A 144,179-nucleotide genomic window follows, 5' to 3' on the forward strand; every position below is an offset into this window, starting at 1 on the left:
GCTGCAAGTCGTTTGAGGGTGTTTACAATCCTCCTTGCCAATCTTCTGTTGTATTCCCATATATTTATTAGTTCATAAGCACACTTTAAGTAATATCTAATTACCAGGCTGCATTTGTAATTCCAGTTGAGAAGTCAAATGCAGTATGTAGGCAGGGCATGTGATACTGGTGCTTCTAAACTGCTTATAGCTACAGTGAGTTTCTTAAGAGTCAAATGACATGCTTCTAAACAGGAGATGCTAGTCTCTATTCATAGAGTTCAAAACTAAATAATTCTTGCACAGAGGCGTTTTATGAAAATGCCTTATTTTGAAATCTAACTCTGTCCTCTTAGTGCACAGGGGTCAGTATATCTAAGGAAAGAAGAACATACTTCTCAGTTAAGAGATCTCTACTACCAAAACTTCAAAAATTTCATTTAGAAGGTGGATTGTTATGTACACTACCTTCAGAAAAATGACTACTTGTTTTATATGATTATTTCATGATTACCATTTCCTCCAAGGTCATGGTCTTGGTATGTTTTTATTATAGGGAAAATACTGTCTTCCATGTTTTTCCTCTTAATTATGGGCTTGTATGTCATTTGTAGCCCTTTAGATGAGACCACTTACGAAAAACTGGCTGAAGAAACACTGGACTCTTTAGCAGATTTCTTTGAGGACCTGACAGATAAGCCTTTTACCCCAGAAGATTATGATGTCTCTTTAGGGGTATGTTTTAAATATTCTATTACCTCTGTAGTTATTGTAGAGGTTTTTTTTCTTTGAAGGAGCACTTTAAATTAGTCACCTTAGTGCCCACACCTAAAATACAATGAGTTTTTACAGCTTTATTGTTAAAATATGCCGGTTTATACTGACTGGAGCAACTATTCTGATAAAAAGTAACACATGCTGTTATATGATTTGAGTATTTAAAATGTTTAGTGTATAGACAAAGACATAATATAGAATAATAAGTGAGCACAGGAGGAGACAGAAACTGCTTTCCAATTTCACAGTGGTCTATAAATTTTTCTAAACATGCATAGACCTCTGACATCAGCAGTCACTTCCATCCCGGTGAATACCAACCAGGACAGGCCTATATGGCATAGTACGTGCACATCACATGTGACTGGTAGAGCAGTTTCTTTGATTGCCCTGAATACTGAGATGCCACATTTGTCTTGAGTGGGTAGGGTATGTTTGTCCTGGCTTCACTGATGACAGCCCGTGGTGCAGAGAAGCAAGAAGAGGATGCAATGTTTGGATGCAAAAGGGGGAAGGGGGACCACAGCATACACGGGGAGAAGGCTACTGTCATGGGAGACACTGGGTGGCTGCTAGCCTGATAATTGGAGCCTTTAATAGGTCAGCCACTCAAAGTCTTTTACAGGAGCAACAGACTCAGGTTAAAAATGTCCATTATATTTGTATAGGGAATTTATTAGTTTTATATACAATTTCTGAAGTGGTTTGTATGTTACAGCCCTCTACGTGACTTGGAGGAGAGTGCTGTTTCTCCCTATGCTGCCGTCTGCAACACAGGTCTTTCACTACTGCATTTTTTTGAGGTCACATAACTGCTGCTCTGTCTTCATGTCTTACCACAAGGAGGTTGCTTTCTACTGGCCCTGTCAATTAAGGTTTTATGTTCAGGGATGTTGAAGCAGATGGTTTGCAAAAAAAAAAAAAAACCAAACCCCAAAACCCTGTAGTTTTTGGACTTGCTCCTGTGCAACTTTGTCATCATAATGTTCATTCTCTATTTCTTATAGCTAGGATAGAAAATAATGTCTTATTAGTAGGAGTCTGTTGTTGCCCTTAGCAAATACTATTTGTTACTTTAATTTATGTAGTCAATGTTACAGTTAATTGTTCATCTGGTGAAAAGCAAATAATTGTTTAACCATAATCACTCAGTATGTTTTAGTGTATCAGCACCTATTAGCCTGATTTAAAGAGTTTAGGACAAAAATTAGCAACAAGATTATAATTTACCTCTTTAGTATCCTTAGACACTTCATCTTACGGCAGTTTTATCTCCACCTTCTGTAGAGTGGATTGTGTTTGACATGGACTCCCTGTGAGGCTCAAAAGGAATTATTTTTACATCCATCGTAATTTTTACCAGTACTCCTTTGTTGCATAGACTGTATGATGACATAATAATGTGTTGTCGTTTCTGTTAAGAACGAAAGGTTAAATAGTCCCGTTTGCCAAAGTTAATTCCAAACAAGGCTAGGGCTATAGCAAGCCACAAGGTGGCGAACGTGATAAAGGTCTGTTATGTCTGTGAACTATTACAAACTATTTAGATCTTCTTGTCCAGGGAAAAAAAAAATCTCTTTCAAAGAATATTCTTGTTACCAGGAGCTAACAAACATTCATCCAGTAGTACAAAACACATACAGTAGTATTTCTTAAAATATGGTAAAAATATCTTGCAATTTAAGTTCTTAAAAACTCAAGTTGTATTTTCTAGTATTTCAAAAGTGTTGCAAAATGTATGAGAAAATGTTTAAACACAGCATTAGAAGTTAACCTTTATTTAATTTGTAATGACAGTAACAACACTCTATAACAGCTGACACACAATGTAAGCAATAGTATAGATTTCTATTAACTCTTTGGAAACCTGTCTACTTACAGTTTTTTGTAGTGTACAGCATAACATCATGCTGAATACTTAATATGGCACTAAAGAGTACGTAGAGTAGTGAAACCTTTATATCGCTATTCAGGCCTAATCCCCCAACCTGCTCTTATTCTGCTGTATTTCTACAGTTCTAAGGCCACCGAGATACAGAAAAGTTTGAATTCTGACAACCAGAGAAGTAGCTTGTTCTTGTCCTTCTTTGCACTAAACCAATATCCAATTAATGTAACTGGCAGGACAACCTGATGACAATATTAACCAGGGGAGCCTTTTATTTTTATTTTATTGATCACAGATATAAATCGCTAATCAGGCACAGAAACAGCATGGGAACTAAAGTAAAAAAAATCAGACCTTGAGAGTATTATTTCATGGCTGATGATCCTTGAGATATGTCAGAAACGAGTAACAGAGTTGTTTTGTAGGGGAAGGAAACTCTAAACTGCTGCCTGTGCTACAGAGTAAGTTTGCAAGTAGCAGCTACTCGTAAATGAAAATATTTTTTCCCCACAGCAAGTGTTTATATATAGCAAATAGCCCTAGCAATGATAGTAGCTCTTGTAGTATCTTCTGACTAAAGCATGAAAAGTAGGATTCCCTGAAAGAACTTTATCATGCTACAGGGCATGAAGTACTTGAGAAACTGTAGATTAAATATGACTAACCTATTACCTGAATCATCAAACTGTACTCTGTAGAGATATCCTTTTTCATTAGCATAATTTAGATTGTCTGTAGGTTAACTCTAGTCCAAGTAGTGTTGTTCCTTCAATGTTAGGAGAGAAATATTTTTGTCAGTTATGTATGCTTTTCAAATGCACTTGTGAAAATATCAGAGAAATATGAATCATGTTGTCAGTAATGAAAGTGAGTAAGAAAGAGAAAATAGATGCTTACTAGGATAATGGTCTAAAGCTGGCATAAGTAAAACAAACCAGACCTCATGGAGTTTAAAAGTGGAATATTTTTGAGGTAGGATTCAGGATCTAGGCACTTCATCAGAATTATTGGAGAAAGAAATGCGTTTATTCGCTGGGAAACTGTGACTTAAGAAAAGTTAGGTAAAATTTCATGGCTCAAGAATCTACTGATGACACACAAAGCTTCTTGACTTTGAACCACACCAGTTCTGCCTTGTTGATGAATAGAAAAAGTTGTTACTGGATGATGTTTTAATCATTGCAAAATGAACTAGCAGTTCTTTCAAGATGACAGGTCAAAGCTCAAGAGTATTATTTAAGTAGTGCCATTGTGAATGGTGTAAACACACTAAATCGAACTCTGACCAGAAGGTTTAAAGTCTAGATCAGACTAAAAGATATGCAGGTTGTCCTAGGTATTAAGATAAGTTTTTGATACCTAATGATCACTCTTCAAAGCTATTTTTGTTTGGGAAATAGTTAGGAGTGTGATACAGATATGTAAGTTACTGTTTATCTGCTGCAGATGATGTAATTCTTGTCAAGTAACAGGATACATATTTTTAATTTCTCATTTTATTTGTGTTTTAAGAGTGGAGTTCTAACAGTTAAATTAGGTGGAGACATGGGAACATATGTAATCAATAAGCAAACACCAAACCGGCAGATTTGGCTGTCATCACCCACTAGGTAAGTTCTGTGTAAATTAGTTATGTAATGTCTGCAGACTGGGTGGAAATGTACTTCCCCTTTTTTATAGCACGGCATGGACTGTGCAATATCCTTTTCATAAGTAACCCTTTTACTTAGTGTATTCTCAAAACATGATATAATCTAAATGTTCGATACTTTGTTACAGAGGTTTGAGGCATGGTGCAGTCTACTGACATACCTAAATTAATCCAGGAAATGTGTAATACAGAATTTTCATAACCTGTTCAAGTCCAAACCCATGCCTACAGGAATATAGCCTACTTACAGGAAAAATAAACAGCCATTATTAAAAAAAAACAAAACCAAAGCTTCTGTTGGAAAAAAAGTGATGATGATGTTATGATCCAAACCTCTCTTTGTATTTAAACAGGGTGGCTCCTTCCCCTTTAAGCGTTTGGGATTTCCTGCTTTATATGTTCATGTACTCTCCCACCGGTTGTTTTTGTCAAGCATCTGCACTTCATGGGAGCCTTGGCTAGCTGTTCCCTCTGCCTTCTCTAATGCTGTGTTTTGATCCATTCTAGGTTTTCTCTCTGGTTTCAGCAGGGAGGGCAGCTAGATATGTGGGAAAATGTGGCTGTCTCCCAAGAAAATTTGTATTCTCTGTCACTACCACAGGGAGAAGACGCAGGGAGTTGGTCAGTGTTACTGGTGAAGGAACCAGCTAACTGGAAAGTATGAGCACACCCAGTAACTATGCAGGTGTACCTCTTGAATGTTGTTCAGAAAGAACGTATTGATACAAAACTGGGTTTTGCAGTAGTAGAATTCTGTAGTAGGGGTTCTGTCAGGGAGAAGACAACGCACAATAGAATTTAAGATTTAATTTAAGAGAAACAATTTTAATGGACATAAAATTTACATAAAGAAAATTCTACTTTTGATTTAGTGTACATATGTACTGGCTGGTGCATAGCATACTAGGTTAGTAATTTTCTTCTACAAACTCCTCCTATCCCAGAATCCTTTTATTAATTAAACAATTTTCTTAACAGGTACATCACTTGCTAAGGCACAGACCTAGCAAGCTAACAAACCTTTTTGTTTAGACAGATGCAGGCTGTGTGTCAGAACTTATTCATTCCAGATATATTTTGCAACAAGCATAATTTCTGAACTTTGATTCTGCTTAAAATGACTATAAGATTTTTGTGTCACTAACACAAAGGTTTCATCAGTTTATGAAAACCAAAGTTCAGAGAATTCCTATCTGTTTAAAGCCAACTCTAACTGAACTGAGACATACATGCTCCAGAATGTGGAATTGATGAAAAAATGTTAAACTTTTTTTTTTTTTTTGATTGCTCCAGCAATGAATATAAATACGCAAGGAAAGAGATAAACTTGAAAATTCTTTGATGGTATTTTTCATCATCTGTGATGAAAAATGATTCACCTACAAACATCAAGTTTTGTGCTTCCTTAACTGGTATTATGGTAAACGGGGTATTTCCTGAAATACAATGCTACTTGTTCACTTCCTGACTTTGGAAAAGCAACTCCAGCAAACACTATGTGATCTGAAGTGACATACTTCTTAAGTGCAGTGTTCTAGGAAGTGAAAGAAGCAAGTGTTACTGCCAGTGATCACTTGAATTGGATGTTACATTTTGGAAATTTGTACAGTAAATGTAGAATCTTGAGTCTTTAAGAACATATCCCAAGGAAGACAATCTTAAGATGTGGGAGAGAGACATTTTCTTGAATTTTTTTGACTTCTGTTTGCTATCATGCATCTATACACCAAAGTGAACTTAAGCTTGGGTTTGTAAAGCTTTACTTAGTTGACTGTTAAAAAAAGGGTGTGAGAGGGTGCATGTAACCTGCCAGCAGTTTGATTGCAGTAATTTCATGTAGCTCCTTTGACTGAAAAGACTTTTTTAACCTTACACAGCATCTCTTAATACCTTAATGTGGTATTTTAGTTCTTCTCTCTTACTGTTTAAAAATATATGCCGACTTTCCACGAGAAATATGTTTAGCCTATATTGTAGGCATTTTATAGAATTCACAAGATCCTTGCTTAAATTATTAAATTAAATAACATTTGTACAGTATTTTGGAGATTCAGACAACTGTGGAGGTGTTTCACATGCTAACCATATCACTGATATTTACTATGTAACATTTAAAAACAGTTCAGATAACTTAGGCATTTTTTTCTTTGTCATTGTTGATTAAAGGGCCTGTCTTAGCCTGATTTCATGAATGACTGTCCCATTCTGTCATGGTGCAGGACAGTATAAACATACACCTGCGCTGCAAAGACAAAGAAGTGAGAAATGCGTAGTAAAGTAACTGGAGCACATAATCTCGATTCCAGATAGTTACCATACAGCAACTGAGATTTCAGCGGAAGTGACTGATTTGTGTTTGCATTTGTGACTTCTTGTAGTTTGGTTAGTAGTTGAAAAGTTCTTCATTTGAATATTGCAAGCAGTTCAGGTTATTCAAGGTTCAGATTAGTGTTTATGTTTGTAGAGAACCTGCAAATTGTTCTTGTGTATACATAGGATAGTCTGTTTTCTAGCAGACCTCGTGCATGGATTGTCTTGAGTTCCAAGGCATTTTGTCCTGTGAGTTCAAGAATAAGACTGATGGTTTGTCTGTTTATCCCAGATTACCATTTCATTGCTTTCTCTTTTCTTAGTTTCTCTAGCTGACGTTAATAGTAGTGAGTGCCTTTCATTCTCCTGTTTCAGATGTGAAGAACTGGGTGGATAGAAAGGTCTGGAATGAAACCTGCGTGTTCACGTTTTTCTTGATACTTATGTAGGCCTGAAAAATCAAGCTAACAACTGTATGATAGCACAGAGGAAAACAGCATTTTAAATATAAATCTCCCACATGCCAAGGCATTTGCTTTCAGCTGGGAAATTCTTTTGTTGCATCTGAGAAGAAAGTGATCTGTGTTCTGCCGTGCTAAGAATATTTGCATGTGACTGCTGCAAGAACTAATCAATAGCATTAATTCAGCGTTATACAAATATCCCTTGTAGTATTTGTGTGCAAGAAAATGATATGGGTGAGGGAAGAAGGGAGTAGGGGAAGAAATTGGGGAAGTCGGTGCCAAAAGCAAGAAGGGAAGGAGCTTCTGTCTGTTGGGAGTGACTGATGCATCTGTCTTACCACCTTTCAGATACATCTGTTGGATGGCTCAGCAGTTCCTGGCAGATCTGGCCTCTTCTGCTCCACTTCCCCAGACTACCCCACCAGTCTTTCTCCATGTTATCTGTTCCTTTTCCGGGGCTCTCTGCGGTACATTATAAATACAGGCTTCCAGCAATTTCCCATGAATAATCTGTATTTACACAGTGTGTTTTGTTTTCTAGTGGGCCCAAGCGCTATGACTGGACTGGACGGAATTGGGTGTATTCTCATGACCGAGTATCCCTTCATGAACTGCTATCAAAAGAATTTTCAACAGCATTAAAAACTAAATTGGATTTCTCCTGCTTAATATATTCTGGGAAAGACGACACTTGATAATATTCTACCTCATGGAAGTTTAAAGACTTTAACCACGCCCTTCCTTGGTTTCTGAAGTACCTGAGCTTAATTCTGTTCTTGTTTTTCTTGATATCGCTATGTTGTGCAACAAAAATGAACATATTTTTCTCTAGTGCTCAGTCTTTGGGCTTCTGTGCCACTGCTTGCATCTGTGTCCATGTAGTAAAGGTGGTTGAGGTTGCCCTTCCTGTTACTGCATTCCTTACTTTCTTACTGCAGAAGTAAGTAATGAATTCTTACTGTCTGTTGTCTTGTTTGAATGTAAGGACAGATGCTAAACTCTTTTTGGTGAGACATTCAGCCAAACCAAGAAATGCCTGTGAATCCCATTAACCTAAGTTGTGGTACTGTGAACGCATTGCATTAAAATTTGTGGCTACTGCAGGTGAATAACGCATCACAGACAAATTGAACATCTTCTAAACAAAATTACTGTAGCAGGTAGAAACTTTTCATATTGCGTAATGCATGTAGTAAGAGTTTTTCTCTCAGTATTGCCGAACTTGCTTTTTTTTCCAAATTCTAAATTCTAGTTTCTTACACATTAGGATTTTTTTTGAGCTAAACTTTAAATTACTTAGAGGTCTGTGTGGATGTAAGCATCATAAAAAACTGAAAAGGCTGGTATGTGATGTTTAAGCTGTGCAGCAGCACCTCTGCAAATGCTTCATTCTGTTACTGTGGACTTGTCTTTCTGTTCCCTTTTGTTCTTCAAAGAGTAAAAATATGTAATTTATTGACTTTTTGAGTTGAGCAAAATTAGGATCCTCTCATGGTACCAAAATTTGCACTAATTTTGTTCTGTTGCATTTCTTAAGTAAGAGAACTTAGATTATCTTTTTTCACCATGATAAAAGGTTCCCCTTATTACCGTGCTGATGCAGGAACTTTTGCCTTTTTTGCTTTTTACAACTGAGTATGGTAATTAACGCTGATGAAGCTGTCTCTTTGAGGCTGTTTAAAAAATGAGAATGAAATAAATTATATACTCCGGATCTTAAACCAAAAAACTTTAAAAGAAATCATGAACTGCAAGAGCAAGTCTTCAACACTTGCACTATTGTATTATTACCACTGGCGATTTTTAATTGCCTGTAAAATGGAAGCACAAAGTTGTTGACTGATTCTTGAGCAAACAGTTATACCATACTATTATAAATTGTTTTATCAATGTATGAAAAGATGTTCAGTGCAAACTGGTGGTATTTCCTCTGCTTGTGGTTAGTTTGGCATGCTTCTCTGGATAGCAAGAATTATTACAGATGTGATTAATTTTGTCATTGAAAAATAATAGCTATATAGTACTGTTGCACAGTATTTGCATTTAAAGTATAACAGTAACCTTTCACTGGAAGCAGCTCTTGGTTAATTGTGCACACTGCGTGTTTTTCAACCAAAATAAAAAATATGACATCTGAAATTTCAGCTGTACTGGATGAGGTAAATACAGTGACTCATGAGTACAAGAGTTAACCATGCTTTTTTTTATACAAAGGAAAGCTAATAATAGAATGTCTTTTTACTGTTTTGAATTTAGAATACTGAAAATAATTTACAGCATATGGAAAACAATAGTATTTTATCTCAATCTCCTACTAGTTCAAATAGCTATTTAAACACATTTGTGTAGATGTTAATGACTTGATATTTGAATCAAGGATACTTTTCCTCATTTTTCTTTTGCCTTATCGCATATAGCTTGTGTAATTACTAATCTGATTGACTTTTCAAAAAAAATTTTTCAGTCATTTGCATGCAGCATATTCACTAATATGCATCGGATTCGTATTTGGAGGTTCATTCTCCATTCCCTTATGTCTCATGCAAATATTTATACCAAAATAAAGTTGCATGTAGAATTCTTTCTTCTACCATGTAAAGGTGTGATTTCAGGCTATGTTGATAAAGCTTAAGACCACAGACACGCATATTGTTTTGAATTATTTGTGTTTATAAAACACTTACTGGAAAGATTCTGTTCAAGATTTGGACAGTTGGGCTGGATTTTGTAAGAGTGCTTCAGCTTTTACATTTGACATGCCTTGCCCTTCATCCATAATGCTACTGCTATTTATGCAAACAATTTCCTGGTTTTAGGTATCTGAGTAACAAATGGATTTAATCTAACTGGTGAAGATAAACAGCGTCAGCAAGTTAGAATGAGTTTTATCTCAGTGTATAAAATGAATCATAGGATGTGACTCATTTTTTGCTCTAATACTTGCATGAAAATGTAAATAAGGGCAAGGACTCCATCAGCCATCATGTTCATACAGTGGAGGCCCAGGACAAGCTCTGATCCTCATGTCAGACTTTGCATATTGCCCCAAGACAAATAACACTTCTGTACTATTTTTTACTTCCATAACTTACGTGAATAAGCAGATTGTTCTGTGGTTATGCACCTGACATCACATCAATAGTTCCTTGCTTTACCTCTCCCAAAAGAAATGGCTGAAGGAAAATCCTTTGATACGCACTACGGGCAAGAAGAACCACCGTGTTACTGGCAGCGTTCTCCCCACAAGACAGTTGCTCCAACTTCACTGAAGGAAAATGTACAGAGTACTTTTGAAAGATGAGTATCAGCATTTGTAGTTGCACCAGATGCTCAGGCTCAGCAGAGAAAGTGGGGGGTGTTGGATTTTTTGGGGTATATCAAGAGTTTTCACCAATAGCTAATCACTCTCTGATGATTGTATTTTTCTGCTTCAGGCCTACAGTCTGAAAGTCCTAGTATGTCTAACCTTGCTAAAATTCATTGTTTCCTGTGTGCCAGTGAGTTCTTTGGAAGTTGCGATTGATTCGTGTAGTCAAGTTAAACTTAGAGCAACTTCCCACAGTCTGCATTGGTCACAAAATACTACATCTGTTTGACAGGAGTTACGTGCCTAAATGCTTGTCTGGTGTTTGCTGGTTCATTTTCCTTTCCACTTGTGATAATTCTTAAGAAATGTTACCTTTTCCCTGCAAGACTGTTCCATGTGATAAAATCATCACATCTTGTTTCCTTAAAATTCCCAGTCTTTTAGCAGCTTCAATAAATGGGATAAAGACCTGTCCTGAAGAGGTGGTAGTCAAATAAGAGAAGGCGGATTTGCAGGGAGGTTTGTGTTTGATTACTTTTAGCTTCTGGTTAATGGTTGAACTCTGAGATTGTGTTAACCAGCTCTGGAATGTGTGGGAGTCCTGGGAAGAAGGTGGAGGATTGCCAAAATACGTGGAAGAGTACTCAAAACAGAAAAGGAAGCACAGGAGGGGCAGAGGCAAAGGCTATCAGGAAGAGAATAACTTTGCCCAACGGCTGATGTCGTTGGCAAGGCAAGGAAAGACTAGGGGCAAGCTGCATCATGTTGTGGCACCTTAGGGGATAGTATTTTAAATTTACTGCACACCACTATTTATAATTGTAACCAATCAAACATGTTCCAGTTCATTTTGATACTGAGATTTTTTTTTTTTTTAACTCCTGTTTAAAGATAAGAAAAAGTTGTTTGGAGTTATGTCCCCCTCTGTCTTAAATTGTCTTTTATGTAAATTGTACTGTTGGCAGTCATAGAACAAAGACAAGATTCATGACTTCTACCAAAGGAGCCAGAAGAGGCTGTTTTACTGGGGGTAGAATAAACAGAGCTATGAACAAATAAAGTTTTTTAAACAAATACTAATGACAAACGTACTTTGGAGTTCAGGTTAAAGGAAGACAAGTTCAGATAAGGAAACAATAGATGTTTTAAACAAGCCATATAATGTTGCTGCCCTCTACAATTTGCTGAATTGTTTTAAAAATTGTGTCATGGTAATCATGCTAAGTGATCAGTATTACAGTGAGTAATTTTGTAAGCATTGTCAGTTTCCAGATGTAGGCTCTTCTGCTAGCCATCAATGTTCTCTACTGTTCTACTGAAAAAAATTAGGAATACATTAAATATGTCAGTAGTATTATTCCACAGCATTTTAAAACCATCGACCAAGCACCATAAGGTCACTGTTACAAAAGTAGCTTCAGAAAAAGGAAAACATTTAGAGAACAGATGAAGTTTTTAAACATTAATTAAGGAAATTGACACCCAGCACAGTGTAAACCAAATAATCTGACACATACCTGGAAGTAAAACTAAATTTCCACTCATCGTGCCTTGATTCTGTTTCAATGCAATATTGTATTTCATACTGATTGCTGGGTCTGCCTATGGCTGACAGAAAACGTCAAGTTACTGATTTAGTCCTTTTTATTCCCCCCCCTGGTTTTGCCGTTTGGGACTTTTAGACTGGAGTGGTCACTTGAAGACTACAGTATGCACATGCATGTTAATTATTAACTATCGCTACAAGCAGGCTTTTTCAATACAACGTCTGAATGCAGTTTTGTATTTGCTCTCAATGAAATAGGCTCTTTCAGTGCCTCCTTCCAAAGTCCAGCACCTTCATGAAGAACACTGTTTGCCTTCTTAATCTCTGCATGAGGCATACTGCGCAAACATCAGCTGCACCTAATGAGGAAGAAATCAGTATGAATTAGGAATGCTGTGGAAAGCTAGAATATTTAGCATCTGTTGAAAAATCTTCTGCTGTTTCTCACAGGCAACTCAGAACAAAACAGAAAACTTGCCAGTAGATTTTGTTTCACAGGCCTGGTACCAGGGAAATGTATACTGTTTGATTTTAGAGGGGCTTGCATGGGGTTTAATGTCCAAGAGAGCTGGTAAGGAATTCCTGGTGACATTTAGTGCTCTACAGTGCGGAAGAAATACGACTCCAAAGAATCCTGTCAAGGCTGTTTGGCCTCGCCTTTCTCATTTCGGCTGCAGGACATCACTGATGCCGGAAAGCTGATACCTGTGGAATGCCAGCCTGAAGTGCAGTTCCCTTTTGTCAAGTTAAGGTTTCGGGAACAGCATTGGTGCGACTTGTGGAGTGATGCTGCGTGTTCTGGCCTGGAAATGGAGCTGCTCTGCCCTCTCCTCATCTTGGGTGTTTCAGCTACGCGTGACAGTGTGAACACCCAGCTCCTCAGAGCTGCCGGGTGCCAGAGCACGCCAGTAAAGTGGCGGGAAGTTGGCCGTAGCTCTTCTGTGATAGAAGGCAGGAAAAAAGCAGATTCAGAAGCATACGTGAAGCATTGCACCGTGGTTTTAAAAGCTGTTTTAGAGGTCTTTCAGTTGGAAAAGTTTAGATGGGCAATGATCCCACGTTCGTAACAAAACGTGGACGTAAGCGGAAGAAACACACAAACGCGGTGCTGGGTGACAGCAGCGGCGGCGACCGGACTCCGCCAGCTCCGCCCCGGCCCGCCGGCACCGGCCGCGGGAGCTGCGGCGAACGCCCGCAGGTCGGCTCTCCGCCCCGGTCCCGCCGCGGGGGCTGCGCCTGCGGGGCCGGGGGGCGGTGTCGGGGCCCGTCTCCCGAGCGTCGGGACGGGCTGAGACAAGCCGGGGGGGCGAGGCGGCCGGGCCGGCCCCGCCGCGGTGACTCAGCGGCGCGGAGCACCGGGCTGCGACCGGTATTTCCTGTTCCCCCGCCCGTCACCGCGTGTGCGAGAGCGCGAGCGAGCCTGAGCGCGGGAGGGGGGCAGCGGGGCGAGGTCACCCCTCAGCCGGGGCGGGGGGGTCGGCGGCCGCAGGTGGAGCCGTGCCTGCGGAGGGGACGCGTTGTCCGCCGCCCGCCACCTCCGGCCCGGCCGCCCCTGCCCCCCCCCTCTCCCCACCTCCCCACCTGCGGGCGAGGCCGGCACCTGCGGCGTGAGCCTGCCCGGACCGGCCCCGCCCCCCCCCGTCGCGGCCGCGCCGCCCCCGCCCGCGCCCCGCAGGAAATCACCCGACGCGGCGGGAGCGGCCGCAGCCGACCTGCACCCGGTGCCGCCGTCGCAGCGGGGCGGCGGGGCAGGGCTGAGGGCAGGGCGCGCAGTGCCAGCGCCGCGCCGCCTCCCGGGACATCACCTCCCGCTGCCGGACGCCGCTGCCGCCGCACCGGGGCTACTTCCGCGAGCAGGCGAGTATCCCCGCAGGGAGCGGGCTGGGCTGCCCCCGGCTCCGCGCCTCCTCCCCGCCGCTCCCCGCTCCTGGGGCAGGTGCGGCGCTTCGCCGGCCCCGTCCGGCGCCGCTGCTGCCGCTCGCCGCTCCAGGGGCCGCGCTGCGGGAAGAGCTGCGCGACTTCTCACTTTCCCTCCATTGTGTGCTCTGGATTTTCCTCCCCTCCCCCCTACCCCTTCATTCCTCGGGCGCACTTTGCCGCCTTTGTCCGCGGGACCCGGGGCGGGGGCTGCCCTCCCGCCGCGGGGGACACCCACAATCCCCCCCCCCCGCTCCCTCCGCTGCCGCCGCCGCGCACCTAGGGCGCGGGAGCCGCCGGGCTCGGGTCGGGGATCGGCTTTTCCCTAACGGGATTAAGCGGCTCTCGGTGACTTTTTCCGTGCTAAGTACTTTCCGGGAGAGCTGATACTGCGTGGGAAGTGGGAGAGATGTCACCGATGAATCAGGGTTTTTGTTTAGCCGGGTTTTTTCCCCTCAGGAGGGGCGGGTCCCCCGGCGGGCGCACACCCCAGGCGACGGGGGCTCGAGTTGCCTTTGTTACACGCAGAATTCCTGAAATCTTTATGTTGGCACATCCCGAGTGGATTCCAGCCGTGCCTTGGGCTTTGGCTAAGTGGGTCAGGGGAAGTTTCAAGTTAACAGTGAACTGTAAAACAAAGGAACAGGCAGTTCCAGGAGCCAAACGCCTGATTGCCCTCTTGAAGTGCCTTGGCATCGGCCTTGTTTTCGCTGCTGGAGCCCCAGGTACATTAGATTTGCATCGTGGATGTCAAGGTTGATCTACCAGTGGCATGCACATGCTTTATTAGAAAACTCTGCCCTTACTTTCCCCCTACGTGAAATCTGTTTCCTCTGCGTGTTTTTCCAGGATGAAAAAGTACACGCTGTCTGAACATACTTGTGTAAGAGTTGTATACTCATCTTTCAGATTGGTTTTCTGAAAACTTCCATAACTCCAGTGTTGCTTTCTAATTATGACTCACTTAAAACACGTGAAATCTCTGAATAACCTGCTTCCCTAGCTTCAGTTTATAAACTGGTGTCGAATCCAGCAGTTAGGATGGTATTTGAAAGCTCTCAGCACCACATCTGTGCTTCAGCAGAGGCCACCAAAGGTCTGCTTTGTTTCAACCTTTGGATGTAATGATCAAGGTGGGACGGTTTGAAACTTATTAAAATGATTTACCTTTTCTTTTACTCAGCAAGGTTTTGTTCTAAAGGTTTAGGATTGTGATTCAGCTGTGGTTCAAAGAAAGGAAAAGAAAAACAAACACGTGCTATGACTGATAAAATTGCTTCTTTTGTTTCTAAAGCATTCATAGTCTAAAGATCCATCTATAAACTCTTCCAAGCAGTGACCCTTGTTAGGATCCATGAGGTCTGCATGGCAAGAATAAGGTACTGGAAAGCGTGGGAAGTTTGCTTACATAAATTGGTATTCATTGATAGATCATCAGGCTGTTTGAGGAGACTTGGAAACGCTTTGCATGTAGTAAGCGTGTGTGTGCCATTTTGACATGGTCAGTAAGATTTATAACTAGTATAATAAATTATAAGATTTATAATTAGTATCACCTAGTGCTTGTGAGGACTTTCATCAGGCTTCTGTGGAAGCTTTCTGCATGTATTTGGCTTTTAGGTAAGTGTACTGTTACAATTGCTTCCAGACTGTTACATTCAAACATCATCTTATACCCTAAACATTGCATTCAGGTAATGATAGTGACTCCTCCCCTTTGCAAAAGGAAATCACTCTGGATTAGAGAAACTGCAACTAACTTTAATTACATTCTGCATTGCCCTGTATCACAGTATCAGTAACTGCTACTGTGCTCAGTGCTACTACACTGGGTTTTTGTGACTAAAGATGAGTATTGGGAATTATGCAGTGGGTTTAGGATGATCCCAATACTTTGCATGAACTATAATCTCAATAGAGCTCTTCAGAGTGAGGCATCAAAGTAATTAAGTGTCTGATACTTTCTTGATTGCTTAATCCCCCCTTTTCTGGTTCAGTGTCTTCTAAGGACAACCAGGAAATCTTCCTTAGTGATTGAAAAAATGTTTAGGCACTGACACAGTTCACAAAATGGGACGTTTCGTACTTCTATAAAATCTAGATGCCTAAAAGCATCAGAAAGTTCCTGGATCATGGTAATCCTCAACTGGGGAATGGCCTAATATTCCAGAACTACTTCAAAGCCGCATTTAAGAGCAAATCTAGATGGTGGCATTTGTGTGTGTGTGTTTAAACAGTTACCAACGTTGTCTGTCTCCAGAACTTCCTTGTAGGGTAAAGGAAATCTCTTGTTACAAGACTGTTCTCTTTTAATTGCTGGAATAATAGTATTTACATTCTCAAGACGGTGTAACTTTTGTCATGCCTTAGCTGCATCAGTTTCATCCTATTGTAGTAATCCTGGAACCAGTCATTCTAATAACAGGGGAAAGAAAGCACTGACATGGTGTAACAGCTATGGCTTGTTGAGGTTAGAGACTTCCCTGGCTGGTTGATTTTCAAACGGGTATGAAAATACTCATTGTCGGGAAAAATGAATTTATTAAATCTCAATATCAGCCGCATAAGGCCTGTGAACCTCCATTCCAAATTGCAGCGAATTTCTGTGAACTTTAGAAGACTCCTCAAAAAATAAGGCAATCTATGTGTAAAACAAATGTTTATGGCAATAACGATATAGGGCATAATTTTTAGGCCCGTCTTCTAATATATATGGATCTTGCCATAGTGAATAATGCAAATGGCGCGTTACCTACAAAGGTTGCAGTACCAAAGTGGGTATGACTTTTGGTTTTGCATGACCATGCTGACATGTACACACCAGTGCATGTCAGCTTTCACAGCTAAGGGTTTGGTTTCAGTCCTACAACCAAGTACTCTTAAGTTGTTTGGGAATCCTCATAGAAGTACTCGGGTTTAATTTCTACACAGACTTTTCTCCCAGATGCTTTTGTCAAAATAGAGCTGTTCAACCACCGGGTGCTTTCCTCGATTATCTGAACCTATCCTCTTCCTCAGAGCAGCACTGTGTTAAATCCTTGTGTCTGTTCCCTTGTAAAGTGTGCTTGCTTCGTGTCTTCAGAGTCTTTGGAGCCTTCTGTTGCCCTTTGGTGGTCTTTTACCAGTACCTGAAGATGTAAATTATCATTTAGAACTTGTTGCAAGAATTCATTTATTTTATCAAACAAAACTTGCATTTAACAGTAGAGGTCTGAGGTTGTTTTTAACTTAAATATTGCATAATTAACACGGGTACTGACTGCAGTATGGGAATGAAACAGCTTCATGCAGCAGTAAAGACCACTCCAGGTCATTTCACAGCTTCAGATATTAATGTTTGGGTTGTTTTTTAGTTGCATTGTTACTGTTGCTTTTTGTTTTCTTTTAAATCAGGTGATTGCTTTCTGAAAGTGCACACTGCTGAGGAGTATTGTAGATTTCTGTTTCAAATGAGAATGCAGACTGTGGCAACTCCTTTCTGTCCAGCATTAGATGACCCTTGCAGTTGTGAACATGTTTAGGATGTTTATGATCCAAGCCTAGAAATGACAGAGTGAGCTGTGGGAGCTCTGGGCTGGTATCTTGTACAGCATCTACCCTGGTGTGTATTCATCAGCTGCAGGCTTTGTTTTTAGGAAACATGAGCTACCCAAGTCTTCCTGAATTTAGGTCAGCATTGTCATTGTGTATTTGAGTGTTGGAACCTCAGATAACCATGATTCCTAATCTAGGAAGAAAATGAAACTCATTATGTGCTGTATTTTCACATGTATAAGTGAAAATGACAAACAAAAATACTGTGTGAGGCAATAGTAGGGCCAGTAAGTACTGTGCAAGGAAAAATGCAAATCCCCTTTTGTTATGATTTTTCCCAGTGCCTGCTCCCTTTCCATGCTTTTGTCTTTGCTTCTGTTTTGCACCAGAAATCCAGAACTGCTTTTGAGAAATTTATTCTTATTTCTTAAAGGTATGCAAATTATCTTGGGTGTGGTCTATATACATGTGAAATGCCAGATTTAGGATGTCTAGTTAAGTGTGGGTATGTTTTCATTAAGATAGGCATGAGTTCAGATATTTTGGACCACTTTGGATTTTTACTCAGATTGGCTCAATAATACCTCTCCCAAAAGCTTTCTGTTGTCATTACTCTGGCATATCAAACTAATTCTTTAATGTCAGCCTGCATTGTATTGATAAACTGAGCCTGAACTCAACAATGTTCAGCTTCGTCTAAACCAACATTTCACATATTTGTTCAAGCTATTTATTATTTGCTTTGTTAGCTTGTTTTTCTTTTCTTGTTTTGGGTTTTTTTAAGAGACATTACAGAAAACCCATAAATCTCTCTTGCACATCACTGTTAACAGCAAGGCTGTCTGCAGTCCGGCTTGCTCTCTCTCTATTCTTACATCTGCTTCATCATCTAGTTCTGCTTAATAGCCAGCAGATTTGACTGCTGGTGTCTCTAGCCTCCTTAGCACAACTTTGTAAGCTGATTCGGAGAATCTCCAGGAACATATGGACTGTTCAGGCAAGGGATGATCTCTAAGGAGGGGCCAAAAGCAGCTGCAATCCATGAAGCTGTGTGAAAGTTTCCTGGTCCTCCTCTTTCCATGAAACCATTCCCGTCCCCAGTCTGATCCTTGATGCTCTTTACCTCAAGATTGTTTCAAGAGATCAAGCTTTTACATATAGGTTGATTGTTTTTCAAGCTATTTCTAGCTATATGGCCCAAACAAAACACATGTATATTCTGGAAGTTAACTATTGTCTGTCATAGTTATTCTTGTCACCCGAGAAAAAGCATGTAGGAAAAGACCTTCGTTTCAAAAGGATTTTGTCTCTTTCAAAAGGTGGAAAGTAATTTGTGGCTACGTTGGGCAATGGTTGTCTCCCTTGTAGTTGGGTCTGAAGTGACTGAAGATGTGGTCATGCTTCTGTCATCAGTTTACATGAAGTATGCTCTACATTTAATTAAGGGAGTATGACTGTTTTCATCTGTCAAGGATTAGAGCAAAAGGAAGCTTTCGCTTTGATCTCATAAGTGCTTCTTTAATGCAGAAAACAGCTGCTGTCATTCTTTCCCCATTCCCAGAAATGCCTTATTTTCCAAACCATCCACTGCCATTGAGTGTACAGTTTTTACAGTGTGAATGAAAATAAGCAAACTTCAGAACTGCTTTTGCAAAAGTCATCTGTAGAATTTTAGCTGGATTGAAATCACTGACCCATGACTGAAACATTGGTGGTTTTTTTTTCCTGTTTCAGCTAAGGAAGCACAGAAAAAAAAGAGTAGGGAACTTTGGACAGATGAAGAAAAGCTGACAGTTTTCATTCACATCTTTCCCTATAGCCAGTGTAGCTTGGTAAGGCTATGATAAGTGCTCCAAGCCTTTGGGTATGTTGCCACAATATGCTGTATCAATTTGATAGAAATGCATGTTACTAGATTTCTTCTATTTTGTAAACTGATTAGTAATTAATGTGAGAGATCCATAGGGAGAGGGTTAGCAGAGAATGCAAATACAGTGAATAAACAATTAATCTTTTTAGCTGAACTGTGAGGTGGTTTCTTACTGTTAATCTTTTTGGATTTGGCTGAAGAACATTAGTTCCTGAAGTTGACACAAATATTTTTCTTAACAGATTAATTCTTAGCTTATGTTTGTTCACTTGTGTGTTCCCACTTAGGAAAATTGCAGTGTGTTCTTTCCAATAAAACTTGGTGTTTGTTCTTCCTGAAAAAAAATACAAAGCCAGGAGAAGGGAAGTGGGTGATAACTCCCCGACAGGAAACAATAGATGAAGGTATGTTTTAGACCTTTTGTTTGCTCTGCAAAAGCCATCCTTCACTAACAATGGATGTACTAGCAGCTTGGAATTTCTGTTTTCAAATAAAGTTGATAAAGTGTGAGTCAGTCTTAATCCCTCTGGATACCCGGAGATTTCATGAACCATTTAGCCAAAAGCAGTACTTCGGACTAACTTGTACTTACTGTGTGAGCTTGGCTTCTCTGTGTACAAGGCTATTTGTGGGGCACCTGTTCCAGTCAGAATTAACTGGATTTGCCCAAAGAGACAAGAGATGGACCAGAGCTGCATGAAATGCTTTTTAGACTTTGCATAGGACTCTGGCTTTGAAAAGTACTTTGGGGAAGTTTTTGTAAGAACTATTTCTTAGATCTATAAGGGGAAAATTTAGACTTTAAAAAGTGTTTTGAGGAGGGGGACACACAGAAAAGTACCAAAACTTCATAGAAGAAATTGTAGTGATACTGATGTTGCTAACAAACTTTGACTTTGAGAAAAGACTGGATTTTATCAAAATGTTTCTGCATTTAAATAAAATTGAATATTGTTGTGGACTGCTACAGTCAGAAGGTTCTTAAATACTGAAATACTCAAAAAACTGCCCATTTTTGCCTTGTTTTTTCCTGGTCAGTATAACCTTTGCAATAGAGTTGCCAAAGCTATCAGAAGTTAGGATGCATGTAGGCTTAATGATGTTAGCTGTGCTTGCAGACTTCTAGTAGTATTTTGCTTTCCTAAGATTCTGTTGTGGTCTGAGCTCAGAGGACATCTGAACACCACACAGCCACTCACTTCCCCCTTCCCCCCCCAGCTCTGGGAAGGAAGAAGGCAAAAGGCTTGGGAATCGAGATAAGGACAGGGAGGGATGATCTCATCCATTAAGGCACAGGCAAAAGACAGGCTCGTTAGGGGAAGAAAAAAAGAACATAAATTTAATACAGATAATAACAACAACAACATGTGACAGACAGAGTAGGACCATGAGAAGCATTACCATAATCTTGAAAACACCTTTCCCCATCCCTCCCTTCTTCCCGGGCCCAGCTCTGCTCACAGTTTTTCTACCTCCTCCCTCCCAAGCAGTGCAGGGGGCAGGAAATGGGGCATGCAGTCAGCCCTGCCTCTTTCTTCCACCGCAGGGAGGGGGCTGGAACTTCTGGCATTCCTCCCCTGTTCCAGCGCAGTCCCCCTCTCACAGGAGACAGTCCTCCACAAACCAACTCCAACATGAGTCACTCCCACAGGCGTGTGGGTCACCCCCACGTGTTGCAATCCTCCCAGCACTGAACTACAACACTGGGGGCTTTGTCCTACAGGGTCCCGGCCGCCTTCAGGTGCAGTCACCTGTCCCGGCGTGGGGCCCCTCACAGGCCACAAATCAGCATCTGCTCCACAGCAGACCCCCATGGGTAGCAGGGGAGCGGCCCTGCCATCTCACCACGGGATACAGGGGAGTCTCTGCTCCAGTGCACTCCCCCCTTCCTCCTCCATTTTCCCACTGACTTCCATGTTCGCAGAGGTGTCCTCCTCACAACTTCGACTCCTCCTCCCATGTTCCCCTTCTTATATACGTTATCGCAGAGTCGCAGCCGTCGCTAACTGGCTTGACCTTGGTGCAAAGGCGGGTCTGACTTGGAGCTGGGGGAGCTTTGAGAAGGTTCTCACAGGGGACCACCGCTGTAGCCCCTTCCCCTGCTACCAAAAAACCCTGCCACTCACTCAAACCGAGACAGCTTCTTAATACTCTGTATACAGATGTTTGAAGTTGTAGTTAAGTGCTTTTTTTGCTGGACCTGGAGAAGTAATTATTGGCTTAATTTCATTTCTGTTTTTAATATATTAATTATCTTAATGCATCACAAATTTTCAGACTGCATATTGCTTACATATGAGCATGCAACTAGGTAGGTGAAAACTAAATATTTTCCTCTGACAGATGTTTGTAGTGGTACTACCTGAATCTAAAAGATGCTTGATTTTATTTTGCTCTTCCAAGATGAATTCCATGGATTACTGTTTAGTAATAACTTGAGATAGTTCAGTGTATGCATGTGTTAACATAAACTACAAATGTGAATGAATATTAAACACCAAATAAAGGTAACACAGGATTGTAAGTAATGTAGGACCTGGCAATGGTTATAAAAATCTTGTTGTTAAGAGTGGGATATTTTACAGTATAAGAAATGAAAACTAGCGGTTTTCATCTTAGCATCTAAATAAGTAGCATGCAATAAAAAGTCACCCCAACAGAAATATAGACATGTCTAATAATACTACAGAATAACTAACATGTGCGGTTTACAGAGGGGTTTGTGGCTGAAGTCCAGTCTTCCTATCCCATCTGTTCTTTTTACATTTTTATCTATATTACTGCGTAAGTACATAATACTGATCTATTATATAATTATATATAAAACATTCATATCTTACTTAGTATCTAGGTAGCATTACAACAACATTTCCTTAGTCTTTTTGCAATCAAGTACGTCTTTCTTAATACTGCAATTTGTCAGTACTGCAGCATTTCGAAAATGTCACTGTTGCTTCAACATGTGTATCTGTCTCCACCTTTGTGTTAGTACCTGAGGTGTTTGGCACACATAGCTACTTACCTCATGGCTAGAACAATTTTGACGTGCAAAGTGGCTTATGGCATTGTGTGAGGCACATTTGAATGACTAGTGGATATCATAATGGCAGTCTCTAGCTTTCTTAATTCTGTACAAGCCACGTAAGGAAATATTTCCCCATGCCTCTTCTGAACATATCAGATAAATCCCTTGTAACACTTCCAATGCACAGAGCTTTCTGGGGCTGAGGAGGAAATTTGAAGCAAAAGCTATTTTTGTCAGTCACAGTGTCTAAAACAGTCTCAAGTTTTCTGTGCAGATTTCTCCTATTCCCTGGATGGATTTGACAGAGAAGTTACCTAGTGCTCCATTAGTACTTGAAAGATTATAGACAGCAGAGATTTAGCAAAGGATTAGTCAACTGTAGAGTGTGCATTATCCGTCCAGGCTTAGAACCATGATTGTCTCTTCAATCGTTTTCATTAGTGTCTTATTCAAAGATCGAATTATGTAACAATGACGTTCCTGGGGAATCTGGTAGGAGTTTTGCTTTGTTTTTTCTCTTCTGCTAACTCTCCAAGCCTGGGAGAGGGGGGAAGAAGCATTATTTTTACGCTCCAAACTCACAGCATGTTTTAAAAAACAGCAGTTCAGATAAGTGAAGAGGCATGACTTCAGTTGCAGCATGTGCATTTGAATGATAACTTAGTGTGGTGGAACTCTTGAGAGAGGCAGGATGCGGTACAAGAAATACATAACTATTTTAGAAGCAGCAATAGGTATTACTCCCCTTAACAAGAGGGAGCTGCTTCCTGAGGGTAGACATGCAAATTTGTGGCAACATCCAGGGTAAGTGTTAAAAAACAGTCAGTGAGTAACTATGGGAAAACCTGTGCTTACCTTGTTCATGCCATTTTAAAACTTGTTATCAGAAAAGAGGAGAATCGTTCATAAAACAGGTAACTTTTTTTGTACCTTCTAAATGGTGTGTCTTCTGCAGGTGTGGTTAAACTTTGTGGTTTCATTAGAAATTTCTTTATACTTCTTGTCCTTGGCTAGCAGAATAAGTAGGAGAAGGTATTATTTCTAAATCAGGAGTTTGCTGAAGAACAGAAAGGATAAACAGGTGTATACTCATCAGAATGAAAATTAAATGGTTGTTTTGTGTTTATTGCCTGATGTGTGCATGTGTGCATTCCCCCTCCCTCCCATTTAATAATGTACCTATTTTAATTTTATTCATGAGAGAACTAGCATCTTCCGAAAGTGGAAAAGAAAAATACTTTCCTCGGTGTGTGCAGCTTTCCTTCTCTGCTAGGAAGAGAGAAAATACACTGATGCCAACAGTTTCCAGCCTCTTATTAACACAAGTATTCTTCAATTTGGTCCTAGGTTTCTGATATCGTGTTAATGAGTGCTTGTAGGGCTTTTTGCTAAAAATCTGCCCATTAAAAGGGGTTCTTATCACAATGTATTTGGATACAGGACAGTGGAGAGTCCTAGACTGTGACTTCCTTTGATTGTTTCATCTAAGTTACCTACAGGCCAATCCAGTTTGAATTTTGCAGCCACTCTTTACATGTCGATAAAACGGTATGTGATTGCTCTTGATACTTTGAGGAGCTGCATTGGAAAGTAATGGTACATTCTTGCAGAATTCCTCTTTGTTTTCAAGCAGATTTGTTTGGCCACAGCTTGAAACAAGCCATCTAAAACCGAAACTTGCTAACTAATCCATTATTTTTTGTTTTGTAACTGTGACTGCTTGGCTTTCATCTACTACTGACTGTTAGTATCAAAGTGCAAAAGACACTACCCTGCTAATACTTGTTTTTCTTTCCAGCATTCTTAATAGGGCATCGCCCTCCTTTCAGGGAGAGGTTTAGTTAATACGATTGTTGTACACACTTGGAATTCCAAACTGGTTAAGATGTATTTGGATTATGTTTGGATTGCCATTCCACCAGTTTCACAAAAGCAGAAAAGCTGTTGTCATTGGACTGTAATAGGGATCCCTTTTATGTTTTGATTAAAACTCTCAGGGAACTAAAGGTTGATAACCAACAATTGTGACAAAGTAAACTGAGTTGAAGAAAAGAGCACTGTTCTTTTTGTAGCTGGAGACTGCTTATTCTAGACAATGAAATAAGAAAAATTTAATAACTCACATTGCTAACATCAGCTTATCACTCAGCTTCTAGAGGTACCCTGTCTTATTCATATAAAAATGGTGTTTTAAAAATGTGTGTGTGTGTGTGGGGGGGGAAAACCTACTATGAGACAGTTTCCAAAACCTAATACTGTATGTAGGATATAGAGGTTCTCATCAGTCATCTCCTCACTGCACAAATTCAGGTGCACGCTTAACTCAAATACTTCCTTTATTTCTCTTAATCATCTCCTAAAATAAAAAATAACATTAGAGTGTGATGCCAGCTTCAGTGCCATCAGTTGAAAGTTGTGAAAATCCTGATTAAAAACCCAAACTAAGGCACAAAAGAAAGCAGAAAATGCAAGTACATTATTTTGCTAAGGTATTAATTTACATTTACATATCAAAGGCATTGTAAAGTATGTTCTTCTACCTCCATTTTTGCTTGGAATAGTGATGTGATTTCTGTGACAGATCAATTCTTACAACTTTTGGCATCTTCATGCAGAGGCAAAGTGATGACAGCAGTGGTAGTTTGGGTTTAGCTTGCTTGTGAACTAAGAATAAAAAAACCCACATATACATTGTAGAGGGAAAAAAAAAACCCAAAACAAACCCAAACCTGTTACAGGTATGGGTAAGATACTCTTCTAGGGAAGTCTGGCTATATTCTTCTTTGAAGATGGAGCACTTAGTAATGATGCTCTTTGAGAAGAACTAAGATGATCAAGATGTGTGGTGGTTTTCTTTTAAAAACAAAACAAAACCCACCAACAAACCCTAACCACTGGCTTCTCTTTCTATTTCTGTCAAAAGTTCCTCCTTCATCTTAGCTAAACCGTACATTTTTTGTTTTCCTACACAGGATAATCAAGGGCTAGGATAAGGGGTGGGAGGGAGGAGGAGCCCTCTGACAAAGATGCTGAGTCAAAGCTAACATACAGCTTGTGCAGAAGAGGGCTAGCTGAGGCCTGATGAGCAGAAGGAGTAGAAAATTACATCGGGAATTGTTTCTTTTCTATCATTAGGCAACAGGAGTTGTTAAGGTACCGATATAAATCACTGGAGTGCATGTATCTGATTGTTCTTACTGAGATTATGCTCAAGATGTGATGCTTTTACTATCTTAGTGTTGTACAGTTTGTGCAAACTAAGCTATCAGACTAAGACTAAATTAAAACAAAAAAAACAAATGCCTTGTGGAGAGGACCAGTGCAACGAAGGGGGAATATGAGCATGCTTCCTGTCTATACCCTATTTTGTTTGCAAAAATGCATTGTTGCCTTGTGTGCAGGCTTGCGTGGATGCCTGATGAGGGACAGTACTTGAATTGAAGTTTGCAGTGTTGCTGCAAGTGTAAATATTGCCCAGTATCTCCTTTATTCAAGCACTGTTTCCACTTGATTGCCAGGGAAGCTAAAGCATGCCAACTAACCAAGGAAATAAATTTTACATTCTCTTTAGGACTTCGGTGTCCCAGGCTCCACAGTCACTCTTTTGTGATTACCCATAACTTAAATGAAACTTTGTTTTTCAGGGAGCAAGCTACTGCACTGCCATCTCCTTGTGAGTGGGACTGGGAGCACAGCTGTACATCAAGCCCAAAGCATCTCACAGCAAGCAGACAGAAGCACTCAAAAATCATCATTCCTTACAAGGTACTAGTCAAGTTTGCATTAGTTAGAACTGGCCATTAGTTTAAAACAATGGATTCTTGTCATGGTCATTTTGAACTATGCTTTTAAAAGGTTTTAAGAAACTGTACTTAATGGAATAATAGGTTGAAATTGGAACTAGTTCTTTTGGATTCCTCAAGCAACTTACAATGAGCATTTGCTGAAAGCTTGATGATGTACAACAGGCCTGCAGAAGAGGAAAGACTTCTGCAATGAACTCAGTGTTCTGCTAAAGTTATGCAAATAATAATGCACAAGCCTGTACAAGTTCATCTCTTAGCTAAACACGGGTAAAGAATGGATTTAATCTATGGTGGTGTCTTCAGCAAATATAAATATTTAGCATGAATCTGGGGATAAATAAATTACTTTAAGCATGGAGAGTAATATTAATGGCAATTGCTTAGTGACTCACTAGAGTCCTGGGAAACAGAATAGCCACACGTAGGGAGACTTGTTTTGCTGCATATTTTCTTACAATACATCATAAAGGTAAATATAATCTTTTTGGCATCTTAACCTTGCTTTTGAAACCCTTTCTCAAGTGCTTCCAGAGAGAATATCCTTTTATGTGTTGATCAAACAGGCTTGGCAGGTGACAATTTAGGAGAACAAAAGGTTTTTATGCTGGTGTGTTGCAGAACTTTGACATCTTTCATTCTTGAGAGATTAATAACTATTGCTGCTTTAGTAATTTACTTGCAAATGTGGATATCAGTTGTCCTGTCTTTCTAATTTATTATATACTTAACCAAAGCTACTCATCCATTAGTTTAATGTTCTGGGAGTGAGGGGAGAGGATGCTAGTTAATAAGACTCTAAAGACGTGATAGAAAAGATAAAAAAAAGAAAAAAAGGTGGCATTATATAAAATAACGAGCAAGCCCTGTTCACTTAGGGCACTGTGCAGGGGAAGATGTGATATGAGAAAATCAGTGAAGCATAGCTAGGCAGAAATGTCCCAGCTGAGGTCTCCAGCAGACCCTAGCATTTTCCTCAAAATAAAAAACTTTCAAGGATATGGCATGGTGTGGATACTTGCAAGCCCAACTCTTAGTGAAAGAAACTCCAGAACCATGTATCCACTTGAGAAAGATGCCTCAGAAGCTGTGTCTAGCCACCTTGCCTGTGGGCTCCCAGGAGTTGTGGAACTGGCAAGTAAACGACTGGGGTGGCTGTGTCCATCTGCTTTCTCTCTGATGACTGTTCTCACTATTCTGCCTTGGACTCTCACCAGCTCATTTCAGTTCTTCCTGAAAAACAGCACCCAGAAGTGAGCTTAATACTCTAGCTGAGACCTTGCTGTTAGTGAATAGGGCTGCAGAACTGTTTTGTTTCTTAATGAGCTCGTCAGCAGAAGGTTTGCCAGTATAAATAGGATGGGGAGGGGCAGAGCTTTGAAGCATAGGTTTAGTGCTCTAAAGGACTAACTTGTCTGGAAAACTGCTCTCTGGAGCTTTGTTTTTTAAATTCACCTCTGTATCAGAAAAGAATTAACAAAGTTTTGTGTATGTTACATCTTGTGCATTCTGCATATTCTTTTGCTTGTTCTTGATAAGTATAATGATCTCCATGAGAATGGGATCTTTTTCTTTACCGTGTTGTCTTAATTTATTTGAACCGTAACAGGTGATTACCATGGTAAAGTCTTTGATGTTGTAGGGCTTGACTTCTAGTGAGGGAAAGCAGATAAACTGCTGAAAGCAGAGGATTGTTTCACAGCCTTGCAAGGAGTAATCAAGAAGCATGGAGAAGAGAGGAAGGAAATAAGATGTGAGCAAAATGAATGTTCAAACAGAATGTGCTCAATGTGGTGCCTTCTGTTTAAAATGAACAAGCTGGGGGTGGGGAAGAGATTTCTTTTCAAGTGTGGATACCCACTTCTTTATGGTGTTTGAGGAGAAAAACAGTTCACAGTTGTGTGGTTTTGTCTGTTTAAACTACTTTGTTGTTTCATTCTGTAGAATCAACAGTACTAGCTTTTGTAGCCTCTTAAATTAATAGAGGTCAAACTGCTTATGCCAAGGAAAGTGACTTTAATTTGCCTAGTCTGTAGAGGGGGGTGTGTGGTGTGTGTGTGTGTGTTCAGGTAGAGTCACTGTTAAGTCCCTGTTTCACTCTTTAGCAATAAGTCACACTATTTCGTTTGCTTGCCATAGTACGGTAATTTTCAAGACACTGCAGTGTAGTTTAAAATCTTGCACAGATGAAAATGTGTTTAGAATAAATACTGTTTTTTTCATTCTTCCCACTATCATTTTTTATTGACTATTATCAAACACCTCTGCATATTCTCATGCTGCTTTTCATCTGTGAAATGTGCTATACATCTATATTTTCTAATTTGCATATTCTTTGCAAGGATGTAGCAACAAACAAAACAAGCAGTCTTCTGCTGTTTTTAGCAGAGTAAACCTGTGATGTGAGATCTAGCAGAACTGATGAGTAATATTTCAAACCTGTTGAGAAAAATACACTATATTACTGTATACTGTTAATGTCTAGTGCTGTTCTTAGTTGTTCCACATAAACAGCGTTTGTAACAGTAAATTTTTCTTTTTTTCATTTTTTGGAAACTTGAAATTGAGTTTATAATTGACTTAGAACAGTGCTGCTTCTTGCTTTAAATCAGTATCTACATGTTTTAAATTTTGTTGATTTAAAGTATCTAGGTAAATCTGTATGTCTTAAAATAAAAAATCCTTACCGTGAGAGCATCAAAATAGGTGGCCAGGTGAGCCACAGAGGATTTTGTACTGTTGATTATCCTGGAAGAAGTATGTATGAAGTGTGGGATGCCGTTTATGTTGGGCTCTGTGTTTCTTCCAGGGACATCTGGTGCTTTCTAAAATAACAGCCTTAGAGTTGCTGCTTTGAAAGCTGGAAGGTGTGTATACCTGTGCAACCTTACACTAGACTCGAGGTGGACAATGTACAAGACCCTGCAAGCTGTGTGCCAAAATCTTTATGCTGCATAATCACAAGCTGTACTTTGGAAGTGGAGACAAGGGGCAGGCTAATGAACATGTCATTCTGCTTTAAGCTGACATTTGAGTCATGCTGTAACCCAGGAATGATAGGCTAATTTGGGTGGAAGGGGACCTCAGGAAGTTTCTAACCCAGCCTCTTGCCCAAAACAGGGTCAGCTGTGAGATCAGAACAGGTTGCTTGGAGCTTTACCCAGCTGAGCTTTGAAAACCTCCAAGGACAGAGATGGTACAGCCTCTCTGTGCCCTGGGTCCATGGCTTGGCTGCCCTCATGGGGAAAAATTTTTCTTCTTATATCCATCTGAACCTCTCTTGTTTGAACTTTTGCCCATCGTCTCCTATCCTGTCACAACACACCACATGCTGTTAAGAACTCCTCAGCCTCCTCCCATCAGTACCAATGGGCTGCTGTTAGGTGTCCTGAAGCCATCTTTCCTCCAGGTTGAATAAGCCCAACTGCCATAGCCTCCTCTTCAAGGGCCAGTGCTTCAGCCCCCACCATCTTGGTGGCCCTCCGTTGGATTCACTTCTACATGTGATAACAAATGCCGAGATAGTATTCATGGCTTCTCTTCTCCAGTCCCCCCAAGATAAAGTTTATTGTGCCATACATATGACTTAACCCCAGTCTAGAGCTGCATATTTGAACCATATGTAGCTCCTTAGCAGTTTGAGAGTCAGAGGTCAGCTACCTACACATCCTCTAATCCTGAAGGTTGAATCTGCTGCGGCCCAGCTTACTCTATATAAAGTAGTTGACATAATTGGATTTATGAATCATTTACGTAGGACTGGGCTGACTGATTTGTGTGATTTTGCAGGCTGATGACAAAGAGCAGCCTAAAGAGATTGCCTGGAAGGAAAAGGGGAAAGGCTGTTTGGCAGCATGGTATTTTTAGAAACTTCTACAGTACCTTTCATCACAGGATCATGAACACCTGCTTAAAACCAAAAGCAAAACTGACATCTCTGTTCAGACAGTTCAACAACTGGGCTAGCAGCCTACATTCCCAGTATCTCTTGCTGAAATCAGTTCCCAGTTCTTTTAAGGAGGTTGCCTGTTTGTCATGATGTCTAGCAGCACCACTAAGTGTTGAACATTTGAAAAAAAAAAAGAAGAACTGATTGTCAGAGGGGCCAGTTAAAAGGCTTGATGGTGGTGGGGAGGAGGTGGAGAGAACCTGAATCACACCACGGTAACTGCTCTTGATTGCTGCAGACAAGTTGTTGAATAGCCTTACTTGGTTGGCAGGAGTAACTGTGAGAGGCAGTTGCTTGTTTTAAATTTGCATCCTGTAGTGTAGTGTTAAATGGGTGTTCCCTATGCTGATGCTGGAAGCAGCACAACTCCTTCATTCATAGTGGCATTAGATAATTTATGGAATACAGCCTAGGTTTTGCATGACTCAAGCTATGGCAAGTGATCTCTTTAAATTAGTGCTACACAGACTGTAGATTCAGTATGATTGTAGGCAAAGAATGTGTGCCTTGATTACTTAAACTGAAAATCTCAATGGGAAATGTGGTCACTAGAAGTTATTTGCATGTTTCTCATAGAGTTAATAGACCAATTAATCTTTCCATGGAAGTTAATTTTAAAATCTCTACACACCTACATAAGATTTCATGAAATCCCCTGCACATGATACTGCTTTTTACAGTTATTGCACATGCAGAATAGCTAGTCCTAAGCACTGCAGAGGACAGAGCTGCATGTTTATAGCCCAATTTGTGTAATTTTGACATGGTGTTGGTACCCAGCCTTTACTCTTCATGATGCACTATCCCTTCCAGGACTGACTACAACTGTACCTGCACCTCCTGTTTCAAAGGGAGACAATGAGTGACAGGTGTGTGCAGCCATGCCTCCAAATGCTCTAAAGTGCACAGAGACCTGCATAGACAGAACAGACCATGTTGCTGGGTCTCCTGCCCCTCTTCTGCTTGTGCTGTTGTCCCAGGTCAGTTTTGGCTAGGTTGTAGTATTTTGTATAGTCAGTTGTGATCCACAATGCCTGCATTATCTTGTGACATTTAAGAGAAGCTGAGTCAGGAGGAGAAGTTATATCTAATCATACACTTAAAGATGTGCTTCTTTGAGCTGCAGTTTATGGGCTTGGTTTTGTTTTCCTTTGGCGTACAAGGGAAGAGAATGGGGATGCTGTCCTCCCATGGTTAGGTGAACTGGGTGTTTTGAGTACCTGTTCTCTCTTTTCCTGCCACAGGTAGCAGGAACTTGGGGTGCTGGAGGAGTTCCTGCAGGTCTTGGCACTGGTTACACTGCTGTCTTGTATCCTTCCATTTGTGGTTTAGGTGGCGTCATCCTCCCCTTGAAAGGCCTACCTGTCTATCCACCCTGGTAGGATAGCTCAGTCAAAAGGCAGGAAGGTCTGAAAGTCTGTTCTGTGCAGTCGAATTGCAAGGTAAGTAACTTGTAAATTATTACATTGATAGTTACATCAGTCCATGCAAACAGTATGGGCATCTGGGCACTTGGCCAAGCTGTAGTGTGAGTATGAGCACTAGAGGTCACTTACTAGCCTGCAGATGTGAGCAGTACAGGGTGATTTATCTGCCCATTGTGGCAGAGTAGCTGTTTGGTTTGAGAAAAGAAATAAAGCAGGACAAGATATGTGTCCTCTGTACTCTTACAAGTGAGAAACTTTATGGACAAACGTGGGAAGTGTATTGATAAGCCCAAATGGATTGTTTTCCGTCTGTTCTTGCAGGAAACTGAATGGAGACAAACTGATAGGCCATTCCTAGGTGATGATTTGTGGTAACGGATTGAAAACCAGCCTATTTTGCTTGCATAACTGTGGTCAGTTCCTGCATTTGTGTTGCACTTACCTTGGGTTAGCTAAGTGTGTAAACCTTGGTTGCCCCCCCTACAGCTCAGGGAAGTATAGCCTGATAACCGCCCTATTAGTGGTAACACCTTGTGGCTTTGGTAAAGTCACAAAACATGCCAAAAGGAGTCTTTAGGCCAAGCCCCAGCTTTTGTCTGGAACAAGAAGTAATCCTCCTTGGCCTGGGACAGGATGGGCAGATGCTTACATTGCGCTGACTGGTACTGCTTGCACTCCCCAACAGGCTGTGTTTTAGCTCTGCATCTTCTGCCAGAGTCTGTATGGAGGGAGGCGGCTTTCAGGAGGCTGGTGCTCTGCTTTGTGCTGTCACAAACTTGATATATGTGTTAAGAATCTGCAGTCACGGGAATCTAGTGGCTTGTCCTTTCCCTGTCCCACCTCATGTCTGCCAACTGCTTCCTTTGAAAAGGTATATTGCTATCTGGCTAAAAACAAATATTGACCTTGCATCTAAAACTACATAGTCATCTGCAGCAAAATCTTACCATATCCTATGAAAGTGAAAGCTAGCTCATGTTGTTTTCGTCATGTTTTGACATTTCAAGGAGGTAAGTATTGGACAGTGGCTTTCTTTGCTGATGCCGTGGCATAATGTCCTATGCCGAGGTTGCCAGCCAGTGGTAGCTCTTTGGAAAGTTGCCTCCAGGTTGCAGAGATGTGCAGAAGAGGTCAGTGGTGGGGAGAGTGGCAGCTGTTTTGCCTTGCCCTGCTGCATCTTGTAGAGAAATTCTTGATGCCAGATGATATCAGAGAACCCCATGTGAGGAGCCTGGACCCTTGCCCATTTTTTCAAGTGGTCTTTACTTTGGTTGTATACCAGACTGCTAGTGTTGCAACAAAAGTTGGATGGTATCACTCACTTGTAAAACTGAGAGGAGCAACCAGATGAAAGAAGAGCAAAGTTCACACTTTGGCATTTTTCTGCCTTTTTCTCTGCAAATCTGAGGGTAGGCCATACAAAGTAACATGCTGTTTGCATTCTTTTTTTAAAGTGTTGTCTTAAGAAAGCTATTCCCTTATAGTTTGTCCTCATTCTTAATTTGTTCCTTCAAGAGTTGATTCAAGTATTGACTCATCCACCTGAAATAATATAACTCCAGGAAGACAGTAGCACTGGGAAGGAAATATTTTATTTATAAATGTGTGGTTGAACTTCTGCCCGTCTTCTCCTCCTTAGTGCTCTTAGTGACCAGACATTTCTACAAGCTCCTGAGAACGTTACCTTGAGAACATGCTTTTTTAAAATATATAATTACAGCCTCAGCACCAAGCAATCCAGAATTAGTAGCAGCAGTGTTGACTTTAAGACCAATGTGGAAGGGCTGTTAGGTGGTGGGAAGGAAACCTGGCCGAGGCCACGGACTTGGGGAAACCATCAGGTGTGGGGGGGCTTTCAAATCCGTATCCTCCTAAAACCACACAAACAGAAAAGATAGAAATGACTGGTGCATTTCTGTCTGACAAAACCAGGCTGTGGATGCTGTGCAGAAGCCTCGTGTCAGCAATGCTGCCCGGGCTTGGACCACAGGCCTCGTGTCTCCCATTTACCCTGTGACAGGCGTCAGCTACTGGCCACTGCCAAGGGCAAGAATACAAGAAATATTTTTGTAAATGGAGAATAACAATTCTTTTCTTCCCGGGGAGAATGACAATGTTTCTTCTCCTCCCCGGGGCGTTAGCAGGCGCGATTGGCTGGCGGCGGCGGGCAGCCGGGCCCCGGCAGTTACAAAGTCGCTCTGTGGCGGGCTCCTCAGTGCCGGCTTTGTCCCCGGCGGGCTCCGGCCGCCCGCGCCGCTCCCGCCGGCCAGAGGCCTGACCGGCTTCCTCCGGCCCTTCCCGGGCCGCGGGGTGGAGGCGGGGGCGAAGCATGCCCCAGGCTGGCGGGTTGGACCGCTAGCGCCCGGGGCCACGGGCGGCGGCGGCCGGCGGCGCGGCAGGGCCGGCGATGTTACTATGGGAGCGACGCAGGGCTCCGCCGGGAGCGAACCACGGGAGCCCGCGGGGGGGGCGGAGCAGGTCGGTAGCCTCCCCGTCGCCCACCGTGCTCCTCCTCCTGCCGGGCTCGCCCGCCGGCGCCCCCCGCCCCGGCCGTGGTAGTGTCCCCGCGGGGCGGGGGCTGCGCGGTGGGCGGCGTGCGGAGAGGGCCGGCGAGGGGTGCGGAGGTGGGAGCGTGTGAGGGGCGTGTGCATGTGTGTAACGCTGACTGACAGCTGTTAACGTGCGTTTCAAACCCGCTTATTACGCGGGTACCTGTGGCGGCAGTGCTTCCGAGCCGGGCCCGGACCACCGGCCCTTCAGGAGGGGAAGTCGCTCGTAGGAGGGGGGAGGACCCGGTTAGTGCGGCTTCGGGCTTGCTTCGTTCTTCCCCACCGCCTCGGGCCGGCGGGCTGACACTGCCGGAGCCGAAGGATGGTGGAAATCCCGTGGCTTTTTCACTTAAATCGGAGCGGGGAGCTTCCGAGCGGCGGGCTGGAGCAGAGGGGCGTTCAGCTCTGCGGTGCGTGGACTTCCCTGTCTGTAACGCTGGCCTGTTTCTTACGTATTCAACGCAGGAACACAAAACATAGTTTTAGATTTTAAATACTGGTTGTGCTCAGGATGCAGGTCAGTGTTTTAACAGAAAATACTCCTGTTTCTGTGGAGAAACAAACTCCCAAGTTAAAAAAAAACTCCTTTTCTCCTTCGCCCTCCCCCTTTTTTTTTTTTTTTTTAATTTTAAAGACTGTTGAGTTTTTATGAGAAAACGTGTTTTCCTTCACCTATTGCTGAACTGCAGTAATCAACATAGCTACAAAGCACCCAGCATCTCTGAGGACTGGAGAGGCATGGTGCTCATGCCAGCATGCAGGAAACTGAAATGATCTGTAGTCATCTCCCTTACTCCCACTAAAACGTGGATGGAAGCCATAAACAGAACTTACTTGTGCCTCATACTTTGTGGCTTGTAGAATAAGTAGTACTGTATCCTTTTTGTGTACGGAGTCTGTGTGTGTTAGCCAATTTCCCATATTGCACGTGGTGTGGCTATTTATTAGCCATAGTTACGTGATTATTTTCAGAGCGTGTGTTTTTGGATTGTTTTTTGTTTGGTTGGTTTGGGGTTTTTTGTGGGTTTTTAATCACAGAGGTTGTACAGTTGAGCTGGGTAACCATCCCATTCTTACTCTACCCTTCTGTTAGCTTCATCATCTGCTGTACTTGTCTGTTTCATCTCTTCTGAATCCCTGTTGTAAGTTCTTTGACACAGATCCCATTGTATTTGACACTTCCATGCTGCAGTACATTTAGTAAGTAGGTGTAATAATTTGCTGATAGTTCTGGTGAAAGAAATGTAAATATCCATCACAGTGTGTTGGTGACTTGCCTTGCAGTGTTCTCTTGGGGATGAGGTTTAAATGTGTTGACCTGAGATGGATGGGAAGCCTGACTCTGCACTGAGCTATAACAGTTACAGAGCTTGTATTTAGAGATGCATACTGTACATGGCTATTGCTTAAATACTTCCTTTAAACAAAATCATAGTGGATATGGAATGGTTCCTGAAATAAGAGACCTTGCAGTGTATTTCAACAAGTGGTATACTGGTAGACTGTGCTGTTGGTCTCCTCCCATTTGTCTCAAATAGCACCATTTTTTGGGCCTGCTTTCATCAATACTGGTGAAATCCTTGCCCTTTGGAAGTTAATGACAACACTTATTTTGGCTTGATAGTGTAGGTTGTTAGTTCTGTACTGCAAACTGTTCTAGGATCTGCCTTTCATGTGAAAAAATAGGAATTATACGGTTTGGGTGCAACTTCTTTTTGTTTCACATCTGTGAGTCCATGCAGTATGGAAGTAGTCTGTGCTGGCTGTGAGTTCAGTGGCAGCTTCTCTGTCAGCAAAAAGAAAACTTCGGCTGATCTTTCCTTCTGCCTGTTGTTTGAGACTGTGAAAAAGCTCATGTTTCTTATGTGTACTGAACTTAAGTATGGACAAATTGTCAGTGTGGTTCCTGCAATGCTTATATTCGTTATATTACAGTTGTTAATAAGACCACAATTCTGTTTCTTTTATAAAGACACAGTTTGTTTATTATTTTGTAGAAGATGACAGAAAAATAATATGGAGAGGTACTACAGCTACGATTTCTAGTTTCCTCTTTATTTTTCTTAATGAAACTGTGCAAACAATATAAAATTTATGACTATACTAGGAATTCTGTTTTTCACAGCTTGCAGTTGTTAGAACTATAAGACAAATGAGGATTCAGCTGACATTGGAAAGATTTTTGGAGTCCTTTGTGTAACCAAGAAAGTGGTAAATTGCAGTATTTTCTTAGGAAGGAATCTTTCTTGAATGACCTGAACTGTATATGGTTTATGAGCCAAATAGTATAGTGTAATTCATGACTCTGTTAAAATTGCAAATGAACTTAAAATCACTTTGTATTTTAAAAATGTATCTGGAGTGTATTTCTTACTATCAGAGTCAAACTCTCGCCACGAATTTTGTGATCTGTGCTGGTAAGACAGACATGTACTGGAAATACCAGCCTTAAGGCAAAATTACGTTCCTGAAGGCATCTTAGCTGGAATGTACCATGGAAACTAATATATGCATGCAATTATTCTTGATGCTGTGTAAGAATAAAACATCATCTAACTTACTAAACAGCAGAAGTGCGTTCATGAACCCTTCAGACATCTCTATCCAGTAACTTAAAAATAGAATAAAGATGAAAACTCTCCGTTCAAGGATTATGGTGGTAGCAGTTAACTAAGCAGACAGATGATTGTCAGCAGGTTTCCAGGTGTTTGTTGTGCCCTATTAAATAATCATAGAGCAATATCTTTTTACATATTCTGCTGCTGGAGTCTCTGAATGTGATTAACAGTACTGCAGTAGCATTTCCCAACTGAATTTTGGATAACTGATTCTTGTTAAAAAAACACTATCAAAAAAGAAAAAACACTTGCAAAAAACCCATCTGTGATCTAACGGCTTCGTTATACAAACAGAAGATATGATACACCTATCCATTATTTATTTATTTATTACTTAATAATGTATGTACTCAGCCTGCCATATTTTTCCCTTGCACATGCATCCCTATCCTATGATGTGAAAGCATTTTGGACGCTCACCCCTTGTGATTCTTAGTCAGTATGAGCTTTTCAGAGATAATGCAAGATGTCCAGCTAGACTCTTAATTCCAGGCTCCACAAACAAAGCTGTGAGAGGCAAATTGTTGGCCTTTGACTGAACTGAGCAGCTTGCAGCCAGGGTCAGCGCTTGGCACTGGTTGTTTGTCTTTCTATGTTCCAGCACTGCAAAAATCTGCTGGATGATGTGGGTTTCTTCTATTGGCCAGGGATAAGGATTCTTCTGTCCAGTCAGTGTTTCAGAAGCTTTCTGAAGAGTTGCAGAACAGGATGAAAAACAATTTACATTTTTAAGTACTTTGTTTTCCTAAGTAATTTTTATTCCAGAAATGAAAAGTGGCCAATGGTTATGGTTATTCTGTTCATAGAGTTAAGTCGATACATTTTCAATGCAATTGAAGTGACAGTAACATAGCTGATTGGTAGCATGCCTGTGCATGCTCCTTAGATGATGCTATCAGAACTCCTGTTTCTGTGTAGAATTGTACTTGCATTGTTTTGTCTGTGGACTACGTATTAATTACAGTTTAGCTGTAAATTTTTATTTTCTAGCAGCAAAGTTTCCTGAAAGTCTTGCAGTCTATTGTCAAGGTAGGGATGTTGTTCCTGAACAAGTACTTTGGCAGGAATTGATGATTCTGTGAATTCCCTTTATGTTGCTGACAGTTGACAAATACTTGCATATGCATAGTATGATGTGTTACACTAGGTCAGGTTGCAGAAACTCTGGGGTGAGGCTTTTAAAGGCATAGTGTTAATTGCAGATGGATGCTTGCTGGCATTTCCAGTAGCTGCTATGCATTCAGTTGCCCTTTGGCAATTATGCTTCCCTAGCTGTTTGTGCCCACTGCACCTAAAAGGTTTAAGGATACGTTAAGATGGGGGAAAAAGGTGGGGAGATCTTCAGTCATCTGCCTCAGACACACTCGTCAAGCTATTGGTAAAATGTGAAAAACCCCATACCAGAGTACTGCTGGTACATTAGTCTTTGCTGTCCCTTCAGCGTATGTGAAACATGTATAAACTAGTCTGGCATATGGGGATGCCCTCAGTATGTTTTGTGATTTTTCTCTGTAGCTTTTTGTCTAACAGGTTATTATGATGCCTTCTTAATTTTAACGTTGCTGTGGTGTTAAACTATAGAATTTCATTTGTTAAATTTCATTCATTAACTCTCTGCCTCTTGTAATAATTTGACTTAATCTTTTCCAAGCTTTCTTTTCCTGCTTTACCTTATAGAAGCCAGTAAATATGTTCCTAATGTCTTCTGCAGCAATAAGGATGGACTAAAACTCTTGGATCATGATGTTTTGAAAAGGGATTAAATTTTTCTTACCTTTTTTGTAAAGCTTGTTTGTCTATGGGCAAGTACATAACTTCTTTTTCTTTCAGATGGCTAAAAAGCAGAACACTTGGTCATGCTTTGCTTCTGCTTTGTGTGTCTGAAGGTCCTTGAAGTGTATAATGCCTTTTTATGTGACTCAGACCACAAGAAGAAAACTCTCTGTTCTGAACCTCAGTGGAGAATGAATTTTCAGTTGATACCAAAGTGGGCTTTGCTCTGGGTGGTAACTTAATGGAAGCACTTCTAAACCTTAATGATTGTGAGATGTTTAATTTCCATTTAGCCACATATGCAAAAGGATTCTCTCAGTTTTCTTTCCCAGTTCTTTTCAAAGCCTCATGTGGTTTATGAAAGTGACTAATAGTTGCAAAAGCAGGAATAAAATTTGTTCTGTCGCTCACTGATCTTGTTCTGGTAAGCTTATTCTTTGTGTACTTCAGTTTGCAGTTCAGTCGAAATGGCACTGTTTCATAGGGATGTGTCAGTTTGGTTTCATTTACTGGTTGGAGCAAAGCCTGAAGTTCCTTAAACTGACATTACATACACGTGAAATGCTGATTTGGTAGAAAGATTGCATCAAGGGTTCTAGATTCAAATTGGTCTGCTGGCATCCTTTCAAGTGAAGCAGGAACACCTGTAGATAAACTCAGATTAGTGCTTTGGGAATGAATCAGCCAAGTGGAAGTTACTATCCTGATACTAAAGAAAAGGGCTAGCTGTCTTCACCCGTCCACCTCCTGTGTTGATTTACTGGTTATTGGTTGACTGATGTCATCAGCACTGTTGGCAGGAATAATTTCTACACAAGTTTGGAGTGTTTGAAATGTTCTTTATAACAACATGTTCTGATGTCCAGCTTCACATACAACCTTGCAAACGGATTGAGGAGAAGGAATGAAAAATACTTCAATTTTACCACTCTGATCTGCCCTTCTGTTGTTTTCTTACTTCAAAGTGCTTTATCGGTGTCATCAGATGCATGGTGAATTTCAGTGTAACACAACTTTATATAGGACAATAGGTTGCTGGTGACACTGTCCCAGAAAAATTCAGAGCTGTGGGGAACATTCACACTTACTGTTTGAAAAAGCAATTATAGCCCTTTGGAGGCCCCGAGGAGGAAACTTTGCTGTGAGCAAAGGGATTATGAGTATGTTTTACTGAAGCAGGTGCAGCTGGCTTAATCGACTCTCTTATGGTGATTGAGAGGTTGGCAGGGGCTTAGTGATTTTTTTTGTGAGTGTTTGCTTGCTTGCTTGTTTCCTCTTCCAAATGTACTGGAGGAGTATCGGTATAAGACTTATGGACCTAAATCCTTCAAATGCAATTGCCAGATTTGCATTTACATTCATGCATTGCATTGTATGGATAACAGAAAAATTACTGAACTCCCTTTTGCAACAGATTTTGCTTTCATTTTAGATACGTGCAAGATGCTTTAAAGTTTAGGGATGAACTTCAGCAATGCTTTCTGGCATGACTGTGTAGGCTGTTGAGACATCTTGAGAGGGAGAGGTGAGTTGCGTAAGACTTTGAAGGCAGGAGTATGGTGGTAGAAGGAAAGGAACGTGGAGAGGTATGACCAGTGTGTTTAGAAAACAGCTAAGGGTTGACTAATAGATCAAGCTGTTTGTTGTGGCATATATCTGAATGATGCTGAACATATGACTTCAAGTTCAGAACAACTTAATTTTATAGAGATTTGATATCTTTTGAACTGTCCATTTTTAACTTGCTTTTTAACAGTAAATTGAATTAGGTTCTTAGTGTTATGGACGTTTAAATGCATTTGAAGCTTTTATTTATTTACTTTGTGTATCAGTGACCTTCTGTTTGACGTTCACATTTTGTGAGGTTTGTGATATGGCATTGATAGTTATATGAAATGCATTATATTGTGTGAATTTTATGGGGTTTTAGTCTTAGATGTGGTCAAATGTAGTATTAAAATTTTTGCATTATACAGAATCATATTCAGAATTATTTCCATCAGCCAAGAGAAGAAAGTAAAGTGATGATATGTAATCTTACTGCCACAGGAATGCTGGAACAAAAGTAAAATGCTTCCAGGAATACTGCATATCGTTCTTCTATTAATAGAGTTAGAACAAAGGATACTAGAAACCTTAACAGGGAAAGAAAATCTGGTTTGGTTTGGGACTAAGCTCAGAAACTAACAATTGTACCATTGTTTGAATTGTCTTGCATTATGACTGGATGGTTAAATATAAATGCTGACTTGATTGGATTCTATCCCAGCAATGAATTGGCCTTTAAAAACCGGTTACAGGAAACAGTAGGCAGGTACCCAGCTTGTTTTTCTCTGATTCAGGAGCTGTAGTTGTTGAATAATGAAGTTTATGCAATCAGAGAGTCTGTAAGGACCATGCAATAGCAGAAATGCAGTATCTCACCAGTAGTCGCTTGATGCTAGAGTTGGTTGCTTCTATTGCTTGGTTTGCTGTTTTGAATGTGGGTGCAGGTAGCCGAAGCATTCAAAAACAGTAGCAGTAGAAGGTGTATCCCCAGAGTCGAATAAAATTGTAATTAGTGCTTTGGACCATGCAATGCATATGGTGCTTTGTTTTTTGCTTTCAGTTTTTTATTTTAAGATGTTAAAAAGAGTAAAAGCCATGCTTTGGCTGCAGAGAATAACTGATTTTGAAATGAGACATTTAAGGAGTGGCAGCTGCACTTACATTTTTTCACAGTTAATTTTTTTTTAATTAGTTTATCTAGCATAATGAAATTGATTATGCATACCTAGTGAGTTTAATTTACCTCCCCATCAATTCCTGATACTGCAAGTGCATCAGAACAAACTTTTTTTCATAATGCTAAGAAAAAGGTGGTCCTCTGATTCTCAGACTTCGTTTGCATGGGCATTTTAAGGAGCAGAAGGTGCAGAAACAGTGTGACTGGAAGGAAATGTATGAGGTTTCACAGCTAAAGTGAATGAGGGTGGTTAAGTCAGAGGTAGCATTTAAAGCTGCTGTCAGTTAGGTGAACTGAAAGTTTAGTGTCCCTCCAGTAGGGTTACCTTCTTCTAGTGTGTACAATAAACTTATCGCCACCTTAGTCTGTGTGGCAAGGCAAAAGTCTAGGAAAACCGTTCAGAAAACAAAACAGCAAATAAACTCTCTTCACTTTCCACTGTGTATGTACGTATGCTACATACACAAGTATAATTGCTCTGTCAGTCTTTTACCTAGATTAATTTTGATCTTCAACCGAAGTTGCTTGGCTTCCAGGTTTTATCTCCTGAAGCCTTGCTGTGTTTTTGAAAGAGGGGTGGTGGAGAAATCTATTGCAAGTTTGGGCACATGCCATGCCCAAAGAGGTGAGGTTTGTTCTTTTCTTTAGAACCTCTTCAACACCTTTGGGAGAGTAAATTATCGTTTCCAAGGCTCCTCTGCTGGTCTGGTGCTCCAAACAGCTGGCTTTCCTCTGTGAAGCCACGTGTGAAAAGGAAGAAACCTTTGATGAAAAAAATGTTAGTACCCAGAGTGTTATTTCTCAAGAGGCAGAATTGTTTTCTAAAAAATAAAATAATTTAAAATATTTTGAGGGGACGGGGAAATGGGAACTGTTTTCTTCTCCAAAATGGCAATTTCATATTGAAGCTGTTCCCTCATGAATTTTGAACAATTGGTTGCTTCCTGTTGGGGGAAGCACTGGAACAATTGCAGCATAATTTCACCAGGGTAATGACAGAACTGTTGTTGGGCAAAAGATAGTGAAGGGAACTTGCTCCTCAAATAGATCTAAGCTATATTTTTATGAGTTTTAGGTTTTCAGTAGGTAAGACCTGTGTATCTTGCAGCTGTGTTTTGGGTACAATCAGTTTCTTTTTTTTCCTTCCCATCTTGAATAGGCTTTTGTTCAGTTTGTAATGGGATATTGTACTGGTTTTTGATGATGCATGTCTATGCATCTACGCTCAGTAAAATGCAGCTGTAACAAGTGTAAACTACTTTCTTTGTGTCTTCCACCTCATCCCAGAAAAGTTTAGAAGTTTTGCATCTATATTTTTAGTTTGTGTAACATGTGATGGTTGTAACTTGATACTGAGTTTCATGTTCTGAATTTGTTACACTCTGCTGGGTAAATAGCACTTTTTGCCCTTCTCACCATTCTGCCCTTTCTGCCCCAGATAATGGTCCTGCTCCCAGTAGTTCACAGTTCAAGTGGCTGCTTTTGCATTTATCCCCTTCCAGTAACTGGAGGGGGAACAGGCAGTTGTAAAAAAGATAGTTGTTCAATAAGCATCATAGTTTTAAAAAGGCACCACACAATCCTAAGTAATTTCTGGGTACTGGATTGAAATGATTAACCGTTGCTCTTGCTGACAGAGATCACAGTACTGTGAAATACCAGGGAATGAATTTTAGAAAATTCCAGTGTGTGTGTGTGTGTGTATTGCTTGACTTTTCTGGTGTAATGAGAAATTAGGCCTTTATGTCAGCAAAATCAGGACCTTAAAGGAGTCACTTTTTGAAAGTGTAAACTTCTTATGTTCACCTTAAAAGTAGCCTGGAAGAAGAAGCTTCACTCCAAAAATGTAACTATAATTCTTCTTTTATTGTTAGTGCTAAAATGTAGCATTTCTAACTTTAGGTGCAACTGTCATGTAGTATTGGTTCAAAATCTCATTTAGAATTTTTCAGCTACCCGTTTCCATAGTGTTTTGGTGTGACTGATGAGTAATATCTTTGGAGTACCAGATGTTTCTCTGTTTTTAGAACATAAAACTGCTTGGGGAATATGTTTATTTCCTTTGTATAAACAGTGTAATCTTGAAATAAATGTGGTGGAAAGTCACTTAATAAAGCTGGAATTGAAAAACAAAAGTTTGTCTGATCATAGGATATGTGCTTGAGATTAAAGAAACAAAGCAAAAAACACCTGACACCTTGTTTTAACATCACATTTCCTGTCATTTTTAGTCTGAAACGAAGATTTTGAAATAGGATTTTGGCCTAACAAAATGTTAAGCCTTTCTCAGAATTTTTTAACATAGAAATTATATTTATGAAAATCACTCAAATGCCAACCTGTTTGAGAAATAAATAAATGAAGATACTGCGTAATGTTGAGTCATTCCTCGTCAGAGCGATAATACTATGCTGTGTGCCAAAGCAATAACCTGAAGTTGTTCTTCTAAAACTGGAAAGAAGTGCTGTATTTACCATCTTGTTTCTGGGACAGGGAAGCAGTGTGTGCCAGCAGCATTGCAGCACCACCTAGTGTCTGTCTCTCTGGGTTAGTTGTGAGTTGTGCACCTTGAATCTCCCTGCTGAGCTTTGCTGGCTTTAATGGATTGTCTGCGTTGTGCAGAAACAATTTGTCCAAAACTTGGTGGGTTTATTCTAGAATATGAGGTTTCCTGCTTGTTTTGCTGGTTTGCTCTAGACTTCTAAATGTCCTGCAAATTCTGCAGGAGATGGAAATGCAGCTCCTGGTGCTTGTATGCCTTTTTAATATGCAGCATGAGGTGGAAGAAGCATGATTGCTTTCTATTCATCTATGCTACAGGGACAGATAAAGTTAGTGTGTGTATATACATGTATATAAAAATATCTTTCAATATATCATAATATATTTATTTATCAGATTATATCCTAGTATTACATTAATACCTGCAAAGCCTTCATAAATGTGTATTGTAGAATATAGGCAAACAGACAAGACACACAGCCTGTTAATTGATATCAAGATATGTTAGGGTAGAGTATATGAGTGAGGGTAGTAATCTGTCATTTTATCAAAGGTGGATTAAAAAGCAGCAGATAATATATTTTTTTCATAGTCTTAAGTACCCATAAAGCCACTTACGAACTTTGATTTTTCCTGTCTTTTTCATTGAAAGTTTTTTCTGTGTTGCTTTTATTTCCCTACTCCTGGCTGGATGGCCGGGCCCAAAGAGTTGTGGTGAATGGAGTTAAATCCAGTTGGCAGCCGATCACAAGTGGTGTCCCCCAGGGCTTACTATTGAAGCCAGTTCAGTTTAATCTCTTTATCAATGATCTGGATGAGGGGACTGAGTGCACCCTCAGTAAGTTTGCAGATGACACCAAGTTGGGTGGGAGTGTTGATCTGCTCAAGGGTAGGGAGAGAGACCTGGACAGGCTGGAGCGATGCGCTAAGGCCAGCTGTAGGAGTTTCAATAAGGCCAAATGCCGGGTGCTGCACTTGGGCCACAACAACCCCCAGCAGCGCTACAGGCTTGGGGAGCAGTGGCTGGAGAGCTGCCAGTCAGAGAGGGACCTGGGGGTGTTGATTGACAGCCGGCTGAACATGAGCCAGCAGTGTGCCCAGGTGGCCAAGAAGGCCAAAGGCATCCTGGCCTGTATCAGCAATAGCGTGGCCAGCAGGGACAGGGAAGTGATCTTACCCCTGTACTTGGCACTGGTGAGGCCACACCTCGATTACTTTGTTCAGTTTTGGGCCCTCACTACAAGAAAGACACTGAGGCGCTGGAGCACATCCAGAGAAGAGCAACGAGGCTGGTGAAGGGTCTAGAGAACAGGTCCTGTGAGGAGCAGCTGAAGGATTGTTTGGTTGTTCAGTCTGGAGAAAAGGAGGCTCAGGGGAGACCTTATCGCTCTCCACAGCTACTGGAAGAAGGTTGTAGCGTGGTGGGTGTCAGTCTCTTCGCCCAAGTACCAAGTGATAGTCCTGCTTGCTGAAATTCTTCAATATAATTGGTAAATGTTTGGCTTTAAATGTAGTGGAAACACAGTTTTCCTAGGCAGTATCTTACTGGCATGGACAGATAAATATTTCCCTGAAAAACAGTTGATTTTTTTTTTTCCCCCAAAAGAGACTAGGGTATGCATTAATCAGATATTTATATGTACAGCTTCCCCAGTTTTATTTAGGTGTTTCTTTAATATGCAGTTGAAACAATAAAACTACTCAGAGATTATGTGTTTTACTCAGTAATCCAGTAAAAGGATGCCTAATGCCACATTCTTTACTGGCTTCTTTTCAGTGTCCAGGTTACTTGTTATTCACTTTATTTTTTTGGAATTGCAGAATAATTGAATATTTACAAAACTCAAATCCCATGCATCTATCTTGATGTGTTTTTTCCTGTGCTCGGGCAAATTTTTATAAAAATTATTTCAGTTGGGGATGCTTTTTCATCACTGTGAACCATTCAAGAATGCTAGTACAGGAACTGCTATTATGGACAGATTTTGTGATATAATAGTCGATTGTTTCTAAGTCTAGGATTTCATCTACAGCTTTTGTACACCCTTGGCAGCCCAAAAAAGGGACCATGGAGTGGGCACTGAGGCTGAGTTAGGTGTGCCAGAGGTCTTGGCAGTGGAATGTGCCATTAGGAGGTCTGCTGAGATACCTCTAGAAGACTGGGGAAGACTGGGGAAATATCCTTCATTACGTTTAAGCATTGTTTGTCATTGATGTGGTGTGAGCTGGATTGTTCTATTTTGCATTAGAAAGCACACAACTTATCAAAGCTTCAGATCAGCAGAGATCTTCCGTGTGTAATTTTTTCCAATCTCCTTTGGCTTGTTTTTTAAACAATTTTTGTGCATTAGAAAATCTGGGGCATTACGCTGTGGATGTTAGTAACAGGGCTACAGTGTAAATGAGACCTAAATGTGTTTGTTGATTAATATTCTCAATAGTCTGGTGAACAGTGCTGTTGCCCTTCATCTCCTCAGTTTGGCATAGAACTGGATTCTAGTTCAGTTTGCAGTCTGCAAGGCATTTGGAGTGTCACAGTGCAACAAGAGGTAGAAGTGAATGCAAATTCTGCCACCCTGGAATTTTTCCCCATCTGTTAGCTGGCTAAAACTCCCACAATGGGAGAAGGTTGACCCGTATTTTCCTATTACAGGGGCTGGTTTTATGTTTGACAGAAATGGAGGAAATCTGTGTTTGCTTCCTTGCACAACACGTTTCAGTGGATAGGCCACTTGAAGTCAAGAAACCTGAATTATGCTCGTGGCTTTGCAGATGGCAGCTTTGGCACTGGGTATTTTTTAAGAAGGAGTAGTTTTGCTAGCTGAAAGCAAAATTAGTGAAAGAGTGCTGAGCACAGTGTCAAGTAATGACTGTGGGTGGTGGTGTTATGCTGGATTCAAACTGTTCCTGAAAGAAGTAAAACAAAAAAAATCTAATTGTTGTCTAGTAAACGAAGTAAAGATTGGTCTTTGAATGCCTGTAATAGGCATGTTGTATTTATGTGGCATTTGCCAATGCTGTTGTAGATAGTATTTACAAATTACAGCAAGTGAATTGTGTAACTTTCAAGTGGAATATGATTAAGAAAGGTTTTTGACATCGTGACTTCTTTTGCATTAAAACCAGTTCTGTTTGTGTTTCTGTGTAATGACATTCAACTTTCCAAATCTATGAAGAACAAATGATTAGAAATGTTATGCTTGGTTTGTATTTTCTTTAAATAGGTCTTTTTAGACAGCCCTTAGATTGCTGCTTCTAAATGCATTTTGGAGAAAAATGTTTCTCACACAAAGTCTAATAATACATGATGAATGTGCTTCTTACGAGCAAAATACCTTTGCTCTGATAGCAAGGTATTTGTTTGTGTCAGGTAATTTGGGAGGAAGCAAAGGCTATATGGTAACTGATAATTCTCCATTGGAGGGAAGGGGAAGAAAGGATTGTCTCCACAGCTCATTTCTACATTATTTTTTTTTTCTCCTTCAGATATTGTATTCCAGTGCAGAAGTATACTTGTACAGTATGTGACTTTTTTTAAAAAAAATACTTCCTGCATCCTGTTAATATAACCTTCTTGATGTTAACAACCATCTTGATTTTATTCGAATGTGAAAGTGGAACTGATGACTTCTTGACATGAAGTTATCCCTTATGTGTGTTTCTACTTCATGACCTGAGGAGGAAAAGAAAAAAAAAAAGGAGTTTCTGCCTTTTTGCATGTTACTCCTAGTGGATATCTTTTGCAAACCATTTTTTATCACTTCTCTTCCTTTCATCTGAGCCATTCATCATTCTGGGAACCTGTTTCATCAGGATGATATGTTGCTCTTCTGGGGGTTGCTATATTGGTGCAGGAGCCTAGACAAAAATTAGGAAATGCTTCTCTGAATTAGAGTATTTATTGGTAGAAAACAAGGTACCTCCTTTGTTGTAAGATGTTGGCTGTATTGTAAAAGATCCATGGGTGAATAGTTTTTCTCATTCTTCTTAGACCCTAATCAAAGATCTGCCGTACCATATGCAGATACTTCATGAAAACAGTTCAGTCAAAGCCTTCTTACTTCAAAGTTGCTTGAAAATCCTTCCTTACTGCAGGGGAAAGACCTAGTAAAGGTTCTGTTCCTGTTCAGTCATTTCTCACTATGTTAATTAAGCATACTTGGTAAGCTCTGGATATGCAGCTGATGTTACGCAGTCATCTTTGATAGCCCAGTAGGCTGAAAAAGAGGAGGTGTGGTCCTTCACACCACACACTGTTGTACAGATTGCTTTTCATTTCACTCAACCTCCGCTGTCTATTGAGGGGATCTCTTGGGGATCCTCCAAAAATTGAAACAGATCAGCATCTTTGAATGCCTGTAGATCTAGGGCTATCCAATTTTGCCTGTCGTAATTGCCTTTATGCAGGCAGGTGACATGAGAGGGCAGTTTCTGAATCTTCTGATAATGTATCTGGTTTTTGAGACCAGGTATGCTGCCAACATCTTGATGCAGCTCTGGAGCCCCTCCACTTGACTGCTTATATCAGTGGCTAGGAGAGCCTCTGTTCCCATCCTTTACAGGTGGGTGGCTTTCAGTTAACCTTGAAGTTCTTGGTCATCTTCAGTGTAGGAGTCTGTCTTTAGGGAGAACCTGGACACAGCTTTCAAGGTTTCTATGCTTAAGTCCATGGTGGCAGATGAAGGAGGCAGGGTGGGGCATAGGGAGGGACCTCTTTTTTGTGTCACTTCCATAACAAAGCCAAGACAACCATTTCAGGTTTCCCTTCTGTTTGCTTACACAGACTTGTCTAGATTATGTGTGCGGAAACACCCTTTTTCTTCGCTGGCTAGAGAGTAAGACATCAAAACAAACAGTGCTAGGTGTAAGACTTCTAGTTAGGTTTTCTGCTGGGGGGACCATGCCAAGGTAAGGCAGCTCTTTCTTCACCTGGGTGAGTGGAGAGATGCTGCCTTCTGCTGTAAGGCTTTGTGGTGACATTCTGAGGTTGCTCTGTTGAGTTTTCTGGGAACTCTGCTTTTCTTTTCACAGTCCCAGTTTACAGAACAGATCATCATGCTTAGTTTTCAATTTATTTTTCCCCACATGATTCATTATTATTGTCTGGATAGACTCCCATAAAGAACCAAGGGGGGTGTGTGTGTGTCTCATTGAAGTTGAGCTTGCTTTCAAAAAGAGTTTCAGTTTTAAAATGTCTGTGGATAATAGATGCCAAATAGACATGAAATGTGAAAGGCTTGTAATTGCATTTGTAATCTTGTGCTGGGACTGAAGTTAGGCTTTTAGTTTCCCCTTTGTTTAAAAACCATATATTTTCTATCTCACTTTAAAAAATTGGATAGAGGAATTCCTATCCCAGATAAGTTGCTTTCCTCAAAAATGAAATATCAAAATGCGTAAGTCTTCATCTTTCTGTTAGCTTATCAGTCCCTTCACAGTTCCTGTTCTGACTATGCAAGAAAACTTGTAGTAGCATTCCTAGAATTCCTGATTATATTTTTAAAATTTTTTTCAGGTTCCTTTTAAATTTTGGCAGAGTCAATCCATCTGTCTTTCTCATTTTCCTGTAGAGAAAAGACACTCCAAAACCAAGGAAGAAGAGTCCTTGCTGTTACAGTCACTACAGCTCATCGACAATGTTTTGTCATTTTTGTTCTCCATGTCATAACAGTCTTTTTTCAGTGACACTTCTCTATTTGGGGTGCTGTTGAAGCTTTGTCAGGGCAAGAAGAAGGAAAGCAGGAGAGCTAAGGCTAGAAAGGTCTCAAATACATCCTTATATTTGTTTCTCCTTCCTGCTGTTTTTGTAAAAATAAATAAATAAAATTTAAAGACAATTTTAGAAGCTGTCAGTGAGAGTGTTCAGAGGAATGAGGGTTTTTTAAGAAATGTTGACAGAGATTCTAAACTCTGACCAAACTCTAATGACAGTCTTAAACTACTTATGTCCAATGTGTACTCTGGAAGTGGGAAGCTCCAGTCAGGGGCTGGTATCAGTGTGCTTTTCCTGGACCCTCTCAGTGCAGGCTGAATGGTGTTCACCCTCAGCAGCTCAGCGCTGAAGGTGCAAGCTTCATTCTACTTCATCCTCAACCTAGGATGAAGTTTCATCCTAGTTCTGGCTGGTGCAGAGATGGGGTCACAGTCAAAACACAGGATGTTAGATTCAGTCTTGATTTTAAGTGAGAAACATAAAAAAGCCCAAAAACACCACACCCCCAACCCCCCAAAAAACCCCAACCCTCCACATTTTCTGCTGCTGTTCTTCAGCAGTTAAAATTGTTTCACTAATGAAAAATTTACAGATGGCTGTTTTGGTTAGCATTGTGTACTGAATTTGGCATGTGTTCCTATCTGTTCGCTGCCTGTGAAACTGTATAAAGTCCAGGAGAAAAGTTTGCTTAAGGCTTAAATTTCACAGCATTCATGCAGCATAGATGGAGCTGATAGCTTGACCTATTTTTCAATAAAGTCATCTGTTTGGCTGTATGATTAGCTTATCATTCTTACAAATACCTTACTAAATGTTTGAGGGCAGAGGGAGTATCTTATTTGCGACTGTTTGATTGCTGGAGCCAAATCCACAGTTCTGCATGTGTTTATATGTAACTTTACACATGCAGTTGAAGGGATTGCTCACATGTATACAGCTGCTGCTGCATAAGGACTTCCTGGATTCAGCAGTTAAATTGTCAAGATTTGATAGAGGCTGCTAAACCACAGTGTTACTCAAGATAATGGAGTCAAGTGGTAATTTTTACTATAAGATATTATAGTCAGAATGTGAATCTTCAAATAATCTGCATTGTGCTTCTTAAGCCTTTTTTCTTTAAAGTTCCAAGTAGGTTCCTGGTGGAGTGAACACATATGTGCTTGGAAGAATAACTTGCTACATACTGATCTGTTTCAGACAATTTTTTAAAAAAAAAGTAAGATTACAGTACTGCTTTTTTCTGGTATCTATTAAAGTGAGGATTAAACTCCTGTTAGATTTCACTGCTGTGGTTTTGCTGTGTTTCTGTGTGAAACTGACGGCAGGATTTGTTCGAGTATGTAGGCCACTATTGTATTAGAATTACATAACAGTGTTGAGTGGTGGAAACAGATGAAAAGACGGGGATGTAAGGCGTCCGCTCACAGATTATATCCTGCAACAATGAAGACAGCTCAAGCTCTGCAGAGAATGTGGTCACATGCAGTCAAAAAGTTGGGGATTTTGAAAGGGCACGTGAGTTGCTTTTTTTTACATCTTGCTCCAAGCTTTTTCTTCCATACCCTCTCCTCCCCCCATATATCCCTCCCCTTTCCAACTGACTTTTATAGCCAGATAACTGTTGTGGCAGGTCTTCTGGTTTTGTTCTTCTTTCAGTGTGAATGAAGTTGTCTTCAGTGATCTCTCAGTAACAAGTAATTGCATGAATCTCTGATGACTCTGAGTGAGAGTTGGAACAGCTGCCTGTTCGTACCACACAGAGGATTTTAGCACTTTGACCAGTTTCCTGCCAAAGATTCTGTTAAGCAGTCTATTTTCGTTATGTAGAAAGCACCTTTCATTTTGGTATATGAGCATTAGGCAGACTTAAGCGAATCCTGACTACAGTGTTCTAGTTAGAAATGGACTGACTTTAGTCACTAATTAATTTAGACTAGCTAATTACAGTAATTTGCATTTGCTGCAGGTAGCCTGCTATCTGTGTGAAACCTGGGTAGACTTGCAAAACAGTTACTGTTAGTAGCTGGACATGGGATTCTTAACCACTCTGCCCTCATTTCTCTCTCCAGTGTTTTGGTGTGCAATCTTGTAGTGAAATTGCGATCCTATAAAGAGATGCATAGGCTGCTCAGGATCCGTTTGTGTTTCCTTACAGATGGAGTATGAAGAAATTGGCAAGGTGATGGAGGCTTTTTGTAACCCATCACCTGATGCGTTCAGAGGAGAGTCATATTATTAGATGTGGAATACAGCAATTTTGCAGTTATAGTGGAGACTTCAATCTTAGCTTTGACCAAGTCCTCAACTGATGACTTTTTGTAGTCTCTCCCTCCCTCTCAATCTTCTCCATGAATTTGTCAGTATGGGTTAGCATCATGGCAATGGCAAGCAGCAGTACATTTTATAATGTTAAAGAGATTATTGCTTAGAGATTTGTGGGCGTGCAGATGTGTTTTGTGCCTTTTGAGCTTCCAAGGTGACCATTCAGTTCTAAGGACTGTTCTACAGAGCCTGCATAGTTTTATCACTATGGCAGAACTAGTCCTGTTGTCCTGGTAATTATGTTGCACAAAATCAGCTTTGCGAGTATGTATTTTCCTTCACTAATATAGCATACATCAAATGGGAGACAGTTTCCCAAGGAGCAGTTTCTAAAAATGTATTACTTTAACAAATACTTGTGAATTTAGAAGTGAATTACTTAATTAGCTTTTGTTTAATGTTCAGTCACAGTTCCAAGATAAAAATAAACTCTCAAAATTTACACAGGAAGTACCTGAGAGAGCCACTGATACTATGAGGAACTTTTTCTAGGCACAGATGAGATGATACTATAGGCTCAACATCTTGCAAAACCTTAATTGTAATGTCTGTATGCAGTAATTTCTCTTCCATTCTTATCACTTATTTTTGTGACCAGGTATCAGAAGACAAATAGAGCAAAATAAATTTAACCCTGTTAGTTTACAGTGCTTTATTACACAGTGCATCTCTGATTGTGTACAAGGTTTTACTTGTGCCACTACTCATGGGAGGCCTAGTTTTCTGGAAGGAAATTTCTTTAAGCTTATGTATTTCACACCTGTAAATCCATCACAAAGATCTTTACTGTGCTTTCCTCAGTCCTTTTTCTGCAGTGTTAGACTGGATAAGCAGGCCTTCCTTTAGTAGGTAGTGTATTGAAAGAGCTGGTGTTAAGAGTTTCAGGAAGAGTAAGGCAACTATGTTGCTCTTTGTCCACAGAGATTGTAACCTCTAGTCGATTGCATCCTGCCTGCCTTGCTATTTTGCCTGCGTAGAGCTGGACTCAGTATTCTAGGCTGGGAGGTAGCGTTGGCAAGAACTGCGTACTGTGCAAACTGAATTTAAGTGATGTTCTTGTTACATGTGTAAGTTGTTGAGGTTTTATACAGTGAGAAGGATGGAAAAGACTTTTTCATCTCCCCTGCATTTACAAAATTTGAAGCCACCTGCTTGTCCTTCAAATTTTACCCTCATTTGATACCGTCTTTCATTTCTAAAACTTTCTTCTGTGAAGTCAACTGGAATTTAAATTACACTGAGGCCCTTCTTTAGCACAGACTGGTTTTCTGGGAAGCTTAAAAATATAATATAGAAAGGCAGGTCAGTGGTGGTGTAGCCAAGGGTCAGTAGTAGGTGAACTATTTACACATTTTCATACATGCCAGACAAGCAAGCTTAGTCACAGAATCACAGAATCATCTAGGTTGGAAAGGACCTTGAAGATCATCCAGTCCAACCGATAACCTAGCACTGACAGATCCCAACTACACCATATCCCTCAGCGCTATGTCAACCCGCCTCTTGAACACCTCCAGGGATGGGGACGCCACCACCTCCCTGGGCAGCCCATTCCAACGCCTAACAACCCCTTCTGGAAAGAAATACTTCCTAATATCCAGTCTAAACCTTCCCTGGCGCAACTTGAGGCCATTACCTCTTGTCCTATCACTCATTACTTGGTTAAAGAGACTCATCCCCAGCTCTCTGCACCCTCCTTTCAGGTAGTTGTAGAGGGCAATGAGGTCTCCCCTCAGTCAATTCTATTTACGGCAGCATCACAGCAGCTCAGAAAAAGTGCTTCGTTAAGGAGAAGTTTTTTACTTATGGAAGGTTCTCTGTGTGAGGTATATGTAGTGAGACAGTTCAGTGTCAGCTAGTTTGAAGGGTTAGACGTGACAGCTGGTTAAATGGGAATATCAGAGAAAATAATTTTACCATGTGCTTCAGCAGAGTAGTTCACTGACCCAAGTCAAATGTGTTTTAATACTGACAGTTATAAATGCCACTCGTTCTTGTCTGATCTCGATGAGTAGAAATTTAGAAATATTTACTTGTATTATTTTTAATATGTCATCCTCTCCTACAGCTATTTAAATTATTTTTTTAATTAGACCCAAAAGATTCTGGAAACTGGAGAGCATTGTTCACTTTCTGGGAGAACAGTAGAAACTTTAACACTGTTCAGTGTTGTAAAATTCCTGGTAAGAATGCTGAATGTTTTGTGTATTCCCTCAGGAACTCTGAGCAAAACTTAAAATGTTAAGTTTCTTTTTCAGTACAGTGAATGTGCAATGGAAAATATAAATCTAGTTCCTCTTCAGGGTGCTCAGAATCTACTGGAAGAATACATCATGGGGTTCTTAGCATTTGAGAAACAGCATCCATAGCTTGCTAAACAGCTGTGTACTGCCAGAAGACTTTTACTCTGGAAATACAGGGAATGCTTTAAAGTACAGGCATACCCTTCTTGTGTCGCTTCCCTGTTTTGGAGTTTAGTTGCCAGTAATCCCTTTAATGCCTTTAAAAAGACTGTTAAGTCAAAACTGAGTTTCAGTCTGAACTTCAGTTTTCTGAACAAACTCTTAGCTTCCCCAAGAAGGAAGACCACTTTTAGCAGTAAAACCAAATAAACCTGTGGCTTGAGTATGTGTGTGCATGTACTCATGCAATGCCTGGATTTTTCTTCTGCAATGGATGCTTTGAAATGTTTGTAGTGCGTCAAATATCATGGCTTACCTTTCTCCTCATTTTATGGAGGAGGCACTGAAGTGCCTGGCTGTGTACTATATGATGCATCACTGCTGGGTGATTAGTGTGCGTTATATTTTAAGCTGTGATGCTGAAAAGATTTCAGGTTATATCGTGTAAGGTAAACTGATCAGTTCATGATCAGTTTTAACTGGAAATGTGGAAAAAAAAAAAATGTTTCTGGGAAGTGTCACAGAAATGGACATACCAGTGCTATATAGTCATACACTGTGTTTTCCTGTAAAATTTAATTTCTTGAGGGGAACCTAAATACTCAGTTACGTAATTTGTAGTGGACAAAACATGAACAAGAAGCAAAAGATCTGAAGGCTAGTTTATTTTGAAAACCTCAGTTTCAACTGCTAATCTTGTTGTTGCATACTGTAATGGAGAGGTCTTCCTTAAGTATTTTGTGTGTTATTTGAATCAGGGCTGTATAATGCTACTGTGATCCAAATTAAATGCCTTTGCTGAGTGAGACTTTTCCAGAAAATCAAAATGAGCTGTTAAATTGGTGAGATGTGAAGGGATTCTACCACCCTGGACCTATTAATATTTTTTGCCCTTTTAAAGAAAAAATCCTCATTAGTTGAAATACATACATTTCATACTAACTCTACCAAATTATTAGGATACATATATTATTTTTATACCTGTGTTTTAATGCAGTGTTTCACATTTTAATTTAGATAGTTGTATGCTTTGTGTTTTACTAATTGGTTTCTGTGTGCAACAGGCCCCAGGCATGGAAGAGCTGATATGGGAACAGTACACTGTGACCTTACAAAAGGTGAGTGAGTGCCTGTTATGTTTTTAGTTTCCAAATATTCAAGCACTGGTTTAGTCTAAATATGCTTTACAATAGATGTTGTTAGCATATCTGAGCCTAGAACAGGATGAATTTGTTTTCCAAATCAGTTATGTTTTTAATTTTAAAGTTTAATTGCTAGTTACTCATACAATAACATAACTCTTTAATGTTAAGAGTAAATTAAATTAACAATTTAAGTACTATATTTGCTACTCTTTGGTCTTTGTAACGACAGTATAATATACCACATGCCAGCCACATAGCTAAATTCATTGTTGAATAACCTTAAAAAGAAAGCAGATGGTTCTATCAAGCAGTTGTGGTGAATGTCCAAGCTTTATAATAATCACTGATCATGATTTCACTGATTTTTTTTTTTTAATATACTTTAATATCTACCAGTGCAGAATCTAGTGGAAAATTACTGTCCTCAAAATTTGTAAAATACATGGACTATAGATGTCACTTTTAACAATTCTTCTAAGAAAAGAGGAAGTATCTCATTATGTAGAGTCCTTTTGAGTTAAAGAAGGTAGACTGCTTGTTTCTGAGTTTTCTAATGGCTAAGCTGCCGCACCATGGTGCAGGATGTGTGCATTGGCGGCAGTGGTAGTCTTCCCAGCTGTTCTGATGGTCTGGGTTCAGTGAGCAGCCTGTACTGTGCTGCTTAATTTTTTTTTTTATATGTTCTGCAATGAACTCAGTTTGATGACCTAAGGTAAAATAGCAATCTCTCCTACACAGCCTGTTTTATGCGTTGAATTGTTGAGAAAGGATTGTTTTTCAGGTTAGAGGTAGACAGGAGAAACACTGCAGAAGCAGACCTTAGTTCCTGTAATTTCCAACTTTTCAGATCTTGAATATCATGTAAATGAGCATTACTTCTTTGCCTCAGAGAGGGGCTTATACTACTGAAGTGGCAAAGGGCTATTAGACTTGCTGCATCAGCCACGACCAATGAATTTTATCATTATTTTGAATTTGTATTGTTTTGGCTTGAAGCATCAAACTGCTTCCTGTAAGACTAAGGTGTAGCAAGTAAAGTGCTGTTAAAAACAAAAAAGCATTGCTTTTTTTCTCCTCAAAGAAATAACCACTTGATATTAGTGGAGCAGGATTAGTGGAGCTGGCATGTAATGAATTACACATTCTGAGTGTGAGTTGTGGAAAAGCACTACTTTAATTTGGTGTATTACTTTGCCACTATGTTAAAACATTTTGTTTAAATGTAGCATAATTTGTATTTTATAGTGATAGGAGGTGTGTGTTAAATAGGTGATAAAGTTAAACCTGCGTGTTTAACAAAATGGGGGTTTTTTTTTGCATACCTTCTTGTCTGCAGTTCAGTTTTGCTAACAGTTCTCAGGTCTAGTGTTATAGACATGCTTTCTTCACACCCTATTATTTCTCTGATTTTATGAATGTCATCTTAGGGCTTTTATGTATCTGCTATTTCTATGATGACAGGTTTGACATAAATTACATATTTAAAGTAGTTGATTGTGAGAGAGGATAACATAGAGAATTCACAAGTTCACTGCTTGCTTTTTGTAATCAGCCATGATCTTGTTTAGTTTGATTGAGGAGTAAGTAGTTATTACAAACTAGATAGAAATCATAATGAAGATGAGATCCTGGAAAAGATGTTCCAGTTTCCCAAGCATCACTAACAAAGTAGATTTATCTAACGATAAGTTTGATATGAATAACTAGTGGGACGGTGGAGCAAAATACAGAGTAAGTTCATGAGTCATTTGCTTAATTACTAACCATTAAAAGGTTGTAGACTGAGGTTTTGGAACACAGAACGTGTCATCTTGTTATATGGATTTGTAAACCCATTCCTTTTTAAAGAGGTGTATTTCTGCAATTCTTTACACGCAACTGTCATATTTTAAATAATATCTAGGTAGAGTGCCATCACAGGAACATTCATGTTACTCTTCTTTCTATCAAAATTCCTAAGGATGAAATTGAGTTTTTGTTGTATTTGTTTTCATTGTAAAGGATTCAAAACGAGGATTTGGGATTGCAGTTTCTGGCGGCAGAGATAACCCTCATTTTGAAAATGGTGAAACATCGATAGTCATTTCAGATGTTCTTCCAGGTGGCCCAGCAGATGGATTACTTCAGTAAGCAATTTCTTATTTTTCTTGTCTGGCATATTTTGAGGGGCATGGCTGTAGAATACGTAAAACCTTCAGACAGGCTTTGTTGAAATCCTGGTGATCTAATCAACTCAAGATTTGATGCCCTCTTGAGAACCTAGGTGTCTGTTTTACATTAGGAAAAAAACCAAACAAAAGTAACAAAAACAAACTCCACCTGGAAGCGGTTTTATTTGCTATTTTGTAAGAAATTACATTTCAGTGGTGTTGAAAAGCTTTTATAGTTAAGTATGTTTCTCTTAAGACTGCATTTCTTTTAAAGAAGCAGTAGAAATACTTAGTATCTTAAAACATTCTCCCTGTTCTTCCTCCAGGAAACACATTTAGTGATCAATCATTAGTTTTCAAGAGAATGGCTTAAGTCAGCCCAAAGAAGGGTCTTCACTCCTAAGATTTCTGTAGTCCCTCTGGTAACATCATCCTTGTTGAGGCAGCATCTATCATGGACAAGTAATTTTAAATCTGTAGACCGAGATAAACAGTTTCTAGCCCACTGCTGATGAGTTTTTTGTTCTTTGACCTGAAATACCTGATGGGGACTAGACAGTTTGGAAGAATGACGAAGTTGGGCGGTAACAGTAATTCAAAAGAGTAGACTCTGGTTATTTTGCCAAACATTAATTTTTGGTGAGGTAATGAAAAAGCTTACATGGGAGTAGTTATTGAAGAACTGGATAAAGGGATTATTGCGAAGCAGGGAACAAACGATTCTCAACATAAACGCACAAAATCTTCATTTTATAGCACTGATGTCTTCTAAGCACCATTGTCATCCATCCTGTTCCATAATCACCTGTGATTTGGGGATAAAATCATCTCCACAAATTATGTAAGATCCTAGGTAAATTGATGATGACAAGGCAATACCAAGTAATTTGGGCACATTCAGACAAAACATGGTCTGAACAAAACTGAATGCAAAGCTGTTGCTCCAACAAACAAGGAATATAGGCCTAACCTTCAGAGCGTGGGGGAATTACAATCCTTTTTAGGGTATAGTGAACATGAATAGATGGGAGCTTTTGATGTAGTGTTACAGCATTAAGTTTGATACTGTCTTTGGATGTACAGATTGTGAAGAGAGCTATTTTAATTCTCACATAAATCTTGGATGAAACTGATACTGGAATATGGCATGCTGTTCTGGCACACTCATTCAATAAAATGGATTGGAAGGGTATGAAAAGACCTACAAAAATCATTCAGAAGTTAGAGAAAGTGCCTTACAAAGAGAGGCTTAAACTATGTAATCTTAATTAAAAAGAATATTGTGATGTGACTTTATTACAGTTAAGAAAAGATACTGGGTACTAAAGATTTCTTTTGTCTAGCAGAAAACAACATGGTAACCAGTAATTGGTTGAGCTAATGCTCTGACTGTGAGGTTAGTAACTGAGTAGTCACCAGAATAAACTAACATAAGGAGTTGTAAATTATTTTTTTTAATCTCCTGCACTTTTTGCACTGAAATGCCTTTCTGGAAGATATGTTTTTCAATTAATCATGTGTTATTGGGCTGTCTCCTGAGGATGACTGAGTTAAGTCTTAATGGTCTATTTGACATGCAGGAGGTCTGTATAGATAAATTAGTAATCTCTTTTGGCCTGTGTTTTAGGACAGGGAGGACTTTGTGTGTTATAGTTTGGTTGGGTCATCTTTCTTCAGAGTGGATGGGACCTGAATACCAGTCTTTCAGAAGAGTGTACTAGAGCAGTACTTGGCAAAATTTGTCTGAATACTGCTATGGCTGCAGCAATTTGAAGCTCCCTTGAAATTCTTATGTTGATGTGAAAAAAATGTAGCACTTGGTGTGAAAGACTAGAAGTCCTGAAAGAACTGGGGAAAAAAAAAAGAAGTTTTAATGGTCATCACAAATACTCTTTTAAAAAAAAAAATCTTTGACATTATGGTAAGGTACTTAAGCTGGACATAGCATGTGTGCAAAGATTTGCAGTATCCAAAGTCTAATTTTTAAACATACTGAAAGCTGCTTCTAGTATTCAGGTATTGTAATGTTTGTATAACAGTTTTTAAGCAAAACTTCCTGTTAAAGTGAATGAAATCCATAGGTTCCTCCTGGAAAAAACAAAAACAAAAACAAAAAAAACCAACACAAAAAAGAAATTTTGTTGTGGTGTTTTCATGAAGACTCCTCTTAAATTCTTTTTTTTTCTTTTTTTTTTTTCCCCCTCCCCCCTCTTCCAGAGAAAATGACCGGGTGGTCATAGTTAATGGAACCCCAATGGAAAATGTTCCACATTCTTTTGCAGTCCAACAGCTTAGGAAAAGTGGAAAAGTGGCCACCATTGTAAGTAAATTACAAATGTATTCATCTACAGTGGTACCTGTGTAACCAGACAAGGTTTTGGTTTCCTTCTATGAAGTGTACTATAAACGCATAAAGCGAGGCAAGCCTTTGCCCAACAGAATGTACAAAGTAAATAAAACAAAGACAAGATATAGTTTCTACAGGTGAGACAAATGGAAATTAAACAACAGTGTCACAAATGTACTCTGTTGAAAAAACAGGAATAAAATGTATGTCCTCCATCTTTAATTTTACCGAATAATGAGTAGTAGTCAGAAAAAATTAAAGTTATGTGAGGCAAATGATGTCCTGCATACACAGACCTTGTCTAAGAATTTGCTGTCCAGATTGCCTTTCATTAGTTGAGAGAGGAATCTCCAACTCTGTTGTGGGGGCTTGTCACATCTTTTTAGAAGTCATCTACATAAAGAAAAAAATATTTCTTATTCACTCTTCCAGAGGTAAAAGAATGTGGTTGCTCATCTGATTTTTTTTTTAAAAAAAAATTCTCCTAGTGTTCGTGATTCTCCCAATTATTAACTATTGCTTCTGAACATCTAAATAATCTAATCTACTGGTTGTTCTAGAAGCAGAACATTTTTCTACACACCACACACACACACACACACCCCCCCTTTAAAGTGTGAAGAATATTAATCTGTTGAATGTCACATTCTGACCATTAGAGGGGGTTTCTTTGTTTCATATTGCACTGAACAGGTAGTGAAAAGACCAAGGAAAGTGCAGGCTGCTGCATTGAAGAGAAGCCCCTCCCTTGACTACGAGGACAGAGCTTTAGATGTACTGGATGACCATGCAGAATTTGATGGCAAAAGTGCTCGAAGTGGCTATAGTGACAGAAGCTGGCATAGTGGTAATGGAGGGCGCAGCCAAAGCTGGGGAAACAGCCTGGATCAGAGCTATAGAGATGAACAAGACAGAGGGCGTAACCAAAGCAGAGACCGTGATCAGGAATGCACCTACAGCCGTGATCGAAGTCGTGGTAGGAGCATTGACAGGAGCTTGGATCGAGACTATAGAAGAGATCGGAGCAGGGGAAGGAGCATTGACAGGGATGGTGGGTATGAAAGGAACTACAGAGGAGACTACAGCCCACCCAGTTATAGGCATGGATCTCAACCTGATCCTAGATACGGGAGGGAAGTGAGGAGTCAAAGTCGGGACAGGCTTCGTTCCCGAAGTCCTTCACCTGAAATGCACCATCAACATGAGTACCTAGGACCACAGGATCAGAATGGACCAATCAGTGTTCTCTTAACAAAAGGCAGACATAATGAAGGTAGGTATAGTAGGGGAGGAAAGGAATTGGCTTTTAATACAGCATGTAATTTTGGTGGGGAATGGAGAGAAGCTGAACATTCTTTGCTTTTACAGGTTAAATGTTGAGCTCTTCTAACTGGTCGCTTAAGCTGTTTTAATTCTTCCTGTCTGGTTTGGGGTGCTTTTTTCCCCCAGCACCTTGAACTTTACCTTTGAACAAAAAACTGTTCACCCATGTCATTTCAGTCTTTTCAAGCCACTGTGTCCTTTGGTTTTCCATTTTCTCTGCCCTGTTCTTCTGGTTCTGGTGGGAAACATGGATCTGATCATGATTCAGATTATACCTGGCACATCTGCAAAAGGGTCAGCTACAAAGGGTGAAGAGTAGACGCTGCCTTTAATAGTGCATTTACTTCTTCCCTTGAGTATAATTAAATTAGTTCCAAAGATTGTTTGGTTCTGAATAGTTCAGAATGTAGTTAAAGAATACTGAAATGGCAACAGCTGAAACAGCCTTTCCTTGCTGTGTATTGGAGTGTATAAATGAAAGACGAAAGCTTGATCTTTCATGTGCTGTGAAATAAACACTCTTGTGCTATGAAACATATCTGAGATTAGGTTGTGCATTCGTTTCTGATTGGTTTGTTTGTGATGACTTTGTGAGTTGGTTTTTTTCCCCAGTGTGCCCTGTTGTCATTTGTAAGAATTTTCTGATCATGTAAGCTTTGTATGTAGGAGCTAACCTCTTTATTGACTCTGGCAAGGATCCCTTTCTCTCCTTCCTCTTTTTCCCCTGCATATAATGTTTCCACTTGTAAAGATAATGCAGATAGCTGTACAAATGGGAAGAAATTTGAGGTGTCTTTGTTAAGTTTTATATGTAGCTAGTAACTCCATAATAATTTCTGCCATGCATATGGATACTCTGCAGACTCACTCAAATGTGGTGATTTTTTTAAAGCACATAAACCATGCACATCCTAGAACAACAGAAAAGGAAAGAAGCTGTTAAGACTGTTGCCTTTCTTTTCAAGTAGCAAATATACTGATCCAACTAACCTGGCTCAAAGGGGAAAAAAAGGGAAGGGAAAAGAAGAAAAAAAAATCTTCTGCCTGAAACAACTGAGACACTGGTGTACAGATAGGACAGGGTCAGCATGCAGAAACTGGTAAAAACCCAGCTCTTCTGCAGTGCTTTTTGACCCTTTTCCCTTTCTACAGCATGCAAAATACGATACAGAAAGAGGATCTAGTCCAGCATGTTAATAAGCACCTCTAGAATGAAGGCATTATTTTGCTGTTTAAGATGCAGACTAATCATCCATCTGTGATTGTTTCTGGAATGCTGTTTGTTCTTACTCTGGTGACAGCACAGAAATAGAATCATAGAATGGTTTGGGTTGGAAGGGACCTTAAAGATCATCTAGTTCCAACCCCCCTGCCATGGGCAGGGACACCTTCCACTAGACCAGGTTGCTCAAAGCCCCATCCAACCTGGCCTTGAACACTTCCAGGAGGGCGCAGCCACAACTTCTCTGGGCAACCTGTGCCAGGGCCTCACCACCCTCACATTGAAGAACTTCTTCTTTATATCTAATCTAAATCTACCCTCTTTCAGTTTAAAACTGTTACCCCTCATCCTATCACTATACTCCCTGATGAAGAGTCCCTCCCCATCTTTCCTGTGGGCCCCCTTTAAGTACTGGAAGGCCGCTATAAGGTCTCCCTGGAGCCTTCTCTGGGCTGAACAACCCCAACTCTCTCAGCCTGTCCTCATAAGGGAGGTGCTCCAGTCCCCTGATCATCTTCTTGGCCCTCCTCTGGACCAGCTCCAACAGGTCCATGTCATTCTTATGTTGGGGGCCCCAGAACTGGATGCAGTACTCCAGGTGGGGTCTCATGAGAGCAGAGTAGAGGGGGAGAATCACCTCCCTCAACCTGCTGGCCACTCTTCTCTTGATGCAGCACAGGATACGGTTGGCTTTCTGGTCTGTGAGCTCATATTGCTGTCTCATAGCCAGTTTTCCATCCACCAGTACCCCCAGGTCCTTCTCCACAGGGCTGCTCTCAATCCACTCATCCCCCAGCCTGTATTCGTGCTTTGGATTGCCTTGACCCTATGTGCAGGACCTTGCACTTGGCCTTGTTGAACTTCATGAGGTTTGCACAGGCCCACCTCCCAAGCCTGTCAAGGTCCTTCTCGATGGCACATCCCTTCCCTCCAGTGTGTTGACCACACCACACAGCTTGGAGTTGTCGGCAAACTTGCTGAGATTGCACTCAATCCCACTGTCCATGTCACCAACAAAGATGTTAAACAGTGCCAATCCCAACACCAACCCCTGAGTAACGTCACTCGTCACTGCTCTCCACTTGCACATCAAGCTGTTGACCACAGCTCTTTGAGTGCGACCAACCAGGCAATTCCTGATCCACTGAGTGGTCCAGCCATCAAATCCACATCTCTCCAATATAGAGACAAGGATGTTGTGCAGGACAGTGTCAAAAGGTTTGCACAAGTCCAGATAGATGACATCAGTTGCTCGTCCCTTATTCACCCATGCTGTAACCCTGTCATAGAAGGCCACCAAACCTGTCAGGCACGATTTGCCCTTAGTGAAGCCATGTTGGCTGTCACCAATCACCTCCTTATTTTCCATGTGCCCTAGCATAGTTTCCAGGAGGATCCGCTCAATGATCTTTCCAGGCACAGAGGTGAGACTGACTGGCCTGTAGTTCCCTGGGTCTTCTTTTTTCCCCTTTTTAAAAAAGGAAATTACGTTTCCTTTTTCCAGTCAGCATGACCTTCACTGGACTGCCACGAGTTCTCAAATACAATGGATAGTGGCTTACCCACTTCATCTGCCAGTTCCCTCAGGACCTGTGGATGCATCTCATCAGGTCCCATGGACTTGTGCACCTTCAGGTCTCGAATCTGATTTTCTCCTACAGTGGGTGTTTTTTCATTCTTCCAGTCCCCACCTTTGCCTTCTGCAACTTGGGTGGTGTGGCTGGAGCACTTGCTGGTGAAGACTGAGGCAAAAACATCATTGAGTACCTCAGCCTTCTCCATATCCCAGGTAACCAGGTCTCCTGTTTCCTTACAGAGAGGGCCCACATTTTCCCTAGTCTTCCTTTTGTCACCGACATACCTACAGAAGCATTTCTTGTTGCCCTTGATGTCCCTGGCCAGATTTAATTCTATCAGGGATTTGGCCTTCCTAACCTGATCCCTGGCTGCTTGGATGTTTGTCTGTATTCCTCCCGGGCTGTCCTTGCTTCCACCCTCCATTGGCTTCTTTTTTGTGTTTGAGTTTGCCCAGGAGCTCCTTGTTCATCCATGCAGGCCTTCTGGCGATTTTACCTGACTTCCTCTTTGTTGGGATGCATCACTTCTGAGGAGGTGATCCTTGAATATTAACCCGCTTTCTTGGGCCTCTCTTCCCTCCAGGGTTTTATCCCATGGGATTCTGCCAAGCAGATCCCTCAAGAGGCCAAAGTCTGCTCTCCTGCAGTCCAGGGTAGCAAGCTTGCTGTGCGTCCTCCTCACTGACTTAGGGATCTTGAACTCCACCATTTCATGGTCACTGCAGCCAAGGCTGCCCTTGACCTTCACACTCTTCACCAGCCCCTCCTTGTTGGTGAGAAGAAGGTCCAGCATAGTGCTTCTCCTTGTTGGCTCCTCTATCACTTGGAGAAGGAAGTTATCATCAGCGCATTCTAGGAACCTCCTGGATTGCTTGTGCCCTGCTGTGTTGTCCCTCCAACAGATATCAGGGTGGTTGAAGTCCCCCATGAGGACCAGGGCTTGTGAACATGACCATGTTCCTATCTGTCCATAGAGATACTCATCTACTTGGTCTTCCTGGTGACGTGGCCTGTAGCAGATCCCCACTATCATGTCACCTGTCCCTGTTCTCCCTTTAATCCTGACCCACAAGCTCTCGGTTGGGTCCTCATCCATCCCCAGGCAGAGCTCCATGCACTCCAGCTGGTCAATGACATGGAGGGTGACACCCCCTCCTCGTCTCCCCTGCCTGTCCTTCCTAAAGAGCCTGTATTCTTCTGTCCCAATGCTCCAGACATAGGATTGATCCCACCACATCTCCATGATGCCAGTAAGATTGTAGCCCTGTGGGCATGCACACATCTTTATCTCCTTTTGTTTATTTCCCATGCTAAGTATGTTTGAATTTAAGTTGGGCCCCTAATGAGGCTGACTTACAGGATAGTTAGCCTAGGGTTAAGTTGGTTTACTTTGTCTGTGTGTTTTTTTCTTTTCTCATGGTGTAATGGGGTATGCTGGATCTATACTGTGTAGTTTTAAAAAAATACATCCTTGCTCATCTAAGATACAGTGGATTATTTCCCTGATTCCAGAATATGGACTCCGGCTTGGAAGTCAGATCTTCATAAAAGAAATGACCCGTACTGGCCTAGCAACCAAAGATGGCAACCTTCATGAAGGGGATATCATTCTCAAGGTCTGTTCTGGTTATACTGCTAGCAGTTTAGCAGGCACTTGTTACAGTGGTTAGTCTGGAGTAAGTCATGTTATAGCCAAGTTCACTATTAAACTTGAGCAGAATATGGACTTAGTTGTTAACTTTTAGTGTTGTTTTTGCCTTTTTATGTCTAGATCAATGGTACAGTGACAGAGAATATGTCTTTAGCTGATGCCCGAAAATTGATTGAGAAGTCACGGGGGAAGCTCCAGCTGGTTGTCCTCAGGGACAGAAAGCAGACACTGCTCAACATTCCTTCCCTGAATGACAGTGACTCAGAAATGGATGGTGAGGTTTAATGTCGATGAAAGTTCTGGACTCTGTGCAGGGACAGAATGCAGCTTATAGTGTTTTGCTTTAGTAGAGTGGTAAGAGGTTTTTTAAAAAAAAAAATAAATTCCAAACACAACAAACCTAAGTAATAGCCAATTAAGGATGAGGTCCACTTCCTTTAGGTGAAAGAAGAATTTTGTAGTAATCATATAATTACATTTTAGGCAGGGGCAGAGATAGAAGAAGCAATGTTGTTCTGGCAAAATCAGTCTTACTTCTCAGAACAAGCAAGTCAGTTGCTTTAATAAAAGACTTCAGTTTTAAAATAAGTGGATTGGACTGATCTCTTTCTGAGGTCATTAACACTCATGACAGCATTCAACAGGAGAGAAAAAATGTTAGGACGAGATGAAATCTAAGTCCACCTGGACAACTGTTTTTTATTGCCAGTATCTATTCTGTACAAATGATCTCTCACAATGTATGAGATGTATCACTCAACATAATCTTGCTTTGGGAAGGGCTCAGGATGTTTCGGGGAGCAGGATGTTACGTTATTTAGTGCAAGATGTTTGTTTCTCTGATGTCAGAATACTGCATGCAGCTTTTTCTAGGTTTTACTGTGAAGACCAAGAACAGTTCAAGTCTGAGGGCTACTCTGTTTCTTTCATTGCTGAAAAGCAATGATGTGAGGACTGTTAATGTGAAGGTGGTCTTCTGTTTGGGAACGTCCATGAGACCTCAAATAAAAGGCTGCTAACACTAGTTAATGAGTCTATGGTATGCTCAAAGTAGTTGTGTGGTGTGAGTGTGTTTCCTAAAGGTTGTGTAAAACCTGCCTAAAGTATTTTCAGGGGGATGGAGGTGTGGATGCACTAAAAGGCATACAGCACTTTTTGAACCCTAGTCAAAACTGACTTCAAATGGAAGTAGGCTTAAAGGTTCAGCACATTTTATATGTGAAAGTTTTGTAAATAAATGTGGTGATCAGACATGCAGATAATTTAAATCCTGCAATTATAGCTTTGCTGGTCTCTTTACAGACATTTCTGAAATAGAGTCAAACAGATCATTCTCCCCTCAAGATGACAGATTACATCATTCTGATCTAGATTCACATTCATCCAATGAAAAGCTGAAAGAGAAACCAAAGTAAGACATGGTCATTTCTAGTCCATTTTTCTAATGCTAGTTAAAGAAAATCTTAAAATACCTGGCATTCTTATCTGATTTCACTACATTTTTTTTTCTTTTTCTTTCTTTTAGTGCAAAAGATGATCCATCTAGTAGGATGTCCAGGATGGGAGCAATGCCTACACCATTCAAATCAACCGGTGACATTGCTACTTCTGCTGTTACAGTTGTAGACACAAACAAAGAACTGAAGTACCAAGATGACCCAGCAGGTCAGAGTTTGAAGTTTTTGGTTGCTTTTTTTTTTCCCTGACCACAGAATATCTAATCCCCCAATCATGTTGACATATCTAGTATACTCTTCATGTCAATCCCATCCTGACACGCCAGGAAGACGTCTGTCTTTCCTTTGAGGTGCAGAGAGAGAAGTAACTGAGATTATTTGAAAGTAGTTGCTTATTAGAATTGTGATCTCAGAAAGCAAGTACTCTTCTAGAGCATCTACTGTAGCCTATTGCCCTAAGCAGCCAAAGTCTGATCTGACTTGCCTGAAAGAGTTGTGTATCCCTCCCTTGACTCAAATTTTTCAAGAATTGGGGGGGGGGGGGGGGGGGGGGAAAGGATGTAAATCAATTCTAGTCAAAAAGGTGCCTGATATTTAAACCTGTATTAATCTTTGTCATGGAGGAGTTTGATTGCTATCTGACAGCTAAAAATTGCTGCCATTTATAACTTTTTTAATAGCTCAGTAACTTCTGTTGCTTTTTTACATGTAGTGTCTCAACCAAAAGCAGTTACAAGAACAATTCTTAAACCCAGCCCTGAGGATGAAGCAATATATGGGTAAGGCAGCACTTGGTGTGTTCTTTTGCACTCAGTGTTCTTGCAGTGACCTGTACCTGGTTCTCAGTTGCATGGGTTTTGGGGTTTTTTGCCCATTTGCAGTGATACTCCCTTTATAGCTTAATGACAGGAAGAGATGACATGGCTTCTAACTGACCATATTTGAGTTAAGCTTAGTTTTGGAAGTATCTTCCTGGAAGGTATAGACTTGCCTCCTACCTGGAAGCACCCTGTGTTTCTGGGTTTGCATGGGAACATACACAATGGTATATTTTTATATTTTTATTCTGCTCTATTTGGCACTTTGAGATAGTGTTTGAAGTACTGTGTCCATTTTGGGGCTCCCCAGGACAAGAAAGGCATTGACACACTGGAGCGAGTCTAGGGAGTTGGTGGGTGCAGCATAAGACACATGAGAAAAGACCAAGAAAACAGGTTTTGTTAAACCTGAAGAAGAGAGGACTGAAGGGACATCTTATTGCTATCTGCAGTGACCTAATGGGTAGAGGGTACAGAGAAAACTGAGGGGTGATAGGACAAAAACTAAGGGACACAAGCAAGAGCACAGGAAATTCTGTTTTGATACAAAGAACAAAAGTTTTTATTATGAGGGTGTTTAACCACTGGAACAGTTTTCTCTTCTAGGTTGTGGTATCTCTACCACCGCAGATACTCAAAAACATAACTGGTCAAGGCCCTGATCAACCTGTTTTGAGCAGAGGGCCATTCTAACCTGTGCAATTCTATGGAAATGTATTTTACACTTCCTCTATTATTTTATATGTATACAAAAGATAATCCTGCCCTTCCCCACAATATTAAGATACAAAGAAAATGTCCTGTAATTTGTTAATAAGCTTGTTGCAAGACAAGCTGGAAACATCTTACAGAAATTTATGTCTTTTCTTCAAATACAAACCTGTGCAGTCCATATTGCAGTTCTAGCCTCTGCTTAAATATGAACAAAATACTGCTTCCAGAGTTTATTTTTGTGGGGATTTTTTGGATTATTTTTGTAAGTAATCAAATGAAACCTGGTACTGTTGATTCTTTAACAATTAAGTTACTAAAAGTTGCAAACTGTATTAATAGGAAGTCAGCTTATATGGTTTTTTTGGAGAGTTTTCAAATATGGAAAGGGAGAGAAGCACTGAGATTGTAAAGGGAAGCCTAAAAATAAGCTTTTGAATACATTCTGTAGCTTGGAGTGTTTTCTCAGATGGATTCTTTTCTCAGGTCTTTTCTGGGTTGGACCCTGCATATTTTGTCATTGATGTGCAAATTAATCAAGTTATTGTTTTGGTGAAGGGGTATTTATAATACAGGCTTAGGGTATTACTGAGAAAGGCTGGCAGATAAGTACTGTCCTCTGTGTTGGAAGGTCACTCAGGCATACAGCTTTTCTGACAGCAAAAAAGCTGAACCTGGTCCGCTAAGCTCTCCCACTGCAATATGAAAGGACTGATTGTTAACATACTAGTAGAGTATTTTTGGAAATATTTCTCAGTACAAGAAAACTTGGAAGACTTCTGTCTAACAAACATGTTAAACTGCAAAGAAAATAGGTATATATTTAATTCATATGACAGTTCTCAAGCATACAGAGGAAAAAACAAGGAGTATGATTACCTATAACTCAGGCTGTTTACACAAAAAACCCAACTGCTCATCTGAGAGAGGATCCTGTGGATAGGAAACTATTTTGGGACTTCAAGAACAGGGAGTTGTTTTCCTGCTCTGTCAACTCTGTGTATGCCACTTAGTCACACTTCCTAGTTCAGTTTCTACTCTGAAAAATGTGAATTCTCTACTTCTTTCCTACACTGAAGAGTCACCTGGGTAAATATAGCCTATATAGTGAAAGAAAGGGGCTAAGAATATTATTAGTACAATTTTGTTGAAAGGGTTGCAATTTTTTTCTCTTGACAACCTGTTATTATCACATGCCTAACATCTGGCCTACTTCATTTTTCTGCATATAAATCTTGTAGTCCTAACACGAAAATGGTGAGATTCAAGAAAGGGGACAGCGTGGGTCTACGACTGGCTGGTGGAAATGATGTAGGGATATTTATTGCTGGAATTCAAGAAGGCACCTCAGCTGATCAGGAGGGACTGCAGGAGGGAGATCAGATTCTTAAGGTATGTGTAAAAGCATGTGCCCATGAAATGCAAATTACTTTTGTATTTTTTTGTTTGCTGCTCAGTGGAAATACGGAAGAACTTATGATCTTAGGAAGTCAAATTATTGCTTTGGAAGTGTGTATGTGTGGTGGAGGATCTTACTGAAATTGGGTTTTAGAAGGACAGTTGTATATCGAGCTTTAGTTTGTTTAAGATTCTGTGGAAGTGGTAGGTAGGAGAAATATTAATCAAGAAAAATGCCTGAAGATGGAAGAATAAATTTTCTGTACAATGCTTCTTCCTAGTCTTGGAAGGGAAAAAAATTGAGGCCAGCATATTTTTCTTCTTTCATCTTTCTCCAGTTTTCTTGGGTAACAGTAATCTATTTTTCCAGTTTCTGAATTATATCATCTATGCCATTTTGTCCTCTTACATTCTCCTTTTTTTCTGAAAACTCAAATAGGAGGCTAATGTAATTTTTTTCTCTTCTGCCTCTTTTCTCTTGTGATAGTCTTGATTTTCAAGGCCTTTTGGAGCCTGTTAAAGTAGAAGAAACAATCTAGCAGTGCATATCCAGGACCTTGTTATTTCAGAAAGATTGCTGTTAATGGCTGGAAAAAAATATTTCTTGTGGCAACAGACATCCATATTGACTTTAATAAGTAGAATAAGGGAAGAGAATATTTAAGATTTTTTAGATTAAACAAAAATCTTTGGTTATTCCTTTTATCGTTGATTTTTCAGGTATTGTTTTTTTTGTTTTGTTTTGGGGTTTTTTGTACACAGGTAAATACTCAAGACTTCAGAGGCATTGTTCGGGAAGATGCTGTTTTATATCTCTTAGAAATTCCCAAAGGTGAAACAGTGACAATTTTGGCTCAAAGCAAATATGAAGGTAGGTGCTTTGAACAAAATGTGTGTATATCCATGAAGCTTTTAAGCTCTGTTTTGTCAGTGAAACCACAAATAATCTCTTGTGCTTATTCTTGGTAGCATTTTAATTACCTTTCTTTTCATAGTTTAGAAGATAGAAAGGGTCATACAGATGTGCATATGTGATGTGTTTTTCAGAGCACTTCTCCACCTTTTTCCTTATTAGCAAATAGTATCTCTTCTTAATCCTGAAGAGTGGCAATATACTTCTTGTTCCTTCTGCTTTTCTGTCTGTATCAGCTGGCCCAAGACCTGCTGTTAGCATTCCTGTTCTGCTGTGCCTTGGCAGTCATAAAGAATTCAGTCAGCTAGCAGCCAGTGGACAGTTTTATTAATGAACATTTAAGAAGCAAGCAAAACCTCTTGCTTTCCTGTTGGAGACACAGCTTGCTGTAATATTCAGTACTGTAGCTGCTTTTTGCTTTGGGAAGGTGCAAGTACCTCCTTCCCTCAGAGCTGTAAGGGCTGTACATGTACAAGTATAGAACACCCTTGATAATGTGTGTGTAGGGCAATGGATGTGAAGGTTGGGTTTTTGCATCTTTTCGAGTGGAGGGGAAGAATTTCAAAACTATTATCTAGAATGACAGCTTAATCTTTCTTTCCAGTGTAAAAAATTATAAACTAAAGGGGAGTTCCTGTTTTAGTCTACAGAGATATCATGGCCTGTGGCAGAGGAGATTCATTCTTCATCAGGAGCCACTTTGAGTGTGAAAAAGAGTCACCACAGAGCTTAGCATTCACCAGAGGGGAGATCTTTAGGGTAGTTGATACACTGTATGATGGCAAACTGGGAAACTGGCTGGCTGTGAGAATTGGAAATGAACTGGAAAAGGGCCTCATTCCAAATAAGAGCAGGTAAGTTGGCTTCCTGTCTTTCTGCCTATTGTTACAAATAAGATTTTGTATTTTTCCAAATGATTTTTCCTTCCTATATCATACTTTTCTTCCTTTTTTTTTTTCCCCTTACAAGAATAATAAATTGTTTTGTCTTTACTTTCACAACAATTGTGCGCAGAAAACTGTAGATTTTAGAACCATTATGTGAGGGGAGGATAAGAGAGGATGGTGTTACCTACATACTTGATCAGGTATTTGCAACATAGACCTAGAGCTCCTGTCACCAATCAACCAAGCTTTGACCACTAGCTGCTTCAGTTCCTCTTCTAGAAAATGGGTGGAGAGTCCTGTTTTTGCCTTTTTTGTGTCTTTTCCCCCTTCTTGTCCCCCTATTCACCCTGTCCCTAACCAAATCAAACAAAACCACTACACATTAGGAAGCTCATGATTAATCTTTTAAATGAAGTACAGTGCTTGAATTTCTTTTGTATATCCTTACAGAAAACATTTCAAGAATTTACTCCATTTATTCCATATTTCTTGGTAGCTGTAGTCCTTATTTTTGTGTGAAATACTGAGTGAATCACAGCAATGTTTTTTGTTTAAATATGCTTTCCTAGTCAAAATTCATGTGAGGTAATAATAAGTGTTCAAATGTGCGCAATGAGTAAAAGTATTAAAATTCATCAGCAAAAGAATCAGGGTATTTTTAGAGTGTAGCTTTTAAGTTCTTGAGTGTGGTTGTGATTTTAAGATGGAGGAAAAGCTCACAGCTGTGTTGTACAGAAGTTCCTGAAATGAGCTGCTTATGTGACTCCCTTGCCTCTTTCCTGGTTTACTACATTCTCTCCTCTCTGTTAATTGATCTGACCAAACCAGCTTTTGCTTCTATGCTGGAGGGACTTAACTTATAAGGTTTAATGGAGAAGAGAATAGCGAGAGTAATTTCTTAGGCCTCTCTTTGGTTCTAAGTTGCAGTCTCTCACCACCTCCTGGCAGTTGCATTCTTTTATTTATGCTTGTGTGAGTTACCAGTTTCTGACCTGAGAACTCATTTCTGCCCAGCAGTCTTGTAGCTGTGGTGAGTTGGAGCATCATTCTGACATTGTGTTTGCTCCAAGGCAGAAGAACCTGGACTCCTCTGTTCTTACCTCCACTCATGGCTGTCTGACAAATTACCTGTTGCAAATTCAAAATCCATTGTTCTTCAGTGAAAGCACCTTTACCCTCTGACTAGTTTTGTACAAATGAGCTCTGTGCTTTCTCTGTCAGAGCTGAGCAGATGGCCAGCGTTCAGAATGCCCAAAAAGATGGCTCAAGCGATAGGGCAGACTTCTGGAGAACACGTGGCCAGCGATCTGGGGTGAAGAAAAATCTGAGGAAGAGTCGTGAAGATCTGACAGCTATTGTATCTGTGAGCACAAAATTCCCAGCTTATGAGCGAGTTCAGTTGCGTGAGGGTAAGTGAGACTGCTCTGAGCCAGCTGCCCATGTATTGCTGGCTGGTTTAACATCCAAATGTTTGGTCAGCTAAGTAAGTAATTTCTAACAACTTGGGTTCAATGTTAAATTTGAGCAACAGGAAGGGATGATATTTTTCTCAGAATGCAAATTTCTGGATGCTATTAAGTACTCTAAGACAAAAAGCTTTTTATGTTTTTAAACAGCTGCTGTTCTTTTTGCCTCCAAATTACAAGGTTTAAAATGAAAAAAGGAAGAAACAAGCAGGCTTTTCTTGTTTTCTCAGCTTCCCTTTGGCTAGCTCTGAAAGTACATTCAATATGCCTGAGATCAATCACAGTCTTTAGCTTACTCATAAATAGCACTTTAACATTACCTTGAGAGCAAATAAAACCTGAGTATTTTCAGCAGATTGTCCAAATGTAATCCAGGTTAATGTGGTCAACCATTTCCGTGACTCTAAACTAGATATATTACTAGTCATGTTGAGCAAGTCAAGATCATTTTCTGGGTATTCACACATGACAGTGTTGTGGAGCAAAACAAATAGTAAAAAGTACTTTAAAGGAGCTCCCAGAGGGCCAGATGGAGACTGAGCAATAGAATGGTATTCCCCCATTAACTTATGAAGACCATATTTGCACTTGCTTTAACATAAACGTAACAGAATTTTGTATTTCTTTGCTTCATCAAGCTGCCCTACATCTGGTTTAGCATTTGTATCTTTATTCACACAAAATCCGCTGCGTCAAGGTTCAAGCTATTTTGCTGGATGGAAAGATTACTGAAGATCTGCTGTATGTTTTCAGAATGTAGAATCCTCTCAATACATCTTCATTAGAAGGAATAAGGAAGCTGTTAAAATCAAAACAATCTCTTTTGCTTTCTCAACTGTTAAAAATAGCTTTCTGTATGCGTTGCACAGACTTCTGAGAAATAAAAATTTTTAAATATATTTTTTTAATATCTTCAACTTACTCATAAGGTTGGATAGTAATTGAGGATCTTGTCTGTGCCACTTCACTTATATATAAAATCAGTCTTACCAGACTTACCATTTCTCCAAATATTTTTTTTTCAGCTGGTTTTAAGAGACCTGTGGTGATATTTGGCCCTCTTGCAGATGTCGCTATGGAGAAGTTGTCAAATGATTTGCCTCACCTGTACCAGACAGCAAGTAAGTTGTCCTCCTAGGTTCCTTATCATCCTTAACTGAGAGAATGAATAACTTAATAATCACAGCTGCCTGGCCACTCTAGATAAGCTAAAATGTTGTCTTTGCAGAGACAGAACCCAGAGATGCAGGTTCAGAAAAGTCAACTGGGGTAGTGCGCTTGAACACTGTGAGGCAAATCATTGAGCAGGTAGAGTATTTCTCTGTGAAAATTGCTTACACTCAAAAGCATGTTGTTTGATTTGTTTGCTCCTAAAACTTTCAGCATCCTCAAATCTTTATTGCATCTATTTCTGCAATAAGCAGACTTGGCTTAATGATAGGGCTGTTTTGAGATTGTTCAACAATTTTTATAATTTTGATAGCTGTCCTCCAAGTGGAAGGGTGAACCTGATGTTAGAAATTAAATTCTTCTTTCTTAGTCCCTTCTAAATTTGAATGGAGGGACATCTGTGTTTTACTGTATGCTTTCTGAATTTGCCGTAAAGGCTTTACTTGTCATGCAGTGCTCTACTTGCTCTTACTGTCATCAGAAACTTAAAGTTTTGGATTGCTTCAGAGTTTCTACTATTAAACTGAACAGGAAGTGACTATGATGGCTAAGTGGCATCTGCTGAGACTGCATTGACTTTCTATAATAGCATTTAGAGATCAAGTAGATAGGTGGTAATCAAGAAGCCTAAAAAACTTAGGCAAAAAGAATGTACTCTGAAGCATATTGCCCTAAGCCAAATAAAATCAGTGTCAGAGGGGATAGAATGTCACACAGAAGTCTGTTCAGAGCTCAGGCCTCACTGAAGCACACATTTGAAAATCCCATTCATCTTTCCACTAGAAGTAGCTAAGAAGGAATATATTAAATCGAAAAAGTGAGACTTACTCAGCTAGTAAGTGTAGATAAAAGCTCACAGATAGCACCCAGAATAGTTGTGGTAATGGAAGCTGTGTTAGGAGCAGGTAGAGAGAAAAGCTAGTTAACTTTCACTACCTATTAAAAACAAACAAAAAAAGGTGGAATAAGTGCATTTTACTTAACATGAGAGTTAGTTAACATAAGAATGTGGACATTCAGGCAAAAGCTGTTCAGGAAAATTGAGCTGAAAGAAAAAGGCTGCCTGCTGTGGCTCGTGAATGTGATATAAATGTGGGAAAAAATCCAACAAGTTGTGGTCTTTTTTGGGCAAAAATATTCTGGTTTTCCTAGCATACCATGTTCTAACCACCTCCTTTTGTTCCCCACAAGCAGCGCACTGACTGCACTTTGTTATTAACAGGATAAACATGCTCTGTTGGATGTGACTCCTAAAGCGGTGGACCTGCTAAATTATACCCAGTGGTTTCCAATTGTGGTGTTCTTTAACCCAGACAGTAAGCAGGGTGTGAAAACTATGAGACAAAGGCTATGTTCCACATCTAACAAGAGCTCAAGAAAACTTTATGAGCAAGCAAACAAACTGAAGAAAACTTGTTCCCACCTCTTTACAGGTAAGGTAGAATATGTGTCTTACCTGCTTACCAAGAGATTAGTGGATGTGACTGTGAGTCACATGTGTGAGTCTTGAGATATCCACTCATACTCCATGTATTAACTCATGGAGGCAGGAGCTAAAAGTGTGTGAAGGTATGTTCATGACAATCCCTTCCTTGACTTTTTTTTAAAGTTCCTTGTTCTGCCAAATTCTAATATAAAAGAGGTTGTGAATTGGCATACTGTCATTAAAAGATAAGTGATTTAATAAGCTTGGGGAATGGACAAACAATAAAATAAAAATACCATGCTTCTGTCCATGATCTAAATGAAATGGCTGGTTTACATTCTCACATAACTAAGACAAAAAGCATTAAACAGCAAGGACTGGATAAAGGATCGCATTGCATTTGCTGTGTATATATACTTTTTCCTTCGATTTTTACAGCCACCATCAATTTGAATTCAGCCAATGATAGCTGGTATGGTAGTCTGAAAGATACAATTCAGCAACAGCAAGGAGAAGCAGTATGGGTATCAGAAGGAAAGGTAAGCAGCCAGTCTGTACTGTACTAAGCTATACAGATGTCTCAAGGTACCTCTTGCCAGTAAAAATTGTTCAAAATTTTGTTTGCCAGTGCTGGATAAGTTAGACAAGTAGTCAGTTGATGTCTTGGTAACAAAAAATTACTTCTTATTGTTCTTTTTGAACAGATACTTTGGAGCTTTCATCACTAATACTGTGGCTAGGGGAGAACAGTGAGGAGGGATAAACTTTTACAGGACTTTCCTTTATGATTCTGCATTAGAGTTTCTTTCAGTTCTGCAAAGTCATTCTTAAGGAGTTGTTTGGAATGATGTTGAGACCTAACTAAACTCTAATTCTTATATATTTAATCTTTTTTCCTTAATTCTTACTGACTTTTCTCTAGATGGACGGCATGGAAGACGATGCAGATGATCGTATGTCTTACCTTACTGCAATGGGTGCTGACTATTTGAGTTGTGACAGTCGGCTGATCAGTGACGTGGAGGACACAGATGGAGAAGGAGGTGCATACACTGACAATGAACTTGATGAGCCCTTGGACGAACCAAAGATTTCATCTGTTAGCCGGTCCTCTGAACCTGTGCATCATGAGGAGGTGAGATGGTTGGATTTTCAACAAAACTGTACTTTGGACCTTTTGAAAGCCCTGTATGTATGCCTTAAAAATGAGAGCTTTTTTAAACTGCACCTTCATCTTACCTCTAATAGTGTTTTAGATCTACGTTGTGTAGAGCAAAAATAATAATGGCTCTGCTTTTCTGCCTAACTGTAGGTTTCCTGATGATGTCTCTTCACCTTGAACTTTGCAGTTACATCTGCAGTGATTGTGGTCAGGTTGCTGACAGTCATTTGGCTCCTGGTTACTGTTCCCAAAACAGTAAAGAAAGAGAAAAAATGATTCAGTTACTGGATACTGCAGTGATTTTATCTCTTATTTTCTTTCATAGAGTTTAAAAAAATTTAGTCCCGAACCAAGGACTCAGTTGAGAAAAGCTGGTAGCAGGGAGATCCTTAGAGAACCAAGTCCACCTCCAGCATTCAAGCCTGAACCACCTAAGGTAAACTTGTAGAAAACAAGTCTGAATACAGAGTTCCTCTTTCTGGAGAACTCTCCAGGGTGGCACATTAAGAAGAGTAGTAGGAATGATCAGAACCTAGAAAACATTGTAAGTGTGGAGAGAAGGAATGATTGGAAGGTGTTTCAGGATCAAGCAGAGCAAAAACTTAAAGGATAACAGTTCTCTTCAAATATGTGTGATCTCTATATGGAATAAGACATTAGACTCTTTTTGTGTCTGGTAACAAATCTAAAGGCACTTTTTTATCTCAGCAAGAACAAATGTAAGCTAATCATTAGGAAAAGCATATCTGATGGCCATTATTGTGAAGCACAAAACCAGAATCTACCACCTCTGAAATCAGTCTCCATCACTAGAAATTGATGTTAATTGTATATTCAAACCTTGCTCAGGAATGATGTAAGGAAAAAAAATTATGATGTTTGGAACCCAAATTCTATTTTAGCAGTGTGTGATTTCCCCTGACCCCAAAGTCAGTCCTTTATGAGGATGGGTGCCCTCACATACTGCACGTATTCAAAATATATTCAAGTATGCCTTGACAATGGAGATTGGGCAGAGCAGGACATGTGTAAGGATAAAGATGGAAGAGAAAACAGACTTGGGTTCTGTGCTCTTCTAGACTCTAGGTAGTGATATTCTACATTAGGTGGTACTGACAAAATCATTTGGGAGGCCAGTTTTCTCTGTACTGTACTCTAACACACATTGTAGTTCTGATAGGCCTTAACAAATGGAACAAACAAGTCTAAACGTGCTAGTCTTCTGTAGGTTGATGTGTAGTGTATGAGCATCTGGCCAAAATGTTGCAGCAGTTCAAATACTTCTCCAGTGTTACTTCGAATGAATATTGACACTGTTAAATATGTAGGCAAAATGATTAATTTCAGATTAAAGCTTTCATTTGAAATGAAAATTATGAAGTTGCTGATGTAAACTTTGTTTGTGTGTTTCATACTTCCAGGGAAAGTTACAAAACAAAGAGGATCTACATGACTTTCTCAAGAACTATGACTCCAAATCAAGTAATATTGCTGTCAGCAGTGAGACTTCAACCATATCAGCTAAAGCAGCACCACCACCTGTTTCGGTGAAACCTGCCTTTGGGCGTCCCATCCTGAGAAACTCTCAGCCAGCAGTCCCACCTGCAGAGGAGGAGGAGGAGTCAAAGTTGGAAGAGGAAGGAAGTGAACAAGAAAATACTCCAAAATCTGTATTGAGGAAAGTAAAAATATTTGAGGAGATGGATCATAAGGCAAGGATGCAAAGAATGCAAGAGCTACAAGAGGCCCAGAATGCCAGGGTATGAAGAGATGCATTCTCCCCTTGCTGTGCTTTCCAGCATATAGAACAGCCTGCATCCTGAAAGTTAAAATCATTGCATTGTGTTGTTTCTGGAGGGAGAAGTCTGGGAAACCACACATCCAAACATACCATTGTGTGTATTTGGATGTAAAAAGAGGACATATTTTAAGACTTCATATTGTAACCATAGAAAGCTGACTTCTAATAATCCTGTTGCTTTTGGCAATCCATTGCTTTCATGTGCACTTTGAATTACTATTCTATCAAAAGATTATGTAATTGTAGGAATATGAACAAGATCCATTATCAGTTTGTGCTTTAATTGTTTGAGATGTAGCTGTGACCTGCTAGATCTTCAGTCTAGGATCCCTAATGGATAGACTTGAACAGTTATTTTCTCCTGCTTTCTTTTAAAGCTTGAAATAGCCCAGAAGCACCCAGATATTTATGCTGTCCCTGTCAAAACACAGAAGTCAGAACAGAACTGGCCCCAGCCTGTGAGGTAAGGTGTATACAGTTTAAAGCATTCTGTCTTGATTGTTTACTTCACCAGCAGGAGGAAGACTGATCTTGCCAGTTATTTGTACAAATAATCCTGCCTTAGGGTATTGCTTTGTTATTGTGCCTCAAAGATTACTGTAAAGGTGGGGCAAAATTTCAGTGAACTCTTCTTGGTTTTCAGGATATTTTTTTCTTTTAGTTCATTCATAGTGTTTGGGTTACCTAGGAAGAAACACTATTCTTTTGCTGAAGTATTTGCAGAGCCAGTTTTTTGCCCCTGTCAGTATTACTCAGAAGCTTTTCTGCATTCATGTCCTCTTATGTCCATTACTCCTGTGCTAGATACTTGATGACTGTTAGTCTATTCTAACAAGTAGTTGCTGTTTTAATTACTTAATGACACTTAAATGCTTATTCAGTTACAGATGTATTGTGTGAGTAGGGAAACTGAGGATGAAACTTGCCTGAGGTCACCCATCAAGTCTCATGAAAATAGTAGTCTTTCATTAAAACTCAGTGAGTTCTGGACTGGTTGACCATTGTGTTATCTTGCCCTACACACTGTATATTTCTGTCTCTATACTTCTGCCCACTTTTTAAGGATAAGAGCCCTAGTGAGAGCCTTGAGTGAGGAGAGAAGGCTATCAATTTAAGAAACATCACAAAAGAAGTCTTCAGACTTTGAGACAGGAAACTGAGGATGCAAAAGAAGCAGGCATAGAAATAATCTGGTGCAAAAACAATTGAGGAAAATGTCAACTGGAGTAGCATTAATGATTGAAAACCTCTCTGCTCAGGGACTAAAGTGCTGTAAAGCTCTTGATGTGGGTGGATGTGTGTTTAATAATCTTAAATTCAGCATTCTTCCAGGCAGGTTGAGTAGATCAAATCTGAACATCAGACTCCAGCTTGGTGGAAATAAGATGCCTCTCAGATAGGCTTACCATGGCCATGCAATTGTTTATGGGCTAGAAGGGGTTTCATTTGCTCCATGTGCCTTTCTAAACTGTACGTGGCCATAAAGCCAATACTAAGTGTAATTATTTTTCAGCTTTTCAGAATGGAAGTAAACATTATCTCTCTGTCTTACTATGTTAGCTCCAGACCTCCAGAACCCCAGAAACCTCCTATTAGACCTCACCTAGAGAACCGTGGCAGTTACGGCAGCGATGCAGAGGAGGAGGAGGAATACCGGCGTCAGCTATCAGACCACTCTAAGAAGGGGTATTATGGACAGCCATCCAGATACAGAGACACAGAATTGTAGGCTTGCTAGTATGTGCGTGTGTAATGTTCTTTTGAGGTTTCTTCCTTCACAGGAAAAGTGGCGCAGTAGTTAGCCTTGAAAAGCTCTGTTTTTATTGGGGGTGTTGTTAGAGGGTACACTACTCAATTCAGACATATCTATACACTCGAACTGGAAGAGTTCATTTTTGGGGATATTATTTTGTTAGCATCTAAGAAAAGAAATCACTATTGCCTGAATGCTGTTGCCTGTTTTATAAGGACCAAATCTTGAAAGTTTGTGTTAATTCTTGGTATTTTCCTATTAACATAAAACCCTTTTTTTCCCTTTTATTAATGCTGCCTTTTTGGACTGTTCTGCTGTGTTATGAAAGTATGATCCCAGAGATAAACTTCTTAATGCAATAGAACTAAATTTGAAAGTGTATTTGAAGAACAGTAAGTGCCTTTAACAAGAAGCATCTTAAACTGTTTCGACATTAATACTTGGTGAAAAGCCATAATACACTAAAAGGGGATTTACTGTTTTACCTATCTTTATTTTTTATCAGTTTCATGGTAACAATTTCCCTTGCATGTTATTATTCTAAGTTCATAGATGCGTATGCAATATTTCATAAATACTGACTGTACATAATAAGGGTGCAGTTGACTGGGTTGTTGGAAAAGAGGAGGATGTGCTTAAACAGACAAAATGATGTAGAAATTCCATCATGTATTAAAATTTAAAATAATAAAGGATGTATTCTAGACAAACTTTGTCTATCTTATATTTCTTTTGAACAGTACTAGTTTTCTAGAGTTTCTGACTTTCAAGAGTACACTTACAGCAGCACACTGTTCAGGTCAGAGTCTCATCTTCTGCTGTTCAGGTAACGGGAAACATCACTGTTGATGTTGGTTCCCAGTGTTCTGAGCATTGTTTTGAAATTTGTTGTGGTTTAAAAGAAAACTGATGCAGAACTATGGACTTCCTGCAAAAACTTACCTTTTATCGTATTAACTTCTGCCTCCCATTCCTGCTCTTTATCCTTAATTCTGCTATATAGAAGAAAAATCCTTGAAGGGGTTGATTTTTGCTGATGTGATAGAAAAGATGGTTTTCTAATGCTCTCTTGAAATGAAAAAGGTGGAATTTTCTTGTTAGAGCAAAAGAATAGATGCATCTCAGATGAGGAAACCTGTGCTGCTCACCATAGATTAGAATCATAGAACAGAATCATTTAGGTTGGAAAAGACCCTTAAGATCATCAGGTCCAACCGTTAACCTAACACTGCCAAGTGCACCACTAAACCACATCCCTAAGTGCCACACCTACAGGGCTTTTAAATATCTCCAGGGATGGTGACACAACCACTTCCCTAGGCAGCCTGTTCCAGTGCTCAACAACCCTTTCAGTGAAGAAACTGTTCCTCAAATCCCATCTAAACCTTCCCGGGCACAACTTGAGGCTGTTTCCTCTTGTCCTGTCACTTGGTACTTGGGAGAAGAGGCCAACACCTGCCACACTACAACCTCCTTCCAGTAGCTGTGGAGAGCGATAAGGTCTCCCCTGAGCCTCCTTTTCTCCAGACTGAACAACCAAACAATCCCTCAGCTGCTCCTCACAGGACCTGTTCTCTAGACCCTTCACCAGCCTCGTTGCTCTTCTCTGGATGCGCTCTCATAGCGAGGGCCCCAAACTGAACACAATATTCGAGGTGCGGCCTTGCCAGTGCCGAGTACAAAGGGACAATCACTTCCCCAGTCCTGCTGGCCACACTATTTCTATACAGACCAGGATGCTCTTGGCCTTCTTGGCCACCTGGGCACACTGCCAGCTCATGTCCAGCTGGCTGTTGACCAACACCCCCAGGTCCTTTGGGCAGCTTTCCAATCAGTTCCCCAAGCTTATAGCATCGTATGGGGTTGTTGTGACCCATGTGCAGGACCCAGCACTCAGCCTTGTTGAACCTTATACAATGGGCCTTGGCCCATTGATCCAGCCAGTCCAGATCCCTCTGTTAGAGCCATTCTACGACCAAGCAGATCAACGCTCTGGCACAACTTGGTGTCGTATGCAAACTTGGGGTGCACTTGATCCCCTTGTCCAGATCATTGATAAAGATGTTAAAGATATCAATATAAAAATTGATATATAGAATAGAGGTATACTATATAAAATATATATCAGAATAAAATATATAAAAATATTGTTAACTATATTACTTTAATTAAGCCTTCTTTACATTCAGCTGGGGAGAATTTGTTAGCATTAAAACTTCTTCTGTTCCAGTTATATGTTTTTAGATGTGGGTTCATCTGTGTTTCAGTACCACAACTCTTATCTTTGAAATGATTAAGTACTGCCTATATTAGAATGTAGTTTATAGTTTGATTGTGTAATAAGAAAGCTAAAATATGCATGATGATCATCAGTTCTTCAGTGTAATTTTCCCCACCACAACCCAAGATCCTTGACTCATTCATTTCATGGACAGTTCTTATTTAGGGGGTAATTATTCTGTGGGGTTTTTTCTCCTTGGTATTCAGTTTGTAGATGCCCTCCCTTTATCCCGGTAAACAAATAGTATTAAAAATTACATGTTTGTTTTTATAATTTCAAACAAAATCCTCGGTGCACCCAAATATCCCTGTTTCTGGATATCTGGAGGGAAGCATCTGTTGAAACACAGTGCTTCCCAATAAAGCTGCTGTGCCTTAATATCTGCTTGCTCCTGAGTAGCTCTGCAAACATCAGGAAATACACTTTCAGAGCAGCCCTGCAGTGTAGGTGACACAAAACTAAGTGTTGATGTGCAGCTCATCTGTTTGCTTTCTTTGGTGCAGGAGCGAGAGAAAATAATTTGGGATTGCATCTTTTTTTTTTTCTTCTTCCCCTACAGAGGAGTGGTCTGGAGGATTAGTAGTAGAGGGGTGGATGGATTCAAAGTTGATGAGGGAAGAAATCAGAAGCAAAGACAGTAATGTCTCCCAACCGGTTCCTGAGTCTGTAAACAATTCTAGGACTGTGGCTTTATTTTTCTCAACCAAATTTTTAGCAACAGATGTTGGTTCCCTCACTTCAGAAGACTTTTAAGGTGTCATGTAATGCAGAAAAAGTACTACTCCTTCACAGTCTTGACAAAAGAGTTTAAAGGGAGCAATATTCAGCTTTCACTCTCATTGAAGTATCAGGGTATCTGAACTCTGTAAGAATGCTTTGGTATTCTGTAGGATGCTGAAAGTCTATGCAATGTTGCTAATACATCCTCCTTTCCCTCTCAGTCCCACTGGAAACAGATCTCAGCATCCACAGAACAGACTTTGGTCTTGGAATGACCAGCTTTCTCTCTTCCCCCATATAATGCTGAAGACAAAATAGGTCTTTTTTTATTGTTCTATTTTTTTAGCTTTTGTTCTAGTTAGCAGTTACAATTTGTCACTTGCATACATGGATTTTTCATCAAACAAGTTGTTGTATTGGTTTTGGTTTTAGTTTTGTCACGAGTCTAACCACATGCACTTTTTCTAGGCATGTGTCAGCAGCATTCTATCTGTGGATTGATACTCTTAGTGGCCTCAGAAAATTATCACTTTTTAAAAATATAAAGAGAATCACAGAATCATCTAGGTTGGAAAAAACCTTGAAGATCATCTAGTCCAAACATTAGTCAAGTGACACTTGTACAGCTCCTCAGCACCAGCTGGGTGAGAATGAGCTGACAAGAGGGTGATGGGCTCTTGTCCTCTCTCCCCTCTCAGAGAGGAGGGAGGCCTGTGCCCGGGAACATTCTCCGACTGGAACAGGGACAGGGCTGCTGGTGAAGCCACCTTTGGTGGGGCACACTGGCCCCCTCCCCAGTGGGCCCCGGCCATGGGCAGCTCAGCCCTGCCCCGCTGCAAGGGCTCCCTCAGCACCAGGCTCCCCGTGCCAAGGTCCTGGCGGGGCAGCGGCCGCCCGAGGAGCGTTTCCCGCAGCTCCCGAGCAGGACGGCGGGCGGTGGGAATGGCGAGACGCATCTTGGTGACGTGCTGAAGGTCAGACGAGCCCCCGGCTGGGAGCGGGAGGCGGCCTTCCCCTTCGCGCACAGACTCTCCTCGCTGAGCTGAAAGACTGTATTCTAGCTGTGTGATCTCCACCAGATCACTGTAAAGATTCCAAATTTTTCTATAGCTCCTCAGATACAGCTCATTTATTTGGGCTAGACAAACAGATTAAGAAATCATAAATAATCTGAACTCACTATAGCAGTGGACTTCCAAAGGCCTCTGCTGTCTCAGAGATACTTTTCAAGACAGTGGAATGTTTATTTAAATTGGATTTTATTTTTAATAACTGCTCATACTATTTTGCAGACAAAATTAAGACACTTAAAACTCCCTTGGGCTTCTTGCATCACTTAAAAAAGAGGCATGTGGGGGTTTAGTATTAAAAAAAAAATAGTTTATCTGATGTGACACTATTACAGGAAAACAAAAACTAAGTTTGTCCTATATCAATTTGACATGTTTGGTGTAACTCATCATTAAAAAGCTAAAATAGCTGGTTGACCTGGTTTTGGCCAGGATAGAGTTAACTTCCCTGGGTCTGAGAGGGAGCCCAGCTAGAGGGCCAGGCCGATCGATCACTGGAGCATTCTGTACCATGTGATGCCATGCTCAGTCTATAGGCGGACGTGGGCTCTCTCTCACTCGCCATCTTCAGTTTATGGGTCAGTGTGGCGGGATTTTCTGGTGTGGTCAGACCGCTGCTGTGGGGGGACGGGCTGTGTACTGGTCACTGTGCTCGGTAAGCCACTGCTGCATTTTACCCATTTTAGACTTACTATTGTTACTGTTGGTTTTGTTACTAGCAGTAAATTTTTTTTATTCAATGTACGAATTTCTTCTTTTGTCCCTTCCTATTTCACTGGTAGGCGGGGGGGGGGGGGGGGGGGGGGGGAGTAAACAACTGGCCACGTGGTGATTGGCTACTGGCTGAGTTCAAACCACAACACTGGTGCAACCACATAGGCACCTGCAACACTTAACTCCTGATTACCAGCCAGAGATCAAAGGCTCGTCATGCTTATGCTGCCTTAGAAGGTTCAGATGCCAAGTTAAGAGACATCACAGCAGGTAGTGTTGATTTATTTTTCTGGTACAGTGGGTCAGTACATAACATAGTCCCAAACTCCACAAAACTGTACAAAAGAAGGAAGGAGAAACCTTAGTAAGGAATAAATTATGCCCTTTATGATTCTTACTTTTGATAAGAGCTTGCTCTGTTTCCTGATAGTCAAACACATCACACTTTATCCCTTCCAAAAGCTTTATAGTAGCTTCAGATGTGCATTCTGATGAATTACATCTGATATGAATGTTAATTTCATAATGTCTAGACTGCATCTCAAGAACTTAAAAACAATCTTTTATTTTGTTCAAATGTGTGCATGGCACTAACTGAGGAAAACCGTATGTATCTCATCTTAAGAGCGTACAAGGCTTCTCTAGAAATTGCCTTGAGATCACTCACTGTGGATGCTTACAAAACTTCAAGGTATATGTATCCCAGTTAAAATAGCTTGCTCTATGCAAAGCACATTGCAAGATTATGGGCTGTGCTTTTTAAAGGCATGCTCAAATAATGAAAATCCTAAAAAATTATTACTAATGAAAATCCTAAAAAGATATTACTTGGTTACAGCTTTTAATTTGGAGGGTTATGAAAGCAGTTATCTTGTCTCTGGTTTCTGGATTCAAGACAGTGTCAGCTGAAAATGAAGGTCCCTTATGATATGCCTACAAGACCCAATAAAATGCTCCAACAGGAACAGAACCTATTACATGGAACTAAATAGTGGGTGAAACAGTAGCTTATGGGGACCTGATGATTCTTGATGCATTTCAGCACCATTTTAACCATGACCTATCCCTAGTCTGGTCCCATGAACCGAATGTCCATTAGCAGCTGTAGCATTGTCTTTGCATGATTTAGTTTCATCTGAAAGGAAACCCAGTTCATGCATTCTGAGATGCCTCTGTGACTCCAGCTGAGGACAGGAACCTAGAAAGATGTTTCACTGGGGGCACATCCATTTCTTTTGTCCCCATTGTTGGCACTCTTCAGTGATCCCGGAGAATCAATGAGATTCTCATTTGGTTATTCAGTGAGCTAGACTTCAAGGAGCCTGCATGCAGTTTCTTAAGACTGAGGGAACAGGTACATATTCATAGAGAGAGTGTTCCAGTGTATCTTGGGGTTAAGAACATGTATGTATGGAGGACATAATTTTAGTAAATAGGGGTTTACATGCAAGACACCATTCAGAATATGAATTTGATACGACTGCGGAACTTTTCAGATTTAACCCATAGTGCTTAATTTGCATTTTACTAGATGCAATAGCAGAGGCAGTGTTGCTTGTAAAAACCCCTAGGATATTTTCCACGTTTTGCAAAGGCTGGATAGTTACTCTGAGAGTTTTAACCCGGTTCTAATGATGAGCAGCTTTAGTGGTCACTTGCTTTTGTATGGTTTGGCTAATAAATTGTCCAAGTCTGACTAACTTATTCCAGACAACTCCAAGATTTATGCTATTCAGGGTTGCTCCTGCTGTTTCTACTGATCCCAAAACAGTTCCAAGGTCTCTGACCTACTTCAGGGTACCAGTGAGTTTGATTTTTCCCAAGCAAGTAAAATTGAATTTGCCTACAGAGAGCACTGTTGCTGTATTTTAGCTGTTTCTTTCATGGTTGCATGGCTGTTTAATGGTTACCTAAGTTCAGGATAAGAATACAAATGTTGTGGGGGATTGTTTTCCCATTCCTGAATGAGAGAGTTTACTAACTGTGAGCTTCGTAAGTCTCTGTCAGGCACTTGGGGCTGGGACCTGGTGCTGGGGAAAAGCCATAAGGGGGACTTGCTGCTCTCTGCACATCTGCTGAGATTCTTGTGCTGGTCTCTCCCGAGCACTGCTGTGCCCAGAGGAGACATCTCAGAGGACGTGCAGGGCGGTGTCATCCCATCTTGAGGCTTGCTCAGTGTGTTCTGGCCCAACAGCTCAGCTCCACCGCATCCTGCACCGGACTGTGCCGGAGCTGTGGGAGAGGGGGGGGGTCGTAGGCGCGGATCTGGCATGCGTGTTTTCTGTGGGTGGCTGAGTCGAGCCTGACCTTCTCCCCTGTGCTTTATCTCCAAGGGAGTGGGTGAGGAGGAAGAGGAAACTCTGCTCGGGACATTCAGCTACGACATAGAGAGCAAGCCGACCCAGACCTTCATTCTGCAGGTACGGGAAGTGTGTGTGGGCAAGAGGCCAGGGCAGAAAGGCGGGCTTGCCAGCAAGTCAGTGGCAGAAGGAGTGTGGATGGTCCCTCCCGGGGCAGGGGCCCAACCCTGGCCGAGAGAGACATGGCAGGGTTTGGAGGGCTGAGCAGCACCCAGCAAGGGCAGCAAAAGTAGAGTGAGACCCAGGTCAGTCGGCTGGTCAGTCCCACGGCTGTGCAAATCCCCAGAGCTTCCCGCCTACGCCTGCTGCTGCTTCTGGCAGAGCCAGCCACGGCCTCGCCACCCCACGTGCGCTCTGCAGTGCCCTGAAACACAAGTGCTGGGGGGCGACAGCCAACAGGCAGCACCACAGGGATGCCCCGCACCCAGCTGCAGGGTGGCTGGCATCCCCGGGGCCTGGGCTCTGCAGGGGAGGCAGCTGGAGGAGCTGCTGGGTGCTGCCACAGCCCATGCGCAGGTGCTCTCCCCGGCCACTCTGCCAGCACAGAGGCCGCAGTGAAGGAAGGGAAGGGGTGGCGGGACAGAGAGCAAGCCCCAGCTGGGCAGGCGGTGGCAGGGGGGACACCCAGCACTTTGCCCCAGCAGCAGGACCTTCCCCAGGCCCCATTTCCCCCAAGACCCAGCAAGCTTCAGGTTTCCACAGCGGGCCGGCCCACTCTCTGAAGCCGGGCATTTGCTCTGCAGAGGCGCAGGGGTCCTGGGTGGGAGAAGGGAAGGAGAGAGAAGCTGTTCCCTCGGCCCGGGAGGGAGCTGCGCCTGCCAGAGCACAGCCCAGGCTGGCAGAGGAAGACACGCAGGGCCTCCTGCCGCTCCTTACGCACCGCGAGTGACGTGTCTTTTTGCTGTGTTTTCTTTGCAGAACGAACTTCGCAGAGCCTTTCAGTTTATCAGACTTCTCATACAGAGCAACTGGGGGAAGTCAGGCTCCACCTGCATTTATTGAGTGCAGGTTCATGGGAGGATAGTGGAATGAATGCCATCGGCCAGGCATGAGGAGACCTTCCAACATGCCGCCCTGAGGAATTCCTTGCACAACCCGGAAGAAACACCTCTGGTTGGTTCAGAGGCACAACAAGCTGCTCAGATTGGTTGTGTCTGGCGTGGTGGGCCGGCTTTGTCCGTTGCCGGAGCGGCTGGATCCTATTTCACTGGGAAGTGGGGAGGGGGCAGGTGAACGGCTGGCCATGTGGCAATTGACTGCTGGCTGAGTTCAAACCACACAGTTTTTTTGGCTCCCATTGTGGGGCACTGAAGTTTTTGAGATAACAACAAAACTGGTAATAATGTTGATTGCTTGGCTCCTTAAGATTTTATCACCTCATTTGCAATATGTATTTCCCATGCTATTGCTCACAGTCCGTGAGAGTTGGGTTAAGATTTTGTTTCTGCTCTACTATGTGATTCTCACCTATGATAGGGTGCAGTCATCAGCTCTGGGGCTATTTACAATAGTGTTTGAGAAATTCGGGAATTTCAAATATCCTTGGAATGTTGACATTAACATGGTCACCTTGTTGTTAGGAGCTATTGTGTTCCTGCATGTGGTTCAGGTTTTGTTCAGGATTAAACAACTATTTAAGAGTATCACTTGGAAATGTACCCCAAGGTTGGGGAATTATGAGTGGCTGGGGGTGTGGAGTAGCATGGGTAAGCACCTAGAACAGTGGGCACCTCCAGTGTATTGGAACTTCACTCCTGAACAGGTGCAGAATCCTGAAGAACTAGTGAAATATTTGGAAAAAGTGTGTTGTCAACCAGGTAATTCCAGAGAGGCACAGCTCACTGCAACATGCTGGGGCATAGCCCACACCGACCGAGTGCTATTAAACACTGTTCAGCACCCTCAGGAGGAAAAGAAGGGCTCTGCACCTGGTAACCAAGTAACAGAAACTGCAACCACTACAACCCCGAGGACGGGCGCTGCAGCTGAACCAGAGAACCAACCCATGATGGTGTCAGTTGCTCCCATACAGAGGAAGAAATACACAAGAAAATCCCCTTGCAGTGTACAGGATGATGATTAACCAGGCCCATCACAAGAACAGGCGGAGGAGGCAGAGCTGGTGATAGTCACCTGATCCTTATCCCTGAGTGAGTTGCGAGACATGCGGAAAGATTTCAGCTGCCATCCAGATGAGCAACTTGTTACCTGGCTTCTCCAGTGCTGGGATAGCAGGGCCAGTGGTGTGGAACTAGAGGGTAGGGAAGCCAGGCAGTTGGGATCCCTGTCTAGGGAAGTGGGCATTGACAAAGTCATTGGAAAGAAGAAACAAAATCTCAGTCTCTGGAGGTGCCTTCTGTCAAGTGTGAGGGAGAGGTATCCCTTCAAGGAAGATTTTGTATGTCATCCAAGTAAGTGGACCACTATGGAGAGAGGTATTCAATACTTGAGGGAGCTAGCTGTGCGGGAGGCAGTTTACTATGACCCAGATAATGCACAGCTACCCACAAATCTAGATGAAGTCCCATGCACCCAGCCCATGTGGAGGAAGTTTGTACGGAGCACACCATCACCATATGCCAATTCATTAGTAGTAATGGACTGGAGAGACAAAGAGGGACCAACAGTGGATGAACTGGCTCGCAAACTATGACAATATGAAAAAAGTGTCTCTTCCTCCCTCGTCGCGGCTGTGGAGAAATTATCTCAAGAATTCCAGCAATTTAAAGAGGACATGTCCTACTCCCCACCTTCATGGACTAGAATCTTGGCTATCAGGAACAATAATTTCCCTACTTGAGAGAACCGGTACACACCATGGGGGAAGCTGTGGCATCACTTGTGTGACTGTGGAGAAGACATGAAGAAATGGGATGGAAAACCTACCTACCTCCTACAAGAGTGGGTATGTGAGTTGGAAGGAAAAACAAGTACACACCATGGTTCTTTTAAGAGAAAGGCTGCTCCGGTTTTGATTCGCGGAAAAAAGACTCTACAACTCAAACAGAGTTATAAAGCAGGTATGTTTTACTCTGGCCAGGGTGCAAGGGGATTTCTCCACAAAGCTTGCACACCAACAGCACTTTTTACCAAAAATTTATAGAGTGTGGATATAGATATTCATTGGATTACATAACACAAACATACATATGCATGAGTAAGGCTGGGTTAGCTCTAGCGGCTGGTGTCAGCAGTTTATGTTCTCTTTGCACCTGCGCATTGCCTCCTGGTGGTTGTCTTCGGGAGGAAGGCTCGTAGTCTTTCTCACCTTGTTTTTTCCCCTGGAGCATGCGCAGATTCTCTTAGCCAATTTCTTGAACAACAAAAATGTTTTTCAGCCGGTTTACTCATCCTATCTTATTTAAGGGAACCAATGAAGCTTCTACAATCCGTATATGTCTATCTTTACTCATTACTGAGGCCCAACTAGTTAGACTACACCTGTTCCTCAAGGACAAAAACATGATATTTTGCTGAACACTGCAGTTCTTGGTAGATTTTCACAGTGAACTGCTTTGTTTTGATGGACACAGTAGTCCTTGGTAAAATTCCACAGAATAGTCTGGGCAAGCAGGATTCTTAGCAATATTCAAAAACACTATAAGTAATACTATAACTTGCTATAAGTAAGTAAGTAAGTTGCTAAGCAGTTTTCTATAAGTAAATAAGTAAATAAGTCTTAAAACAAGTAATCATTTCTCTGTATCAGTTTCCAGTAATCAAATGCCCAAATAGAGCAGAAGGGTCAACTTTGCTCATGATCCTATGAGAAGAACTTCTGATTAGTATTCACAAGAAGTGAGTGATCAAGATGAGGCTGAAACCCTTGCACACCACACTAACCCATTTGTCATTAGTGGGTATTATGACCAACATTAGAGGGGCCCTGCCTCCAGCCAGGCGGAGGACAGGGACAACCAAGTTTACTGGCCCATATGGATTTGATGGCCTGGCACATCTGACCCCCAGCAGTATAAGGCTCTAGTGGACACTGGTGCTCAATGCACCCTAATGCCATCAGATTTTAAAGGGGCAGAACCTGTTTGTATTTCAGGAGTGACAAGGGGGTCTCAGCAGTTGACTGTATTGGAGGCCAAGGTGAGCCTAAGTGGAAAAGAGTGGGAAAAACACCCCATTGTGACTGGCCCAGACGCTCCATGTATTCTTGGTATAGATTATCTCAGAAGAGGGTATTTTAAGGACCCAAAATGGTATCTGTGGGCTTTTGGTATCGTTGTCTTGGAAACAGAAGAAATTAAACAGCTGTCTGTGTTACCTGGTCTCTCAGAGGATCCTTCTGTTGTGGGATTGCTGAGGGTTGAAGAACAACAGGTGCCAATTGCCACTATAACAGTGCATCAACAGCAATATCGCACCAATCGAGACTCTGTAATCCCTATCCATAAACTGATTTGTCAGCTAGAAAGCCAAGGAGTCATCAGCAAGACATGCTCCCCCTTTAACAGCCTCATATGGCCAGTGTGAAAGTCTAATGGAGAGTGGAGATTGACAGTGGACTATCGTGGCCTGAATGAAGTCATGCCACCGCTGAGTGCTGCCGTGCCAGTCATGTTAGAACTTCAGTATGAACAAGCTAGAACCAGTATGAGTTGAAGGCAGCCAAGTGGTACGCCACGATTGATATTGCCAATGCATTTTTCTCCATCCCTCTGGCAGCAGAACGCAGGACACAGTTTGCTTTTACCTGGAGGGGTGTCCAGTATACCTGGAATTGACTGCCCCAGGGGTGGAAACACAGCCCCACCATTTGCCATACACTGATCCAGACTGCACTGGAACAGGGTGAAGCCCCAGAACATTTACAGTACATTGATGACATCATTATATGGGGTAATAGAGCAGAAGAAGTTTTTGAGAAAGGGGAGAAAATAATCCAAATTCTTCTGAGAGCCAGTTTTGCCATAAAGCGTGTAAGGGGGACCTGCACAAGAGATCCAGTTTTTAGGAGTAAAATGGCAAGATGGACATCATCAGATTCCAATGGAGGTGATTAATAAAATAGCAGCTATGTCCCCACCAACTAACAGAAAGGAAACACAAGCTTTCTTGGGTGTTGTGGGTTTCTGGAGACTGCACATTCCAAATTACAGTCAGATTGTAAGTCCTCTCTATCAAGTGACCCAGAAAAGGAATGGTTTTGTATGGGGACCAGAGCAGAAACAGGCTTTTGAACAAATTACACAGGAAATAGTTCCTGCAGTAGCTCTCGGGTCAGTTCAGACAGGACAAGTTGTTAAAAATGTGCTCTACACTGCAGCCGGGAGTCTCTGGCAGAGAGCACCAGGGGAGACTTGGGGTCGACCCCTGGGGTTTTGGAGTCGGGGATATAGAGGATCAGAGGACCTCTATACTCCAACTGAAAAGGAGATACTGGCAGCATATGAAGGGGTCCGAGCTGCTGTTACCAACCACCTTGAGGTGGGGAAAACAGATGAAGCTTCTTTAAACAGTGTGATGAAGCCTCTGATCACTGCCCCTGGTTCTCCTGGGATCTTTGACAACTGCTGCAAGGGAAACACGAGAGGACATGAGCCATCCAAGAGATTTCTCAGTGGTGTCAGGGATAAGAGACAAATGCTGGATAGAGCAGCCTGGGGTCATGTAGTCCTGGATCTGCTGCTCACTAACAAGGAAGAGGTGGTCAGAGCAGTGATAATCAATAGCAACCTTGACTGTAGGGAGCCTGAAATAGAGGTGTTTAGGATCCTGTGGGGATAGTGGAAAACAAGTAGTTGACTAGAGATGCAGAACCTCAGGCAAGCAGTGTTAGGCTTGCTCAGAAAACTTTTCAGGTGGGGTCCCATGAGAGGCAGCTCTGAAAGGCAAAGCAGCTCAGGAAAGTTAGTAGGCTTTTAAGGATGACATCCTCTAGGCACAGTCCATCCTGATGCTTAGGAAAACAACAAGATACATTAAGAGATCAGTCTGGCTAAGCAGAGGCCTCATGGCAGAGCTCCACTTCAAAAAGGCACTGAAGGAAGCAGGGACAGGCTACAAAGAGGGAATTCTCACTGCTTGAGAATACAGGGGTAATATCAGTAAAACCATAGCTCAGCTGGAGACTTGCAGTGCATGTCAAGGGCAACAAGAAGAGTGTCTCTGACCACGTTAGTAATAAAAGGGTGAACAAGGAAAAATGTGGTCCCACTGCTGAAAGGGGTGGGTGTCTTAGTGATAGTAGACACAGGCAGGGCTGAGCTACCCTGACCTCTGTGCTCAGTGAAAGTGTTCAAGGGGAAGGAGAAGGACCAGTGGTGGATGAGGGTTATGTCAGGAATCACTTGTGAGAACCTAACCCACACAAGTTAGGTTGGGAGAGATTTCCAAAGACCAGAGAAGTACAGTTAATCATACCCACCTTCAAAAAAGGCAAAAAAGATGATTCAGAGAACTACAGGCCAGCCAGCCTCACATTGACCACAGGTAAAATCATGGATTGAGTCCTCTTGAAGCATATTTCTACATACATAGAGGAGTAGAAGCAGATTGAGAATAGTCAGCATGAATTTACCACAGGTGAATAATGCTTTCACGACATGATGGAGGGAGAGCAGTGGATATTATTTATCCTGACTTTAGCAGGGCTGTCAACACTGCCAAATAATACAATGTCTTGTATCTAAATTAGGATGTTATAGTCTGGATGACCAGACAACCAGACAGGTGAAAAACTGATTGGATGAAAGAGGCTTACAGGGTAGCAGTCAATGAGTTGTATTTACCTGGGGACCAGTAACAAGTACAGGCCACCAGGCTCTATACTGAGACCTGTCCTGTTTAACATCTGTGAGTGAACTGTAATGGGGAAAGAGGTGTGTGGACATTGCAGATGACACCAAGCAGAGGGACCAGTTGATGCATGCAAGAGCAGGGCCTGGGGCAGTGTGAGCAGGGCCTAGGGCAGAAAGCTGGGGCAGGCAGGACTGATGTCTTCTGCTCAGCACTCATCAGGCCTCATCTAGGCACCACATCCCATCGGGGGACCTGGACAGAAGAGACATCAAGCAACCAGAGCGCATCGAAGGAGGCCACTGGGATGACAGGCCTGCATCACTCGCCCTGCAAGAAGGGGGCTGAAGGGTGGGGGATGGTTCAGCCTGGAGCAGAGGTGACTTTGGGGCTCCTAACAGCACCCTACCACCTATGGGGCAGGGATTGAGGGGCAGGGATGGACTCTTCACAATGGTACCTGACAGGAGGGCAAGAGACAGCAACATCAGCCGAAACTAGAGACACTCAGGCTGAACATAAGGAGAAATCTTCCTGCCATGAGGACTGGCAGGCAGTAGAGCAGGTTGTTCAATCTGAGAGTTTTTCAAGGGGTGATTAGACAAAACCTTGAGAAACCTGGTTTGATCAGCACCAGCATCTAACTCTGCTTTGAGAAGGTGGTAGAAAGACAACCTTCCGAAGGACCTTTCCAACCTGAATTACGCTATGATCCTATGACTATACAGAGTAAGCAGCTCATCAACACAACACAGAAAAGGTTTAACAATTCATCAACTTCAGTAATTTCTCTCCAAAACCCGGTAAGACAACTGCTAATTGTTCATCCTCTCTACCTCTCTACCCTACTATTTCACTTCTCATCAGTATTCAGATAAAACCACAGATTCTTGGGCAAATCCTGAGAATGGAGGTGTGAACTTAAGCTTCCATGATTACACTGAAGACAATGGGTCAGCTGTCCCTGCTGCATTCCGTCCCAGCTTCTTGTGCACTCCCAGCCTCCAATGGCAGGGTAGTATGAGAAGCTGAAAAATTCTTGACTTAGTATAAACACTGCTTAGTAACAACTGAAACATCAGTGGTTTATGAACATTATTTTCCTTCTAAATCCAAAACACAGCACCGAACCAGCTACTAGGAAGAAAATGAGCTCTGTCCGAGCCAAAACTAGGACACACGTTCTTTATGGAATCACTCCCTCTCCTGTCATTTCTAGCTTAAGGATCTCCTCTACCTGGTTGGCCAGACTGTTGGAAAAGACTCCATAGTTGGGAAAACAGCACAAATACTACAGTTGACTTAGTTTCATTTGAAGGTATCTTAAGCTTCTGCATTCAAAGATGATCTTGCACCATGTATTTACATTCATACTTTGTCGCCTTTAGCTGCCACAGAGCCTCATATAAGTTGCTAAAACTTCAGTAACACACTTGGAGCTGAAATTATTTGCTACAGGAGCTTAATCTCCAAAATTCTCACAAAGGCAGTTAATAGGAAATTTGAAAGCAGAACAAATCCTTAAGATGAAATGACATATACAGAAAGCTTGCAGATGTTGAAGCTTTTAGGCAGGTGTGCCCAGATACATGTGACAATACATGGAAACAAAATAACAGCAACAGCAACAACACCACAGTAATATTCCTGTTTTGGAAAAAGGAAATGCAGAAAAGAAAGAATGAAAATGCATGGGCACATGTTTGGCAACATCCTCCCCATTCATTGATGCATTTGGAAATACGTTTCCTGGCCAAAATTATAATGAAGAGAAGGTAGAGAAGTAACAGCAACTGAAGAGTTGTCTGAGTTAAAGAATAATGCAAATCTGAGGTCTTAATTTTCCATAGTCAGTGAGTCCAGAACTCCTCTGGAATTCTCTATCATTGCTACCAATAAAACCAGAACATTTTAGGGAAAGAACCTTACACACAATGAGCTTCTCTTATAAAAGTATCCATGATTATCTGCAAACACGAATTGAGAAAGCAAAGTATACTAAACATTCTGTTAGGTTTAAACAAACAGGGAGATGATTCGGTTTCTTCTGAAAAATAAATATTGCTGTCCTATAACCACGTCACACATTCAGAAAGGAGATATGCATTTTTACTATGCGGTCATTTTTACTATGCGGTCACATCGCACCTCAATCCCTTTGTAAGGTTCTCACAAAATGCAACATTTTTCTCAGAGAAATGTGAAAGGCAGGACTGAGGAACAGAAGTTAACGTTTCTAGATTTCTTTCCCACTTCTTTCACAAAGCTTGTAAAATTTACTTTCATCTCTTAGAATACCCTAGATTGTTTAACTGCATTCTGAAAAAGATATTTCAGCTGAACTGTTATTATGAGATATCTGTGCTTTAAGTTTGTTGCAAGAACGTGTAGTCTAACAGGTTGGTAGCAGCCAGCAGCTTAAAACAACAGCAAAAAGGGGGACCTAGCTGCAGCTTTGTAACAGGCATCACCCAAGGAACAGGCTGAGTCATCACATATGCCACCTTGGCTAGGAGCTGGACACACGCCATGCCAATTCTTTATTGCACGACACTTCTCCTAGGCTGCCACATCACCTGGCTAGCTGCAAGGGCTGGGAGGACCCTGATAACATCCTCCACAGTTGTGATTATGTCTTCCTCCATCCAGACTGTTCTTTCATCTCTTCGTGAATTGTAGGTTCACACAACAATGGAGAGTGATCTCCTATTTGGGTGGGGGAAATATATTCCAGCAAATAATATATTTTCAAAAAGAAATGCAAAGTTTGCCTCAAAAGACATTTACACAAAGACAAAGTATCACTGTGCTTTTTCTGAAAAACCAATGAAGTTTCCACTTAATAAACTGTCAGCTCAAGGAAGAGTTAAATTCTATTTCTAAGTTTTAGCCTGTTAATCTTTTTTTCAGGTGGAAGAAGTGGTATGCTTCAACCAAAAATATGCTTTTAGTTCATCTACAAAACTAGTCATTGAAAAAAAAAGAAAATAAATCTGCATGGATTTTGTTTTGTTATTCCTTGATATAATAGCATAATTGGAGTCATCTCATGCCTGTGATTTCCCAGTCAAGTAATGCAGGAAATAATTACTCTACAAATACAAACTCTGAGTCTCCAGTTTCTTTGCTGGTAGTTCCCTGACAGGGAAAAGAAAATAATGCATTTACCAATAGCCCAAGATCGTATGGTAGTGTCAGATTGTTTTACTTTGCCAGGATGACAGCCTTTTTTAACCAGGTCATTATTCAGCGCAATGTCTCCATCTTTTGAGATTTTCATATTTAATTCATTTGCTATAACTATTAAACATAGTTTGAATATTGTTCTACATTGACTCTTGCAGAAGATGTTGTATCTTGGTAGATGGGGCAAAATTCAGTAATTGGAGTTGTTTAGTCTTGGATAGTGAAAACTTAAGAGATGCACTGGGGCTTTACACACTGAGGAGAGCTGTCAGAGAGTTTGCAGGTTAGAAGGCACAACTGCTTCTGCTAAAAAGGAAGTAACAAGTGATAGGACAAGAGGTAATGGCCTCAAATTGCACCAGTGAAGTTTTAGACTGGATATTAGGAAGTATTTCTTTACAGAAGGGGTTGTTAGGCATTGGAATGGGCTGTCCAGGGAGGTCGTGGAGTCCCCATCCCTGGAGGTGTTCAAGAGGTGGGTTGACATAGCGCTGAGGGATATGGTGTAGTTGGGATCTGTCAGTGCTAGGTTAATGGTTGGACTAGGTGATCTTCAAGGTCTTTTCCAACCTAGATGATTCTGTGATTCTGGGATATTATATTCAGCAGCAGCTGCTTGCAAATCTTCCTCTATTGCAGGGTGAGGATTGCTCAAAGAGTTTTATGCAGCTGAAATTTCTAAGGTCCTCTATTCACTACCTGTGCACAGACCGAGTCCAGTTAAATACCAAGTACATAGGATATAATTGCTCTACTTTGACAAACTTTATGAAACTGGAAAACAGCTTAGAAATCTCTATATACTGCACTATTTTTTTTCCCGATTTGGTCTATCAATTTATAACCACAGAAGTTGAAATTGAAGGGAAGACCTTTGCTACCTTTGACCTCTTCATAATTTAAGCTATATTATATTTTGGCCACACACAGAGCAGTTCAAAAAACAGCAGGAAAAAGATGATGGTAAAATTTTTACTGTGGAAGAAGCAGCACAGCAGTAGTGTGCTTGGAGACTACTACCTGAACAACAGATCATCAATAGAAAATGACAAATCTATACTATCAATAGAAAAAGACAAATAAATACCACTCTCACAAGACAGTTGTCATAAATGGAACTGAAACAATCTTCTTGATATAATCCTATACCCTTTAAATGAATAATCTCAAACTCAAAAATTATGAGCTACAGGTCAATTCTTCTGAACAAGTATGAGCTATACTTACAAAAACCCTCTCTCTCTTTAAAATATACATCAGTCAACAATGACAAGCAGGACTGCATGAACTCTTGCAAAGAACCAAGGGAAGGAAGAGCAGAGACCTGCTGCTTCTCTCCATACTGTCTTCAAGCAAAAGTATACTGTGTGAAATCTGTTGTGTGTAAGATAATCACTTTATAGTGAAAATTTAACACCTATTTCAAGGAATGCATGGCCAAATGGCCACAGCTGCCTCTGTTCAATCCCCAAAACAGCAATTGTAAACATTTTAAATTTATTCTTTTTAAATAGTCTTATATGCAGACAAAGAAGCTTTAGTTTTGAAGAAAACAAACATTTACTATTGAATTACTTCAAAAAGTTTTGCGAAGTGTTATATAGAGCTTTTAATGGGTAAAGGTCTCAGTTACAAAGGTCTTGTCAGATGTCACTTTTGCCTTTCTGCAGTGAAGGAACACAATCAGAGTGTTATAAAATTATTTTCCATTCCCAGAGACATGCTTATTAACCTTGAGCAACTTACCTTTCAACTAAAAAGTGTCAGACAACTTTTATAGGCTACACATGTACTATGCTTGAACTTAACAGTGTAAATCTTGTAGAGCACTACTCTCCTGTTTACAGATATATTTTAAAGTTCATCTCTCCTGCTTCGGTATAGTCTCAGAAGGACACTCCTTCAGACCCTCTGTCTTGAATCTAAGAGTATCTCTCTACACACCTACTCTTCTGAGACTCCCAGTAAATGTTGAACTAGAAATTACCTTGGGGACCATGTCTCACAATGTCTGTCCTCCTTGATTATTTTCACATCTAGATTTTCTGAACATCATTTCTTTGCATTGGACCTCCGCTGCACAGACTTCATATTTTACACTCTACAGTTTCATGTTGTTCTTACTCTGTTTACCACAGTTGCCTTGATCACCATTCACTTCTACCTGTAGAGCATGGAGATATTCCTACGCACCAATGATGCTTTCCAATTTTATGTCCTTGAGAAATTTCCCAGTACCTTCACCATGTTGTGACTGGTCATCAACGAAAACATAATACGAAATAATCCAAAAGATCAACATTCAAACTTTACTAGATATCACTTCTAAGGAGTTATATTCCAGCTCATATAAAATGCTCAGGTGTATTAAATGTAGTATGTTTTCTGTTTGTACTCAAATTCTCTTGTGTCTTCCACCTTCCAGTAGTACTCCACCTTTTCACCAAGTTTTACTCTCTTCCAACAGCAGTACATATGAAGCCCTGTCAGAAGCCCACTTTTACTTTCTTACGTTTTTCAGTTTCAGTTGCTTGTGTACTAATCAAGGTGCAGTGATTTCTTTAACTTCTATGGAAGAAAAAAAATAAAATTATCACACAATCACTGGAACTACTCCAAGGAGCAACATTGTGCTCCACTGAAGTTAGTAGTAAATTTTACTGTAATACGATTTGAGTGTTGCAGGGCATCATGTTTCATTCATGGCAGCATCGTGATCAAGTTGAATGAGGAAATGTGAAGGGTTTAACCTATCCAAACTGTAGCATAAAGTTCCAGTAGCATACAGTTCTTGTAGCATACAATCTCTGAAGGGTTTACATCAAGTACTCTAACCCACAAATCTAAATATAGAACTCCAAAAATAACATAAGTATTTATTCATTGAGTTTGAATGTGATCATCTCAGAAATCAAATGGGAGCAGAACCGGTGTAGTGCTAAGGTAGTCTTGAATATGAGCTGTTGGAGCTTTTAGACCTCCGAGTTTCATAGCAGGTAAGCTACACTAGGAGATTTTTTTCAGTTTTCAAGAGAAGTTGAAAAAGACATAACCAGAGTCTAGGTGCCTGGGTGTCATGAGATTTCACAGAAATCCTGATAGGCACAACTTTATATTGAACTGAAACAGTGACACTTTCTGATAATTCATATTAATTATCAGTTATACTCTGTAAAACAATCAATCACTTCAACATCATATGTATAAATCATAATTTTCTTAAAGAATGGAAGTTCCACTTCTTGATCAGTCTCATTTTGTTATACCTTTTAGAAGACATTACAGAGTGTTACACCCATGGCTGTGACAGCTCTGAGCTCTGAATTTAAATTTTGCCAATAGTCAGGTATCAGCAGAGGGCAACTATAGCACGCAGATGGTTTTTTTGCCTAGTATTCTTGAATGACTAAAAAGCCTGAACATAATACTACAGAAGGGTTTGCTTTGGGGTTTTTTTGTCAGCATTTCAAGGGATTGACAAGATAACTGTTCATTATTTTTCTTCTGAATACACAGGTTAGTATTTTCCCTTACAATATAGGTAGATCCTGGTTCTAACATGGTATGAAGATACTTTGGTTCCTTGAGTTTAAGTGCTGGTACATCTGACACATTTTGAAAAGTGAAATGTGAATCTCATACTTGAATGACACTGATGGAGACTTCTTCATGGTTGGTGAAGAAGACAGAATGACAGCCCTGGCCAGTGCAAAATTCCTGTGAAGTCTTTGCCTGGGAGAAGATAGCTGCTGTACATCCCCAGTAAGTATCTTGGATGGGGACATAGTGATCTAATTCTGGTTAGTGACAGGAGGACTGTAAACAACTTCCAGAGTTCATCCAGTCTAGTGCACATGTCCCTGGGCAGGATGATCTATATCCCAATCATTCCTGACAGGTGACTGTGAGACCTGAGAGTGTTTCCTGTGGTGGAGATGATATACCCTTTTATTTCAGTACTTCATCACTTCTTACCATGGAGACTCTTTTCTCCTAAGGTCTAGTTTAAATGTCCCTTATTGCAATTTAAACTTTCTTCTCCCATCTCCCACACATACTAGCCTTCTTTCCCTTTTGAAATAGCCTTCTAAGTCTGTCATGACTGCTATTATGTCCTTTTTTTCCAACCTCTATCTTGTCTAGACTGAAAAACTTCTGCTCATTTTATTGCTCTTCATAGGTTGTATTTTCCAGATCCCTTATGATTTTCATTCCTCTCCTACAAATGTGTTTTGGAGTTTGTTCTTTTCTTTTCTTTTCTTTTCTTTTCTTTTCTTTTCTTTTCTTTTCTTTTCTTTTCTTTTCTTTTCTTTTCTTTTCTTTTCTTTTCTTTTCTTTTCTTTTCTTTTCTTTTCTTTTCTTTTCTTTTCTTTTCTTTTCTTTTCTTTTCTTTTCTTTTCTTTTCTTTCTTTTCTCTTCTTTTCTTTTCTTTTCTTTTCTTTTCTTTTCTTTTCTTTTCTTTTCTTTTCTTTTCTTTTCTTTTCTTTTCTTTTCTTTTCTTTTCTTTTCTTTTCTTTTCTTTTCTTTTCTTTTCTTTTCTTTTCTTTTCTTTTCTTTTCTTTTCTTTTCTTTTCTTTTCTTTTCTTTTCTTTTTCTTTTTCTTTTTCTTTTTCTTTTTCTTTTTCTTTTTCTTTTTCTTTTTTTTCTTTTTCCTTCCCTTCCCTTCCCTTCCCTTCCCTTCCCTTCCCTTCCCTTCCCTTCCCTTCCCTTCCCTTCCCTTCCCTTCCCTTCCCTTCCCTTCCCTTCCCTTCCCTTCCCTTCCCTTCCCTTCCCTTCCCTTCCCTTCCCTTCCCTTCCCTTCCCTTCCCTTCCCTTCCCTTCCCTTCCCTTCCCTTCCCTTCCCTTCCCTTCCCTTCCCTTTGCTTCTCTTCTGAATGAAATGTTACAGTTTAAAGAATGATGTTGCCTGTGAAGTGTAGGAAGCTTGAGACGCTATAATTCTGTGCAGATTGTTGTAATAGTGATCTCTCCTGGACCCTGTTTTTTTCTGCTCACTGACTTTTGTAGAATGATCACTGAGTTCTTTACAGAATATGTGATTTAGTTTCTAGGATTTTTGGCAGAACTCTGCACCTATATCTCCCTTAAGTTTATCTTTAAGGTTATTTTTGTTTGCCTTTTACAGCAGACATTTCTATGGATTTAATTGTTCTATTTTTTTAATTGTCAGCTCACTAAATACAACAATCTGTTATTTCTTTGCGAGATTGTGGTTGTTATTATTCTTAGAAGAAAGACCTTGTTAACCAAATCTGTTAGAGAGAGAGGGAGGGAAAGCAGCATAAAAATCTTTTACAACAGTACATACAAAGAGGACTGCCAAACTGAGTAATTCCTAATTAGACAACCAATCACGATCTTAGTTTCTGATTTCACCCTGATAACCTTAGTCTCTCTGAGCAATTTTTGGAGGAGCCTGTTCAGCCAAATGTTACTATGCTTACCTTTGTTCTCCCTCTGAAAGAGTCTCTGATATAGTTAATGAATTACCTAGCAGTGAAAGTTTGTAAAATTAAAATTTGAAGTAAAATGCTGTAACTATTAAACTATTAATGACTCTAAAACCAGGCAAAAACTTTGCCTCATTCAATAAAAATTCTTGATGACATATTAAACTAGACTGGCACTTTGTAACCTGTTCTTTGCTACATTCTGCTTTGAATCACAGGGTAGATGGTTTCTTTACTTTCTGATAAGCCATGAAATAGCAATGAACTTGCTTTTGTACAGTGTCTCTTATTCAGGGGGAAAAAAAAAAAAAAAAAAGGTAATTCATCCCAGTTTAATAACAATTATCCCTATTTAATAGACATGAAAACAGGAGCAGACTCTGAGAGAATTTTGCATTAGCTCTTCTCATTACTCCTCAAAAGGGTTTTTCTTCACTTCCCCAGTATATGCCATCAAAATTACTGTCTATTTGGAAGCACAGGATCTGTGTTTGTGCTGTGCCTTTTGTTCCATGAGGGCATAACAGCCTCTTGTCAGGCCATGTGAGCTCTGAAAACCTGGAGGAGAACATGACACGGTTCTCCTTTTTCACCTTCAAAGGCAACTTCTTCAAGAGGAATTGTCAAGATAATGCCTTAAATGAAGGGAAATGTGAACTGTTGCCATACAAAGGATGGCCAAAGCAAACAAACTTTTCAGAAAAGGAAGAACTTTGTCATGGATATCCATTGCCCTAGAAGACTTAGAGATGCACATTATCTTTGCACTGAATTCGTCAATATTTGTAGTATATCTTTTCTTCTCCAAATTTCTGTGACATGAATAAGCAACTCTAGTTGCTTTATCATTAACTTGAGCTCTGGATCTTAGGAAAATTATCAAGCACCATAAATGACATTTGTAGCTGAGCAGTGAATGGGACTTAAGTTTCCCAAATCTTCTACAAGCCAGAAAGGACCCAGATGGTTACTTATGACTCCCTGCATGTTAAAGAAGGGTTTCATGAAAGAAGGTGAATGAGAGTATTGCATTATAAAACTTGTATATTTAGGAAAAATACTTAAGAAAACATAAGTAGCAGCACTTAGAATAAAACACATGAAACTAGCAAACATCAGAAATCAAACAGGAGACCCCACATGTCAGAGAAAAACAATTAGAGAGAAAAGCAATGTAGATAAAGAAAGACATTTCTGATATATGTGCATGTGCTTGTAAGCTAAAATGGAAAAAGAAGGGCAGATAATAAGGAACTAAGATTATTAAACTGCACTGTGCAGAAGAAACACACACATCACTGTAAACAGGGTTAGCGAGATTAAGCTTGGAGTTGCATTAATGCTAGTAGAATACATTTATTAAAGGTCTCTAGTGCACACCAGTACCCACATCAAGAAGAAAAGGAGAAAGGTTTCATTTCTGAAAGTCATTTAAACTCCTTGGAGCATTTTCTGGAGCTTTATAAAGCTAAAAGCATCAGAGAATCTGGGCCTACAACATCCACAAATAGGTCTGTAATGTATCATGTCCACATCTCTGCTATTTTCAATGATCTTGAGAGTCAACCAAACTGACAATGAATGTATGGAAGTTAGGAATGTAAACCCAAATTTTATCTCAGTTACTCTAAGAACACCTTAACAAGGCTTTAGAAAGCGATCACTAGAATTCTTACCCTGTTAATTTTACTTTACATTTAAATAGAGACTAACAGAAGAAGAGACTTTGCTTTATTTTTTTCCCAAAGGTATCTGTTGCAATATCACTGTATAAGTACATGTAAAACTTAGTTAAGTCACAATGTCTTTCCAAATACATTCTACTGCTGAACTGACATACATAGACATTCTTTTCTCTTTATAGGCTCCTGAATGGTGCCCTAATTAACAGGAAATTTATGTAGATCACACATAAGATTACTCTAAATTTTCTAAATCAATCCTCAATCTCATTAAGAAAGCTATTGAATGAGAATTTGACAGGATCACTGTAAAAAAGGAAACTTAGAAGAGAGACATCCGTTATTAACACTGATCATTTTTTCAGATTTAAAACCAATTTATATTAGAAAATAAAGCATCAATAAGTTTGAATATAAGCAGCAATATTTATTAGTTCCTAGAAGAAAAGCTGAGGTGTCATATCTGGTAACCTGCACATCATAAATATTTGTTAATGGTTCAGGGAAAATTAAATTAATCACAGCAGAGTTTCAATCAATCATTTTTACCAGTTCATCTTTTTGCTGAAAGACACAAAGTTCCATCCAAAAAGATTATCATATTCAAAAAAACCCTTATTAGCACATCTGCAACTAAACCATACTCTTTCATTTTCAAAAGGTGCTTAAAGTCACAGTAAGGAGAAAAAGAAGTCCCATTGATTGGTATAATCATAAAGATCAGTTTATGATGTCAGTTATGAGTTATAAGTTTATGAACCATACAACATGTATGAACCATACAACATGGTCAAACCTTCTCCTATAGGTAAGATAATGGCAGAGCTGAATTACAAGCATACTTATCAATTAGGACATGCAGACTGTCGCAGTTTTTAAAAATGAATTTTCATAAATTCATAACACCAAAGTGTCAGAACGATTGTGAAGTTGTGGGAGACAACTTCCTAACACAGCTGGTGAGAGAACCAACCAGAGAAGGTGCCCTGCTGGATCTCCTCCTTGTGAACAGAGAAGGACTGGTGGATGATGTGACGGTTGGAGGCCAACTAGGGCACAGCGATCATGAAATAATAGAGTTCTCTATTCTTAGAGAGGCCAGGAAAGGGCTAAGCAGGACTGACATCCTGGACTTCCAAAGGGCTGACTTTGTCTTGTTTAGGCACCAGCTTGACAGGATCCCTTGGGAGATGGTCCTGAAGGGTATAGGGGTCCAGGAAGGCTGGGCACTCTTTAAGAAGGAAGTGTTTATGGCTCAGGAGCAGGCAGTCCCCAGGTGCTCTAAGAGGAGCTGGCGGCAGAGAAGACCACCCTGGCTGAACATAGAGCTTTGGCTGCAACTCAAGGAGAAAAGGAGAGTTTACAGCCTTTGGAGGAAGGGGCTAGCCACTCACAGTGATTACAAAGAGGCTGTGAGGCTATGCAGGGCAGAAATCAGGAGGTCCAAAGCCCAGCTGGAAATTACCCTGGCTTCAGCAATCAAAGATAACAAAAAATGTTTCTATAAGTATGTCAATAGCAAAAGAAAGACCAGGGAGAGTCTCCATCCACTGCTAGATGCTGAAGGAAACTTGGTAGCAAGTGATGAGGGGAAGGCTGAGGTACTTAATGCCTTCTTTGCTTCAGTCTTTAATAACAAGACTAGTTGTACTGAGGGAATCCAGCCCCCTCAGCCAGATGATAGAGACTGGGAGAACGACTCCCCCGCAATCCAGGAGAGAGTCAGTGACCTGCTACATCTCATAGACACACACAAGTCTATGGGACCGGATGGGATACACCCGAGGGTGCTGAAGGAGCTGGCTGGGGTGCTCGCCAAGCCGCTTTCCATCATTTACCAGCAGTCCTGGCTGACCGGGGAGGTCCCGACAGATTGGAAACTGGCCAATGTGACGCCCATCTATAAGAAGGGTCGGAAGGATGATCCAGGAAATTACAGGCCTGTCAGCTTGACTTCGGTACCCAGGAAGCTGATAGAGCAGCTCATCCTGAGTACCATCACACAACACATGCAGGACAACCAGATGATCAGGCCCAGTCAGCATGGGTTTATGAAAGGCAGGTCCTGCTTGACAAGCCTGATCTCCTTCTACGACAGAGTGACCTGCTTATTGGATGAGGGAAAGGCTGTGGATGCTGTTTACCTTGACTTTAGCAAGGCCTTTGACACCGTTTCCCACAGCATTCTCCTGGCGAAACTGGCTGCTCAAGGCTTAGATGATCACACACTTTGCTGGGTGAAAAACTGGCTGGGTGGATGGGCCCAAAGAGTTGTGGTGAACGGAGTTAAATCCAGTTGGAGGCCAATCACGAGTGGTGTCCCCCAGGGCTTGGTTTTGGGGCCACTCCTGTTTAACATCTTTATTGATGATCTAGACGAGGGGATCGAGTGCACCCTCAGTAAGTTTGCAGACGACACCAAGTTGGGTGGGAGTGTTGATCTGCTCGAGGGTAGGGAGGCTCTGCAGAGAGATCTGGACAGGCTGGAGCGATGGGCCAAGGCCAGCTGTATGAGGTTCAATAAGGCCAAATGCCGGGTGCTGCACTTGGGCCACAACAACCCCCAGCAGCGCTACAGGCTTGGGGAGCAGTGGCTGGAGAGCTGCCAGTCAGAGAGGGACCTGAGGGTGTTGATTGACAGCCGGCTGAACACGAGCCAGCAGTGTGCCCAGGTGGCCAAGAAGGCCAATGGTATCCTGGCTTGTATCAGCAATAGCGTGGCCAGCAGGGACAGGGAAGTGATCTTGCCCCTGTACTCGGTGCTGGTGAGGCCGCACCTCAATGACTGTGTTCAGTTTTGGGCCCCTCACCACAAAAAGGACATTGAATTACTTGAGCATGTCAAGAGAAGGGCAACGAAGCTGGTGAAGGGTCTGGAGCACAGGTCGTACGAGGAGCGGCTGAGGGAACTGGGGTTGTTTAGTGTGGAGAAGAGGAGGCTGAGGGGAGACCTCATCGCCCTCTACAGCTACCTGAAAGGAGGTTGCAGAGAGCTGGGGATGAGTCTCTTTAACCAAGTAATGAGTGATAAGACAAGAGGGAATGGCCTCAAGTTGCGCCAGGGAAGGTTTAGACTAGATATTAGGAAGTATTTCTTTACAGAACGGGTTGTTAGGCGTTGGAATGGGCTGCCCAGGGAGGTGGTGGCGTCCCCATCCCTGGAGGTGTTTAAGAGTTAGGTTGACATAGCGCTGAGGGATATGGTGTAGTTGGAAACTGCCAATGCTAGGTTGATGGTTGGACTAAATGATCTTCAAGGTCCTTTCCAACCTAGATGATTCTGTGATTCTGTGATTCTTAAGACTACGGTAAATTCCAGAGATAAAGGAGTCAGCCTGAACCAGCTGGGGACAAGGAAACAAAAAGGAGCAAATAGAATCTTTCCTATTGAATGAGGAATGAGGAGAGTGAAGACTCGCTTAATGACAAGTCCAACGGCTATGCAAGGAGCAAAATCAAGCAGTGAAGTCTACCAAGGTCTGCCCACACAGGATTAAAGAGATGTTTCTTTTTGATCAAAGCAACACTGAAAGCAGAAGAGAAACATTAATGCACAAGCATCACCAAAGAATGTGGCACCTTTTTTTCATACATACAAAGAAAGTCAATAGCATTTCAATTCTTTGCTTTTTTTGAATATACATTGTCTATATACATTGTTTTCAGTATTCTTCATGGAACTATAGAAAAGTAAGTTTGGATTAACTGCAGATAACTTGAGGGGGAAAAAGGTAACCTTAAACAGTGAGGACTTCAAGTTTTCCTCTGTTTCTAATCCACATCTTCGTTGTCATTGTTGAGCTTCTTCAGAGTATGTTTATGCTCTTTCATGAGTTCAGGGATGAAGTTACAGTCACTATTCACACATTCTATTTGATGGCCTCCATGCTCATTTGAATACGGTGCTAGCTTTGGGCATGTCAAAGACAACAATGGTTTTAAACTCCAACCCCTTGCAGTAATGGGGGTACAAATGGTAAATAATCCCTCAGCCCTCAAACCCATAGCTAACAAACCACACAACATGGTCTTCAGAACTGGAATGTTCTGAATAGAAATATTCATCAATGTGTGTGACTAAACACCCCAACAAGGGACCTAGAACCATGTACATGAAGGCAAAGAAAGATGTGCACTCTTGTAACTACTTTCAATATTGTATTATTGCTCATTCTCCTTCCTGTTAAATTAAAAGTTCAAACAAGTCACTTCCTAGGGCACTTGCTGACACATGACTTCCTGGAGCAATTATGACTCATAATCTTTTGTACAGCCTGTAGAGATTCCTAATGAGCATTTATATAAGCAGATAAGGGACAGATTAAGCAGTTCATAAATCATGGAAGCATAAAGACTGCCATCTAATAATTGGGGCAGTGAAAATGCTACAGACACTTGCGAAGGATTGCCCAGCCTCCTGAGGCCCAAGGCACTGTAAAGTAGCCACATGATGCATCAAATGAGACAAGAACATGCTTAAGAGAGCTCCTGTGAGAAAGGCCCCCAATTAAACAAGATAACCCCACTATGCCAGCTGACATTTTATAGTGTGCACAATTATGTTTAAATCCCACTTTGTTTGCTAGGCAAAGCATATTTGACAGATTCAATTCAAAACTGAAATGAAAAGTGTCTCTCCTGTTTAGGAAACGTTAGGAAGACACACTGTGGTGGTTTAGCCCCTGCCGGGGTCTGAGACCACGCGGCCGCTGCCCCTCCCCCACAAAGGGAGTGAAATACAAAGCCCCAAGACTGAAATAAGGAAAGGTTTAATACAACAGAGCAACAGCAACACAACAAACAATAACAATAACAGTGATAACAATGAACAGAGCAAAGTATATACCGATACAGCAGTGAGACAACCGGCTGTGCCAACCCACGCGATCACCGATTCTTCCCGCGCTCGCGCCAGGAGGTGACATCAGCATGATATATGAATAACCCGGCTAGAGCTTCCCCCCCACTGCTGGGGAAACTTAACCCTATCCTGGCTAAACCAGGACACACACACCCCCAACATGCAATTAGAAAATAAGACACAGATCCCTAACAGTCATGCAAGGGTTGCTCAGCCTTTGGGTGGCTGCTTATTTGTGTTTCATAAGTGTTTGCATTTCAGTGGTGGTAGCCCTGAAGACCTGATTTGTACCATGAAGATCAATGAGTATAGAGGAGTTTTTACTGCTAATGGTGGAAGCGACCAGCTACATAGTCCATTTTGCTCATAGTCTGTATCAAACAGGGTACAAACCGCATCATTTTGTGCTAAGTATTTTGGGAGATGCAGTGAAGTGTAAGTAAAATAAGGAAAAATTTTCCCGTGAAGTACATGTTTACCACTCGACCTTACACAGTGTTATACCCTAGCCAAGGGAAAAAAAGAGGGAAAAAAATAAGTTCTGAAAATGTTTCCAAGTGGAAGAAGAGGAGGAAGATGAGAAGCAAAGGAAATAATAAGCCCTCTCAGCTGAACTGTGGAAGTTAACTTTGTACCCCGGCATTGTTAAAGGACATTCCTTGTCATTTGTGCAATCAACTGGAAATATAAACACTGAATGATTTGGGGGCCATAGTCTTGGTAAGTGTAGAGGCAGTTCAATAAAGTAACATGATGAAGTTTTCTTAGAGCAAATGGGATGCCTGAAAGTAGTAAATAGGTATCATTCTGATTTGATATAAAAAAGTAAGGTGAGATTATAATTGTATCATTACCTTCCTCCCTTGCCATGAAGTGATTAATATTTGTAAGAAAATATTTTCCAATAGTATGATAGAAGGTAATTAGCAATTTAATATCCTTTACAGACCTAAGAAAAGGAAAGGTAGATGAGTTACTGAGTTATAACTTGTGAAGGAATATTGGTTTGGATGGTAACGTGAATTTATCAAGGGAAAGGGATGAAAATAGAACCATTAAGAGAAATCCATCTGGAGAACCACCAGAGAGGAGATTATTATGTTATATGCAACAATAGTTTTGAATAAAAATGCATACACTGTTGAGTATATTTATTTCTAGATTTAGAGCTCTGCTGTGAGCTCAAACACTGTGCTTGTGGGATGGTCATGCCACCATGCAGGACAGTGAAGGAGAATGAGCTATGGAGCCAGAATCAGATTAATTCAGGGAGGAATCTCCGTAAGGTGACACAAACTCGTGAGAAACTAAAAGAGACAACTTGGAGGGGAATAATACAATGGTGGAAAGAAGCAGCTATACAGTGATAGGCTTAGTGACTCACCAAGGAAAATGAGGAGATACAACAGGACCAGATGAAGGCCCTAGAATAGATTTCACAGTTTTTCCATGATAGAGGTCATCAGACACTATCGTGTCAGCAGGCCCAGCAGTAGCAGGAATACGCCAGTAAACGCAGACACTGGAGAAAGCACCCCCAGGCAGCAGGAGGCCAGCAAATAGAAGCAAATTTCAAACTTTCCATGGCTGCTAATGGAGAGAGATACCTTGTTAGTTAGCAAAGGTACATTGTTAGCAAAGAAAGCTTATAGAGTTAAAAGCAGAACAAAAAACAAATGAAGACAGAAAGGGCTGCTGCCCACTACTGTACAACTGCATAGCTTATAGTGTGTGCATGTATGTATATGTGTGTATAAGTGTGTGCATGTGTGTGTGTGTGTGTAAGTATGAAGTGCTAAGGCTTGGACAACAGGCCCAAGCCTGAGTTGACCTATAGATGAATCCTGTATATTTTATAACTGATAACCATTGTGCTAGTAGGTATTGTACTAAGTTATAACAACCCACTTATGCTGGTGTAAAAAGTGCTAAAGTATTGAAATACTGCAGCCTGAACAACAGGCCCCAAGCTGAAGCTGCTAACTTAGCATGTAGTCATTAGTAAAATATGTAAACTCGCTAGTGAAAGACAAAATATAATCAGTAGAGAGGAGAGAATGTATCCGACTTTCCTTTCGCAGCCTTCTTCAAGGCTGAGAACCTAAGTATTTGGCCTTGTTAGAAACTCCCTTGGTCTCCCCCCCGAGCCCTGGCCAAGCTTTGGGTGGAATCCAACAGGAGAATGAAACCAGAAACTTTCCGCTCAAAACAAAGGTGCCAGCTATTCTGGCTTGTCGATCTCTGGTATATAAGGCTGGGCCCGTTCACAGCGACTTTGGATGCCTCACCTACGGGTGGACGCACCGCGTAGGATTTCCCACTTGCCGGGACAGGCTCTCCAAATCCTCGCTGTAACCGGGGCTCCCCAGTGTCTGCGGATCTGGATGATGGTAACGTATGCAAGTGGTGATGTATTTCTCTTAATTACTATTCTGTCTCTCTCTCGTGTAGTAATAATTTGATGCATTACTCTGTTTGTTGCTTTAAGTGCACTATTCTGCTTATTCTTACTGCATGTTCTCTGTATTACGCTGTTACATTACTTGGTTATCACTAGTAAAGTACGCCTACTCTTTTCACTCTGGTGTCCAAGTTTAATTGGTATTCTTAATCAGCAAAACAATGTATTTATCTGATTCCCTGAGTAATTTTTAGTTTACTCTGTTTCTTACATGAGGGAAAACTGAGAGATAGGTGGTTGTAAGTAAAGGTGATTTCATGGCAGACTCCGCTCCCTGTGGAATGATGCATGAGCACCAGTCAGAAAATAACATACTTGAGCTAGTGGTCTTGAAATGCTCATGATAGGTGAAACCTAGCTGAAGTTTCTTACTTATTAAAACAGGACTAAATTTTCCCTGATCTCTGGTTAAGTGAAATAGCAGATTTACATTTTGCTATGGTCTATCATCCTTTGACATTTTATGCCACTGAATGAACAGCAGTAAGGCTGACCATTGATTACTAGTCTCACAATATATTGGTGTTTTTCTCAAATCCCGGCTTTAAATTGTCACATGAGTGTCTGTAGAATCTCTGCTTTCATTTTCATAAATAAGCAAGTTCAGTGCTAAGATATGCAGAGGAAAGCTTGATATTTGATGCAAATGCAAACAGCATAGAAGGTAGATAAAAGGATTAAGACCTTCCTCTCCTCCCCCCAGCCCTCAGCTTTTAAATCTCCTTTTTTTCACTTGATCTCACTGTTTTGTAGACAATGAATATCTTGAACTGACATTACTGTAAAATGAAAGGATTGGGAAGAAAACAAGTCAGGGTCTGTTGGCTCCTCCTTTCTCCTTTGCTGATTTCTCATCATTTTCAGTTCTGCCTAAATGATTTCAGAGCACTCCTTGTTATTTATGCAGAGCAGTCTACTAAAGGAATGTGAAGTGAAACCTGAGACCTATGGAGCTCAATAACTGTAAGGGCACTAATCCATACCTAGGCCTACACCTACACCTATATTATACTTATGAGCTGGCCATAAGACAAAACAACAAAAAACCCCCCAACCAAAACCATATTAAAACAGTGTAAGCGACAACAGTACAAGGACTTTTGTAATGCCATATAAGCATTTTGTATAAGCAAGCAATGTGATCATCAAAGGAGCAAAAAAAGACAAGTGTTTTTTAAAGGTTTTGATTAGTATCTAGACCAATACTTAGGTGGTATGAGAAATACATAAACATGAATTTAGTCATAGAATCTGTAAGAACAGAAAACAAGTTGTAAAGGACTGAAAATCGGCAAGACATATTGCCTAATATGAAGGATGCTGCTGCACATGAAGGATGGCTGGCAAACTGATGGCAAGACAAGCACCACCAGAAGCAGATGATTCCCTTTTGGGAAGGGTCAAGCAGTATTAGGGCTGTATTTTTGATGTCTCTTGTTGGGGATCATTCAAGTGTGATCACCTCAACCTCATCCTCAGCCACAAAGACCGGATCACAAAGATGTGGCATCAGCTCCTTGTTATTGCACACTCACAGCTGATTTAGGATATGATTGTCAAAGACTATTGATTTGCATACATAGTTAAAAGTGTAAACCATTGAACTAACCATTTCCACAAAGTTGCTAATGAAACATCAGACTGGTAATGTTTTGTTTTGAAGCTTAATTAAAGGTGGTTTGATTTGTCAGTCAGAAGACTGACCATCACAATGATCTTTAATTCTCTTATAAATTTAGATCACATTTCTCAGGGGAAAAAAAAAAAAAAAAGAAAATAAAAAAAAAGGAAGGAAAATTTTTGAAATAGAGGTACACATATAATTTCTCCAGAACCCCTGGTCAGCTGGTGTGGCCTCGATCATGTCCTCACTGCTGAGAGCTGTGGGCTACTCTTCCACAGATATTTTATTCTGCACCAATTATTGAGGTCAGCTTCCCAATTAAAAAATCCTTCAACATCTGTTTCCAAACAAATATATGTCTTCTAATCAAGCTGACAGCTACAGAAATTGTTATCTGTGCTACGGAAGGAACTTACACATGCCACTTTTTTTGCCTAATGACAGGAGGGAGCCAGGGATTGGATGCTCTTCTGTGAAGCACAGTTAAGCCCAATTAAGTACATAGACTGTAGCTGCAGTCCTCTTACAAAATAAATTCAACATCTTAAATGAGTATGATTTAAAGCACTAATCTTCTTCTTTTAAAGCTTGACTGTCAAGCCTCTCCTAGCGGTGGCTTATTCTGTGTAAACTAAGCTGGCCAAATAAAAGCAGTAATTCAGATAATGAAATTGAAAACGTTGTAAAATTTATTGAATAAATTATATGACATGTTGACCACACATTTTAGCTAGGAATAACCAAATATCATCCTTTAAGGTCGAGTGAAGACACCATATTAAAAAACCACATTTTTCTTAAAATTAGCAAAGATCTATAAATCAGTAGTGACTAGGAAGCCAGCACATACAGAGAAGGTTGTCATTAAATGCTTCACAAATGCCTTTGTTATAATTAACATTAGCATGTTTCTCCCATTACGAAGTCCAGGGAGTTTGCATAATGTTTTCTACTTGCAAAGGCAGAATATTAACAATCTGGACAGGGATCGCTACAATGAGAGATCAGAAAGAATAAAACCAGGAAGGTTAATTAAATACTGCTGCTGAAGCAAAGCTGCCCAGCAGGCTAATGGAGTTGCTGCGCTTACTTATTGCTCATGCAACAAGGATTCACCATGATGTCACCACTTAAATGCATAAATGATGGAAATCTGCTTTTCCACTAGGACAATCCACAAAGTGTCTCCTTTTCTTTCTGTTTCCCTTGGAAGAAGGATGTCCCTCTATCAGTCACTATTTCTGTGGGCTTCAACACTGCTGCCATAGCCATGACTATTAATCCCCTTGAACTTCACCGGAAAAAACTGTTATGTCAGTCTGAGGAGATTAGAAAGAAGGAATGATGTCCTCAGAATGATGAGCAGTTAAAGATGCTTTCTTTCTCAAGCAAGGAAAGAAATGCAAGCAGATATAGTCTTTGTTGCAGGGTTTACAGTACATAAAGACTTGGTCATGGCTCCTAAATCCTACCAGTGCTTTCTGCATAACATATTTCTCTGTGTCTACAGTGGTATGAATAAGGTAGCAGAAGTCCTAGCATGAGCCTTGTGACTGTAAAGGTCTGAAGATGGTTATAAATGATCCTAGCTAAAGGTACCTCTGCAAATCTGTTAGTAGCTCTCCATTACAGGTATCATGGACAAAAGCTGAGGTTTTGCCAGGTGGATACAAAAGCTGTAGAGAGAGCAGTCATCTTCAGTCCTCTCTCTTCAGTGTGCCTTTCTGATTTGCTCTTCTTCAGAGCACATCTTCTCTGCATCCAGACATCACTTTGTAGGGATAATCAGAGCTCCATGGCTGGTCACAGCACTCTCTCAGTGCAGATTCACAGAGGCAAAATAAAACAGTGTGCTTGACGCTCCTTGAAGACCTACACTCACATGGAGATACATGCTTCATTGAAGACACTCCTTAGTTGACTGACCCTGAGGAACTGTCCAATGGCCTTCCCTGCAGAAAGTTTATTCATTATAAGAGACCATTTTTAGAGTGAAAAAGTATTTTTTTTGCAAGATAAAATGCAGCATAAAGGATAAAGCCATGATCTGGAAGGGTAAATAGTACTACCAATAGCATATGCAACTAAGTCAGACATGTCTGGCAAGTGGGCTTACTACTGTCTCCAGATTTTTAGGTAGTTGCTTGCTCAGACCTCGGGAACAGCCAGCCATAGATCTTTTATTGAGTGTTGAGCTGCACAAGTGCTCTGCTGCTACTGCAGTACTACTGGTATTCAGCCTGTGTAGTGCAGAGCTCAAACCAGCCTTATGGAAGGGAGTGACATCCAAAATGTGTCCTCTTCACAACTGGCAACCCAAGAAGGGCAACATCTGTGGAAAATCTGGAAAGACAGGACTAAGCGTGTTGAAGAAAATGGCAAAATGGAGTAAACAAAGCATATGGTAAGAAGGAATAAGGAAAAAATGTGTCAAATCTTGGGAGGAAAAAAAAAATAGGGAGAAAGCAACAAAAAAGACACATCTTGCATATGATGCAAAGGTACAGCTAGAAATTGGAGTTTAAAATCTGAGACCTGGTGGGTTTTTTATATGCTGTAGTGCAATATATTCCCACACTAGCTTGTCTCTGAAGGCTGCCATAGTGCAAAGGGGACATTTTCTCTGTCATACGTGGAGACTGACTAATGTCCTGACACAGAAAAAAATCAGTTGGTCTCAGCCACGAAGTTGGTGACTCTGCTTCTGAGATCTCCTTTCAGTAGGCAACAGCAGCAGCAAGGAAGGCAAAAGAAGTTTCATTCTCAAATGAACATGAGGTTTGAGACCTGACAAGGGATGATCACACTACCAATTGTGAGGAGCAACTTTGGAGAAGCAGTTCTGTTTCCTTCTGCTTTGACCACAGTGAAAGAGTAAAGAGAGTTGGTAAGAGCTCATCAGCTGAATTCAAAGCCTAAGTTAGGTCAGATGAAAAGACAAAGGCACATGTACTGACTATTTGATTCACCTGCCTATTATTGGGGGGCTAATATGCTCCCTGATACAAAAGACAAAATGTTCTCCTTAGAATCTTTAACAGAACTCAGCTTCAATTGGTTTTACTCCTGCTTTATGTAGGAAATGTCATTCTGCTCAGCAGTTTGCATACAGCAAAACAAAACATGTGAAAGAAACCCACACCAGCAGCAAATCTAACTAAGAGGGAATTGTCCAGATCAAAGAAAGTGTACATAATTCACCTTTATTTCACAAAATGTGAATGTTTCTAACTGGAAAAACTCAATTAGCTGCACATTAGCATCCAGGCGCTACTTATGCCAATTTATGTTGCCTCCATGCTGGCCTTGGTTCAGCTCATTTTTCAAGGACCCACTTCCAAAGAAAAGCATTTTGTTTAGTTACAGTTCCCTCTCTTCTTATTGTTGTTTTTTCCTTTCTTCTCTTGATTTTTTTGTTTTTTAGACTCCCTAGTAACAGCCTGTGCTGAGGACCTCAGCATTCAACCTTCTGCCTACATTATCTTCCATCATCAGCGCATGTTTATTGCTGCTGGGCTGGCTGTTGTGATTAATCTGTATTCTGGTACGCTCATCATCCTCCAGTGTACGTCCTCTGCTGCCCACTGACTTCAGTCTGCCTTTGGCTGTCTCAGGAAGATGTCCCCCAGCATGTGCTCTAAGGATCTCTTTTTGCTTCAGCTCTTCCTGTTTCCAATGTTGGTTCACTTACATGTAATTTATCTTAAAGACATTTGCCAAAGTTACACGTTAAACCATGGATGTCATTGTCAATGTCCTCACATGTTTCTTGTTTGGTGAATTTGCTTCTTTACTCTGGTTTTCAGTCTTTACTGGTATGCATACACTCCTTTAACATTTCTCCCCTCTCAAAAGCATCTCCGTTTGCTTGCTCCAGTAATAAGTTTTCTTTTCCTTGAAGAATCAATCTTGACATGAGTTACATATTTGTCTAACTCTTCTCTTTGTCTAAAGGAAAAGTTCTGGTTGCTAAGCAATAGTTGTCTCCATATTAAAAACTCAGAACAATTCAGATTTACAATTTTAGTCAGTGACAGCTAGTGTGTAAGTTAAAAGAAGGTGCTTTTAGCTCTGCCAGTAAGAAGTGACAGGGTGTCCAGCTTTACTGATGTTTCATTCCTTACAAAATATAATTTAATCCAGGCGCTGCCTGATTTAGCACCACTGTAATTCTACAGACTAGAGCAAATTTACCTGATAGAGAAGAGAAATTAGGATGACATCTGGTCTTGGGCTCTCTAGATGTGTTCCTGGAGTTGTTCTTACTGTAGTAGTTGAAGATATATGTAAGTGCAATGTCAAGCATTGCTGAAATTGAGCCTCAAACTGCTTTTTGTCTAAACAGAAAAAATGACATAACTTGACCTTCCTAGTCTGAAATCAGGAACAAACATTGTAGGTTTCTCTCCCGCAGCTGAGCTTCTGTTTATGCCAGCCCAAATATACCCTTACCCATAAACTCCTAACTGACTAATTTGACCCCACTGTTAAAATTAAAAGATAATAGAAAAAACATGATGGGATCCCTGTTTAAATAGCCTCTACAGATTCCATTTGCTCAGAAATAGCGAGGTCCTACCCTCTCCTTCTCCAAACATTTCTGAGATACTTCTCAAAAGCTTGAAGAAATCTAGTCACATTTTGACTCTTACCACATGTCAACAGTCTGGATCAGAGAATACAAAGAGAATATTGGAAATTCTGTCTCTCCAGCCAGTAAATTACCCACAGGCAGAGAAAGGCCAGTGTTGCTCTCAGGAGTCAGTCTCTGGGAGGAAGGTTGACTTGCTCTCCCCTTATCCACATGCCCCGACTGGGCATCAGTCATCCTCTGTACTTCACAAGGAGTTTGGAGTTCAGTTTTAAGCGTAAAGAGCCTAGAGCAGCCCAAGGAGACAAATGCTGCATATGCTGTGTGTCTGTGGCCTCCAAGGAAGTAGCTCCCTCAGCACTGAGGGAGCAGAAGAATGGCTCTGGCTGCTGGTGGCATCAGAGCAGAGGAGGTTGACCAGACTGAGGTCACCAGCTCTCCTGGAGGAGGACAGCTCATGCGGGACGGGTCAGGCCCAGGGCAGAGGGCTTCTCCCCATGCTAGGAAGCTCTGTGGGGAGAGTACCCATGGGTCAGACTGCAGACTCCAATGTTGTGGCTGAATGCAGTAAGCCTGTAATAATTCTCTCATCCTGGAAGTTACTCAGTGCCCTACTTCATCAGAAACCAGAGGTCATATTACTGTATCTTGTCAATGCTAAACTGAATAGGAATGCAGAACAGCTGGCAAAATCACAGAATCAAACAATCATTCAGGTTGGAAAAGACCCTTGGAATCATCGAGTCCAACCATCAGCCCTACTCTACAAAGTTCTCCCCTACACCATATCCCCCAACATCTCATCTAAATGACCCCTAATCACATCCAGGGATGGTGACTCCACCACCTCCCTGGGCAGCCTATTCCACTGTCTGACCACTCTTTCTGGGAAAAATTTTTTCCTAATGTCCAGTCTGAACCTCCCCTGTTGCAGTTTAAAGCCATTCCCTCTTGTTCTGTCACTAATTACCTGTGAGAAGAGACCAGCACCAACCTCTCTACAATGTCCTTTCAGGTAGTTGTTGAGAGTGATGAGGTCTCCCCTCAGCCTTCTCTTCCTCAAGCTAAACAGTCCCAGCTCCTTCAATCTCTCCTCATAGGATTTATTCTCCAGGCCCTTCACCAGCTTCGTTGCCCTCCTCTGCACTCGCTCCAGCACCTCAATATCTCTCTCGTATTGACGTGCCCAAAACTGGTCACAATACTCCAGGTGTGGCCTCACCAGTGCAGAGTACAGGGGGACTGTCACCTCCTTACTTCTGCTGGTCACACTATTTCTAATACAAGCCAGGATGCCGTTGCCTTTCTTGGCCACCTGGGCACACTGCCGGCTCATGTTCAACTGCTTGTCAATTATAACCCCCAGATCCTTCTCTTCCAGACAGCTCTCCAGCCACACCTCCCCAGGCCTGTAGCCATGCAGGGGGTTGTTGTGGCCCAAGTGCAGGACCTGGCACTTGGCCTTGTTGAAGCTCATCCCGTTGACATTGGCCCACTGATTCAATCTATCCAAGTCTCTCTGTAGAGCCTCCCTATCCTCATGCAGATCGACACTCCCGCTTAATGGTGTCATCTGTGAACTTACTGATGATACACTCTATGTCCTTATCAAGATCATCAATAAAGATATTGAACAGAAATGGTCCCAACACCGAGTCCTGAGGAACACCACTTGTGACCGGCCGCCAGCTGGATTTAGCTCCATTGACCACCACTCTCTGGGACTGTCCATCCAGCCAGTGCTTGACCCAGCAGACCGTTCGCTCATCCAGGCCATGGGCAGCCAGTTTTCCTATGAGAATTCTATGGGGAACTGTGTCGAATGCTTTTTGAAAATCCAGGTAGACAATATCCACAGCTTTTCCCTCATCTAATAGTCAGGTCATCTTGTCATAGAAGGAGATCAGGTTTGTCAGGCAGGACCCACCTTTCATAAACCCATGCTGACTAGGCCTGATCCCCTGGTTGTCCATTATATGACTTTTAATGGCACTAGAGATGACCTGCTCCATGATCTTCCCTGATACCGAGGTCAGACTGACAGGTCTATAGTTTCCTGGATCCCCTTTTCTGCTTCTCTTGTAGATGGGTGTCACATTTGCCACCCTCCAGTCCAATGGGACCTCCCCAGTTAGCCATTACTTCAGGTAAATCATGAACAGCGGCTTGGTGAGCACATCTGCCAACTCTTTCAGCACCCTTGGGTGTAACCCATCCGGTCCCACAGGCTTGTGTGCATCCAAATGGTGTAGCAGGTCTCTGACCACCTCCTCTTCAACTGTGCTGACCTCACTCTGCTTCCCCTCCCCATCTCCCAGCTCATGAGGCTGGGTGTCCAGGGAACAGCCAGTTCCACTGTTAAAGACTGAGGCAAAGTAAGCTTGAGCACCTCAGCCTTTTCCTCATCCTTTGTTACTCTGTTTCCCTCTGCATCTAGTAAAGGAGGGAGATTTTCCCTCATCCTCCTTTTGTTGTTAATGAATTTATAGAAACATTTTTCACCATCTTTAACAGCTGTAGCCAAGTTGAGCTCTAGCTGCACTTTGGCTCTCCTAATGTTCTCCCTGCATAACTTCACTACAACTTTGTAGTCTTCATGAGAGACCTGGCCCCTCTTCCAAAGGCGATAGATTCCCCTTTTGTTCTTGAGATCCAGCCAAAGGTCCCTGTTTAGCCAGGCCGGTCTCCTTCCCCTCCTGCTTGTTTTTTGGCACATGGGAACAGCCTGCTCCTGTGCCTTTATGACTTCGCTCTTGAAGTATGTCCAGCCTTCCTGGACTCCCATATCCTTCAAGGCAGCCTCCCAAGGGATTTTGTTAACAGTCTCTTGAACAGGTCGAAGTTAGCCCTCCAGAAGTCTAAGGTGACAGTTTTACTAACTCCTCTCTTTGTTTCTCGAAGGATCAAAAATTCAATCATCTCATGACCACTGCACCCTAGACAGCCTCCAACCTTTACCTCCCCCACAAGCTCTTCCCTGTTCACAAGAAGCAGGTCCAGAAGGGCACCTTCCCTGGTCGGCTCACTCACCAGCTGTGTGAGGAAGTTATCCTCCACACATTCCAGGAACCTCCTGGATTGTTCCTTCTTCGCTGTGCTGTGATCCCAGCAGATACCCGGGAGGTTAAAGTCCCCCACAAGAACAACGGCAAGTGACTGCGAGATTTCTCCCAACTGTTTGTAGAAAGCTTCTTCCACCTCACTGCTTTGGTTGGGGGGTCTATAGCAGACTCCCACATCAAGATCTGCTTTATGGGCCCTTAACCTAATCCAAACACTCTCAACCCCGTTATCACTATACTTGATTTCTGAGCTCTCATAGCATTATCTGACATACAGGGCCACTCCACCGCCTCTCCTTCCTTGTCTATCCCTCCTTGTAGCCATCGACTGCAGCACTCCAGTCGTGTGAGGCATCCCACCATGTTTCTGTGATATCTACTATGTCATAGCTCTTGTGCTGCATCATGGCTTCAAGCTCGCCCTGTTTGTTGCTCATACTGTGTGCATTGGTATAGATGCACTTGAGATGAGCTAGTGAATCCAACACCTTTTTGTGAGTGTGGGCCCCATTACCTATCAGACCCTTCTCAGGTGCTTCCATGGTTTATAAACATCTATCCCTTCTCTCAAATGAAATGGCAGAGGGAGAGCCCTCACTAGTCCACCATCCAAATGGTTGGCAGATTGCAAGGCCCATGAGGAATCCTAACTTAAAAGGCCTTTAATGTCAACACTTTGGCGGCTTTTAGGTGTCTCTGCATATCCTTCCTGCAGCTCAGGAATGCTGAGCTTTTTGTCTCGCAGTATTTCACAGTTGTTTTCTTCATTTTATTTTAATGCAGATCATTGTTTGTTATAAGGGCAGTGAACTTGAGCGAATACTTACTTATTCATACCCTTTTGCAACTCTTCCTACTTGACAAAGACATGGGCATAAATCCGATCTTCTGTCACATCTTTATTCCAGAAACAATCTTCAGAATGAGCAGAAACTATGATCAGAAAAGTGTATTGCTATAGAAAATATATTGCAATTTCTTGCATTACACAAACTGGATGCTTTCTCTGGGGATGAGGGAACTGCTTTTGAGTTAACCTTGTCCCCACTCCTCCTTTCTTCCTGGGATCAAATTCACTCCTGACTTCTCTACCTCCTCTCCCTGGACAGTGCAGTGGGATGGGAAATGGGGTTGCAGTCAGTTCATCACACATTGTCTCTGCCGCTCCTTCCTCCTCACACTCTTCTGCTCCAGCGTGGGGTGCCACCTGTAGGAAACAGTCCTCCATGGACTTCTCCAACTTGGGTCCTTCCCACGGCCTGCAGTTTTTCAAGAACTGCTCCAGCATGGGTCCTTTCTGTGGGGTGCAGTCCTTGGGGTCCAGGTCCTGCCAGAAAACCTGCTCCTGTGTGGGCTCCTCTCCATGACCCTCAGCTCCCTGACAGGAGCCTGCTCCAGCACAAGCCCTCCATGGGCTGCAGGTTCCTTTAGGGCACATCCACCTGCTCTGGAGTGGGGTCCTCTGCAGTCTGCAGGGTGGATATCTCCTCCACTATGGAGCTCCACGGGTTGCAGGGTGAGAACTTGCATCACTATGGTCTTCACCAGGGGCTGCTCTGGCACGTGAAGCACCTCCTCCTTCTCCTTCACTGCCCCTGGTGTCTGCAGGGATGTTTCTCTCACATATTCTCACCCCTCTTTTCCAGCTGTTGCACAGAGTTTTTTACCCTTTCTTCAATGTGTTAACACAAAGGTGCTACCACTGTTGCTGATGGGCTCAACTTTGGCCAATGGTGGGTCCATCTTGGAGCCTGCTGGAACTGGCTTTGCTCAATGTGGGGGCAGCTCCTGGTGTCTTCTCACAGAAGCCAGGCCTGCAGCCCCCTCCAACCCCCAAACCTTGCCATGTAAACTGAATTAATGATGTTAATAAAGAGCTTTTGAAAATAAAGTCAGAATAAAACTATAATTTGGTTATAGTATGGGTTCAGATATCTTATTTTCAAAATCCTCTTACTTCCTGTATTTGTGGTGTATGAAAGAAAAGGAAACATCTAAGAAATGTTTTTTCTAGACTTCTACAAGCCCAGCAGATATAGAAGACACTTGTAGCTTCACAGAAACTCTTCTTCTGTGAGATTTCAGACTCTGAAGTACGGTAATTGAGAAAATAATGATAGCAATTTCTTCCAAAAGTAGGTTTTTCTAAAATCTTATCCATAGAAATATCTCATTCACTTTCATTTTTTGGTCACAATCCCTCTGCCTCTTTTCAGCCTTTGTCATCTCTCAGTAAACAGAAGAAAAAGCATGCAATGTTCATCACTTAAAAACTCCTTTATGCATGACTGATGCAAGCTTTAGTCAATCTACAAAGCTATAGACACACCTATCATTTCTTAGGGAGCACAAAACTAAAGGTTAATTAACAGCACGTTGGTACAATTAGCATGTAATATTAGATTTTGAGCACAAAGAAAGTAGTTTTCTAAGAGCATCACAGTAGTCATTTTTAAACACCTCAATTTAAAATGTAAACTATCTTGAATACCTGGAATGTGACAATTTCTTATGACTGGTCACCTGGCACATTTTCCTCTTTTTTTACTTTTATTACATTAAATTAGAATATTCTCTCTGCAGAGAGCTTTCTGGGAAGCTCCTAACATCTGCTCTTGCAAACCAATATTTTGGATGTAAACATATTTTCCATAGAGAAATCTGTATTTTTGTTGAAAATATCAAAATAATAAGGAAAAATCCCAACAATTTTGGGCTATAGCTGGCTGAATTTTACCATCTGATCTTTGTTCTCTTAGAAGACACCATTTTGGAATGTTAAAACAACACAAGGAGGTGTTGAGTTTGACCGAATTTCGATGTTAAGAAAAAAATTAAAAATACTCTAGTATTAGGTGTTTCTTTGACTTGAACAGAACATTATCTGATGATGATTTTAGTGATGATGATAATGATGAACTAATATGTATTGTATGAGTTTTGTAACAGGAGCTGTCAGAAAAATCTTTGATTTGTTTTCAATTAAATTTTGTATTGACCCAAAAGGAGTCCGGAAATGTTTTATTCTATGAAAAGCTCTGTTTAATTAAATTTATTTTAATTTACTTCCACTTAATTTGATTCAAAGACATTACATTTAATTCAGGGCTAGTCAGACCAGAATGACACAGCAGCAGCATGAAAGGGATGATCATGGACCCATTTTGTTCCTGGGGTGCAGTTGTTATCTCTCACTATACTGCTTCACAAGTCTCCTACAGAGAATTAATCACTTTTAGTATTATTCATGTGAGTTGCCCAACTTTCTTCATAGAACTAGGGGTACCTGCAGTCCCTGCCCACTGTGAGGGAAGGGATTTCAATCTAGCCCAGTGTCACTGGGTCAGGAAAAACAATCAGGGTACAGAGACCATAGTATGTAGAATAGTATATACATACATATATATATATATACTGAAAATGTATAACTGCAATAGTTTTGCTGTGTCAAATGTGTTTAATCAGGAGTCAGCACTAGCACCAGGCATGCAGGGGAAACAGATCTTGCCTGAGTGGTGATGGGGAAACAAAGGGGAGCTGTGTTTACCTATGGATTCATGACAGATCCTTCAGTTACATGAGGTGTGCAGTTTAGCTGCTGCACTTTGCCCACTCACTCCAACATTGCACTTGGTTTCTCAGGTGAGGTGTCCCTGAAAATCCCCTGAGCACCCAGGTCTCCTGCACAGTCCTGTCCCACAGCTGATGCCCAACCCATCGCAGGCTCCTGACTTACCCTGGGTCAGCCATCCAGGGCTTGGCCAACCCAACTCCTAGAAATCCTCCTGCCCTTTAAACCACACCAGCTGGGGAAATCCTGCTCCACACCACAACAGAGATGTGGAGGAGCAAATGCTAAATATGTGTAGTGATTTCTTTCTTTAAGGCTCAAAGAGTTTAAGTATTTGGACCTTAGGAAAGAACTGAGGTCACAGAGAGATCAAGGCTCTGCTCATGCTTAGGAGGAGAGTTGAACTGTTCATCTGGAGGCCAACAGACATCCCAGACTTCCATCTTCTGTAGGCATCCTAAAGCTAAATATTAAGTCAGCTCTAGAGTGAAAAGAAATACAGAAGCGTCAAAATTAGTCTAGAGTACATACCCACCACATACTGTCTTGAAGAGACTTATGTTCCAGAGTTTGGAAAAGCTTATTTAGCTCAACTGGCACATCATCCACTCCAGTTTTCTTTATTTGTAGTAATAACAGTAATAGTAGCAGCAGTAATAATAATGACAAACATAAAATAAAAAATAAAATATAATAAAAACAAAATCTTTCCATTAACTGAGACAGAGGAAGTGGATCTTTGTAAAACTTTCTCTCATGAAAGAAAAATAAAACCCACTGAAACTGTGTGCTTCTACCAAGACTCTTTATGAGGAAAAAAAGAAGTGTGTTTTATAAAAGGAAGCATAGAGTGAGATAAATACAAGAAGTACCAATTCCAGATAACTCATCCTGAAAGAAAAAGATTCAGTAGGATGTCATCTGGCCCATCTAGAGAAGAAATTCAGAGTGGCAAATACAAACTACTGGGTTTTGGCTGGTGTATTGCCTTCCAAAGAAAGCAGAGCCAGAACAGACACTTTGATCTTTCTCTGGCAATTTTATTAGTCCTGTTTGTCAGGATACATCTCTCCAGGTCACACCATCTGTTTAGAATCACAGAATCATAGGATGGTTTGAGCTGGAAGGGGCCTTTAAAGATCATCTAGTCCAACCTCCCTGCCATGGGCAGGGACATCTCTCACTAGATCAGGTTGATCAGAGCCCCATGCAAGTTAAGCTTTAACCTTGAACACTACCAATGATGGGGCATCCACAACAACCCACAACAATAATGAGCTAACCTGTCCCTGTGTCTCACCACCCTCATCATAAAAAATTTCTTCCCTATGTTCAATCTAAACCTACCCACTTTCAGTTTAGAATTGGTGCCCATTGTACTGTCATTACAGGCCCTGGTAAAAAGACTATTAACCTTATTCTTTGGTGTTTTTTTTCTTTTCCTTTCTCTGTTGTTTTCCTTGCCTTTGCTGCAAGGACTTTCCAGACAAGATTCCACCCAGTCTTTCTACCCAAATCTCATTGCGGTTATACACTTATAATTTCAGAGGGGTCAGTAGCACTCTTTCATATTTTTTCTAGTCCATGAACTTCATTAATAGTGACATCTCTCATTAGTTTTCATGCATATTTATTTTGGTTCATAATGACTTACTATCTTTCCTGTTGTATTTTGTTCTACTTTCCTAACCCAAATCAATTAACATCATGTTCACTTTGTAAAGTGACCACATACTCGAAATCTGCATGCACTACACTGAAAGTCTTCCATTCTTCATCCTTCCTGTTGAATTGTTTATGTTTTATGTTGAATTCAGAGATAGAAAGGTGGCATGAAAAGAAAATAAATGCAAGCAAATACTCTAGGTACCTGGAGAACATTCTTATCAGCATTACAGGTATTCAGATATTGAAAGAAAGAATGCGAATCTAATTCTAATTACAGTATCTATGACTAACCAGTAATAGTAACCCACAAGAATTAGTGAAACGAGTAAATGTGAGCTAAATGCTGATGAACCAGAATATAACCATGTTGCTGTAAAATACTAGAAAGCTGCTGACTCCATTATAAACTTTGATGTATTCTGTTAAAAAAAAATAATAAAATCTTGCTTATGCTAACATGTTTTAATTTTTCCCCAATGCCTTCTACCCAAGCAGTGTCCACCACATCCCCACCATGCTATGACATCTAATTAACTGCAACAATCAAAGATAAAGAGTGGATAAGCTTGTTCATAAAACTCAGCCTTCTGAAAGAATGATTTCTGTTAAAGACACCATCAGCTCTTTGTGATGAAATCTCTTTCCTCCATTAGTTCCCAATTCTCATAAACACTACACAAATCCATCCTCAGTGCAGGGTCTTGTGCTGACTGTCAGTTGTTGTCATGGTGGATTTTTTTCTTTATATTGTGCTTGCTTGTGTTGATTCTGAATTCTGACCACTCAATTGCTCTACTTTTCTCTTAATTTTCAGATTTCTCAGTCATAGCTACAATGTCACAATACAATGCTCCTGACAACTGCCTTCTTTTTGCCAAATTTCAGATGTCTTGTCAAAGATCAGTTCTGAATCTTTCATTTCACCTTTATTGCCTCAGATCAAATGATCTCTTACCAGCCTTGTAAAATTGTAAAATCAACTCTTCAAGATGAAATCAATTACAAGTCACTCTGTATTTCCAACCTTATTTTTGTAGTCTCTCCATCACATATTCCACATTTTTATTTTAGAGAACAGTTCATGTATTTTGATGGTACAGCTTAAAATTTGGGCTCCTCTATCTGTTTTAACCTATAGCTAATAAATGCAGCAAATACTTCAACTGACTTTTCTACTGTGATCTGGAAAGACACAGATGGAAATGGTATTTGAAATGTCTTCCAATGACCTCTCTTCTTCTATGGAGTTTCGGCCTAGATACACTGTTCTATCTAGTGCTGTTTAGTCTGTTCAGGGCATTAGTATTTTTCTTTCACCTTTCTACCATATACTGCTTAGGGATCACTATAAGGCACCAGCTGATAGACATCAATTTTATTTGTCTCTAACCAAGCTGGTTTCTTTCAACTATGCACTGTGTTTCTCCATTACTTCCTGTGAACCTTTTAAAATAAAATACTCAACAAAGTGATTACAGATGTAGGTCATTTGATCAATCAAAAACTTAGCAGGTCTTGAGGACTGAGGCTGAAAAGTCACAAGTTGTAATAAAATTAAATAAGGAGTCAGCAGGATCTCAGCAAAAAATGCCTCTGGTTTCTGAAGGAGCTGCCAAAGGGTAGAGGTTTCCAAAGGGCAAGAATGAGTGAGGCAACTTTCACTGAAACCATTAGGATCCATTATGGAAACGGTTTGAACAATTCTTGACCAAATTTAGGATTCCCAGGAAAAGCAGTTAAAAGGTATGTAAATGGGAGGAGGAGTCCCTTTAAGAAGGGTGACCAGATCAAACACCAGGAAAATATCTATGGGACCTGATCAGATACATTCATGGGTCCTGAGGGAACTAGATGATGAAGTGGCTAAGCCACTATTGATGATATTTGAGAAGATGTGTCAGTCTGGTGAAGTTCCCACTGACTGAAAAGGGGGAAACGTAACCCCCACTTTTAAAAAGGGAAGAAAGAAGATCCAGGGAACTACAGGCCAGTCAGTCTCACCCCTGTGCCCTGCAAGATCATGGAGTGGGTCCTCCTGGAAACTATGCTGGGGCACATGGAAAATAAGGAGGTGATTGGTGACAGCCAACCTGGCTTCACTAAGGGCAAATTGTGCCTGACAAATTTGGTGGCCTTCTACAACAAGGCTACAGCATTGGATAAGGGAAGAGCAAACTGAAATAACCTACCTGGATTTGTGCAAAGCATTTGACAGTGTCCCGCACGACATCATTGTCTCTGAATTGGAGAGATGGATTTGATGGATGGACCACTTGGTGGATAAGGAACTGGCTGGATGGTTGCACTCAAAGAATTGTGGTCAACAGCTCGATGTCCAACTGGAGAGCAGTGACGAGTGGTGTTCCTCAGGGATCGGTGTTGGGACTGGTGCTGTTTAACATCTTTGATGGTGACATGGACAGTGGGATTGAGTGCACCCTCAGAAAGTTTGCTGATGACACCGAGCTGTGTGGTGCAGTCAACACACTGGAAGGAAGGGATGTGCCATCCAGAGAGACCTTGACAACCTCAACAAGTGGGCCCATGTGTACCTCACGAAGTTCAAGAAGGCCAAGTGCAAGGTCCTGCACATGGGTCAAGACAATCCCAAGCACAAACACAGGCTGGGGGATGAGTAGATTGAGAGCAACCCTGCAGAGAAGGACCTGGGGGTATTAGTGGATGGAAAAGTGACTATGAACCAGCAGTATGCACTCTCAGCTCAGAAAGCCAACAGCATCCTGGGCTGCATCAAGAAAAGTGTGGCCAGTGTGTCAAGGGAGGGGATTCTCTGCTCTTGTGAGACCCCACCTGCAGCACTGTGTTCAGCTCTGGGGCCCCCAACATAAGAATGACATGGACCTGCTTGAGCAGGTCCAGAGGAGGCCACAAATATGATCAGGGTGCTGGAGCACCTCTCTTATGAGGACAGGCTAGGAGAGTTGGGGTTGTTCAGCCTGGAGAAGAGAAGGTTCTGGGGAGACTCTATGGTGACCTTCCAGTACTTAAAGGGGGCCCACAGGAAAGATGGGGAGGGACTCTTCATCAGAGTGTAGGGATAGGACAAGGGGTGATGGTTTTAAACTGAAAGAATGGAGATTTATATTAGATATACGGAAGAAATTCTTTTCTGTGAGGGTGGTGAGGCTCTGGAACAGGTTGCCCAGAGAAGTGGTGGATGCCCCCTCCCTGGAAGCGTTCAAGGCCAGGTTGGATGGGGCTTTGAGAAACCTGGTCTAGTGGAAGGTGTCCCTGCCCATGGCTGGGGGGTTGGAACTAGATGATCTTTAAGGTCCCTTCCAACCCAAACCACTCTATGATTCTATGAAAATAATGAACTAGAGGAATAGATGTTCAGCTGGAGTTCAGAAGAGCCTGTCTCCATTCACAGCATGTCTCCATTCACAGAGGCCCTTGACAAACTCCATCACACTTGTTTCCACATTAGAAAGGTGGTACTTTGGATGTATTTTTTCCACTTCCTTTTCCCCTTACTTTCTTTAGAAATAGAGAATTAGAAAAACAATAACAAATGTAAAACTTGCCTTTTCTGGTAAACTAAATACCACAAACAAACCACTCTCTTGCCCTCTTCAGTCTGCTCCCTTTTTTGTCTGCAGGAATTGTTTTGGCTCAAAATTCAATTGGCCAAGGTGGGAACTAAAAATTAGGGGCAGACATGTTTTTCGGCAAATGCAGGCTTGGTTTTGTATCTGAAAATTAGTCTAAAAGAGAATGATTGCTACAAAATCTGTTCTCAAAAACATAGGTAGATGGGTAGACAGATAGATAGATAGATACATATAAAAGCTGTTGTTCCTTATGTCTCAAAAAATGTTACATACAAATTTAATATAATTTTATATTAACACTAGAAAGTATGTCCAGCAGAAACTGAAATAAAATAACTGCATATATTAGTTATATATAATCAAGACAGAGACTCAATATCTATATTTAAAAGGAAGCAATATAGAAATGTTACAATAACATGCCAGTTGAATATTATCATGAAGAAAAAGAAGCCATATTTCAGGAAAGTAGTAAAGTAGTGATTAGACTTGGGGCAAACAAACATTTGTGCTACTCTGTAGATGCACTAGAGGAAAACTACAGCTGCTATAGGTTTGCCTTATTTAAGTACTTTACCTACTTTGTTCTCCCAACTCATAGGTTCTTGTCCATAACCTCCCCAAAATTCATTAATCTGACACCACTGAAAGCAATGGAGTTCAACTGAACTCTACGTGTGGAGAACCTGTCATTAAGTAACAACCCAACACATGGCTCCTTAAAATTATATCTGATTTTCTTTTCTTTATTCAGCCATCTACTTTTCTAATAGATTTTCTTTAACTAATCTAAGGCTCCTTTTCAAAAAATTTTTTGCATTTCTCAAGCTGTATCAGCTGATCAGTAAGACTTGTTCTACAGAAAAAGTAAATTAAAAAAAACCAAAAGTAAAATACTTAAACTAACTTACCATTTCAACTGAAACATGGCATTATGTGTGCAAGCTTCAAATCTGAATGCAGCAACAGTTTGTCCACACACTTGAACAAATTTCAAAAAGTTGTTTTGCCATCATTACCCATCCATACAAGCAAACATAAATATGTAAAAGAGACAGCTGCAGCATATCACAAAAAAAATCTTCCTCACCACTTCCCTTTGTCCTTCATAAGAGCATTCTAAGGCACCACAGCTTTGATCTGGGGATCAAAACTAATGCCAAATGCAACTAATAGTGCTTACTGAAGTCATGACAAATTAATTCCCTGTTTGGGGCTCTGGAATTGACTTTTGTCTTCCTGGCCTGTGAAGAAAGATGCATCACTTGAGAGAGCAGCAATAGTAGCAGTAAAGTCATTGCATGTGACAGTAGAGGGTGTATTGAAGTGATGATTTAGCAAGTTCAGAGTATGAAATGGATTATTTGAATCAAAAAGGGCTCAGCTGTGGTTTGGATTTCATGGGTGTGCAGGAACATACAAGGAATGGAAAAAAATGTCTTGCTCAGAATAAGTGGGAGGGGAATGTGTCCTCAGCATCACTCTTCCCCTCAAAGGTAAGGGCTGGAGCAATCACTATGGGCCGGAGCCAGAGCAGTGCTGGCCAGCTGCCTGTCGACACTTCTTACACTGGGCAGAGAGGGCACGGTCGGACTCTCAGATGAGTCACCCTCTGTGGACACAGAACAGTTGTTTTCTTGGAGTTCTTGTGCATGCATAGCCATGTGCACAGAGATAATGTCTGAGATGTGAGTAACCGCAAATGATTCTGTGAATTAGGAGCTGCTTGTTCCAACACAGACAGACCTTTTTTAGCTATCTTGCCACTTTAATGGACATTGCCATTGCAATAATCAAAATAGAAAGAGAAACATTTTGCATCTGCCCTTTGATGATTGCAAAGGATGGCAGAGTCTCTGGTCATGCTAACAAAACATGGGCAGTTCCCCTTTCAAGCCTTGTAGTATCTGTACTTTAACACAAATGGACTTACAGCTGTTGGCAATCAGCATGTTGGAAGTGGTTAATACAAATACATTGAGATACCAGAAGACTCTTGCCCTACCAGACCAGCAGGAGATACATAGTCTATCCTCTGTATGTATGTATTTTGCCAGAAATTGCTGGAAAACCTAATTTAAAGTACATCTTGTTGGTTTTTAGTAAGCTAAGGAAGGGAAAGCAAGTCAAAAAATGTTGGGGAGGAAATACCTGTAAGCAATACCAAACAAAAGGTCTGACCCAACTCTGTCTAGGATTGCCAGAGTAGTTTTCCTTATTCCCTAGAAGCAAACTGTAATCCAGCATGTTGCACTGCAGAATGTCTGTAGGATGTTCTCTGGGAAAACTGCTGACAACTAGATCACCTGGAATAAAAAGTTAAAAGGGACATTTTTATCTATTACCAGTTTTACTTGCCCATACTGTCCTTCTCTCTTATATATATAAGTGATACGGAGTATTACAGAAAAAAGAAATCCAAAGAAATAAATGTGTCGTGGTTCTTTCCTCTGGTGCTGTCCTAGCTGTGCTTAGTGAAATATTACTGTGCTCTTTGTTAATTAGTAAGTGACTCCTTACTTTCTGTGTCACATGCAATTTGACATGTAACACAACCTCTCAGTGTGCACATGTTCTTACATATGAATGTCTAAAAAACAGATATAGCCCCAGTGATTCCAGCTGCGGATGTTCTTCATGGTGCAAACACAAAGACGTCAGTTAAATCAAACGCCAATCTGCCGACACATTTACTTAGAGTGTTACAGAGGCTGCAGCTTACAGCAGAAAAATCAATGGAGTATGTGTTCAAATGTTTACTGTCAAACACGTGCTCAAATAACATGCAGAATTGTGGTTGTATTTACTAGAGACAGACATGGACTTCGACATGCATGCTAAAAAACTCCATTGGCACAAAGACAAGAACTACTAATCACACTGAATGAAGTCACTTGATACTCCTCCCTCCAGCATAGGACAATATAGAATCATAGAATCATTTAGGTTGGAAAAGACCCTTAAGATCATATAGTCCAACTGTAAACCTTAAACCTTGTGTTAAGTGTGAGCCCCATTACTTAAACCTTAGTTTCCTCCAGGGAGGGAAAATACATTGCTTTCAAAGGTACAGGACAAATGCTTACACAAAGCGTGATCTCCTGACAGCAAAATGAAGAAGAAAACATCAGGGTGCCCTGATTTCCTGTATCTGACTCCCAAGATAACAAAATGGACAACGAGACGGCCAAAAAAATGATTGGAAGAGAGAGGCTTACAGGGTAGTAGTTACCAAGTTGTACCTGGGGGCTGGTGACAAGTGGGATACAGCAGGGGTCTATCCTGGGATGTGTCCTGTTCTTTTTAACAAGAGGCTGAGGCCAGACTCCTCAAGGAGGGGCCTAATAGGAGAACAAGAGAGAATGGCATCAGCTGAAACTAGAGAGACTTGGGCTGGAGATAAAGAAAAGCTTTTTCCCCACAGAACAGGGAGTGGTGGAATGGGGACCTGGAGAAGTTTTGCCACCTTGAAGGATTTCAAGCTTCAACTGCCTAAAGCCCCAAGCAACCTGGTCTGACCTCATGTATATGACTCTGCTTTGAGCAGGAGCCTGAAGGAGAGACCTCCTGAGCTGCCTTCCAACCTGAATTATTCCTCAGTTCTATAATTTTCCCTGATCAGTGACTGCATTGCTGTTTGTCCCTATTTTTTCACTGATACTTAGGCTTTAACTAGTATATGACAGGCTGTGCACCTAATTTTTAACAAGTCTGTCAGACTGTGGGTAATAGGATCTATCTTATCTATGAAAGATTCATTTGAGATTATTTATATGTGAGTTGCGTTCCATCTCCTAGAACCTGCTCACTAGCAGCACCGTGGCTCATGAGCAATGCCTTGCTGAGGTTCACAGAAGTGCTGGCTGGCAAGATGTTTTCCTGAGCTGCTCCAATAGAAACGACTGTAACGAACAGCCCTCACTACATAATAGTTTCCCCGATTTCAAATAATTCATCCATGAGCTTCTTAGGTGCACTTGTAGGCATTCATAGGCATTCCAATTCAGACAGTTGTTTGAATCTACCTCTCATTTTGCCTGACAACGTAGCAAGATGCCATTCATAAGTCCCAAAAGGGCTTGGAAGCCCCAGTCTCATTTCTTTAGAATGAATTTCTTTTTTCTTTGTTTTTATTTTTTTCCCATTCCAAGTTTCATCAGTTCTCCAAAATTTTCCATAATCAAGAAGTTCATTTTATGGTCACCCTGCATGTCTCTTGCTCTCTCTAATGCATCTGTAAGCACTGGATTGTGCACATCATCTTCAGCCACTTACCAGTCCTCAAGGAATCTAAGAAAATACCTGAAGGTTTAATTCTTCCTCTGGATGTTTGTTCACTTTCAGTCCATATCTTTGTAGTTGTAAAAACAGGTATTGATGTTTGGGTAGTATTTGGGTAATAGATTGACTGTGCCTCTCTCTGACTGTGTTTTAGTGTGTCCCTGCATAGCTTTGGTCTTTTGTCTGAAGCTGGTCTGCTCAATTTTTGTGATCCTTAAGGATAAAGTAGTTCATGGCGAAAACTAGATGTCTTCATCTGAGTTCATACTGATAACACAGTTCATGATTATTCTGGGTCAGGGATTGTCTCTTTTATGCTACTACGGTGCTTGTGGCTGAGTCTGATACTTGGTCAAGGCAACCACAGCTCTGGAAACTGGTGACACCCTCTGCTGCTGACCCATCCGTGAGCCCCAGTGGGACATCCCGTACCATAAACCTGGCATCAGTTTTAACCACGCAGTCCTCACACCGGGCATTCTTGAGGCAGGACATTAAAGCAAATCAATCTTACCTGGCTCTGATTTTTCTGACCCAGGAAATCTGTTCCCCGCGTCATGTGTCAGCAAGTACTGGGAAGTGAGTTAAGTGTAGACCACTGATGTGCTGTAGTGAGCTGGCTGGAAAGCCATTCTATGAAAACACAGCCCTCCTTGCTAAGAAGAAATGGGAATTATTTAGGAATTGTTTGTTACTGCTGTGTGCTGGGGGTACTAGTTGGGGACTACATCCCCCCTGTGTTAGCATGGAACAGACATCTAGTTCTGGGCTGTCACAGCAGAGCTGGCCTTGTGAAAGGTGTGGGATCACCGCTGGATCTGGGATGCAACTGCTTTCCAGAATAACATGAGGAAAGCTGCATGCTTTTGGCTGAACTCTGCTCTCTAGGGGAGCGAGAAAACTGGCTGTAGCAAGCTGGGGGGAAGGAGAGGGCTCTCGCAAACAGATATGAACCCAGTGCTGGTCGGTTACTCAGGGCTGCTCGGGCAGTAAAAGGAGGGGAGGGCTGTGTCGGCCTGAGTCAGGGGATGGGGCACAGCCCAGGCAGTAAAGCTTGGATCTGAGCGGATAATGATAGTTTCAAATGCTGCAAAGTGCCTGGGCACGTGGAGGTCTGGAGAAGGAACAGAATGGAAACTTCTGGACTTTGGGACTCGGAGGGCAATGAAGAATGTGCCTTCAGGCTCAGGGGACTGAGTGCGGGGGCTGTGGCAGGTGGGACGAGGCTGTGCCTGTCCAAATGCACAGCTACCTGAACTGTAGCCACCAGCTTCCAGTAGCACCATAAAGTGTGCAGGGCTTGATCTGTCCCTGAGCTGACTGTAAAGCGTCAGGTAAACCTGTTCTCTGATGTTTGAATGCTGGGGCAACCTTGCTCTGGTTGGGAAACAAGGAGCTTTGGAGGCAATACTGTGACAACAGGAGTGCTGTAAAGCAACAAGAGGGAGCACTTTGTTGAATTGCACCGTCAGACATCGCAGACCTTTGATGTGACAAGGGGAACAGCTAGCACAGGGCAGAGGGCACAGAAATTGTGTCCTAGGTGGCTTCTTGGGCAAGACTGACTTTTTGTCAAGGACTTGGCTTGCCCGCTTCCTGCTGAGCTTTGGGATGCCGATCTCAGAGCTGGCTCTATTTCGATGGAGCTCTGCTTCCGAGCTGCCCTTCAAAACCTTGTGGAGAATGTACCCACAGGGGGGACATGAATTGCTCTGTATTTTGACCATAAAGATACGGGGAAAAGAACAGGGTCAGCTGTAAGGAATAAACAAGATGTTATGTCAGATGACTCCCAGATCTTATTTTTCCTGGGTGTTAGGTCTGCTGTGGAAGGCAGGAGGAGGGAGTGGGAGCCTGGGTCTCCTCAGCTTTGTGGGTGCCCCTTTTCTGAATCCTGGCTCAGCAATGGGATGCTTGTTAGGAAGCAGGGATCAAGAAGGGAGACCTGGGCCAAGCTCTCTGCTGGCAGAACTGTGCTGAACTCTGTGCCCTTGCACCAAGAGATAATTTGCCTCCAAGTGCTGGAGGGCTGAGCAAAAGCTCCTCGCGGATGGAAAACAAGTTGCTCCCCCCTGCCCTTTCCTTTTTCCTTAAGGAAAGAGGGAAAACCCTACCGAAGGTGGGATCCCTGGCACAAAAGCTGAGTTGTGTGGAGGTATTTTCAAATCTCGCATTACCTCTACGAAACCAGAGCAGAAGAGGAAGGTCAGGGTGGCTGAGCTTTGGATTTAGCTTCCGCTGTGTCTCTGACAAGCCCATGGGCCCATCCTGCCATACATGAGTATGAGCAGCACAGCCCACTCGAATACCTGCCAAAGTCAGTGTGTCGGATCAGAGGGAGCTCCTCTTCCCCAGGTTCACCAGCTGGAGAAGAGATGGTGTCCATCCTCACCCTGCCTCGGGGCTGTGGCAGTCGCCTTCAGGAAAGGAGTGGTCTTGGTCTGGATCTGGGCAGCGGAATGGGATATTTACCCTGTGACACAGAGGTACCTCTCGGGCAAAGCCAAATACTAAGAGATTTTTTTGACGAATGTTCATTTTCCTTCTGATTTCATGCTGTCTGAACTGTTTTGTCAAATCTTGACTGTTCTCCCCAGCTGTCTATCACCGACTCTCATGTTTTGATGGCTCTTGTCACAGACAGCCTGGTAAAAAGATCTTGGTTATTTTTTCTTTCCTTTTTTTCCCCTTTGAGAAGTCTCATGAACTTTTTGCAGCTGTCCTGACTCTCCTTCCCTGTCCTCCCTGAGCAGCAGCGTGGCAGTTAGAGCTGGCCACCCCTGGGAGGAGGTGTGCTCTGCTGGCTGTTAAAGAGTTGGCAGTGCTGTGCGCTGTGCTCATCTCCAAAGCTTCTCTGCTCTCCCTGGGCAATGGATTTTAGTGTTCTGCCATTCCGAGTACAGTAACATCTGTACAGATACAGAACCTCTAGTTCATGGATTGGGTTCATGAAGCCCTGATTCTTTTGATCTCCTTTGGAAGCTCTATTGCCCCACATTTTCTCTCTACCCTGATTTGCAACAAAGCATTTAGTCTGCTGACATGATTCACACAGTGAACTACCCCATACCCATCCCTCTGTAGAAAGCCAGCTTGTCAGAGCTGGGAGGAGTCAGCAAGGACCCTGTCTCTGCTCCCACTCTGCACAGTCCCTGGCAGATAAGTGCCGTTCCAGCAGGCTCCCCTGCTCTAAGCACAGGGCAGAAAGGGGTGTCCCTGATGTCCCCCCACCTGCCAGGCTTCCTGGGGGCTTATTTTCCTATCAGCTCCCATTTTACTGCAGCGCCTTCTCCTGGGATTGGCTGTGGTCAGGACATTTAATTACAGTTTCCTGAATACACTCTAAGGTACCAATAACCTTGTAAAACAGCATGGTTGGAGCTCCCTGGAGAAGTTCCCCTGTTCCAAAGGAAGAAAAAAAGCAAAACGCTTACCTCAAAGCCATCAAACTCAAACTTGACAACTGGTACAGACGCATCTTCAACTGCCTGTAAAGGAGCGGATGACTGTGTAAGAAAACATCTTTTTGTACTTTCATGTTCTTCCTAAATGGTGATAAACTACAGAATTTACACTGCTAAACTACTTAGTATAACGACTGAGTTGCTTCCGAACCAAAAAAATTGTTAGTAAGCTGCAAGCAGTATGGCACTAATACGGTCTAATACTGGCTTTAAAAAGTTCCTTAACCAGGAGATTCAGAGGCTGATCCTGTGCTGTAATGAACCAGCAGTGCACAACGAGCCATCAGTGTCAGTGCTGGTAAGGCACTTACCTTGGCCGTGAGGAAGAAAAGCAAGAGATTTCTGTCGCTATCTTACTACTGGTTAACATCCAGAGAAATCTAAAAAGTTCTGTCCACATCTGACAGTGCGCACTAGCCTCCCTTATTTTGATTTTCTACCGTGCCTGAGGGGCTGTCAGATACCTTATGGGACAGTTTTCAAAGCTGCAGACCCCTTGTCAGAACTGTGCCACAGCCCACTGAGAGTCTGTTCTCAGGGGACAGTCATCCCAGCAAAGGCTCATTCGCTGTGCACATGAAGTCTTTCCAAATGTCTATACGAGGAAGACCAGGCTAAGAGGAACGCTTCTCAGGAGCTCAGTGTCACAGGCGAGGTGCACAATACATCACCCGGGGGTGATTTTACAAAGCAGTCTGCACGTTCACAGCGCAGCCCCTACTCACTTGATGTCAAGCTGACAGCGTGTGTCCCTTCTGCAACGTCTCGGGCTGAGTGGCCAGAGAGGAACAGGACCAGGGGAGAATGAACTAGAGGCTCTAAAGTACATCCAGAGGGACACCACGGCAAAGGCGCTGACAGAAGCCTTTCCACATCCCCTTCAACTGCCTTAGCTTTCAGGCTGCCCCTTCCTCTTGTGCCCCTTACTAGACCTAAGATTAAAGCAAGGCTCCTAGGGACAACCTTGCTTTCTGATACAGCTGACTCATTCTCAAACCACGGGCAGGGGAGAAGTGTACCACAACGATTCTTATGTGATGTATAGTCACTGGAAAGGAACCAAAAGCTTGACTTCTCATGCTGCAGGAAACAGTATTTTAGAATGTGCTCAGAAACAACTGCTTTTTAAATTTTGTCTTGTAAGACAACCACTACCAATAACATGAACATTCTTATTGTAGGAGTTGTACAATTATCAAGGAGAGCACTCAGTTGCTCTTATATTTTTTATTTCCTCCTGATGTTTTAGTTTTTCAAAGAATGACTGAAAAGAATGTGATCTTTCTACATGTCTAGGAGCAACAGAAACAGCATCTATGTCAGCACCTGCAAAGAGACTCCATTTCTTGTTATTGTTGGAAGTCACTTTCAAAGATTAGAGCTATCACCAGACAATGAAAGTTTTGCCTTTAGTGTGTACTCCGAGCCAGTAAGATCCAAATGTAAATATTTTGCCACCAACATTCGCTACTGCTGAAGGGAGAAGATTCTGTGGGTAGAAGAGAAAGAGTTTACTTTAGAATATAAGATACACATTGATCTATGTGCAAGTTCAGGCAGCATACGAGTTTTTTAGAAAGACTACAACAGCCTCCATAAACCACGTCTTCTCACTCCCGTAATGAGTTGTTAGACTTCAAGATCTTGATCTGAAGTATCTTTTATACATTATTTCAACGGTAGTTGCTACAGCTCTACTCAATACTTAAGGAGAAAAAAAAGTTGTACTTTAACATAAATCCTAGTAGTATGGCCTTTGAAAGAAATAAAAAGGCTTCAGCCATTTTGATAAGAACATATAAAAAATCCTTACCTTGCTCTCACCAAGTTCTGAAATCCTTTCTTTGACCAAGTTATTCAGTTTGTCAAGAACAACCAGCCTGTAAAGAAAACTCATGTTAAGTTTGCCCTATTACCCAAGAGGCCAACAAATTTGACAGTCATGTTATACCTGTGATTCAGTTCTCCCCCATCTTTCAATACCCCAGATGGCTTCATTGCTTCAAGTAGCTTCTGAGTATGGATGCAATCCATATCCTTAGGAGGAGCCAAGCTAATCGGAGAGGTAATTCCATAGTGCCTTTGAGGTTGGTTCTGCAGCTTAGAATGGCTGTGGGAGAAAATAAAATACTGAAGGCTTCATAGAAGAAGAAAAGACAAACTTGCTGGAAAACTTCCTTCAGTTTACAGGTTTCCAAATCAAAATCTGTTCTCTTACCCAGCATTAACACAAATGAGAAAAAAATTGTCCTGCTTATGACTTTCAGATAACTTGACCTAACTTAGAAGTCACAACTACTTTTTTAAAAAACATCTGTGAATATAAGAAAAGATCCAAGTTGATACCATCTTAATACAACTTATTTGCATTGCTCTAGACAGTTAGAACTGATCACCAGGAAATGAAAAGGTTTGAAATCCACTAAGGGTGACACTACACACAGCAGAACTTTTGGACACATTTCAGTTTCGTATCAGTTTTGATTTAAGGATGTTCCCATCAGCTTCCTGCTAACATTAAATAAGACCATTTAACACTGGCTTCTTTTAGTTAAATGTATTTGCTGTGCTTCTGATTCTGGAAGGGCATTGTAGTTGATTGTAGAGGAAGGAGATATAACAAAGTGATCTGTTAAAGAGCTGATGCAGTAAATTCAGCATTGCCTTGTTTTTGTTTATGGAAGAGTATGAATGGAAATATCAAACAATCTGCACCTAATTTTGCTAGGAGAGCCTCATGCACTTAACACAGTGTTCAATTTTTAGAGTTCAGAGGCTTAGCTGTACATAGATCTGTTTTATCTAAACCCAAGAGATGTATCTCAGAATATAAAGCGGCACAAGTTAAGCTCTGTATGCAGAGGGTGCTCAAACCTGGCTTAGCCAGCTCACTGCCCAGTTAGGCTGAACGGGACACCAGGCACCTGGGTTTGGAGACCCAGAACTCCAATTACAGCAAGGCATAATTTGTGCCTCCAACCCTCTGCTTGTCCTGCATGTTTAGACTTATTTGCAATCAGAAGCAGCACAGGACTGACATGGCAGGACAACATTAAATTAAAGGCAGCATTCGCATTTTCATACACCACAGAACCCTTGCTTTAGAAAGGGAAAAATGGAGAAAACCCTACTTTGCAGTACCAGCTGAAACCAGGAGAAAGAAAGGAGCGGGACAGGAGGGAAGCACTGTACTGAATGGATCAAGGGTCTCTACAGAAACACTAGCAGCAATAGGGGGAGATGCATTGAAAGGTCTATACAACCCATCACACTTGTCAGAGTCCACATCCAGACCCTAAGGCTAAAGGGATTAATTATGCCGTTATTCAAACTGACTATTTTTCTACTTCACATACAGACAACTTCAAATATTACATGGGTTAGTCACAGAATCATAGAACGGTTTGGCTTGGAAGGGACCTTAAAGCCCATCCAGTCCCACCCCCCTGCCCCGGGCAGGGACACTTTCCACTAGCCCAGGTTACCCAAAGCCCCGTCCAGCCTGGCCTTGAACCCTTCCAGGGAAGGGGCAGCCACAGCTTTGCCCCGCCAAAGGTGGTCCCACCAGCAGCCGTGTCCCTCCTCCACCTGGGGGACATTCCTAGTCACATGCTGCCCTCCTACCATCCTCCTCTCCAAGAGGGGAAAGAGAAGAGCCCATCACCCTCCTGTCAGCTCATTCTCATCCGAGGGGTGCTGAGGAGCCGGACAAGTGTCGCTTGGCTTAAGCTGGTACCGGGAGCGCTTGGCACACATGGTTAATGGCAGCAGATGGTTTTGAGCACTCGCCACAGCTTACTGCCATGTCATTTTGGGCCAACAGAGTCTATCACAAGCTGGGTCCTAAAGTGACCGAAATACCCCGAGACTACTCTGCACCACGGTGTTTAGATGACAGTGCCCCACTTCCATTCGAGCCTGCAAAAAGTTTACAGTAAAACCATAATGCTTTTGTAAATGAATCTTTGGAAAAAAGCTTGCTTCCCAACTGCCCTGATGTCTTGTCATATCAGAGCCCTTCTCTGAGATTAGCACGTGCATCATTTCGGTACTTTTCTGGGTTGTCTCTCTGTAGTGCCTTTGTTGAAGGAAAATAGGTTTTATCTTGCAAGATACTTTGTAGAAATACAAACTGAACTTTTGTCCTGAAGTTTCAACAAACTAACAAAGCAAAGGTTTGGTGTTCAGACACAAAGGTACTTTCAGGGAAGTAAAAATTCACAGGCCTTCAAGCCTGAAGCTTTTCCTCAGGTGCAATTCTAATGTTAAGTGGAAATGAAGACTAATCAAGATTATCTTGATTGCTTCAATCACCTAAACTATTGAAGAGAAAAGGCAGTGTGTGCCTAAGAAACAAGGGATGTTGGTGATGGTTGAAGTGAGATGGTCAGGTCATGAGTTCTTACAGAGGTGAAGCTCAAATAAAGAAAAAAATTCTTTTTTTTTCTGGAGAAGGGACAGTTCTGAAGTGCTATGAGAGCAATAGTTCAATAGTGTGTCTGCTATTTAGCTCGAGTTTGTGAATTCTAGCTTCCAGTATCATCTTTCTAAAGATACCTGAGAGTGTTTCTTGAAGGACAGAACTGAAGAGACTGATTGCTTTGGCTACTCTGAGAGTAATATTTTTTCATAGAAAACAAGGTTCTTTTGTTGTTTGCCAGCTATTTATGTAAAATTCTTTCTAATGTGTAACTGTTGCATTCTACCTACATTGTTTCCACCATGTTATGTTTAGCAGTTATAAAAACATATTATGTTTCAGAATGTGTAGAATTTGGGAGGAGTTTGTTTCAAGGTAATGCTTTCCTCTGCTGTGTGTATTCTATTAACTTTGAAACAGTTTTGTGTAGTGCCTGGGTAATAGAAATGCCTGATAACCAAATAAATGTTGTTGGTTGGGGCTCTTGGTGTGTGTCTGTGTTATCCAGATAGCATATTGAAAAAGTGAAATCTGTGTTCTTAGAGTCATAGAGGGTGGGAGGGTGTTTTGAGTTTGTGTGCTTAGTTTTACAAATTGCTGGTATGTTCTAAAGGAATAAACATTCTCTGTAATATAAACGAGGTGATATCTGAGTACTTTTAGTCTGTTAGAGGGTATCGCTGATTTTACTGAGATGTGCTTTATCAATATAAATACATAAGCTGTATGTTTTCTTACGTTATAGTCTGTGCATCTTGTATCTTAATCTTGTCTGTAGAGTTAATGGTAGGGTGATGTGGTTTAGAAAACACTTCTGGAGCAGCATGTGTTTGATAAACTTCTAAAATTCAATAGTCTAAATGCTTATTCTTGGCTAAAAGAAGCTGGCTGTGTACTCACTATGGATTTTGCTGTCGTCGTTTCTTACCCCTTTTCCACTCCAGTATATTCAGCTGCTGCCCCTGTATTCCACAGGGGCATTTGCTTGTAAATGCCTGTCCCTTTTCAGTAGAAGGGGGCAATCTTGTCCTTTTTCTTTCCACCTTACAAACTCTTCTTGTCTATTCAAAGTGGGCTAACGAGCTTTTTTTGCTCAGTGCACAATTCCTGTAGTTTGTTTAGGCTAATCTCTTAAACTTAAGTCTTTGCTGTGTCAATTTTTGGCTGGATAAGTCAGTTCAAGTGCCTGATCATGTAGCTCTGTGGTCAGAAATATTGACCCAAGGGAAGAAGAAAGAACATATTGTGAGGAGAGAGGAGGAGGAGATGGTTTCTTTCAATATCCCCAAGGTAAATCCTATACCTTATACAGATCAGATCCTTCTCGCTTACTTAAACTGTATTTTCATAGAGTAATTCTGCGGCAATTAAACCGGTCTAACCCAGGCTGATGTGATTTTTCTCATCTCCCTCAAAGAGTCTGTGCTGAATTGGTGTTGAGTTAGATCCGTTTCCTGACTGTCGGAGTATGTGCAGGCTCCTGAACACTGCTGGGGGTGCAAGGGAGAAGCAGAAATGTAAGCCAAAACATCTCGCTAACATTTTTTTTGGTCTTGCTTTTTTGTCTTGCGAAAAATTTTTTTTCCTGAGAATAAATTAGGTCAGTGTCAATGGAGCTCCTGGAATGTGCAGACACAGCTGAAGGTTGCTGCTTTAGCAAAGAAGAAAGGGGTTTGAAGATAAGACAGAAATAAATAAGACAGTTGGGGCCTATTCTTGAAGATGACAGGAACAAGGACGGGACAAATTAAGACAAACCAGCTTCAGACACAACACAGCTGCACAACACCTCCCAAACAGACTTTTATCAGCGTGCGTGAGCACGGAGGTCAACCAGCAGACACAGTGAGGAAGACTACCAACGACCTCCAGGCACCCCTCGAGACGACCACCCAGCAAGAAAGCGCATGCGTAATTAGGATACGGATATTGTAATTGGTTCCAGGAAATCTAATGCATATGT

General features: G+C 41.3%; 3 protein-coding genes across 6 annotated transcripts in view; 2 read left to right on the plus strand and 1 right to left on the minus strand.

Moving 5' to 3' along the window:
- The window catches only part of FXN (frataxin), a 12,530-nt gene extending 3,322 nt beyond the window's left edge, over positions 1-9,208 (plus strand). The window contains exons 3-5 of the mRNA XM_074813712.1: positions 594-714; positions 4,157-4,254; positions 7,611-9,208. Coding sequence (XP_074669813.1) covers positions 594-714; positions 4,157-4,254; positions 7,611-7,764 — 373 coding nt within the window. The 3' untranslated portion in view covers positions 7,765-9,208. The remainder of the gene's footprint in view (positions 1-593; positions 715-4,156; positions 4,255-7,610) is intronic.
- Positions 9,209-13,179: 3,971 nt separating this feature from the next.
- Positions 13,180-81,138, plus strand: TJP2 (tight junction protein 2). Of its 4 annotated transcripts, none has more exons than XM_074813708.1 (24): positions 13,180-13,783; positions 25,917-26,033; positions 55,116-55,169; positions 57,198-57,322; positions 59,564-59,666; positions 60,387-60,966; positions 65,328-65,431; positions 65,587-65,740; positions 66,769-66,877; positions 66,992-67,131; positions 67,636-67,702; positions 69,694-69,844; positions 70,613-70,721; positions 71,407-71,617; positions 72,872-73,059; positions 74,142-74,237; positions 74,345-74,424; positions 75,509-75,719; positions 76,151-76,251; positions 76,635-76,847; positions 77,200-77,310; positions 78,296-78,634; positions 79,053-79,138; positions 80,236-81,138. In XM_074813708.1, exons 3-24 carry the CDS (start codon positions 55,125-55,127, stop codon positions 80,402-80,404), a joined length of 3,492 nt encoding a protein of 1,163 aa, XP_074669809.1. In that variant the 5' UTR covers positions 13,180-13,783; positions 25,917-26,033; positions 55,116-55,124; the 3' UTR covers positions 80,405-81,138. The 4 variants fall into 4 exon arrangements, with proteins under 4 accessions (XP_074669809.1, XP_074669812.1, XP_074669811.1 ...); XM_074813711.1 differs by lacking the exon at positions 13,180-13,783 and adding an exon at positions 19,531-19,647 and having other exon boundaries at positions 25,913-26,033; XM_074813710.1 differs by lacking the exons at positions 13,180-13,783; positions 25,917-26,033 and adding an exon at positions 33,793-33,925.
- A 35,878-nt stretch (positions 81,139-117,016) lies between these two features.
- On the minus strand, positions 117,017-141,552 carry LOC141918781 (poly(A) polymerase gamma-like). Its single transcript, XM_074813645.1, has 7 exons — positions 141,461-141,552; positions 139,748-139,906; positions 139,610-139,676; positions 139,204-139,285; positions 139,013-139,122; positions 137,761-137,820; positions 117,017-117,253 (listed from the first exon to the last, which is right to left on the minus strand). The coding sequence occupies exons 1-7, from the start codon at positions 141,550-141,552 to the stop codon at positions 117,017-117,019; spliced, it is 807 nt and encodes a 268-aa protein (XP_074669746.1).
- Between the last annotated feature and the right edge of the window lie 2,627 nt (positions 141,553-144,179).

This window comes from Strix aluco, chromosome Z (assembly GCF_031877795.1).
Source record: "Strix aluco isolate bStrAlu1 chromosome Z, bStrAlu1.hap1, whole genome shotgun sequence".
In the NCBI taxonomy this organism is placed as follows: Eukaryota; Metazoa; Chordata; class Aves; order Strigiformes; family Strigidae; genus Strix; species Strix aluco.

What these genes read in the sequence shown, in the direction of transcription:
- TJP2 (XM_074813709.1), top strand. Translation starts at nt 50,771, where the DNA reads ATGAAGACAGCTCAAGCTCTGCAGAGAATGTGGTCACATGCAGTCAAA. An exon ending in CAGTGACTCAGAAATGGATG is followed by an intron (nt 65,741 to 66,768) that starts GTGAGGTTTAAT and finishes GTCTCTTTACAG; the next exon opens with ACATTTCTGAAATAGAGTCA. An exon ending in GTACCAAGATGACCCAGCAG is followed by an intron (nt 67,132 to 67,635) that starts GTCAGAGTTTGA and finishes TTTTACATGTAG; the next exon opens with TGTCTCAACCAAAAGCAGTT.
- LOC141918781 (XM_074813645.1), bottom strand. Translation starts at nt 141,552, where the DNA reads ATGTGTGCCAAGCGCTCCCGGTACCAGCTTAAGCCAAGCGACACTTGT. An exon ending in GAGAATGAGCTGACAGGAGG is followed by an intron (nt 139,907 to 141,460) that starts GTGATGGGCTCT and finishes TTTCTCCCACAG; the next exon opens with CCATTCTAAGCTGCAGAACC. An exon ending in CAGAACTTGGTGAGAGCAAG is followed by an intron (nt 139,286 to 139,609) that starts GTAAGGATTTTT and finishes TTCTACCCACAG; the next exon opens with AATCTTCTCCCTTCAGCAGT.